Source organism: Gavia stellata, chromosome 26, assembly GCF_030936135.1.
Source record: "Gavia stellata isolate bGavSte3 chromosome 26, bGavSte3.hap2, whole genome shotgun sequence".
NCBI lineage: Eukaryota > Metazoa > Chordata > Aves > Gaviiformes > Gaviidae > Gavia > Gavia stellata.
The window spans coordinates 4,228,356-4,372,534 of NC_082619.1; the positions used below are offsets into that span (position 1 = coordinate 4,228,356).

Sequence of the window (144,179 nt, forward strand, 5' to 3'; positions counted from 1 at the left end):
ACCCCTAAGGAAAGCCGGACGGCAATACTGATGTTTGGACACGAAGCATCCCAAAGTACAAAAGCTCAGATTACCACATGGGGCATCTTCTCTGCCAGCTCCGCATTATTGAAAGGCAAGGTAGAAGCATTCAGAAGATTCTTTTTTAAAGCCCTGTTCTGAACACATGGTATACATGTCATTGATACACAATTAACTGCATGTGTGCAATGACGGAGACATTGGCAGAAGAAATGTACGTCTAAAGGAAAAGAAAAGCAAAGAGACATGCCGTGACATGTTATCATTAGGGAGTCATAATTTCCTTCCTGTAGTCATACAACAGCTGTCACTAACATCTTGAACACAGACCATGTATTAGAATACCATAGCAAATGCCTTTTCAGGCAAAAGAAAGAGAGGGCATGTTAACTGGGTGAATAGCAGGAAGAATATTTTGACAGCTTGAATGCATTAACCTCCCTGTAGAACGCCCACAACCTTTGCTAGAACTTGGTTTTGTAGACATCTTCCGTGTGCCGGGCGAGGAGTGAGGGACTCCAGCAGCTCTATCGCAGGCACGCCCAGAGGCCTCAGCTGTCCAGGGGCCCGTTTTGGTAGGCAGGGGACATGCATTCACCCATAGTCACCTCTGGGGTGCACCCCTCCATCTCCACCCTCCCCGCTTTGCACTTTTAGCTTGGCTTCAGAAGGGCCAAAGGGGATGTCTGAAACAGCGTGAGTGTCCTGTCTTGTAGACAGAAGGAATGATAGCACAGGTTGACCTTACGCATGAGAATATATCCTTTAGCTTTGTCTTCAGGAGGAAGGCAGGCATTTTCTTACCTCCTAGCTACAACTGTTAACCAGAATAGAGGTCCCACCAAAGATGCTATAGTTGCCATTTCAAAACAGAAGTAATTCAGCCTGAGTAACTAGATTTCTTATGGTTTCTGCCTCAATCTTACAACTTCTGAGAAAGCTACACACCACCATCTTCACCAGGAATCCACCTTCTCTTAGCGATAATATGTCAGCCAATGCATTTTAAGAACACATTTTCCTCAGGTGGATGAGGTCCTCAAGGGTTACTGTGATAGGGCCATGTTCAGGCACCTTGAATGTTTGCCATAGGTAGTTTATCTAAGGCAGACTCATTATTAAAGCTTTCGCTGCAGCTTTTCCAGGAGCAGTAGTTCTCATGACAAGGCAGGCTGCAACAACTCATCAATCTTGGGCAAAAGATAATTAATCAGCACCCAGAGCCATTTTTGCAAATACAAAGCCTGGTTGAAACAAACCAAAATAAGGGGCAGAGGGGGAAGCATGACAGAGCTGTTGGCACTTGCCAACTCCTCTTGATTAAACTTATTTTCACCTCCAGGTGCATACACAGGATGAGTTTTGTTAATTAAACCTGCCAGTCAACTCATTATGCATTCAATTAAAAAAGCCTGATGCCTTGATTTCATGCAGCTGGCGGACTGCACAGTGACAGGCCATGTTGTTATAGTGCATAAGTTCTAATGGGGAAGGGAGAAGAGACGCTCCAAAATAAGGCTAAGTGCGATATTTGCTAATTGGACATCCTCTTGGTGTTTTGTCTTGGTTTTCTTTTTTTCCTTTTTTTTTTTAGGCTATAATGGATGGGGTTGTTTATCAGACATACAGCCTGGCCGGGTAAAGTGCAAGTTGAGGCAGAGAGTGGAAAAGAATGTTCATCTCATTTGGAAACCCATCTAGATGCTCAGAATATTCATGATAGACTCTGGCAAGGTTAAGAGATGAGGAGAGTGGCACCTAGATGCTATAGTGATGAATGCTATGTGAATAGATTAGACAGAGGCCCTGAAGCTTCTGTAAAATTGTGGGGTTTTAATTTAGATGAAAGATGGCCTTTATTCTTAAGGCATCACACTGAGAGTTGGCAGATCTAGATGCAGGCCCTGGCTCTGCTACAAACTCCTTGCATGACCTTGAATAAATCCCAGAGAACCATGCTTTAAAGGTATCTACAGTTATATCTTTCAAGTGGCAACCCTTAGCCACCTCTGTATTCCTCATCTCTCCACCAGTAACTGAAGGCTATTGCTTCTGCTGTGCCTACCACTCTGAGCTATTTATATTCAACTTCCTGAGAACAGATAGTATCTCTTGTTAGATGCTGCAAGAAAACCTGTTACAATGGATCTCCAATCTCAGATGACAGTCAGAATGAAAACCTCTAACATTTGTGACAAAAGAATTTGAGGCTGCGTGCAACAGTTTTACAGTTACCTCACGCTGACATTTCTAAGTCTGCTTCATACTGGCCACAAATATGAGAAATGACCTGCAGCAGAGGTGACCCATCTGTTGTGCTCTAAGGCAGAGAATTAATTTCCTTTCCACTGTTTCTGTTGTTTTCTTCAAGTTTGCAGGCTTTTGATATAGCTGCTTGTACAGACAAGAGGTATTACTATTCCAATGCTACATTAATGATATCTCTCCATCTCAGACCATGCTCCAGTTCTTGTCATAATCTGGGAACTTTATTTAATGCATATACCATCAATGGAAAGACCTTAGGACACTGACAACAGCATTGATTTCCTCCTTTTTTTTCTTTATGCAGTGCTTTATGATTGCAACTTTTCATGTCTTTACTACAGCTCTTCAGTTTGTTACTGGATATTTTGTGACTGATGAGGAATGAACCAGATGTTCTGTGGAGCCCTCTATACTACACCTCTGCCCTAGAGCCGACTGTAAGTGTGAGGAACTGAACTTTGACCAAGGAGATCCCTCGAGTCTTGTATGTTTTATTAGACCATGAAACAGAAAGGGTTTTGTTATTATTACTGTAACCTTCTTTGCTATCTGGTTTCATGCCCCCTGCAACTGCTGGAAGCGATGGCCCAGATTCACAAAGATTTCTAAGGCCAAAAAAGATACATCAAATACTTGGTAAATCCCAACAGATCTCTCTAGTGACCTGAATCCCAATGTCCACCAGCATATGAGAATTGGTCCGAATCCAGAATGACTCTTCCAGACTCCAGCTAAATGCAAATCAACAGTCAAGCCTCTTTTCCCTTGCTGGAATTTTTTTTTCCTGTTAGCAGCTGTGTCCCTATCATCAAAACTAGCAAGGCAATTAGTGGTTGGCAGTGGCTATCGCAGCTGGTCAGAATTTTTTATTACAACTTTCATTAAGAAATACTAGATTGTCAGAACAAAAAAAGTTGTGAAGGATGTTGAATTGGATATTCTCCGTTAGGACTAAACCACAGGACAGATCATAGGCTCAGGGAGACACTGACCCCTATCCAGCCAAATACCCTGGTGATCGAGTTCCTTATTTGGAAAATGCTATGCTGAGGTTCAGATCTTTTTTCTGATTCAGACTTGGACTGGAGCCTTTCACATCCCAGGTGAGAACCTGGCCCACTGGGCCAGCAACTACTCTGTTCAAGGAGTCTCATTTCCCTATGAAAATTTTCTAAAAATCACAGCTTAGCCTCACATCTGGATGGAAGAAAGCAATAAAAACTCAGGCTTTTTCAAGCAATCTGTCATTCTTGAACTCCAGCCAACCATAGATGTTTATCACCTTTTCCAATAGATGATGGTTTGCAATTCCACTCATGTGTGAACAGTTTATTAACACATCCTAACACACAGAGACCAGCAGCTACTGCTAAACAAACTTAAGACAGGACAAAATTTTCTGCCCTTCCTCAAACTTCCAGTACAGGAACATAGTTAGGTTTGCATGCAGTGCAGGCAAGCATGTGTGTGCTGGTGTGTACACGGAGGAGAGACTATGCAAAGATCAATAGCCCATCTGGTCCAAGTATCCTGCATGACCATGGTGCTAGGGAAGAATATAGGAGCAAGGTGTGTACAGTGAGATCCTTCTATGCTCTGTCTTCCCAGGCTTGGACACAGGGACTTTAGGGATTTTCTCAGACAGCGGTTACACCAGGTTAAAACTAAACTTGCCACCTCAAAGGAAATACAAAGTGAATATAAAATAAAAATAACAGTCCAAGAGAAGTTGGAAAGCCTTTCTCCATCCTGTCACTGTAATTGTTGCTGTCCTCTATTCACATTGATTTGCAAGGATAAAATAGAAAAAGAAAATTACGAGTCTACAAGTAATTGCTTTCTTCCCCTGACCTAGAAAATAATAATAGTTTGCATTTCTATAGCTCCTTCCGTCCAGAGATGTCAAAGCACTTTGCAATCACTCATTAATGATTGCTCTCAGACCCCTGCAAGGTAGGTAACCAAAGTGCGAAGTACAGTGACTTTGTACATGCCTGGTGATGGACGGAAAACACATGGCACAGTCACAAATAAGCATATAGGGAATCTGACAGACACGCTCTCACCAGCCAATGAACTATATTCCCAGTCAAAGGGAAACAGCCCCATTCGCCTTTACTCCACCACTGACTAACAGCACAATGGGAGGTGCATGTCCCCCCTTCTCCAGGCTGGAGCCACACAGGGCACAGTCCGAGCTCCAGCATCCATGAGAATGGTTTTGCAAGGCTGTTCCTCAGGTCCTTGTAAAACACAACAGCTCTCTCTGTGCTGCTCATCTCTCATCTGATCTTGCTCTCCACTCTACAAACTAGAAAGCCGGGTGCTGTGCAAGTTTTGTCATTTTTGCAATGAATGGGGGCACTCTGGCTGTATGTTCAGCATACCTTCCCAATAATCAGCCTTCGGGCAACTGAAAATTGAGCACAAGATCTGAGAAGGGAAAGGCAGGACATGTCCAGGGTCTATGTATAAATTCATCTCATCCTCTAAAGACCTAACGTTGTTATTTCAGTTCCCTATTCCTGTAGGCAACAATTAAAAACACTACCCTTAGCACAGGCCAGCAAATTACTGCTTTCTAAAGATGAGGAGGCAGTGACTTAAGCAGCAAGGAAAGATTAACATAACCAGAACAAATTCAGAGTTACTGCACTTTATAATGGTATCCTACTTGGAACACTGTTATTACCCTCACAGTGTATTATGTCCAATACTTAACGAGATTAAAAGTATGCCTGAAAGAAGACTATCTGTTTTAGCATATTAGAGTAAATGAAATAATAATTGTTCCCTTACCACACTGACTTTTTATCCAAGAACTGTAATAATATTTTACATGTATTAAATTAAGACTCAATCTCTATAAGGTAGGAAATATTCCCACTTGGTGGAATCAAGAGACAAAGAATCAGCCGCTGTACATACTGCTACAGCCTCTATGCACTCAGCTGGATAGGAAATATGCCTGATTTGCAGAGCAGAGAAGCTTTGGGAAGCACACAACCAAACTGGGAGCTTCAGTTCTGTTTTCAGAAGTGTTTCGAGACCTTGCAGTTCATGTCACTTTCCAGTGACAGTGGGGTCCTTAACATGCAACCTACAGTCACTACCCTCAACCCTTGCACCACACTGATGATGCAGTTTCTTCCATCTAAAATCCTCTACTGATCCTCAAGCCAGATCAAAAACTGACTTCTTCCATACAAACTGACCTCTTTGGCCCAGGAGCTAAATGCATTAACAAAATTTCTTGCAAGAAATATCCTTCTCTCTATTAGGTCTGAAATTTATTTCTCCCTCCTGGCAGATGGCAGAGCTGCCATACAATTCACATCTTGGCACCACTACAGGCTGGTCCTGCCAGGGGTTTTCAGGAGCACAGGACCATTACAAGCTTCATAGAGAAGTTTGGAGGGAGTCAGTGACACAGAGGAAGATGGGGAGGAGCCTTCAGGTCTCGGATGTCAGTTCCATAATGGTATTGCAAAATAACCAAAAATGTTGAGGTCAGATAGGGTATCTCAGACATTAAGCACACTTACAGCATCCCCAAGAAAGCAAGGTTAATTTTGTGCCAGCATTTTAATACTTTAACCTGGATCCAAGTGAATTTGCTTAACAATTAAAAAAACTATTTTATCCTTACTTATTCTTATAAATGCCAAGAATAGCCTCATCACACACTGAAGAGTCCCCTTGCACCATTTAAAACTGCAACATGAATAAGCCCTTAGCATTAGCTTTTTAAAGGAGGGACCTCATCCACGTGAGAAATAGCTGTTTGGGAAAAGGGATGAGGAAGGGGAAAGACCTCTCCAACCCATCACACGAGGAAGAACAACCTGTAGCACTGGTACAAAAACAAGGTTATGAAAGCTGCAGCCCAGGAACAGCCGCTCTGTCCCAGCCGCCTCTGGTGGACATGACCCCTTACTGTCCCTCACCAGGATCTCCTGGGACTTAGTAGCTCCTCCTCAACAGGCCACGCAGTAAGTAAACAGGACAGTCACATCACACATGACCTCGGCCAAGGGAGCATCAGAGCTCAGCTGCACTTCTGTTGCAGTTGGGCTGAGGTCAGCAACACGGAAAGGCTCGCACACACCCTGCCCGGTCAAACACTCACTCTCTTGGCCAAAAAACAGGGGTCTCGGCTTCATGGTCCCAATTTTCACCTTCCCTGCAAGCAGGAGGGCAGGGAAAGACCCATAATACACTTTCCATGTCTGCAATAAGTCCCTGTTTTCCCCACCTTGTCTTGCCTTTCACTCTGAAGCACAGCAAACCCTTATTTCTTCAAAAGCAGAACACACAGAAACGTGGTACGCGTTGGAGTGTCACCACCCTGGCAAGGTTACAGCTAGAGCCACCAAGCATTTGTCATTTGAACATTCATGATTAAAAAAATCCACCCGCGAGAACTCTTCCTCTAAAATGTGCTTTCAGATGAGTTTCAGATGAACAGGTTTTATATTCTCTACGTTTTGTTCTTTCCCAGTTCCAAATACCCATCCTTTTAGCCCCACACCCTCACACAGAAAATCTTGACATTTCCCAAGCTGCTCTTTTTATAATCCCATTCTGCAAAAAATGTGCCTTGTTCACTCACCGCTTCTTTTCAGCAACTAATGCTTCAGCTGTTTCTCTGTGTGAGAACTAACTCTGTGTATTTAACACATACAAGTATTGCTCAGCCAGCGGCAAAACTAAAATCAGGGACTGAGAGCTGCATTTGATAAGTTGAATGCTGAATTAAAACACTACAACAAACTCCAGGTTCAATACATAGTGTACCCACTAGATGGGGCAAAAAGCTATATTCTATTTAAATAAAAAAGCTCCACAGGTGCTCCTTTCACTACAGTTTCACCTGGCCCATACAACCAGAGAGAAGGCCAGGGCAGAAAGAGGTCTGGGTGCTAAACTGCTTTTTTCACTTCTAAAACTGCTCCAGGCTGGAGCAGCCCAGTGCCTTGGCTGTGCTCCCGTATTCCCCACATATATGCTGACCTGCCAGGCCCAAATTACTACAGCCAGGAATTAAATAACCCAGCCAAACCTAGCCTCCAGGTCAAAGCTGTCACTTAGGAAAGGGATCCTCTGATGAGGCTGATGTGCAGGGGCTCTTTTGCACCACCATGATGTGGCAGAGGAAGGAAGGACATGATCCTTTGAAGCATACATCCATGACACAGAGCTGCCCCAACTGACAGCACAGCGTGTTGTAAGTGCCATGAACCCCACGCCAACCCTCAGCTCCAAAAAAGCTGAAAGTAGCTAGAGGAAACGAAAGGACCTTAACTCTTCCCCTGCCAAAATTTCCCTCCCGCACAAACGTTTTACATAGTTTAATGAGCCAAACCATTTGCTGAGCTTGGATCATTGCCTTCATTTTGAGGCCCTGCTGCTTTGGTCATACGAGAGCCTTTTGTCTAGACGGTGTTAGGAAGCATTTTTTAGGCTGGGCTCTGCACTCAGCTGCACTGCGTATGGAGTAACTCTGTTCACTCCCCATGGAATTATACCAGCTTCAAACTGATGACCCTGTGGGGAGGATCAGGACATCTGCTTCATAAGCAATTGCTCTGGAAGCTGCATTTCTCCCCCTTCTACATCACAACTACGTCCAGCATTTGCCTTGCGCAGGATGAGCATGATATTCTAATCAGAGCGATTTCAGGTACAGAATAGGAACAAATTACATATATTCACCAGTACTGCACTAACAAGCTGCCAAAGCAAACAACATCCTCCAGTTTTTATGCTTCTAGGATGCAGGAATTTACACATAGCAACGTTAGCAAATGTTCTGCGCTCTGTGTTCTCTGCGCAGAATCCTGATCCAAAACCAATTATAAGTAAGAACTATAGAGAAGCTTCCACTGATATCCCATGGGCCATCCAGAAAGAAACTCAAGGTTGCTGACACACTAGGAGGGTTCTTTCCCAAAACCTTCCTGGAAAACATTTGGGAGGACGAAGTTCAGGTGTCAGGTGGGTTTTTCAGGCTGAAATCCCATTACCAATTGTACCGTAATTCCAAACCCCACCACCCCAGACCAGTAGCTTACCCAGCACCCAGAAACCAAGGCTTTTCAGGCACACTTATTCTGTCTCTCTCCTCCTACCAATTCCTGCAACAACTGGAGTGGGCATTAGACCCCAGTCTGTACGTAACAAAATAATGTCAGCATTTGCTATAACCACATACTACAAACGAGCTTTCTAATCACCACAGTCTCCTCTCCAATGGAAGGGCCATCAACCCACACCCAGAATTATCAGCTGATTAATGAAATTTTCCCACCTCAAAAGGCTTCTTTTCTTCTTTATGCTTTAATAAGACCAGGTTACAAGAAATGAAATAAAACTTGCCGAAGCTCCACGAACAAAAACAAACAAAACCTCAGTTTGAGTTACTGTGAACTTCCACTCTCTGAAGCCAGGAAGATCTGATTCACCAAAACAGTTGCTGTGTTCCTGTAGCTCTTTTTATAGCACAGCTCTGGTCTCTGCTAGGTGCCTGATTGCCCATTTGTTGTTATACTGAGCACCTGTGCAAAACCTGGCACAAAAGTTAACCTTTTGCTTCCTCCGTGTCTTCGCCCCCCTCCTGCAGTGACTCATGACTTCCAACACACTTCTTGAAAACGACCCATTCACACAGAAAAGCCTGATCAGCACCCAAAATGGAGTAAGTCGACTCACTGTAATCCTGTACGTCTCACTATGGAAATGCAGCTGCTCCTGGTCAGAAGTACGCTAACATCTTAACAGGGAGAAGTTTAAGGTGGGGAGTAAGAAATCTTCAGTCCAAACTCAGTGGGACTGATGAACAGGCTGAATGCTAACTCCCAGGCTGAATCAGAGCATGTATGAATGAATGAAGCCAGTTAATTTACTTTGCCTTGCCTGTGGCTCAGACTGGCTTGGGTTTCTTATTTCTATGCTGAAAGCTTTTGTGTACCTCCAAGGATGGCAATTCATCGCTAACAAGCCGCAACCCTTTCTCCACCACCACCAAATCACCTTGCAGTTCTCTGAGAGGCAGCATGTGGCTCACAATCCCATTCTAGCTAAATACACTAATGCAGTCCCATTAAAGATCTCACGTCATGTCTGAAAACCTCATCTTCAATCACATGCTTGGCCTGCAGATACTGTACCTCGATTCATTTTTTCCCCTCCTTGTTTTGTAATATGTAATTGCCAGGCTTTCAAGGAGGACGTTAAATGGAAACAAGTCATCTGATGCCTGCATTAAAATCAAGTGCTCTCATCTCTCTTTACCTGACCTGCTGGAAACTTCCTCTTCGTCCCTGCTCCAAATCAATAGCTGAGAGCTGCATGGTGCAAGCTAAATAGCCCCAAGCAAACCTACTTCATATGGGAAGAACAGAAAGAAAGTCCATACTTAAATGCCCTAGGGGAACTTTTGCCGAACAGGTAACTGCATCTCACCACAAAGACAGATAAAGCAGAGCAACTCCCAGTCTTTTGAAAACATGACTGGAAAATATTTCTGCACAATATTCAGTGTTAGAAGTCCCTTTCAGCATAGTTACATACAGGAAGCTGATCCCAACTCATATGCCTGCCTTCCTTGTGGTGTCAAATCCAGAGCTGAGGGAGGAAGACAGGCATCTGTCTGTGTATGCTATAAGGCTGCCTGATCTTGTGCGCCCCATCTGCTATAAAGCTATGTGTTTGGATTTGTTGGGTTTTTTTGATTTGTCAAAAAAGTACCCAAATATTGTGCAGAAAGCAGTGAAATCTTTCAGAAATAAAGCAGAACTTCCATGTATGCCATGGTAGCTCCCCCCTTCAAAATACCTCTGTGGGAGTACTGGTGGTCTGAGACTTTAACCTCCAGCAAATAGCTTAGAAACAGCAAAACCAGGAAAAAAGCCACATTAGTTGCACTGTAATTAAGCAGCTCCAACCTCCTTATTCATTCTGGTGAGAAATAATTTACTGGAGTCACTGTAGGTCTGGGGTTTTCACTACTACATGATTTTTCTTCAAAGCAAAAATTAGAAAAATGTGCTGGAACACAACTGCTGACAGAAAACCTCATCGCTGCATCTCCTGCCTTAAAAAAGTCAGGGTATAGAATCATACTCAAGACTTAATGGCTCGTGGACCAGACTCTGATTTTGCCATTCTTTACAGGCTGGTTTAAACTCCATGGACTGGAGTGTGAAAGGACAGGCAGGACCTTGCCCTCCTGGGAGAAATCAGTGTTCCCTTACATGGACTTTTCTTTCATAAAAAAGTCAAAATGTCACTGTCCCAGGGCAACTCCTCTTCTTGTGACCTCAGCCATATGGTACACAAGCTGGCCAGAATTATCTCATGCTATATGCAGCTGACAAAAACAGGGCTCCCGCCTCAGGAAAAAAAAATCAAAAATGGCATGGGGAATTATTCAATTATTCCAGCAACTCTTAGGAAAATCAAACAAAAGCTGCTCACCATTCACCAGGATTTGGGGGGACACTCGTGAGGAGTGCGAGGCTCTCTGCAAGTCTTCCAAGCAGAGGCAGAGAGGAAATACAGTATTATCAGCAAACACAAGAGGGAAGTGCAGCACCAAAATCCAGCCCGTTGCGGGGAAAGAGCAACAGGCTTTCAGCCTCGGCTTCAAGGTTTGTGCTCACACACTGGGGCACAATGGCATAAAGGATGGGTCATTGCATGGCAGAGCCTTTCCCCCCCTCCCCTTGTGCTGATGTCTGGACCCATGAAGAATCTCATTTACTGTACGTGGCTTCAGTGAGGCTGTTTTAGTGAACAACATTGCAAGCCCAGGCTGCGTGCAAGATGTGTTGTAGCCACAGTCTCCAACTACTTACACAAATGCTGTCATTTAAGCCCAAGGTTAAATTCAATTGGACCGCATGAAGGTACATTTGTAATTACCCATACTTTTGCTTGTCTAAATTCAACTATTTCATCAGCTACTCTTTGACAGAATGGCTCTATAAAGACAATGTTCCTAGACCCTAGAGCAGGAATCTGAATCCAGCCACTTAGGACTTTGTCTTCAGTATTTCAGAGGTTGATACGGGAAATCCTACCAGATTTAATGGAGATAATGAGCTTTCAGACTGTACTTTGAACATAACCACAACAAATCGCCATCTTAATGATGCTACAGAATGATTCAAAAACCCTTTGTCAAACAAAACCTTTATTTGTAAGGAAAAAGTAAAGAAGATTTCTGCAGGATCCCTTTGCATTTCCAGAAAACCCAAAGGACAACTGTACTTAGGAACTCTAGCAGTTCTCCAAAGACCCTTTCTCAGAAGATGAAAGTCCCTCATGCTCCACTACCTCATTTCCACTGAAGCAGCCCATCTGTCCAGGCAGAGAAAAGAAGGGGCAACAGCTGATTAGTTTGCTGGGGCTGGAAGCTCCTGAGCAGCAGCGTCAGTGGCTCTGGTGCGTGTTCCTCAGCAGCCCCTGAGCTCTCCCCTGCGCCGGGCTCCTGAGCTGGCTACTGAGCCCTTCTGCCATCACACCTCCATTTCCCACTCTTTCCCGTTTCTGAGCAGGTCTGTGCTTCACTAGGTGTGCAGTGTCAGCCCCTGCACCAGGGACTATCTCTATTAGGCAGCAGCTTGGAGCTCGGTTGTAATTACTCTGGGGTTGCTTTTAGCTCAGTGTAACACCAAGGATTCCTGCAGGGCCACGGCACATTTACACAGATCTGAGTGAAACAGGAATCCAGTTCAGAAGTAGGAAGCTCAAAGCGTTCATCCAGACTTTGTGTTCTTTAAAATGAGATGTATACAGCGTGGAAATGTTCCCTGGAGTCAAACAGAATGAGAAACAGATGGGAAATCATTTGCAAACAGGAACTCTTTTTTTTCTCGTTTGCTTGCCTTGTTTTGTTTACCCCTCAAAATCCTAACAAGAAACACAAATAGGATAATACGACTGCAAGCTACTTCATACTAGCAGAGCTGGATAAACAAAACTACAAAGCACTGACAAAGCAACACATTTATTTTTATGTGATGTGTTGAGTAAGGCATCAAGTCTTACCTTGGGCCCCAGTACAGCAGACACTGATGCATGGACTTAATTTCATTGCAGGGAGTACAATGAGGCTATGCTGAGCAGTAAAGTTAAACATATGTAGACACTTCTAGGACTGTGGCTTTAACCAGCAAATCTTAATTACTCTTTCTGCAGATGACAAGGGCAAGGTTTATGCTAAGTATTATTAGTAGAGATTAGAGTTTTGACTGAACATATTTAATTTGCTGCATCGTTCAGTCAGTTAAAGACAGTAGCAGCTAAAATCAAAGCACCACGTAAATTTATGCTGTAAGTATGACTGTAACATTTTAGTAAATGATTGCAAAGAGTTACACATGGAGCCACATACGGTGGAATTTAATTTACAGAGAACAGCCTCTATCTCTTAGCCATTCATATAATGAAGATTTAAATATGAAATAAATTGCAAACACTTGCAGCTGAAGCAGGATGCTGGATGATGTTAATTCATATTGAAATTACATCTTTAAGTTCCTCTCAAGCTACATAAATGTATCTATAATGGACACACACGTACATGTAAAACAATCCTCTTCTGTAATAAAAAGATGTGCATTATTGAAGTGCTGTTTGCCAGATAAAATTCTTATCATAAAAATTAAAAATTGGTCTCTTACTGTCCTAAGCATGTTCAATGGCTACATTAGAAATATTTTTTTCAAATTTTGCTTATCTCTACCATTCTGGCTTTATTGCTGTTTTATTATTTCTAATTCAATGAACTTTGAGAAACTCAATTAATCATTTTCACTTTTGCTTGTAAGCACTTTCACTCTCTTCTCCATTCAAAGGTTGTTGCCATATCCAATGAGAGGAAAGTTAAAAAGCAAAAATAACTAAAGAAAAATGAGAAGAGGAGCCAAAGCAATCCTCAGTGTCACTCCACTGATTTTAGTTTGTTATTGCCTGTCTTTGAGATGAAACCACATCACCAATCTTCGTATCTTTTCACACAATTCTACAAAAGAATTAGGAAGATTTCAAGTGACCATCAATACCCCCTTCCCTTCCTTTTCAGTATTATAGCAAACATGCATTTTTCTTGAAGTAATCTGACAAAGGCCCCGTTAACGATACAGGAATGCAGCTAAACAAATCACAACGAAAAATAATAATTACAACAAAAGCAAAAGTCAAAAAGAAAGGCCTTTGCAGAAATGCTGCAGACTTTGTACAACCTCCTACAGATCAGCGTATTTTACTGTGTGTGGGAGTTGGGGAAATCCCAGCAGCTTTCTATTGTATCTCGTTATTTCTTGGCTCATTCCCAAGCAAATAAATAATCATCGTAATAAACTAGATTCATACAAGTGTAGCAGAAACAGACATGAAATCCAATAGATAAGACAGCCAATGCTCAAGATGTTTCTTGCACATGGGCTAGAAGTTGGGAGCCTATTAATCTTTTGTTTGCTCAACTGTTCCTCCACTAACAGAGACTGGGGTTACAGAGAGCAGACCATGGCAGGAACCAGCTAACCATGCTTCTCAAGCCCAGCCTAAGTGGATTTTACACCGATAGGCTAATTTACCGGTGGCTTTAGTTCCCTTTGAAAATCCCACCTGTGTTACCGACCAGAGTCTGCAAGTATTTTTCACAGCACACTGTAGATGCACTTCCCCCTGGTCAGCCACGCTGCTGCGGCAAGCAAGTCGGTAAGGAGAAACTAAAAGGACGATTTTCTTCATGCAACTATTTGCTGTATAGATGAAAGAACTCAGTACTGCACAGGTTAGGAGAGGGTAAAGTCGGTCTTCGCAAAGCCTCAGCTACTCACTACTCCTACGTCCATGGTTTGTTCGATTTTTAATCACCCATGATAGGCCATTCTGCTAAGACTGCCAAATGAAGCTGCCATCCCTCCCGGCAGGCAAATTTTGTTCTCATGTACCTGAGTACCCTCACTCGCCGGGGCCACCGAACCGAGAGAACTGGGCTCCAGAGGAGAAGAGTTGGCACAGTAAATCATACCCTACGCACATCCAGTGAGAAAGCCAGCAGTCCTTCCTCACACAGAATCCCCTGTTGCCTTCTAACCAAAAATAGCTCAAAGCATTTTAAAATACATATGTTATTTTATTCTTCTCTTACACTGAAAACTGGGCTTGAAAGTTAGGCAAGCTGCAGTAGATGTCATCTCCTGCCCTCTGCTCTCCAAGTGCAGTATCTGAAGGATACTTTGCCTCTTGGCTCATACCTGACGGTCCTGCTCTACTCCACAGCTCTATGCACAAATGAAGGGATTACGATGAAATTAAAGTGGATTTTTTTTGTAATGAGGAAAATACACTCCAAATTTGAAGGCAATCCAAGCTAGAAAAGCAAATTCTCCTGTGCCTGTGGCCAGCTTGGCTCCTCCAGGCCCAAGCCCCAGCTGCTCTCGAACGAAGCCAACAGCGCTGTGACCAGCCCTGGGCCCCAATCCACCCCCACACCTCCACGTCTGCAGCAGAGTTTGGAGTTACAGCCCGAAGGCAATAAAAGCTGGAGATGGATAAAAAACCCCTGGCCCTTAGGGAGTGCTCTGCAGCCCTAATGAATCCTCCCAGAGCCCAAATCTCATGGCAGAGGTTTGAGGTGAGGTAGATACGGTGAAGGGTGAGAAAGTCCTTTCACAGCCTGCTGGACAAAATACAGAATGCTGTTCTCCTATAAACCAGCTGCTCCTTCTATTTTTAAATACTCTGGAGGGACTCAAATATTGCAGTGATGAGAGAAGAGGAGGCTCATGTAAGTACCTAGGCAGATGGATGCTTAGCAAAGGAAGGAAACTATCCCTGCGGGACAGAGCCGCAAATAAATGCTCATTCCAACTCAATTATGGAAGCCCAGACAGGTAAAATACCTGGACAAAGGTGTTCTAGGCTTTAAGACTAAGCTGCTCGCAGGAATGTTGTTCTTCCACTTTCACAAAGGCTCAGCAGTTGTTCCAAACTTGCTCAGATGGGTGTTGTAAGAGAAAGCCCGAGCAGTCACAAAACACTGCCCACAGAGCAATTACCAACTGCGCAGGAAATGGGCTGAAGTTTGCTGAAGTTTCTTCAGTCTTAGCTTTGTAAAAGCTCTGACTAATAATTTTGACTCAATTTTCATGCTGTTTTGAATCAAGTGTGAGGCAGCTGTTCATTTTTCTCAGTGATAAATCACCGTTGCTTAACATTTGGAAACTCAGGAGACAAAAAAGAGGGGGAAAAGTGCAGAGGGTGGACTCAACTTTAATTATTTAGTGCATTCAGATGCTCAGCCCCAAAGGCGTGTTGACACCACATCGACATGCAGGCAAGTAATCGAAGGACGGACTTGCCAAAGCAAGATAAGGAGAAGGCTGTGGCCCTCCTTCCCCCCAGCTGCCGACGGGCCTGAAGTTGCTGTGTGGAATATCTGTGTATGGAAAATGGCTTAACCATGCAAATCTTTGCAAGGTCAGGCTCGAAGTCTAGGAAATAGTGATCTTGCTGTGTCCTTCATTGTCCAGCTTCTACTCAATGTTTGCCTTATGGCAGACTTTTCTCTTTCTCTTCTCTGGGGGCGGGAGGGAGAAGGGACAGTCTTTTCCTTGCTGCTCCTACAAAGGAGGTGCTGGCCCAGGAGGAGCTCCACATCTTGTCCCTGTCCCTGTCCCTCCCTCCCTCCCTCCCCCCAGGGCAACAACGCAATTCAACTGGTAATAATTCAAAAGCACAGCCTCAAATGCACGGACTTTCTGAAAGCATCTGACCCCTTTTTTAAAGGAGGGAAGTTAGGAAGGAGGAAAGCAAAACCCCTGCTCTGTTTCCTGCTGTTGTGCTGTTTATTTCGGAATATTTCCATTGTTAGAGAGCAAACCCTTTGCACGTGAACATCAGGCTGGGAAGACGGCTAAATTTGGCTCAAATTCCTTAGGAGCCTGACCTCTTCCTATTGAAGTATATAGCAACACTCCCACTCGCTGTCCAGTGTGGCACTTTTAAACACACACACCCCCCCCCCCAATTAATTCTGTGTTGCATTGAAGGAAGCAATATAAATAATCCCCTAAGAATGCATTTTCCTGCAGGTAAAGGGATAATATTTGAGTTTCACTCAGGAAATCAGTAGAAGAGCACAGAGGACAAACACAAGCCTGTTGCTGCAGGAACTCGCACACTTGCCTGGCTTCGGGCACCCGGAAGCTCTTGCACTGAAGTCAGGAAAATGCTGAGCAGGAATAAGTTAAGCACACGTACAAATTTCTAGGATCAGGCCAGCAGAGGGAAGGCCATGTGAAAAAAAAATGAGAAAGGTTTTATGTGAAAATCTGACAGCATTTTAAAATAAACTGCATATCACAGGTTTCATACAGGCACAATCCTTTAATATATTTCGGTTTTTTTCACGAAAATTATTGTTAATTTGGGGGACTGAAACACAATTTTCTGGGTGTTTGCTTTTTTAAAAATTTGCTTTCTACTTTCCTTTCCTTTTCCTATTTGATCACTAAGACAGCTTTCACTTTCAGCTTTCAATCAAAAAAAAGGTGGGAGGAAGCATTATTTCAAGGCACATATTTCATTGTTGGGGGGAAAAAAAAAAAAAGGACTGCTTCCCAACGAAAGGATTTTAATGTAAAAAAGCACAGCCAGATAAAATGCAGAGGCACTCACTCAAGTTACAAGGACATGAGGCGGTTCTCTTAGCAGGCTTGAAAAATCATTTCAAGGCAGTATGCAGCCAGTTTCACTGATGGACTATGAATTATACACCCAGCTAGCCTGGATGTGTAAACATCCTATTTCTCTTCCTTCTTGCTTGCTGGAACATCTTCGATGCTTCCATCCGAGTTAGTTGTAGCAATTCATCCAACCAACAAAACTTCAATATTGTAACTTCTATAATGTGGATTTTTTTTAATTGATCATGTGAGTCTGTCACAGCTAGAGGAAAGGGATTCTCATCTGGGCAAAGTCCCTGGAAGCTACTTCCATAGCAAATTACATTTTTATTGTTATTTCCTGATTGAGTAATACAGCTGGAGCAAAAAAACAGGCACGAGTGAAGCATATCGAGTTAAGTCAAAACACAACAATCCTCGCAGATTTCTGTTGGCTGCAAACCCCCGTACGTTGATCAGATTCTCCTGGGAATTGCCTGCAGTGCCTGTTTGGGAGGTGGGAGGGTCAGCACTAATTTGGGATTTTCATCTTCCCCTTTCACAGGTCCAGAACTAGCTGTATCTTCGTGGTGCTCCTAGCAGGGCTGGGTATGAGTTCCCCGGTGACGAACACTTCTGGGGGCTCTGGCAATGTATGTTTCAGTGCAAATATTGTTATTAATAATCCTTGACTCTCCGCCTCCATTAAAATGGAATAGATTGGGTGCCTGATCCTGATTTCACGGTTGCAAAATGTCTAACATGGATGAAATCCATGACTAAATGCTTCTTGGTTTCACCCACTGACTTTAATGAAGTTCTTGGCAATTAATAGTGGGGGTGAACGAAAGAATCAGCGCCTCAGCAACATCAAAGGAGTTAAAAGTGACTTCAAGGAATGAACAAGTAGCGCTTTGTGCGATGTCCTTCAGGAGCTTTAATTTTCATGGCACTTGTTAGTTCAGCCAGCATGAGGATGACTTGCCGGCCCGTTGTCCCTGTGGGAACACAGACCCCAGTGTAGCACGGGCGTGCTGACTGCAGCATGCGGCCGTTTCTCACCACGCCTTTGGATAAAGCGGCAGAGAATAAACTGGCGTGGGAGGGGAATGAGCAGATAGATGGGAGGGGATTTTTTCCCATCCCTGGTTTCATTGATACAACAAAGTGGAAATGGGCTGTTTCTTCTCCCTGATGCTATATATATATAATAATAACTGTAGTGATAGATTTGTCATTGCCAACATCGCTTTCCTTCCCCAACATAAACTACTGTACTTTTAAAAAATGCCTCTTAATGGTTTCTATTTATTTGCAGGGTTGTAATTTCATGCTGCTCTCCGCAGCCCTGCGAGCTGGGCCTGCTCGGGGAAGGTCAGTAGTGGTACCTGCTTGTCTTTAAAAGTGAAGGGGAAAGCAGGGCAAGGGGGGGGGGAGGGAAAGATGTCAGAAAAAAGACAAAGGAGAAGAAGGATGCCGGATAAACCCTTTGGCTTACACCCCAAACGCACCAAACTGAAGTCTGAACTGACATGCAACTAGGAAGAAAGCAGCGGTATTTGTCCCACCCAGCCCAAAGGACCATGCAGCTTTAGCCTGGGAGGGGAGGAGGAGCGGAGCTCTGGGTCGCAGCGCACCTGGGCCCCCCCCGCTCTCAGCCCGTGTGTTCCAAGTGACGGCCTGGAGAGGGCCGGGAAGGATGCAGAACGGCAAGGCGGAGGTGGCAATTCTGCAGCGCAACTCTTTTGCCTGTAACTACACCGCCGTTGAGCAGTACTGCTGCCACATCAAAGCGGCGTCGAGTGGCGGACAGAGCCCCTGAAGTCCCAGCGCCGTCGCGCAGAGCACCCCCCCTCCCCTCCGCTCTCGCTCCTGCGGAGTCGGCTCAACGTCGCGCAGAGCTTTTCCTCAAAAAAACCAACCCCAAGCCCCAAAACAACTGTTTGCGCACGTGCTTTTGGTTTTCAAAGCCTGCGCTTCTCCTACCTGCTCCAGCAGCGGCCCTGCTCAGCGCATCCCCTCCCCGCGCCCCCCCCGCGCCTCAGCCCCGGCGCAGCGCCCGCGGCGGGTGGGCGCCCCGACCCCCTCCCACGGCCCGAGCCCCCCCCCGGGGGCCGCGCGGGGCCGTCTGCCGCCGGGGCTGCCCCCGCCCGCCCGGAGGCGGCTTTAAGAGCGGGGGCGGGCTGCGCGGGGCCGCGGCGCGGGCGGCTTCTCCTCGCCGCCCGCCGGTCCTCTGCCAAGTGGCGGGTGCCGGCGTGGGCTGCGCGGGGCGCGCACGTGTGGCGGCGGCCGGGGCCGCGGGTGGGCGCGCTGAGCGGCGGGCTGGGCCGGGCGCGGAGGAGGGCCCTGCCCCTGCCCCGGCCGCGGGCCCCGGCGGGGCGCTGGGCGCTGCGGGTGTGCATGGCCCTGCGCGGGCGGCGATGGCTGCGTGATGGCCCAGCGCGGGCAGCCCGCACCGCACGCCATGGCTGCCAAAGAGGAGCTGTACAGCAAAGTCATCCCCCGGCGGAACCGGCAGCACCGCGCGGGGACCATCAAACATGGCTCGTCGCTGGAGATCCTGCTGTCAATGGGCTTCCCCAAAGCCCGGGCGTAAGTCGCCGCACGGCCCCTTTTTTTCCCCCGGCTCTTCCCCCTTTCGTTTTACGGCGGCGAGGAGCGACGGGCGCCTTTCTGCTTCGCTGCTCCAGACCGCGACAGGCGGGCGGCGCGGCGCGGAGCCCGCGGGAGGGAGCTCCGGCCGCCGGGGGATGCCGGGCAGCGGCCCGGGGATGCGCTCCCGCAGCGGCCCGGGGATGCGCTCCCGGCAGCGGCCTGGGCAGCGCGGGGGGCGGCCCGGGGTTTCCTTCGCGGAGCGGCCCGGGCAGCGGGGGATGCGCCCCCGGCGCGGCCGGGGATGCTGCCCGGGCCGAGGGCTGCGCCGGGTCGCCTCTCCCGGCGGCCGCCGCAGGCAGGCAGGAGCGCTGCCCCGGCCCCGGGGGCCGAGGGAGGCGGCGAGGTGCCGGCGGTCGGCAGGTGCCGTCCCGGGGCGCGCCGCCTCCCCTCGCCGGGGTGCTGAAGGGCCTCCGCGCTGCCCGCCTGCACCGCCCGGCCGGCATCGCTGCCAAGTTCGGGATGGGCAGGGAGGCGATTTTTTGCACCCCCGGTTGAGATCGGAGCCCATCGTTCCTATGCTTTGAAAAGAAGGGAGTCCTGGGCGCAACCGCTTTGGCTAACTCGGTCGCCCGGGAGAGTCTCTTTAATCCGCGTACAAGTCAACCAAAAAGGGACGGAGCAATAGGAGAAAATTTACGTAGTCCACAGTGGTAGGTTTTTCTTGCCCAGTTTAGCAGTGCCCTGGTGTAATCTCCCTGCATGTGCTTATGCTTTAAATTAATTAGGCAGCAACCTAATGATAACTTAATAACGACTCTCACAGTTTTAAACGTAGTGACTCCTGAAGTGGGACTGTGCGCTTCAGGATGCAAGTGAAACCAGCGGGGATTTGGATCATTCCTTGATCTGCTTAAGTTTTCCTTTTGTTGTTGATACCAGTCAGAACTCAGTGGTTTTGCAGCCTGTCTTTGTGCAGTTTTTTGGTAAATAGAGAGATACGCACATGCAGTTTTAAGGATATGTGTCATCTGTGGATCCATGAGATTGCCGTGGATCCACTAGCACATACAGAAGATCTAATGTGTGTTTTCCATTGTCCCACTTATGCTCCTTATGTCTGTCAGTGATCTATAGTTGTCTACTGAAATCAACACACGGCATTTATATGCAATGAATGCAAATGGAGATAGCAGGAGAGTGGTGACTTCATACTCTGCTCGTTTGGAAAAACAGATGTGCGTCTTTGAGTATAGCTAGAGAAAAAACCAGCTTGATACTATGAATGAAACTAGTTATTACCTGTACAACAGTGCCATCGAGGCTGACAGTCAGCCCTGGTCTTACCTTACCGTTAGCTGAGCAACTATGTCTATGGTTCATATTCTTGCCCAAGAAAATGCTAACATTTGACAAAAATGGACCCAAAGCTTCATCATACTAGACAAGGAAGGTCAAACACAGAGAGGAAGCCAGAGAAAGGGGTGAAGTATTCCCAACTGCAAAGAATACTTATTGCAAATATGACCAGCCAGATGGGTAAAACTGTCCTGATATTAAATTCAAGATACTGTGATAGAACCCAGTTTGACAACTCATCTGTCTGCTGGGAGGGGGACCCCTTTCCCGACTTAAAGTAGCAGTCAGTGCCCCTATTCCAGCCTGCTGGAAATACTACAAATAATTAATCATTAAAATTCAGATAAGAAGCAAAGCAGAAATAAAACCAAACCACTAAGCACTGCCACCAAGGGCACACTATGGAATGGCATGCAGGTTTGGAAGCGTGAGATATAGGACCGCATGGCAAAAGGACATTCCCTAAAGGTCACTGCTTCCCAGAAGCCGCTTTTTAACTCATGGCATATTACTCTGCAAGTGTGAATGAAAGACATTACAGAGTTACCAAGGAGGTGAAAACACCCCGTCTCCCAAAGACGTTATTGAGAAATAGCCTTAGAGTAAAGCCCTTTTGAGTCTTCTCCCAAAACTCTCCCACCCCTGTTTTCTACCCCAAAGCCACAGTTACAACAGGAGACAGAGAATTCAGCAAAATGGGGGATTTCAGATCTGTGCCTGCAGATCCTGCGTACAAATACACGCCAGGCTGATACTTAAAAGTGGTGACCATCTGTTTGGACGGCTTATGCAAAACAAAGCTCCAAGTTGTCAGACTAGTCTGTCAGGCATGTCACAGAATGCCGTAGCTGTTGGCATCACTGGCCTCCTGGCTTCTTGTTAGAGCCGGAGGGATTGACTGGGGCAGGGGACAGAGAGGACTGTGGAAGCCAGGGTAAGAGGCACAGGAGCTACCTGGAGATGACAAAAGTGCTGTTTTCAGATGTGGTATTGAGACAATACTGAGATCCTGGGGAGTACTCACATTGCCTAACTTTCAGCTTCTAATTCAGCTCGAGTAACTTCATGTACCTCACACCTCTACCAATAGACAGGTCAGCTTTTGTCTCTTCAAAGCCGAAATCGTTACTTATTTGGTAATACTTCTCCATGCTTACAGTTTGTAACAGCAGGAAGAGCTCAGATGGCCAGGATGATCCTGGGCTTGCACTGCTGACAGGAGCTGAGAATTCTCATGCTCATTTTATTTTCCTGGTTGTTACTTTGGGCAAGCCACCTCCACCCTATGTATGCTAAAATAATCAAAGGTGAAAGACGAAATATGATTTCCGAGTATGACTGGACAGTTAGTATAGACCAGCTCAGTTAAGTGTAGAAAATGGTATAAGCGAGGCTGAAACAAAGAGAGGATATCATAGGCGTTCACACTTCAGGTATCAAGTGCAAAACTGCCTTTTGTTTAAATCAAGGCGTTATTAAATAAGCCTTTATTTGTCCATCCTGCATGTGGTTTATGGGGGACTGGGGATAAAGGGTCCACCAAAGAAGGACATGTCCTTCCTTTCTGAACTAAGATAAATTGAGAGCAGGTATTGAAATTAACGGAGTTCCACTGATGTCAATGTGCCACAACACAGACTGAGACCCCGGAGGTTTTCCCCACTCTGCCACTGAAGTCCTTGTCGGCACAGGTAGAAGAGCAGCTCTGTCGTGTGCTCCCAGACAGATGTCTGTCTGTCTCTCTCTTTTCCTCCTTCCCAGCAACAGCTTCAATTCAGCTGGGCTACTCTAAATTACATGGTGACGCAGTGATGTACAAACCACCTTTGGATGCATTTACCTGCATTTACCTGTAATTGCTTAAACCACTGTAGTATGTCATCGTTTTGGACTATTACCGTGAAGAGCTGTTCTATTTTGGTTTTTTTTTGTCAGCACACAATCGTTATTTTTTTATTTTGCAATTAGCCCATTATATTACGTGCTGTCTAGTCACACAGGAGGAGGCTGTCCCTGTCCCAAGTAGTTTCTGATTTAAACAAGGAAGGAAGGCAAAGGTGATGTTATGATTGCCATTTTGCAATTTGGGCACCAAGACAAACATTTTACCCGGGGTCACGCAAAAGTCTAACCAGATCCCCATTGTCTCAAGACCCTAAAGACAAGAACAGGCTTCCTCTAGAAAGAGATTTCGCACAACTATTATTTCTCATTGCCCCAAAATATTGTACCTCATCTCCTTTATGGATCTGCTGTCAGTGGTTGCACCCACAGATCTAATCCGACTGCCAGCACCTCTCATTCTTGTGTGATAATCCCTATATAGGTGTTGATAGTCTTCCTGAGAGTAAATAGAAGGGGAAGTTTACAGGACATTGAAACCACAGGGGATCACTTGAAACTATTACACATGTACAAGCAATTTAAAAAATCCATGTGTAACATGTATCTCTGTAAAATGCGAAACATAGGAAAATTTAGTGATGGACTGCAGTTTCTTTCAGGATGGAAGAAGGCCTTTGACCAAATTTAATTATTGGAACTAATACAGGGATAAGCAGTTGAAATCCTCCAGCCTGCATGGTGCAGAAATCGGTGTGGCTCCAGAATCTGTGAGTTCAGTGATTCACAGTTTTAAAAGTTTCATGTCAGAATTTAAACTCCTCCAAAACATCCTCAAAACCAGAAAGTTAAAATTCTAGTATGAGAAAATAATCCTGCTTTCTTTGTTTTAATTCTGGGTGCGCATATTTGCATGAATAGATAAATATATAAAATTTAAAATATTACTTGAGTTTCTGCATACAACTCTGGATTCAAGCCACAGCCCCAAGGTACTGTTTCAGAAGAGATCCAGACCTAGAAAAATGGAGATAATTCTTTGGCCCCTGTCATAACTCAAACTGGGTAAATCACTGTCCATAAACAGAACACTTAAATTACAGGCGTCATGCTTTTTTGGTTGTCATGCTTAGTGTGATAAGCGTAAGAGATGGGCGCTGTTCTTGACATGGGTGGCAAAGCTTCCCAAAACTAAACTGATGTTCCTTCCCGTCATCTCAGCCTGAAAAAGGGGGACCATCTTCCACGGACAGGTCCATAACGTTGGTTCAGTGTATAATGCTGTGCCCCTAGGTGGATCTGCTGACGCTAGACATAATTGCAAACACTTCCCCCTCATAAAAATGGGATAGACAGGAATATTGTAGAGTTTACCATGAATCAACTTCACTGCTTCCCCTATGCTACGCATTTCCTCCTTCTTCCCTCCCACAAAAGACCACCTGGGTTTAACTCTGTGTTCATGGGCATGAAGAGGAGTTGATTCACAAAGCTGTACCACATTTCCCCTGGTCCTGAATAGAAGCAAGCCAGTCTGATTTTGATTTGCTTTTTCAGTAACTGTGAGAATTTAGGAGTATTAAGAGTTTCATTATTCTCACAGAAAAGAAGCTCAGATCCAGTTTACAAACAGTAAAATCTTCTCTTGTGTTTTGAAAATGTTTTCTAGGCTGCTAAAACATGTTTTGCCTAGTAACAGACTTAGCAACATAGTAGTACAGAAAGGCTGTGAAGTCTCTCATTCCTCAAGGGTTTGAGCTGGATTTGGGAAAATACTGCACGGAAAAGAAGTGCTGGAGATTATCTTCCGATTTTGACGTGGTTTCTGTTCCTTCACGGCCTTGCCTTCAGGGTATTAGTTTTCTGCAAATACTCGTGGCTGAAATTCATCCTACTACAAAGGACCAGCCCAAGCGTAGGCATCCTGTAAGTCCCACTTAAGCCCAAGCTTTAGAAGGGTTTTCATGATTCACGGTGACTTGTGTTGGCCCGGGTGTGGAGGGAAACCCCATCCCAAGTGAAGAAGTTGAGGGATAGAAATGTTTCTAGAAGCAACAGTTCAGAAGGCTACATTGAAAGTGGATTTACAAGTTTATTAACAGCACTGGAGGAAATCTTCAGCTGCTGAATTGAAGATCCAGGTGGTGTAGCCACAAAGGCTTAGGCAAAAGCTTCCCCTAATGCTCTGTCTGTGCCCATCATTCAAGACTGTGGGTTTTGGGCTTGGATAGAGCTACTGGACTGTGCAGTAGAGAAACCGTCTAACCAAAATACTTGATTTCCAGTACTGCATATCAGCCATCAGACCGATGGACATTTTTAAGTAGGAGCTTGGTAGGAAGCGTCTGTGACCTGTTTACACTCTACAAATAGTGGAAGAGGAAGAACTTGCTGGAGGTGCACCCTTTGGCAGATCACTTGGACAAGACCTGCTTCCCCTACTCTGACCCTCCCTTTCTGTGTGCCTGTCGAAGCTTTTGTGAGAAGTTGTGGGGCAGGCAGCTCTTTGCCTGTGGCGGGGTTTAACGGATGAGATTCTGCATTGTAACTTGAGCAACGTTTTGAGCAATTAACTGGCCTAGTTCATGTATTGCAATTCCTAGGTTCAGCACGGAGGCCTCTGAACAATTTTGTACATCTGTGCTGGAAGGGATCCAACAGGTCTGCACTGCGCAGTGGAACATGGATACTGCAATTGAGTTAGCAGCTGCCAGGAAGGTGCACTGGAGGAAGGCTTGAGCAAACATACATTTGGGACTGAGTCCCATGGCTGCTCTGCATATGGATTTTTTTTCATTGGCTTTATTGCAGAGTTCTGCTGGGGGACTGAGAGATGATTACTGCAGTATTCAGACCGTTCCGCGCCAGCGGCTCCATTGTGTTTGGTGTGGGGGAAATCTCAGTCAGACAGTTCTTTACTTTAAAGATCTAAAGTGATAAAACATAGAGGGCTTTTTATTTCCCCTGTATAGCCTGGAAACTGAGGCACAGAAAAGCTTAGGTATATACATCAAATCTGTAGTTAGGCTGGCACTTGCACCTAAATCTGTAGCATTTCAGTCTATTCGCTTAATCACAAGACTTAGATATCTGGTCTAAGTAGAACATCTATTTCCATGACACTGTATAAAATTTTCAAATGGAGAGAGACCTTCTCTTATCAGAGGCTGAAGAAGTCATTCCTGTGATAAGATCACACTCTAAAATGACAATGGCAGCAGTAGCACTCCATATTACCTCAGTGATTCACGATACTGTATACATAACTGCCACTAATAATATCTGATAGTTGGGAGAAGTGGAACAATCAGATATTCAGGTCTGATACCGACAGAGAAAATGCTTCTGCCACAAACATCGAGAAAATTGTTTAAGGACAGAGCATCCCTAAACAAAGATTGCTCACAGTAGAGCCAAGGTCAGCGAATCACTGCAATGCTTGCTGTGTAGATGCTAGCTGCCCAGAAAGCAAGCTTGCACGTGTTCAGGGGAGAAAAAAACCCCACCTTTATAGTGCCTTCACACACCGTGCTTCACTGGGATCTCGTATTTAAATGTCTAAGTAGCATCACCATATGCAGTGAGTTCCTGGCTCAGTGGCAAGTCAGCCAGGAGACAGCAATCCCTGGATTGCTGAGATGTGTTTTTCAGGGCTATCGAACTTTGGCAAACACTGTAAGTGATGTCAGAAAGTTTCCTGCTCCCTGAGTACTTTGCTCGTTTTGGTATTAAAATGACATGGTGACAAGAAAACATTTGCTTGTGCTTCTGTCTCTCCGATGATTTTTTTTGTCTTGGAGCAAAGGTCCTGAACTCACTTCTACCCTCTATACTAGGAAGGAGAGGAGCTTCAGAAAGTTCAACCCAGACCTCACATGTCACTGACATAGCCCGAAAAATTACTTTGTGCCTTCTGTGTCAAAAACCCATAGAGTTAATAACTTGATCCTTAGTATGCAATTCCCTTTCAAGCTACGTATCAGTTTCGAGTGATACAGATACCAGTGTTATCTTTTCCTTTTCTGTCCCTTGTTCTCTCTCACTTCACAGACCTGATAACTACTGTCAGGAGCCAGTATAAATTTACTGACTAGATTCTCAAGACAAAGACTCGCTAGAGAAACTCATGATTTCAGATATCCAGCGTGGACTATTTGAATAGGTCCTTGTTTGCATGAAATGCTGATTATTCTTCTTCCCCCTTGGAGGCTTGGTGACAGTGGCAGCGTGTTGGCCCGCTCCTGCAGAATTCTGCAGTGCTTCCTTATAAAGCGCTCTGGAGGTTTACCCCTAGATTACTGCTGCCACTTTGCTATGCAAGAGCCCATGCTCGAAGGGTGCTGCCAGCCCTCGGGACCTCTTGAATAAATACACTGACAGAAGTCAGGGGGGAATCCCGCTCTTTGAAAGATCATGAGCGAAAGTTTAAAAAATTAAAAAAAAATAAAAAATTGGTGCTTTTAAATGTCAAGTGCTGACCCTGCTGGCTCCTGATGAGACTTGCGTTTTTAAGTCACCTTTGAAAGTGAATCTGAGACTTCCAAGTCTTGCTCACACTTGAAAACATTGCCCTAGGTTTTAACTGGGGCTCATAGTGGATTCACAGCATGTGCTCTGCAATTGCAAAAAGAATAGAGACATCCGTGTGTGTGTCTGTACTGCACCAGTCTAATTATCCTCAACAAGCAGAGTCATCAAAAGAGCTGTAGTTTAGCAGCTGACAGCGTTTTGGATTCCATCACCAAGACTCGCTGCAGGCTTTGTGCATTACAATGGGTGCACCATGGCGCCTGTGTCTTACTCACCCCCTGTATAAACAGACCTGAAAAGAATAGGCCTCAGCTTCGCTTGGCATTATTCTGTCCCCACCATATCCTATGCTGCCCAGTCGTGCACAAAGACTGAATCTGGAGAGCAGCGTAAAGTGGAGGGGAAAAAAAAACAGCAGCAAGAAATAATAGGATGGGTTGAGGACATTGCTAAAGTCACCGCAACAAAGCAGCTGACAGCCTACATAAACAGTGTTTTAGACATCTCGTACCTCTTGTCTATGTTCATAAGACACAGGTGCTGCCCTTTCAAGTCCACTCTCCCAATATTTCTCCTGAAGCTTTGACAAGACCCAGCAGCAAAAGGCGCTTTTTAAGGTACTCCTGAAATACCTGCAACTCACAGCACGCAGCTAAGAGATGTCAATCTCGCACACCTAGGGAGCAGGAGCCATCGCTCCGCCGTTCCCCGGGAAGCCTCAGCCTTCCTTTATTTTTTTCACAAGGATTCCCAAAAGAATAAAGATAGGCACGGAGAGCAGAGTTGCACGTGCAGATACCACGATACCCTGACAGCTGTTGTCAGGGCCTGAGCGCTTTCTGTCACCCACCAAGCAGCAAGTGTAAAATTTAAACAGAAAGCAAGCAATTATAAACTGGAACCTGGACTGGGTGACGTCTTTGCTTTCTTTCCCTTCCTTGGGACTGAAGTCTCCTGTCATTGCCAGTACGCATACCTTGCAGGCCAGTCCCTGTCAGCGGGAGATTAGCATGAAAATGCTAGCGAAGGGTTAGGCACCTGCCTGAGCAAACAGCAGCCCTGGGCAAACGCTGGGATATGTCTTCTGTGCCAGAAATGCAGAGGCATACCCAAAGATAGGTAACTCTGATAAACACCCTGGCCTTCCATAGCCTGACATCAAAAGAGGTTTTAATTGCATTTCACTCACACCAATCACGCCCCTGTTATTATCAAATGGAAGGCAAGTGCCACTTTTTTCCCTTTCACGTAGTGTTAGCTAGGCCCTGCAGTTCAAGGTAGTGCAGAATTAATCATTCGTGGTTGGTGACTGTGAAATAATTGCCACTGTAGAGGCGGGTATGTTTCAGAGAGATTTTCATCTCCTGGTTTGTAAAAATGACTATTTTCTTTCTCCTCCATCTAATGAAATATAGCAAGTTCTTACACGACACAGATCTCATTAATGGCCTGATTCAGCAAATCCCTTGAGCACGTGCTTCTCTTGAATGGCTGAGATCAAGATGTTCAATACATTTCTATCGAGCATGAAGGGGGATGCATTAAATGGCATTGGAAATACCTGAAATAAACAGATAAAGTGGTACTGTTTTTCTTCTAAGCTGTTCCTCATTTTATTGAGAGCAATTGAATCGGTTTCCTGATGCGAATTTCAAGCCCTGAGTTTGTGCTGACATGAAACACCAGTACCATTCTTCCCTTGTATGGCACCGGTGAGTAGAAGCCTGATTTTTGTGCACCACAATCCTGTTGTGCTGGGGGCTGTGCAAACAGAAAAGGAAAACATCATCCCTGCTCCAGGAGCCGACAATCTAAATAGGAGCCAGAAAGAGCAAATGCCTGTAGAGAGGGGGATAGGGAGAGGCCACATGAGGAAGCAGACAGTATCAGCTCCTGCTGACAGGCAGGGATCCCAGCATTGCCTCCAAAATCCTTTACTCCCAGCCGTTACCCATAGTTACAGCAAGATAGATTGATGGGTGAAATTCACAGCTGCATGAGAATGGCGCTGTTATGAACAGCTACTTTGAAATAAGTATCATTCCCATTTTACAGACAGAAAAATTTAAAATGAGACAATACATCAAGTCACTTGATGCCAAAGAGGGCACCTTAATTAACATTTGCCATCCACTTGAGACAAAGGGCGCTCCAGAATTGCAGGCTGTAAATGGTGTCAATGATGTCCTGCTCCCTTGTTCTACTATTATATTGAATTTATTCTTCACAATCAATATTTATTTCTGAGAGTAGCTGCCAAGTCCTAGCAAGTGTCAAATCACAATATATTACCTATGGATAAGTTGCAGTCAGTTCTCCCAGGCACCACTCAAAGAAATCTCAAACTAAACAAGAATTGGATCTGGTTCATATTCACGCTAGTCCATGGGCAATGGAAACAAGCCTTGGAATAGTGTAACTTACACCTGCATCTTACAAGACACATTTATATTCCCTTTACAGTCTCTTCGACACCCTCCCATAGCGTAGCTGTATCATAAATGCATTCATGTTCTAAAGAGCAAAGCCTTCCGGTAGTGTAAATCAGCCCAGCACCATTTACTTTGCTGGAGCGATACTAACACACACCAGCTGAGGATCTTACCCAGAAATAACCTGACTTTCATTGCTACAAAAGCCTCCTTTAGAGAAATAGGTTTTTTACACCAGTCAGGTAATGCAAAGAGCCTGTGTGTCAATAAGAATCAGTACCAAACCCTCTGGGAGAAAAATATAAACCTCAGGTGTTTCTCGCCTGTTCACGGCACATTTTTATGTTGAGGCCGCAGAGTCTTTTATGAATAGTGACTGCAGCTCAGCGCTTCAGCACGGCTACTTGCTGCCCAGCTGCTGTGTGCTCGGGCAGCACCGGGGCCTCACAGCCCTTTCCAGAGCTGGTGCACATAATAATGTTTTCCCAGGCAGCGCGGGTGCAGCTGGCTCCCCAGGTACCCTGATTATTTGGGTCTGAAACACGTCAGCCAAGCGCAGCAGGCTGGGGTGAGGATGAGTCAGGATGGGTCCACAGAGACCCGAATCATGCACGCTCCCTCAGCGGGCAGATAGCTTGTGCTGTGATGGCGCAGGACAACTGATGCTGTTTCCTTCCAGTATTACAGCGATTACAGGTTCACTGCTCCATCCTCTATGCTGTTTAACCCCCTCTTTTCTCAGTTAGCCCTGATGTGTACAAGAGGCCTGCTGCGTGGGGTGAGTTGCACAACTGGGACCCTTTACACCAACCTGAAACCAGCTGTGCAGGGGTATTTTAAGTCTCGCTTTGATTTGATAAAAATAGTGCAATTTGGGGGGGGGAAATATGACCCGCTCCCCCGTGGTATTTCCTCTTTTCTCCCTTAGGTAAAATTTTCTACTTGCAAATGGGAAGGTCAGCCTTTATAAGAATTCTCCATTTCATCATCCAGCTTCCCAAAGAAGCTCATCAGATGCCATCTCTGAGAGACGAGTTAACTCCCTATGAAGACCCTGACTTTGGGGGTCAACGCATCTTTCCAACTTCTGCCAGTTCCTGCCCCAAAGCTGCTGATCCTCATCGGGATCAAAGGACTTGAAACCCTTGGGAATTCTAAGGGAGAGAACGGTGTGTTAGAAATGCATGGTGTGACTGGGGTTTTGTTTGATTCCCGTATGCCTACCAGCATTTGACAGCCGTCGTTTGCACCGCCTTTAACTCCTCTGAAAGTGCATTGCACAGAGAGGAACTTCTGCTGGTGCATTGCCCCTGTGATTTCAGCCTAGGCTGTGTCTTAGCGACTCAAGTGCCGAAGAAACGTGTCTCGCCAGGCTTCTTGTATGAGTCAGCCTAACCAAGGGCGCTGGGCAGCCTGCTGCGATCCTTTTCATGTTCTCCTAGGAAACTCCTGTGACCAGCTGCTGATTTCTTTGCTTGCACTTGGTGTTTAGATAGGCCCATCTGCTGCAAAGTGAACTTTAAAAGGGTAGAGCCAAGGCCGCCCAGCTGAAATGTGACAACAGGCAGGAAAAAATGAACAGGTCTTTTAGGATGACGTAGAAACAGACTGCGAGAGCCTGAGGCCAGATTGGCAGAACTACCTCTGGAAGTAGGTTCTGGGATCCTTTGGGCTTACAAATCCCTTAGCATGGGAACAGGATTGCCATGTCTTAATGGTCCTTCCTCCCTCCATTCGCCCCCCACCTCTGCTCCACCAGTCTGCATGACAAATGGAGACAAAATTCTCCCGCTGTTGTTGCTGCCACTGCCTCTTTTCAACCGTAGGACTAGGAGCTTGCTGAGGTGTCACAGGATTTCCCTGGACAACAGTTTAAGAATTTTACATACTTGCTGTCATCAGCTGCTTGTAGGGGAGAAGGATGGCAGAGATGTCATTTCAGTCCTTCCTGACTGCCAGTGGGGTTATGCAGGTATGGATGGGAAGGGATGAGGGCAGTGTGTGCCAGAGCATACAACCCAAGCCGAGCACCTAACACCCTCTCTTACTTCGATGGGAGTGCGGGGCAGTGGAGAGGACAGTCACCAGGGTCTGTTTATCATCCTTTCTGACATCTAAAGGTCATTGGAAAACCTTGTCAGATCTAACAGGAAGCTCAAGCAAGCAATGCAGCGAGAGCCGCGGTGGAGCAGCCCACCCAGCAGACCGGCTGCTGCCTTAGGAGAAGAAACATCTGCCTCAGTTCCTTGCACCACAGCCAGCTTCAAGGGCAAGGTGCTTCTTTCTTTTGGCATCAGGTGCCCACTGGTGGAGGAGTATAGTAACACCCTGTCTCATAGGTGTTTCGGAGGATAAATTCATTAAGGATTGGGAATATAAAGGTGCCAGCTATGATAGTGATGGGGCACAGGGGTTGTATATGGACCACAAAAAGGGCATGATTCCCACCAGATCACCAAAAGGCAAAAAAACCCCCAAAAAACATTGCTTAGCAGCACACGGGAGAAAGTTGTATTGCTGGGTTTGGGGGTTTCTTTTTTCCTTGCAAATGAGAGTTGATTCACTGAAAGAAACCATGAAATCTGAGTGCTTTGCTGTGTCTGGAAACCAAGCCCTTTCAGAGTTCCAAAATGGATTACCTGAAGTCAGCAACCACTTTGGAAAATCTTGGCTAACTGATGCTTGGTGTCTCTGCAAATTAAACACCTCCCAACAAGCTTGAAAGCATTATAAGGTATTTGCCTGAGGACACAAAGAGAGTCTCTTGCAGTACTGGGTTTAGATCTCGGTAATTTGGATTTGCCATCAGGCCATAAATAACACAAAAATGTACTCTTATGTGGCAATTAGATACTGTTCCAGGCATCTAGCTCAACTTTCCACCTACTAAATATTATTTCAATTTTGCTGCAGCATATCCCCAAGTCTTACAGGACCTTTGATGTGACTTTCATTTCAGTAATAGACATGAAATTTGTGGTTTCATAGGTTGGGTGTAAGTAATGGTAAGGAAGGAATCCTTTTTCCATGCTGCTTTATCTTTCCCTTACTCGCAACACATTAATTTTGAGCGTCAGGAACATGCAGTCAGTTTATTTGTGGAGTATCTTTCTAATCACAAAAGTATTTGAAGCAGTTGAACAATTTAGATGAGATTATGCAAATGGGATTGAATGTTGTGACTAGATAATTGTCCCTTTGCTTCAAGGTATGCGTCAAAGCAGAGAAAGTGTTCAGTTGGAATGAAAATTCCTGAAAACTATGGCTTTTTTATTATTGTTATCGGCAGTTGGTGCGAAAAGAATCATCAAATTCTAGCAGCATCCTATCTACACCCTGTGAGATCTGGGCAGAGTTGTTTCCACTGCTGAAGAATAGTTTAAGGTATGCCTAGTGTACAAACATCCCTGCAGCTTTCGAGGTTTAAGGCAAAGCTGAGCTTTGCAGCAGCACGCTAGGCAGAGGGAACATCATCCTTTGAACAGCACGCTCTGAGGAACCACACAGGTTTCCACAGGCTCCAATGCTGGGCCCCATGTTCAAGGAGGAAGCCGGGATGAATTTAGGTGCTAATCTGGCAAAGGATTCAAACGCGTTGCTCAAGTTCAAACACATGAATAGTTCCATTGGTTTTAATTGAGATTACTCAGGCGCGTAAATGCACGGCTAGCTTGTGGCCTTTGAACAATTTTGGTTTTAAATACGGTGGCACAGGGTGGAGTTTTGCTGATAGTCCTTTGCTGTTGTTACCATTAGCTAACTGCCATCCCACATTAGAACTGCTCGATTTGGTTATCTGGATTAGTGTCTCTAATTTCATTTCCTCTTGGGTGTTAATCAAGAAAGTTTTTTCTTTTATGAGTATATGTGCATCCTGTTTGTTCTGAAATGTGCAATTCCATTATTTGGCTCTAATTATTGCTGTACCCGCTGCCCATGTCCCTGATCTGCTACTTGTAAAGGAACAGGGTTGCAAGTACAGACATCGCCCTGTAATAACTGTGAATGTTCTGCCGCCCACTGCAGTGTAAGGAAGGCAGAGAAATTTCTGGCAGCTTTCTTTGCCATCAGCAGGGTGGTAAGTGTTATCGCCATCCCCATTTCACAGATATGGAAACTGCAAGTACAGAAGGATTAAGCTTCTGCTTTCAAAACTGGCTTTCAATTTTTCGGTTTTAAACATATAAAAACAGGCATGTGTGAGCGCCAATCCCAGATGCATCATGCTCACCATTTTTGAAAATCCTTGCACAACCGAAATGGAAGCATTCAAAATCAGCACCTGCTTTTGAAAAACTGAGTCTACATCATTTGTCCAAAGCCAAACTACCAGTCCCATTTGCATATACAACCTGGTATGACATGTCTAACATAATCTACGAATTCAGTAGCTATTTTCAAAGGTGATTTGGGGCTAGATTTTCAAAAGTATTTAGGCACGCAACAAATTCCATCTTCTTTCCAACTATCCTTTTTAAAAGAAAGCGCAAGTACAGTCCTGCCCTGGTCCCCATGTGAAACCCAGGACCAACCCAGGATGGGTTCAGCCTCCTGTTCATTCTCAGCAATTCTGTCAGCACCGTCTTGGCTGCTATCACTTAGTGTTCTGCACTTTCCTGCCTGCCAGATTTTGCTGTACATCTGACCTGGCTCCACTCATACCTGTGGCGTTACACTGCATTAATGCGGCACATAAGTCGGAAGAAAAAGAGGCTTACATTCTACCTTATTCAGGTTAACCTTTCTTTTTCAATACTAGTGCTTAAGATCTTCTAACCACATGGAGGAAGCAAGGGGATCTAACATCTAACAGAAAAGCTTTCTTTAAAGATGTAGATTGCATTATAGGAAATGAGAAGCAATAATCAAAGGAAGTTCTTCATTCTCATTATCAGTTCTCACTGTCTCGTTTCTCACAGTAGAGTACTTCTGTATATCCAGCACAGCCCCTCTCAATTCTCTTCATTAGAGACTGGAGCCTGCCTGCCTCTCATCATCGCAACCTCTGCACAGCCACAATCACCTTCCCCAAGCCAGCATGGATTTTGCCTTTACTTTTAAACAACTCATTTTCAAACCAAGAAAAAGACACAGCTCCTTTCCCTCAAAAATCAATCACTATCAAAGCTTTCTTTTGTCTACCCTCATTCAGAGCATGCTGACTTGAAGAGGAATCATTCCCTCGTATTCGGCAGCCTTTGAATCGGGTTGTAAGCATTGATTTTCCTCCCTCACTTGTGTCCTAGTGATACCAAAGTCATCTATAAACTAGCTTCAGCCAGGAAATGTGATTAGCCTGGCCAGCGAGATTGGCATAGCTTCAGCTGGTCAGAAGACCAGGCTGAGAAGAGAACGTGTAAATGTTTGCAATAATTGGTCACAATGAATCTTCTATGCTGATGGCTGAATGGGATCTATTAAGACATGCAGAGAAGGACATTTAGGTTCCCATTCAAGGAAGCCCTAAACACACGTTTACATCCCATTGATTTCAGCGAATGGGATGGACTGGGATAGAGAAGTATTTTGCTGCCTCGCTCCCTGCGCAAGCTAAGCACAGCGGGCAGCCTGTCAGAATAGGAGTCGTCTCCCCACTTTGCATGTGTTCAAAATGGCTGCATAAAGCAAATGGCAGTAGGAAACCCAACCCTCCAGCTGTGTGCTATATCGATACCAGTTAAAGTTTTCAGAAAGCACTGAAGTAAATAGCGGGTTTGACTCTGAGGAGGTTTCTGAGTCACTGTGAGCACCCATTTTCACCCCACCAGGCTTTCAGTGCCAGCTGACATGTTTGCAGAGGTTTGTCTCTGAGCGACGTTTGGGGAGACAAGAAGAGCAGATGTGGAGAGGGCCGTAGGCGTTGTGACCTCCCGTCCAGCTGCAGAGCGGATCCCTCACCGCCTTCCCTCCCCGCAGAGCGTTCAGCACTAGTGTAAACACGTGGCAAACCTTTCCTCCCCATCATGCTAACGCTTGCCAGGCATGCTCCGCCGGCAGCTTTTGCCGGGACTATTGTGTGTACTTTTTCCCTTCTCAGGGTCTCCGCTTTTGCAGAATCTTGTATTCCCATGATGCGATAGCTCACAGCAAAGCAGCATTGAACACGTCGCAGAAACACAGTCCCTGGCTTCCTTTCCATCCCTTCCCTCTCCCAAGAGCGTGTCGGACAGAGCGCAGCACGCAACTGTCCTTGCTCTGGGCAGGAAACAAAGGTCAGAAATCTGGAGCTGTAAATCTGCCACCAGTGGCCATTTCTGGTTTTAGCTCTTGTTACAGAAATACGCTCTGGTGAAAGGTGATTTCGCTGGCCCACCTTAGGTGAAAAGAAATGTTGAAATAGAGGATTTTTGTGTCTTCCTCTCCCCTCCTCTTAATGATGCATTTAAAGGAGAGAAACAGTAATTCTCTCACCTGAACTCTGCAAGTTTTAAAACTGCTATGACTTTTTATAAGTCATACTCTTCTGGTTTTCTGCCAAGGCCAGGGCAGCCCCGGAGCACTTCTGACTTTCACCTATTTCCATAATCTTTACAAGCCATAACAGAAGCACAGAGTATCTAGAAGATAGTGGAGGCCTGTTCCTCCACCCAAACACTGGTACTCAGGTTTGCTCCCTGCCCTGCCTCCCCTGCCATCCTGGGGAACTTGTCGTGACGCAACACAGCGGCAGTTTGTCTCCTGTGTATTTCTGAATCTGGGAAGGAAAGGAAAAGGCTTCTTCCATGTCTGCAACCCTTCTGCAAATATCTAGCTCACCAAAAACATCTTAAGGCAACTGCATATCTATTCAAATACAACATACGTATAATGCTGAAAATCTACGAGATTACTTAGGGCTAGTAGCTGTAAAAATACACAGCAATATACCTACTTACTATATATATACGCACACAGGCATACGCTCACATTTATACAGGCATACACAAGCATATGTTCCTAGAATATATACAATGAAGTATGCAGAGTATGTACAGTTAAAGTTAGGAAGCAATTTGTGGCCAATGTGTGGTTTTCTTTCTTTTTTTTCCTTTCTCTACAAACCAAACCAAACCATCTGAATTACCAGTAGAAGCCAGGAGAGCTTGTTCATTCGGGAAAGATCCTGGAGACTGACGACAAACAGCACTTACAAAAGCTGAACAACACATCCCAGCCAGCCAGCAAACTATTGCAGAGGGTCTGCAGTGTTAAGCGATTCAGACCACAAGCAAAGTATGTGCAAGGGCTGGCACCAGAAACACAAACCTGTCCTACAACATATTTGTTCTGATGAGGTATGTCTTCCTGACCACACTCGTAGGAACTTGATGCCTGATTAATAAAATCTTACATTTGCGCAACATATTACATTACTATTTCACCCATGCTTTGCAAGTTGTCGCCTGGATTAACAGCGGGCTGTTGTCAAGCAATATATAGGACAGGGCTTAAAAAGAGTAAGACACTCAGCAAATCGCCCTCAGACCCTTACGGAGATGAACGGTGCTTTGGGGAAAGTGGTGTGTATATACTGTCTTGCAGGGCCTCATTTTCTGTGGTTTCATCTAAGGGATGCACACCATTGCATGGTTGAACATATACAGGATGTGAGCCAGTGGTTTCAGGAAATGAATGGGCTTAATTCTGATCACGTTTGCACAGTGATAAATGAGCAGTCCAAATCCCTTGCTGCCGGTGGTTATCACACTGAACTCAGTGATCAGTGCTGGCCTGCTACGATACGAGAGATGTCAGAAATCATTCGTCCATGCTATAAAGAATAACGGCTTGCCTTTCCTCTAATGTGCATGCATAGAAATAAAAGACTTGCACAACCTGCCGGATGAAAGGTTCATTTAGCTTAATATGCCACTAAGCAGTTCTTCTGTTCTTAGTCTGTGCCAACCAGCAACTTGGAAATTTCCTGAGACAGACTTTGCATTTGGCCCAAAAGGCTTGAAAGCCATCACTAAGCCAATCCTAATTCATATTTCCTTTTCTTAATCCGTTTATACTTTAACCTCCACAACACTATGTGCCAGTAATTTCCACCACTCAGTAATGCATTATCTTAAAAGTACTTGAGTTTGTTTGCTTATGTTTTTAAGCACAAAAGACCTTGACTCTTTTAAGCTTAGATCTTGGGTTGCCTGAATAGCCATCTAAATGAACTCCAGAGGGTGCCCAAGGTTCCTAAGCTTTTATTTTAGGTGGCCCCGTTAAACACACGTAGTTATGTGAGAAGTATCCAAACCTGAGTTTAGCAAACAAGATTCAGCAGAGGACTGAATTTTACTGGTAAAAAAAGGTAAACATCGGCCTTCCCACTCTCCCCAAAGATACCTAAGCCCTTTATTCCTCAGCCAGTCGTGTGGGTGCTGCTTGTACATTTTTAAAATTGACAGACCTGGGAAAAAGCATGGACATGGCATGCCCTTAGTTCTTCTAAATGCATTTGACAAAACTTAAGTTATTAATCTTAGTATAAGTTTTGGCAGCACAGAAAGTATTAGATCAGATACATTTTAATCCTGCCCTTCAGTGGGTATTAACAAATCCATAGTTCATATGGGCTGGGCATCTGCTTGCTGTAACTCCATCAAGTACTACACTGAGGCCATGAGCACATTATGGAGAGGTTTCAAAGACAATACTGCAAAGCCACATGAAAATCAATGGGAGCACAGTTCTCACTTGTTCAAATCAGAGTGAATACAGTTTACAAGTCCAGTCTTACTTTTCGAAGGAAATGCAGAGAACCTGAGGTTGCAAGTTACTGCAAGAGTCCAGACAAACAGAGATCGGTGGCTGTTATTTAGCTGCATTCTCTTTTTAATGGGAAGCAAAAAGGCATCCAGTAGAAGTGGGAAATCCCCCTTCTCCCTTTTATATAAAAAAATTAGCTTAAAGTTTCAGCGTGAGAATCTTGTCTCCTGCCTGCTGCGTGGGATTCCCCTATTCTCCAGTCTGCAAGGAGGGCTATGTAATACTTCAGTATTAAAGTATTCCGAACTCAGCCTAGGTTGAACACCCCAGAAATTAGCAAGAACAGCAGTGAGCCATTATCAGGCAAAGCAGTCGTGTTTCTTCTCTGAGCCAGCTCTGGGATGAACGGAATTAGAAAGCAGTTTACAGAATGATGTAAAAGTGTGATATAAGCAAATCCCAGCGCCTAATTCCTTTGATTGTTAACTGAGCTTATTATTGGATGGATGATAATGGTTAATTGAACGGGGGGGGGGACCACGACGATACAGGAATAGCTGGAAGCAAAGTCCGCCCCTTTGGTCTGTGCAAGTTTATCCAGAAGAAAGTCCCCCCATGTGAGCTTATGTCTGCACAACCAAGAAACTAGAAGGACCTCAGAATTTGTCCAGCAGTTAACATAGTCTACAATCTGAACAAAAGCCAAATTGTGAAATGACTGGGATCCCTGCCATTCGATTTCCTTCAACCTGAATGGAAAGGTCACAGCCTTTACATTTTAAAAGTGACTAAGACTAATAAACAGCTGGGCTGTCTTTTGGTGGCAGAAGAAAGTGTCATTGTATCTGCTATGTGGGTGGGAAAACTCCTTACTTCTATTTGGTGACTCTTTTGTCTATTCATTTGTCCTGGACGCTTGATAACGGAGCTTGCTCTAAAATCTGTGCCTTGTCCCCTGAGCAGCAGGCAGTGTGCGGACCCTCAGCTGGATGCACAGGTAAGCGCAATGAAGGCCATGAAATCATGCTATGACCACCAGTGACTTCATGCTAGCTGCACTTTTGCCCCTTTTTCTTCAGAACAGGTCACTTCAGTTGCAAGAGGACTTTCCCTGAGTATAGTTTGCAAGAAAAAGATGATCCTTGGCAAAACAAGAGAGGCCAAAAGGTTGAGGGACAGTTGCAGGGCTACCAGGATAAGGACTCTACCCAGAAGAGTTTGGGTGGAAGCACTTTGACAGTGAAGACTGAAATCTGCATGTGTAGTATGAATGAACCTTTCTTCTGCAACCAAATGCAGACCAGATGCTGAGATTAAAACTGAAGCTTTTCCCTACAGTCCTAGGAAGGCAGAATAAAATCTAAACATGGGCCACTTCAAAGCTCAGCAGTGTTGGAAAGCTACTTTGCTGTGATCTCTGGTGGTTCTGCTCTTAGCAGGTGCAGCGGTTGTAGTTAACAGGAGATTCAGCTGCTGACAGTGTGGAAAAAGCTTCCCACAAACAGGTCATTTTTCAGTTTTGGAGCGAAGCTGGTAGGCATGTGAATGACCAAGTATCGGGCAGTTTTACAAGCACCGCCCCCCCCACCACATTCACACATCCTGCACGCGTCTTAGGCTGAGGGGGGTTGCCAAAGTCTACAGGATTACAATTTGGGGAAATACTGAAGGCAGAGAATGAGTCCATTGGCTTCTGTTACAGCCTGCAGCTAGGCCTGTAGATTACAGCATCGCATAGTCCGCTTTCTTGGATGTTTGTGCTGAGAGCTGATAAATCTCAGTATTTGCCATATAAAGCCCCTCTACCTATTGCTAAGAGTGATTCCACTGACACAATAGTCTTTTATGCAAAACCCTCAGAGCATTTTACAGTCCTGCATGAGAGGGGTGTCGGGGGGCCACCCTGTGCATGCAGAGTGGGATGTCCTGTATGAAAGCTGCTTTCCAGGCAGAGGAGTTGCCCCCCAAAGAGCCCGGCTGCTGCCTGTCTGTAAGAGTGCTGCAAGCTCCTTGTTCAAGCTTTGCCTTCAGTTCCTTTCAGCAGCTTGAGCCATTACGGATTTACCTACGTGGTGGCTTGTCGGGCAGCTGAACAAGATATAGCCAAGGGCTGTGCTAGTTTGTGTGGAAGGGGAATAAGCAAAATGATAGTGCTGCTGCAGAAATTACACTGCTTTGTGAAAGAAAAGCTTCATAAAACAAGGGCTGAGACCTATGCGACACAGCTGACCCACTCCCTCTTTGATGCTAGGAGGTTCCAGGGATGATATACTGTTTACTCCAATCTCTGTCTTCTCTGTTTAAGCTGTGAGTACTTCAGGGCAGGGATGGTGCTTTATCCTTTGAACAAACAGCAGCTCTGGGCCTGAAGGAAGTTAAAGCATCTCTCTCAGCTTGCATATTTTAGCATGCCTGAGGAGCCTGGCTGTGAAAGCTCTGGGGAACGAACGGCACACCAGGTTCAGCTCTTAAACTAACAGAATACACAAGAAGGGAGAAAGTATAGTAAACAACTCTGGGTTATTACTGTTTATTTGATACGGGGTTTGGGGATGTAGGTGGTGTGATTTTTTTTTTTCCCCATCAAATCATAGTTTCTTGACTATTGGGTTGTGCCATGTTATAGTGAGAACTGATGGTTTGTTCCTGTGGAAATAGACGGAGCATTCGAAGAAACAACACCCTATTAGTTATGAGCAGATTTAACACCCCTGCAAAGCTACCATCTGCCACCAAGAAAGGGAAATTAAAGCAAGATGCCTGAGATTCAGATGGCTGCCAGGGTTTGACTGCCTCCTCGATTTCTGCTTTCCCTCTAAGCAGTGATTCGTTCTAGGTAGCATCAGCAGAAAAGAAAGCTGACACATAGTTCAGGTGTTGTGCCATTAAAAGAGCATTTCTGTAACTTCTTGAAAATTAGAAACTGTTGGGTTTGTTTGGGGTTTTGTGTTTGTCATTGATAATTGTCAGCCTTGGGGCTATAATTAGCTTTTCTGTACCATGTATTTATACAGGGGAAAACGGTGCTTTAAAGATCATGATTTTCCCTATGTTAACAAAATGGTTGTACCACATGCTGTTCGCTATTTGCTGAGTCTTTCAGGGCTCAGATGAACGCAAAACTAGCAGTACCATTCATTTCACCCACCGATAGCACAGGGAGTGGTTCTCTGAGTATTTCCTAGACAACTACAAGAGGGAAATACTCACCAAGGCAAGACTCCCCAAATGTCCCTCTTCGGGTCCAGACCAGAAGGCCAGGGAGAATTCTATTCATACAGGGACACCCACAATATATCCCAGCCTACAGACACGGGCAGTGCCTATTCTATAATGGTCTTAATCTGAGCATGGAGGCAGAAGGGCACAAGAACCAGGTGGCATTATACAAGTCAGATAGATTCACTGCTGGCAGAAAGAAGAGACACTTTGGTCTCTGTGAGCAGGGGCAGCGTTTGGATAAAGGAGAGGGGAATTTCATAGAACTTGAGGAACTTCGCATGAATTTATAAATAGCTGTGCGTTTAGACTGTGATGCTTTTTGGTATTTCCATAGAGTGTTGCCAAACTCCAGCCATAGCTGGAGACTGAAGGACACATCTGTGTGCACATCTGCGACGTTATCTGTGCTGTGATATCTCTGCTGTGCCTCATTGCGCTGGAATGCAGCACCCTCAGGGCACTGAGCTCTTTCAGGGGGACAGGGAAGACGGTGCCAGAAGTGTAAGTTTAAGTCTTCTCCCTTTTCTGGAGGTGTACTGTCCCTAGCAAGCTGTAAACACAGAAATGACCAACCAAGCTTGTTGGGTTTTTTGGTTCTTTTTTTCAAAGCAGTCAACATGGTGTGGTGAAAAAGCAAGCAAGCCACAACTTGGTTTCATCAGCTCTCCTGCCCATTTGCAAGGTCAAAATGACTGGGAGCCCGTAAAAAAATCCACATTCAGGATTATTCTTATGCTGATAAAACCCAAATTAATTTCACAGATGTACTGATATGCTCAACACTTGAAAATCAGAATTTCCTGGAAGTTGCTGGACCAAACCGTGACCATTATCAAGGCGATGGTCTTTACAGAAAAGGGTAGACAACTCCAGATACGTGAACTATTCACCATTATTAATAAAATTCATAACATGACTCAGTCAGATGTTTTCATCTCTAATGAGCTTAGATAATTCCAACATAAAATTTTACTGTATATGCTTCCATTTTTTCTTCCTTTATAAATTATGTCCCCATCATTCTGCCACTAACATTCCTGCTTAACTTTTTGCCCTTAAGTCCCTGAATATATTATTATCTATAAAAAGACAATTCTTGAGGCAACAAACAATAGGAACAGAAAAAAGATGAGATTTTTTTTTCTTCTAACATTCAGCAAGCGGGACAGGGGAATTAGCTTGTTCCTTGTTCTCTCACTGAATTACCGTGTTCTAAGTTTAGCTACTAAACCCATTCGTGCTGTGGTTTTCTCTCTGTTAATAAGGGTAATGACTACCTGAGATGGCAATGTAGAGTGTAATCCACTGAGCACTGTAAAGCATTCTGAAATTCTCAGAGAACAGGGTGCAGGAATAATGCTTACCTTCAAATTATGGAAAATGCAAATTTTTTCCTAAGTGAAACACTGTCCCTTTAAGTCATTAAATATGTAACTGCAATACAGACACAAATAAATTATTTAAAGTTATTTCTAGTTGTGTGTGGGAGATGGGTGGGCGATGAAGTTGATACTTAGTGGTTAGAGCAGCCTTTAGCCTTTACATTTCTCCTCGCTTTTGCACAAGCGGGTTTTTTGTCAATTGAGCTGGCTTTGATCACACTTTTTTGGCGGTTGTGAGAGTTTATTCTGCAGTTTTCTCAGGCCTATTTATGCACCTTGAAAATGTTGGTTTGCAACAATACAAAAGCAGCTTCGCACTGTCCTGTCAGTGAAGTGATGAGAGGTCTCACACCTCAGAATGCTTGTCAGTCTCTTGGCTTCCATACTTTTTATTTAAGGATTAAAACATATAATTTCCACGGGATCCTAGAGGTTTTTTCATGAAATTTCATCTGTCTATAACCAAAACTCAAAAATCGTTCCTAAGCCTGAATTATAGCCCTGTGAATGTTCCTTAATGAACCCAAAATCCAATGCCAATTTCTCTCCCCATCTATCACATGTCTAATCACTGCAGTACACAGGTACAAACATTCCTGCTGCAGGAGACAGAGCAAATTACATCAGCCTCAATACTGACTTCTCCCTTCTGCCACACTTCTTTACTTTCTATTTTCTCTTACAAGAATTGTTGGTTAGGAAGAATTCGTAACAGACAATTTGGCCTTTTTAACAAAAAAATACTGACTTTAGCCAATGAATTTAGTATGAATAGAATTTAGTTTCAGAGAAAAGCAGGAAAATAGCAATGCTAGAAGATGAAAAGTGATGATTCTCTGAAAAAAACTGATCAGAAAGGTTCTTACAGGATCGAAAAATACAGTTGCAGTTGACTTAGATCTGGATTGAGAAGGAACTACAGACACTCGTTTACTGAGGACAGACATGTACACTGACACCTTGAAAGCTGCATGTATCGTTCCTCTAAATGACTTTTAACGTGTATTTGTTTATGAGTTGCCTCCCTGAAACCTAGATATGAGCCTAGCATACATTTTCTGTCTTTCTCCACAGCTACAATCTGCTAGTCCCCATACAGCACGACCACAATCAGATTTTGTTGACTGGAGATAAAAATGCTCACCATTTTAAAAACAATTTCTCAAGTTAATAAGAAAAATCTATTAAAGTTTTGAAAATGCCAGCATTTTTAAGGAGCTCTAGCTTAGACACAGCAAATACAAATTAAGCCGCTTGATCTGTTCTCACAGACCTTTATATACCTTAGTACAAGGGAGGAAAATTCTGGTTCCTCACAACTAGTTGATATGACGTTTGCATTAATAATGCATATGCTGGTAGAACCAAAAAGCCTGCTTCTGACATCAAGGTCACAAGCTAGTAAGCACTGTTCATACATATATTGATGCTCTTTACTACAAAAAGCTCCACCTAAGTAATGGAGAGGTAACATCATGTGAATACAGACAGGGAAAATGCAAGGAAAGATGGGGACTGTAGCACAGGAAGAACTGCCCGCTTCATCATCCTATACAGAGGTGGGCTTTGCGTGGCAAATGGGAGTGCAGGACTGCAGATTGTCTGCCCACAGAGCTTCCTAGAAGGACAAAAATGTTAGCCCGTGTAACGTACTGTGTATGTATAATGCAATTCATTTCCCTCCGCGAGTTACTGACCGCACACTGAGCTACATTTCAGCATGCACAGCATGGACATTATAGATGAGCTCTAACATAGGAAGTCTTTCAGGGATGGGCTTTTCAGAGGAGGCAAAATAAGTTAAGCAATTTAGATCTTTGCAAAACAAGGTGATTTTTAAAACCCAAGTTGTTCTGGGAAGCTTACACTTCAGCGTGCCAGAAAAAATCCCAGCTCAGGTGCTCCAGGATGCACCGGAAGAAAAAAATCATCAAATACTTTGTTCTGCTGAAGTACCTACAGCAGAGAGCTATCGACAAAGCAAGGAAATTCAGAGAAAAGCTGCAGTGAATGAATGGAAGGAATAAAATGTACGTTGGCTGAGTGACAGGGATGTGAATCTTATGCCCTTGCTGGAGCATCATGCACTGGGGAAGCGGTTGGGTTGCTACGTAGGACTAATGGCCCAGTGCTGTTCCCAGTTAGTGGACACGCTCCCTTGAGGTGACTGCCAAAGCTCTGTGCTCTAGCTCTGAGGACCCTGGCTTCAAACCCTGCTTTCAATCCATGCAAAAAAAGTCCTTCCCTAAGCAGCCAGAAGGGAATGCAATTAAGGTTGCCTCGTGAAGCTCATAAAGGCTAATGCATGAAAATGAGCAAAGACAAATTACAGCAGAATATTAGGAAGAACATTTCTAATTCTAAGGTTGGCTGGCCTCGTTCCTTGAGCCTCTGAATACTGAACTGAAGAAAGCAAATGAGACAATACTACCGGGAACAATTCTGTGCTGTCTGGGAGATGGGCAGGATGAGTAATATGGAAACTCCTTCTTTACAATATAATGCACTTTTTCAGCCTTTCTTTAGAAAACCAGCCACAGTTTCTGGCACTTATTTATGAACCTGTGTCCTTCAGAAATTAAAACCTTTTTTTGGTTGTTTTTGCCAAGCTATATTCTTTCCTCACTAGCATGTTTCCTTAGCATAGTTTAGGATGTTAGCATGGGCTTTACTGTTTCAGGAGAAAGAAATATCTCCTATCCTTAAACTGTCAGTCCCTGCTGGAATTGGTCTCCAACTCATGTTAACATATTTGGCTCTTCTTTTTGGTTTGTTTTCAGAGTTTGGCTGTGACTTGAGCTTGAATTACAAAAATACCACATGCACACACTGAAAAAAACCAAAACCTGTTCTCAGTGTTTCCTGCCAGGAAGAGCCAGATATTCTGTCCATTTTGGCCTTCTTTCCAAGCAGCTCTTGTGTGGTTCTTGTAGTTTAGTTCAGAGGGAAGCCTGGGAAACCATCACCTTGAATCCATACCCAGTCTTCTCACTGCTTAGGATCACCCATCAGCTTCTTGTTTTTTCCCTATGCCCATTTTCCGAACTGTAAAATGGGGATATCCCATTAGTAATCCAGGTACTCCAGCAAAAACCAGCAAGCTTTTTCATGAGAGTGTAACTGTGGGAATCAGCATATTTGTCACAAATGTACCAGTGATTAAAACTCTTTCAGGGTTCATTCATGCCTCAATGGGGAATGTGAGGTGAATATGATTATGTATGTACATTCTTATTCTGTATCTCATCTCTTCCAAGACAGCTGTGGGGCAGGAGGGATGGACAAATAGTAGCATTATTCTGAAGTATGTGAGTACACACTCAGGTACAGGGAAAAAAATCATAAGATGGTGGTTAAATAAGTCTTTGTGTAATTTTTATCTATGATTTTCCACTATGAGTCACCATAATTTACATGTTATCTAACGTTGAGAGTCCCAAGTTTATGTTACTTTCTGTTCTATTCAATGCTCAGTGGGAGAAATGGCTTCTTGAGGCTTATCCAGCCTGCTTGGAAGAGGTCCTCTCAGGCTGAAGGAGTTAATGGCTTGCTAGAATAACTGTCATCAGACAATTGTGTGATAAAGAGCAGCAGTTACCAAAATACATTTTAGCCTGCAGCATACAAGAACAATACAGCTATTGTATTGTAACCACAGAACTTGGCACACAGATAAGCTTGAAAGGGAATCATGTTTTGTTTATTACGGAAGTGATGGAATCCATTGAAAGGTTATTGTTTGACTCCTTTTGAAGCAAATTCCAGCCCCTTTGTGAAGGGTGTTTGCAATCTTTGGGTCAAAGGCAGAGGGAGTTTATTTAGTGGTGTTACCTTTCTTCCACCAGAGATAGTCTGGAGGATAACAAAATCAACCTGCCTCCAAGTGACCCTTCGGAAACCCCTACCAATGCATAATTTCGATTACAATGGCAAGGAAAGGCTGAAATGTTCAGTAGAAGAATTAATCAGAATTTTCTATATTCATCAGAAAATAAATCCAAGTTTGAAATCAGAACATTTTCAGCTCTTTTCAACAACAACGAAAAATGCATGTTTTGTTTCCAAACATGTAGTTCTCAGACAGGAAAAAAGTTGATTTTCAGGCTATGTAAAGTACTTAATCCTCACGGAAATGGACAAGGTACGAGGCCGTCACTTATTTGGCTTTTACCCAGGGTGACATGTTCTGGTCTTAGTAAAGGTCCTCCATGGCTTGATCTGTAGCTCCTTAGCATATTACACTGATGGTCTCAGTTACCATTTTACACATTGCTTTGGCCACAAGCAACGGTAAGAGGCTGCCTGGGTCCCACAGCTGGCGCAGGAGGCAAAAGGCTTAAAACAAGCTCAAGGAAGAACTTTTTCACACAGCAAATAACTACAGTGTGGAAGTCGCAGAGTGGGGTGTTGTGAAGCAGGAAAGTGAACATGGGTTCAGAGATCATTTATTACAGTCATTCTGATGAACTTTTTGTCTCAAGAAATACTTAAACTGCCGGTTGCTGAATGCTGGGAAGGCGCAAGGGTATGGGCAGAGGAAGATGACTTCTGTGTGCCTGCTTTTATACTGATTTTTAAGTACTCACTGCTGGCCACAGAACAGGAAAAAATAATGGTCTGCATGGGCCTTTGATCTAATCTAACACTTCTCAAATATCACAAAGATCAAGTGTCAAATACTGCAATAAAACCAAAAAATCAACAGTGGATGAGAACGCTCACAGAGGTTTTTTCAGCAAGTGCAGACTTTTTTGCCTGTGCTGTATGAGTAACATCTGAATTAATTCAAGCCACCTTGATTTGAGAGAATAGAGGAGGAAAATGATGGGGACTGTAATATAGTGAGTAGATTTTTAAATGGTAGTGGATTGCCCCAAAAAATGCTCTTGCAGGTCTCCCTATTAATGGGATGGAGGGATACAGAAAATTAGCCACATCCTCACCATAAACTGCCATATATTTTTCATTCCTGTGGGGAACTGCCACAAAGTTTGAGGGATGGAAGAATTAGAGTTTCTGACCCCTTTTTCTTTCCATCTTGCACCTACTCCAATAAAGGACTGCAAAACTTAGGGCTTATGACTAAGGACAGAAGCTCATGAGATTGTCTTCAAGACAGTGAGATTTAATAACCAGAACATTAAAACTTGAAACTTTTTTCTTCATGGTCTCTAAGGTTTTAGGATACATTCAAGTTATTTTCTTAAGCTTTTCTCCCCAGCCAGGAAGGATATAGATTGACTTTGCTTTTTCTAATGAAACTCATTGATTCTGAAATAATCACTTGATAATAGGAGCTGTGCCATTAAAAAAAAAAGGAAGTAAAATTACAGGATTGAGGGACTCTAATATTACGAATATGAAAGGGCTTTTCAAATTCTTCAAAGGTTATTATGCCCTCAACACTTTACTGATTTTTTAAAGTGCATAATTTCATTTGAGTCACTTCCCCTGTAAATTACATACTTAAAAACCTGCTGATTTTGCCTCCAATACTAAGAAAAATCTCCCATTTTAGACTTTTTTCCCATCCTCCACTGTATCTCAATTTTACTTCGATAGATACTTTCAGGCAATTTTTTTTTTTTTTTAACCTCAGGAATAGCACGGATGAACTCAATTACAATTAGCTATCACGTACAACGCAGAGCCATCTTAAATCTTCAGTCTTTCTAGTTGTTTTTCAACAGAAGGTTTCTTTTTCTGTGTCTTTAATTACCTTTGGACTTGGTATTACTAATTTTAAGCCAGGTTCAGTAGGGAACAGTGGCATTTCATATACTGTGGGATCTTATCCAAAATGCCTACACCTTTAATTAGAAATATTAAAGCCAAAGACATTCAGGCTTGGGTTTGTTAAGTTAAGGAGCAATATCCATATAAAGCAAAGCAAAACAACCCAGTTTGACAAAAATACTGAGTGCCTGCTGATACTCAGAGCCACAGATTTTAACACCACATTTGAAAATCAAGGCAATTTTGTTCAGGTTCCTACTGAAATGCCTGACCTCAGTGACAGACATTTGAAATGTTTAGCCCAAATAATCAAAATTCACAGTGTCTTGTGCAGCCCACAGCTTATAAAACCCTCCTCCATCTTACTGGTGCTGAAACCAAATGCAGAGAACCACATCTCTCTCTCAATGTATCTGTGCTAAACTGGAGCGTGCACATAAAACAATCCTTTCGCCCATCCTGAAAGAGTCAGACCAATTTATATAGATGTCCCAAAGACTTTTGTAAGCCACTGGGATCTTCTTCTGTGGGCTTCTGCAGATTTTGGAAGAAATCTCTGGTAACCTGAAGAATAGCAGCAGCAGCTAGAGACCTCGCTACCTCTAATTTGGGCGCAGTATAAAATGTGCCCATAAATAAATAGATTTGTCAACATCAACCAGCAAGAGAGAACCAAATCCAGCACTCTATCTAGCTACTCAAGCCCCCTCACAACTTTAATAGTCATGTTTCTCCCTGAGTTTTGCTTGGCCTTCCTTTTCTGCAATGAAGAAGCTCCTCCATTAGAAAAAAAGCAACTTCTAATTTCTCTTCCACCCATAGTCTGTCCATCCATCCATACATCCATCAGGGTACCACAAAGAACTGTGATTTCATGATGCAGATGATGTGCAGCGGGAATTCATGAGATCTCATACGTATTGGTGAATTACCAAACAAAGGAGGTTCTGTATTCATTTAAACACCCCAGAGACAAAAACAGGGAAAACTCAGAGAAGTATAAATGTGTTTATATCCAGAACAATCTCCACAAAGAATACTTTATACAGTTTTATTATTGTTTTTTCCCAGAAGCATCAAGCAGTTCCTTAGGCATGTAATTTATAAGAGGCTAAAATCTAAATTATGCATCACAAAGGGAGAGATGCAACTTGAGTGTAATAATGCATTTCAAAAATAACTTCAAATGCATAGATCAGAGCAGCAGCTTATAGCTGGAAATGACTGCCCAGTCAGCAAAGGCAGCAGAGGAGTAAAAATGACTCTTCCCTACATAAAAAAAAAACTGGTAGAGATCTTTATTTATAAATCTGGCAGCAGTAGGGCTGTATCCTGGAATCCTGCATCTATTTGAAGGACTTATGCAAGGGGGTGATCCTTCAGAGATACACTATACAAACTAGACAAGTGAGTCTTGCATGCAGGGCAGCTGAGTTTGCGGTACTGAACCCTTCTTTCATACGTGACTGGATATCCAAAAGGACATTGCAAATCAACAATGCAGGAACTATTTGAAATTGTACTTCAAACCAAAAAGAGTCCCTTCTGTTTAACAGACACACCGCTATGATATAGCCCAGGGCAGATGTTCCTACAAATACAAGTCCTAGAGCAGTCCCTTTGAAATCTCAGCTCTGCAAGAGTACGATCCCTTTTAGTCCTCCTTGAGCTGCTGTACACCAATCTACAGCAGGGATATAACTTTCTACTAAACTTCACTGAAACCTAGAAATGGGTGATCTTTTACTCATAATTTCTATCAGGCTTCTTATAAGGGATATTTAGTTGAGGATAAAGAAACTGTGAGTCATACGTAAAAGCTGCTTGCATGGCTTAAGGTAAAAGAACTTCCCCTTGAGCTCTTTTGATAGCATATAGACCGCACTATGAATAGTTTGTCTCTCACAACTGATTTTTTTTCTGTCTGTACGTACTAATTGGAAAGTATTGTACTCTTATTTTTGCAATGGTACTGCTGAAAGATCCCGATACCATCACGCTGACGTCACACGTTACAGGAGTTTACAGTGTCGAGGGGAATTTATAATCTAAATATACAGGAGAAGAGGATAGAGCGCACCAACAAGAGACAGAGAATAGGCACAGAAAAACAGAGGGCAGGAGTACTTTCACATAACCTTACATGTCAGTAGGTGATGCCCGTGTCTGGACTAGCCGTCTTACTCTTTTTCCAGGCAATGGGGAGAAACAAGCACTTACAGAGCATGACTAATGTGACCTATTTTAAATGCCTACCCTCGCCAAAAGTAAACATGCCCTACAAGTGCCTCCATTGACTGTAAAGATGAGTCTAGATGCAGGTATCTACAGTATGAATAACTCTATTTAAAAGGAAGGATGCCACTACCACAAGATTCATTCACTTCACTGAAACTACCCACAAAGTGGGCAACTGGTGCCACTGCTGCTGGTTTAATGGAGCAAATCCCCCTCAACCTTTCCTTGAGGCAAAAGTCTATCCTTACACTACTGCCGTATCACGAGGCTTTTTAACTGTCCACATTCACTGCCACAAAGCAACAGACACAGCCTGAAATTTGACTAGACAAAGGAAAGGTGGAGAAATTTAGGCATAAAATGATGAAGACCCACCAGAATGGGATGATACAGAGTCTCCTTCCATCTTGTCTTGCTGTTTCCCACTAACAGCTGGCACTCAAAATATAAGCCAGATTCTGCTCCCCGCGACCCAGATGGAGGCACTCCATATTTGCTGTGAATCCAGCACAGTCTCTGGGGATTCCTGCCAGGATAACTGAGAAGAGCACATCCTCCCCAGCTCCCTTCACACTGCACTGGAAGAGTAAAAGTGTGAAACACTTGTTTGGGAGGTGACAAAGCCCTGTGCTCACAGATGGCCACCTTACGCTCTCTTGGTAAACCAAAAAAAACCCTTTTTTTTATTTGGGAGTGCTAGATACAGGACAATAGCAATATGGAGAACAATAGCTCTGAGAGATGACTTTGGACATGCAATTTCTTACCTTTTGGGCTTTAGTTTCTCGTCAGGGCTGTCTTGCAAATGAAGGCCTTGACTATCACAGTGAGCAAGTTTTTATCCTTCACTGATATCAGGGCTCCAGTTAGGTGTCAGGACCAGGGCTGGAGCTGGTAACAGGTTTTTCCCTTCCTCTTTTAATGGAGTTTCTCATTTTCTTCCTGTGACTAGGTTTACTGCACCCAGGGAACACAGTCACACTGAAATACTACCAGAATATGTGATCATAATGTAAGGAGATACAACAATCATCACTGATTAAAAAGGAAGAATGAAAAGAGTAAGAGCTGGTGGCAGGATTGCTAAATGCTGATCAGTGCTGTTAGACAGCCTTTGATTTTTTTAATTAATTATACATTCCCTCATACTTTGCACTGCTGTTGATTTAATTGGACTCCTTATTTTTAGACAACTACAGCAAGAGGAAGGTAGGGTACAGCTTTCAGAAGCTCAGCTCTAGCCTAATTCTGCCTTACTCAATACCACTGGGAGCAAAATTAGGCTAATGCTGAGCTCTTCTGAAAGCCTCGTGGTCTTGATGCAGTTTAGCACACTGCACGTTTATCTCTCTTGCAGGATGGAGTAATTTCTATGCAGTTTAGTCTGTCCACACAGGAATCCATGCCTGGGCTTAGCATCCACAAACATCCCAAAACCTTAATGCAGGAAAGAGTAAGTGCTGAGCAGCAGAAAATGGTACCGAGGTCTGTCTCCTACCAGCAGAATTTGCCCTGATATTCACTTTGGCCTCACTCCATGCAATTTATTTGCACCCTATATAGAAACATGTCTGCCAACATGCTTTGTGGAGATAAAGCACTAAATGTTAAACTCCAGAAGGGGCAAAGAGGAATGCACTGAGAAAGGTCTGTTTTCAGCTGCAGCCTGAAATCATGTATTGCCAAAGGGGAAAGGGACACAGGGAGAGAGAGAAGACCCCTGCATGCACACAGTAATTCATATTTCATGGAACCTCCTTATCTGTGCTTCCCAAGGGTGTTTTGTGAAATTGTGGAGAGGCAGGAGCAGTGAGAGGCTAGCAGAAGCAGGTCTGTTCAGAGAACAGGGAAGGGCTGAGGAAAGGTTATGTTATCTCACGTGCCCGTACGCACATGAAACGGCAGCTGCCAGCATTGGGAGTACAGGAGCCTGCAGATCTGCAGCCAGGAGGCCATTATCCTGCAATATTTGTTGACTTTCTCTAAGCCTCAGCTCCTGTAGTTGTGGGATCCCCCAGACACCTATGTCTTGTTGAAACACACATTCTGCTCTTTTGGCTTTCCCAGGAAAGTAATTTCTGCAAAACTTTCCCAATATATCTACAACTGTGGCAGTATAAAAGTGCTTGTGTTAGTATAGTTTATGTACTTTCAGATCTGAACTCTTGTACAGTCCTGATCTTGCTCGGGCTTTCACTGTCTGCACAAAAGCCCTGCTTACTCTGATGAATATACGTCAGAAAAAGGTATAGAGCATGCCGTAGCTGCCTTAGAACCTTTGCTGTCTTTGAACAACCAGCTCCGGGAATGCCAGAACTCACAAAGCCTCATTTTGTGCACGTATCTTTCCAATGGTTGATGCTTTTCTTATGACTGCAGCATTTCTTAGGGTTTGCTTCTGTGATGATCCTCTGATGTCTAATAACAAGTAATCTCACCTCACAATCTTTTCCAGCTGGAGCACTCCTAAGGTTACTTATGGCTGTCCAAGAACCTATTTTTACAGAAGCTGCAAGACATGAAATAGCCTTGATAGTTCTACGTCTCTGTCACACTGGGTTTAAATATACTAGCAGGTTCAGAAGCTATTGTAGGAAGTTGGAGAGACTCGTAGGTGCACACAAGGATGCAGCACGGTCCTATAAGTCTCAGCTCCTTTGAGAACCAGACTAAAGAAAGGCCTCACTACAGAAAAAAGCTTGAAACATGTTCCCAGGATACCCTCAAATTTTAAAACCTAGAAAAAATGCAAGGAGAAATCACAATGTCTTCCTTTTTAATATTTTTGAGAAGTGGGTTCCATTTTTTCAACTCCTTCAACTTAAAATTTTGTATTTTCTCTTTTTGCCTTCATCTGAGGGTCTCTTAAGCCTGTCTCCTGGTTTGGTGATGCCAAGCCTGCAGCTGACTCGGGCTGCAGACTGTAGGGCAGCGGCTCAAATGGGCAGGGACTCCCTCAATGCGTTTGCATTCAGAAGGCAGTGCTGGGCAGGGATAAGAGCAGGGCTGCAGCTTTCTGGTCCTGTGAAACCCACTGGAATGAGTTTGTCTATTGGAAGAATGGGATCCTGGACTCCAGAAGGGCGCTCCTACGTCTTACAGCACAATTACATACACAATTTACCATACATGCCTTGCTATTAGCCTCTGAAATTTACTGCAAAGAATTATTCTTAATGGATACCTAGTTTTCTTCTTCTTGCCTACTTTTTACAACATAGCTCTTAAATATTTACCAAAAAGGAAGCTCGTATCAGTCCAGGTCCTCTACCATAATCACAGGGGCCTACATAACAAGGTACTATTTAAAAACCAAGGAGACTTTTTGTGATCAATCGTTATCCACGCTAAGCACCTGTCATTCATTTAATTTATAGCTCTTTCTTATTTCATCTCCCAAGAGCCCACTCTGATAGGGCAGAGAGAGGGGTTTTTTCTGTAAGCACAGCTATTATTTTGCAGTACCAATGCTGCAAGGTGCTCATCCAGGGTACCACCGCTGATGTGCCGCACTTGCTAATGCTGCTGTTAGTGGCAGCTGTCTGGCGAGCGAGAGCTGAAGTGACTCAGTGACATACAGCACAGGACAGGCTGCCCCATCAGCATGATGGAAAGAAAGGCTGCAATATTACAACTGTTCCTTCTGCATTTAAGAAAAAAATTGCACTTCTTAGTATGCTTTCAAGATACCAGACACATACGCAAAATAGATAAGATGGGGATCAGTTGTAAAAGATTTGCATCGTGAATAATTTTAGAAATACACCCCCACATCAGTACTTATACTCCAGCGCGGGGGAGAGCTACGCTATGGAAATGAGGTGATGTTAGTGTGTATGTGTATCTGTCTGTCTAACAATACCTGCCTGAAAAGATCAATCTGGATAACAAGGTCTTCAAGGCAAGCATCCAAGACTTGGCCTCCTACACAACCCTGGCAATAGGATGAAGTGTGCCTCCATATGGGTGATGCTTCTGGTAAAGCGCTAAGGAGAGGTGCTAGGTGTCTTTGGTGACTGGCAAAGGAAAAATCATCAGAAAAAACACTTTGTACTCAGACAACACATCTCATCTGAGAATCCTTATGGTAAAAATGCTTCACTAAAGGGAAGCCCCAGATCATCCACCATTTAGGTACCCGAGCAATCACAAAACATCAGTCGTCATATTGGCCAAGCATATCAATAGAGGAGGCAGAGGACAGGCCAGGTTATGTCTCTGATCCTCATACACATGCACAACGAGTTTTTCTCAGGCAAAAGCGAGGACTGTCTCCTTACTTATTCCCAGTCCATTGCTCCTAGTCCCTGATTTCTTAGATATCATAAATTAAAAAGATAATGCTGCGAGGAGGAGAAGGAGGGAGACATAACTAGACTGTGGGACCTGCTTTACATTGATTCTTGATGTGCAAAACACAGAACAGGAGGTGAGCACCTTTATGGTCAGCACTGTAAAGTTTGCAGGGTTTCTGCAGTGCTTAGCCCTGGGAATTCCCATCCCTTGTGGTCAGATGAAACTCTGTGCTGAGCACTTTTTAAGACCTAACGCTGCGTTTACTCAGATGGCTCAGAAGAGACTGAAATGATTGGGGGGGAGACCCGCGGAGCTGATGTTTTATGATCTATACTGTGGTTGTACCCTACCGAGGTATCTGAGCTCCATTGTGCCAGGCGCTGGAGAGCGCTGCAGCTGCAGAGAGCATTTTACGATGTTAAACTGACATCTTGGAGCACAGAAAGGTGAAGCTATTCCTCCACAAACATGAGAACTGAATGCTAGAGTAACCAGTGCATCACGACACCCGCTAGATTTGGGAGCCCTTGATTGAAGGCTATGAACTGGGTCAAGGAGAATCCTGTGGTGAGGGGACTGAGCGGGACCATGTGGGTGATGTGCTGCACTGAAGGTTGCGACAGACCTTTAGGTCAGGTATGCTGCTTCGGGGGTTTTTTGGGAGGGGGTGGGGATGTTAAGTACAGTCCTGCTCCAGCAAATACACATCCATTTGTTACTTGCTAGCATCAAATCCCTAGGTTTTCAGTGAACAGAAAAAAGTTACTTTTATCATGGCAAACATTTGTTTTAAAATCCTTAGAAATTCTGCTGGAAGAAAGAATAGACCCAAAGCCTTGATTTGCAATAACCTTTCAGCACATGCTTTGCAGAAAAGCAGCTGGTGTGTGCTTATGCCTCACTGAAGTCTGTAAGTACATGCTTGAAGTTAAATATATGCATAAGTACAAGTACTCTTTGGTGTAGGGATAATTCATCATCCAGGTCTCATTAAGGTCTTCCTATTTTCTTTTTTGTAATTCACTTATTTATTCTGCAAGAATGTGATCAGATACAGGAATAAACACTATACAGTTAGAACTGACAGGCCATAAGAAAATCAGAAAAGTATGCAGGGAAATATTCCCAGTCTGTGGTAAAGTTTTCTCATTACATTCTCAGATCCTTCTTTATCTCATTGTTTCTGAGTTTATCACAATTCTTCATTTCCTGTTCCCTTTTAGGCTTCAAACATATATTTTTAATGTGGCTTTTTTTAACCCTTCCATAGTTAGTATTTAAACCTTTCAGAGACTCTTGGCTAGACCTCATGTACGAGTTCCAGATAACTTAATCGGACACTACAAGGACATTTTTAATATATAATCTGGTATTAGAGTTTAAAGTCTGGCCAAAAGTTTATGACTTCTTATTGTTATTAATGTTATAACAGCAAAATAATTGTTCTGTTAACTTTTATAGCTTCTGCCACTTGATGCTGGTAAAGGACAGATATTAACGCAGCAATAGTTCATTCCAATTTGGATATCCCACCTTACTTTAGCGTACAGGACTCTCAAAAGCATCCACATTTGCCTAAATTGCCTCCTCTTGCAACAAGAAGTAGGAGAGGAAAGCCTAAGCTGAGCTAACTTAAAAATCTCCACTGAAGTTTTTGTTACAGCTTCATTTGACTGGAGTTTTCCTGATGTCCTGGTTAGCAGAATTACTTTAGAGAGTTCACCACAACTAGCGAAGACTTGTATCAGCTGAGGACTACAGAGCGGTCTGAAGATGACCAAATACAGTTACCCAAATTGAAATTCAGACCAGAGCTTGCTAACTAACTTTTTTTTTCCCCTAATGGAAACTTTGACATTAGCTTTAGCTTACTGGTTTAACCACACACTTCAAAATCTCTGAAGCAAGAGGCTGAGACCTCTGTGCGACTTCTCACCCCAAAATGAAGCTTCTAGTACCATGGCACTCCCAACCCCAAGACTATTGGGGGGGGGGGGGGGGAGGGTTTTAGCCTTGAGTCAGTGGCAAGTGTGCCTCATCATCTGCTGCATTAACCCTCCTTTCCCCCATTCCCTACAACATTTTGGGGTTCTTGCCCAGGTCTCCCATATGAATATTGACATAACCTGGTCCTATCTAGATGGCAAGAAACAGTAAGCAAGGGATACTTATTTGAAGTATGTTGAAATGTTTGTATTATTGAAAACAGCAAGGCTTAAAAAAATTCCTGAACAGAGCTGTCTAGAGCAGGAGGCTATTTTGAGTATCTCTTTTTGCCTTTAACCCAACTATCTCAGCACCCCACCCTTCTTCCTTCCACCTTCCTTAATTTCTTAGACTTCCTTCTTGTTGATTTGTGTGAGTCTATTTTAGGTGTGAGATCGTGGTTAGCTTCTCGCTAGGCATCTACTTCCTATTTTCTGTCTCTGGGGTTTGCCTTTTCAGCAAAGTTGTGAGTCCCTTACTACATACAACATGTAAGATTCTTCATGATACACAGACATTGCCCATAAAGAAAAGAAAATAACTACTTGAGAAGAAAACAAGGTGTCAGAATGAACACAGCTAGGCTCTTCCAAATCCAGGAAATAATGCAAAAACTGACTAGTGCAAAGAATACCAGATTAAGCTTGCCAAGTCCAGCTTCAGGACATGGGTGCCTTAACTCTTCCATCTCTGGCAAACAGATATTCAGATTAACCACAAAATATCATTGCTTTGATATTACCCATCGCCTTTCCTCTTGGTAGAAAGTTATTCCATCTCATGCACTGCCCAACTTTAATATTAAATTCCAGATAGGCCCATGAAGCCTTTACTGTGGAGCCCACAGTGGGATTTAGTTGTGATATATTCCCTTCCCTCTACTAGATGGAAAGGGACTGAAACAGTGAGTGGATTTGGCTATGCAGGCCCCAACGTGATGCTTCACTGTCTTTGAACAAAACTTCAGGGATAGTTGTTTGCACGGAAGTGGACGGTATAGTCCATATCTCATTGCTGTCAAGACAGAGCAAGTTGAGACAAATATTCAAACTCTCCCTCTGAGGATGGGCATGATACAAAGACCTAGACTCTAACCTAGAAGGAAGTTGGCATCACAAGTTTCATCACAAGATCCAAACCGAGTAGCTCAATGCTTTGTTTTCAGTCTTTAGCTATACCATGTTGACGTTGGTCTATGTTATCTCTACCCGCTTCCTCTCTGTCGGGCTGGGAAAACTTCCCCTTAGCTCTGGGGTTTACTCTGTCTCTGGAGAACAAGTCAACTCTCCACTGGCAATCAAGAGGAGCTAAAACCACAAGGCTCCTACTAATAGGAGCAGCACATCAAAACCTCCTCGCATCGCACTGAGAATTTGTCCCAGAAAATGAAGGCCTCGGTGGCCTGCAGGGCTCAAGTTCCTGGTACAGCCCAATGTCACCGACTTCACAGAACAGCAGCTTTCTGGCAAATTGTGCAACTGCACCACCCCCAAACTTCCTGTTTTGAAACCCCAAGAAGCTGGAAAATGTTAACACCGGCACTTTAAAGTGCTAGTTGTGGCTTTTTTTTTTTCTTCTTCCTAAAGATCTACGTGATACTAAAAAATTCTACATACAAAGGAGTAAAGTGGGGCTGCCTTAAGGAACCAGGGGCAGAAAAGCAAGCACGTGTCTCCCCAGGGAGCCCCAAGCCAGGCAGAGCACGGCACAGCAGAGCACCCATAGCAAAACCATCCCCTCTTCCATGACCTGTGTGACATTAGGTAGCTCACTGTCTCTTCTCCTCCCATCTCGCCCTCTCCGAATTAGGGTGTATGGGGTGTGCTCCATCGCTCTGTCTGTTGGTAAGTTTTTCAGCAGCAGGTTCTGGTGCTTCCAGCTGGAGCTGTGCTGGGCACTGCGGACACCTGCTGAAATGGCGGTCGTCGAAGGTGAGCTGTGCTACTCGGAGTACAAGGCAAGGTGACAGATGGAGAGGAAGGTGCTCATGAAGTGGCAGTGAGACAATTGCGATTCGCATGTCGAGCAGCGGTCACCGGGCACCACGTGCCGTGAGCAGCCAGCTGGCCCGGCTTCCCGCTGGAAGGGGGACCTTGATACAGAAAACAGAGATATGGCAAATCTCTGTTCCATCCCAGCTCATTTCTATATAGGAAGACGAGCAATTAAAAAGAAGAAAGCATCGTGTTTGTCTTGAACGCTGCGAGGGAACTTATTTATTTCCAATCAGCATGACAACTGCTTCCTTTTCTGGCTATCACTGAAACTCCAGATGGTACATTTGAGCATACTTAAACCTCTAACTTGGCTCCTTGCAAAGACACTGTCTTCCTGGTTAGCTAAAAATGTATTAATAGTATTGGGATGAAAGCTCCTGCTCTCCTGCACTGCGCTATTTGAATAATGAAATCTTGGGCACTCTGCAGCATTCTGGCTAGTATAAAAATCAGGCGTTTGAAGGGGATGAGCCTCTGCTGAATGTGCTTCAGTTATAACCACCTTCTATTTGAATTTATTTGTGTTATCTATATTTAAGTATTTTGCCAATATTCAGAATTCTACAAACCCCTTAACAGCAGTGGTTATTACCTGTCTTCCTTAACCCTGTCACCCTTTTCCAGTGATTGCTCTGCATCAAAATTTTGAACCTTTCTGAATCAGTCAGCTGAGGTGCTGCCAACTCTTATGGTTTTATTAGGGAATTGTGAGATCTAATTCTCTTAAACCTCCAGCTTCCGGACTCCTGTTGTTTTCGGAGCCTGCTGCTCTTTCTTTGAGCGGCAGTACATTTCTATTTTCGCACATAGGGAGAAAAGCTTAAGGAAGTGAACTGGGAAGCCAGACAACAAATGTAATCCAAACCAAAAACTAAAAATAAAAACAATATCATGATTGTAAGCAAAACTAATGACAAGTTTTTGCACCTGAAGCTGAAGGGGAGAATAAAAGGACAGAGGAATTTTGATGGTGTGTGACCAATTCAAATCAGCCAAAATACCTGCACCTCGTTCCTCCTCCGTCACGCAGGGACCTGATGGAGTGGCTGGCAACTGCGAGCTCTGGACTTAGACAGCTAAGCCCATGCCTCATAAAAAGCTTCACTGTTATTGTTCTAAAGAAAATAATATCCTGTTTCCTTTTTAAACTGTGTATCTCTTTAAAAATGTTAAATGGCTGCTACATTCCTGCCTTTATCCTGGACACTTTTTATGAGTCTGTACTTCCCTCTTCTTTTGCTTTAACAAGCTGGCTAAGTAGAAGATTAGGGGAAAGACTTAGTGCACATGTGCTGAAGAAGGGGGGAAAAATCCGCTTTCAAAATCTTACATAACTTTAAACACGTAAAACAGACACACACGCCCAGGCCCTCACTCTTTGCACTTAAAAATAATCATCATGTGGCCAGACTGCAGTTTGCCAGCTGGACTGTCCTCTGAAAAAATGAACATTTTGAATTATGGAAACTAGAAATACATAGCAGCACACTTCCCAAACTTATTTCTGATGGCGTTTCCCATGTCTCTCTCTTTGCCATTACCAGAGCTTGGTATTCAATAGCTGGGAGTAAGCAGCCACCCCTCGGGAAGGAAGAGGAAGAGAACTACCGAGCCCCTGTCATGCTGTCAGGCATCTTCTATAAATATTTATGTGACCTACAGGATATAGCACAGTTTGAAGTCTTGCAGTCTCCGTAGCCACTGTGCAGTCAGGCAGTTCCCCATACTCCTCTGAAAGTTCCTGTATTTCAGGCAAGACCTGGGTCTTTACATAGCCGTGATCTGCTTATAGCATTCGCTGACCTAAATTGGGGATGTTGTACCGAACGGCGTGTTCCTAAGGGGATCTCAGCGTACAGCACTGAACTCGCGTTTTGTGGAGGATGTGGCTGCAATTAGAGGCACTCAGTAAACGTGAGGAGGACTTTATGTCCTCCATCATGTGCGGAAAGCAACAGAAGGATAAGCTAAGGTAATGCTTGAAGGATTGAGCCAAAGCTCAGTGAAGGGAAGAAAAAGTAATTCTTCTGCCATGCACTTATGTTAGAGTCATTCCTGTCTTGCAAAAACACCCAGTTTTTGGGGTTTTTTTTCTTAATAAACTGCAGAAAAGGAACCTCCCCAACCCCCTACCCTAAACAGGAACTTGATCCCTAGTGATATCTTCCTGTCCTGCCCCTATTTATAGAAGTAAGGTCACCCAAATAAGAACAGAAACAATATCTCATGAGTTTTGGTGACCAACTGAATTCTGCATATTCAGAATTCAGAGGAACACATTTGAATAACCCACATCGAAAACCATTTGAAAAGAACACCTCACTGTGGCCATTTTTGTGTGTAGAACCAACTAAGCATTTCCTGAGACATGTGGTCAGTTATTTGGAATTTAGATATCTTTCCCTACATCAAATAATCAAATCATTAGATGGACAGAAATTTTGCTTGCAAAACTGTTCTTCAGTATGCAATTGTTTATTGAAAGCCTAAAATAGACACGTTTCCACTATTGTACTGTTAATAGTATAAATGGTGAAAACTGCAACAATTAAGGAATCTGTAAAGGTCACTTGACGGGCAGTTTGGAAACAAACACTCACACAAAACTGGGAATTTTACTGTTTGCAAAGAATTTATAACTGCGTCCCTGTACATACTGCTATACAGCAGGGTTTGAATTCAGGACCTCCCACACCCTGACTGAGTTGGACGTGTGAGTTAAGGGGGAAGTTAACTATTAGGCTTCTGACGCGTACCTGGACTGTCAAGCGTACTCCAAACAGCAACTGCAGCCACATCTAGAAAAGGTCTATTTTTTGTCATTCCCTGGAGCCAGACAGCGTTTTGTTTTCTGTTCTTTTACCATAAACCAACATAGACTGAAAAATCAAGCTTTAAATAGATACGTATACCTATTTGACTATATGTTTACATAAATACATGTTTTATACACACACACAAGCAGAAATAAAGATGCCTATTTTATAATCCTAACAGAAATGCTCTATTTGACAGCATTCTTCTTTCAAACTCATTTGGCATAAATTATGATCCGTAACTCCTATCTTATCATGTCAGGCAGTCCTTCGAACTGAACCTAATGATGAGGAGAGCCAAGTACTTCCATCATGTTTAATGCAGTTTCCAAAAAACCTTCATTTACGCAGCTAAATATTTTATAGGCCAAAGATTCAGGGCTACTTGAAATTATGAATTCATCCCTCCAAGGGGTTTTGTTCACGGATAAGAAGTTTGTCTAGGCTTAAGGCACATAATGAAAGGGAAGATTTAGTCATTCCCTTTCTTTTACAGGCTGCCTCCAACCTTCCATTGCTCATTCACAAATCCCTCGGTGCCTCCGTAGGCAGACAACTTGTAGGTGGATCTGAGGCAGAGGCTGCTGCTAGCATTTTCTGCTGCCTCTGAGCAGCAGCACGCAGCAGAGCAAGCTCCCTCTTACAGACAGAGAGAGGTCAGCTCTGCCGATGGCAGGGTTTGCATCTCTGCTTACTATAGCAAAAGGAAAGCCAATGGAAACGGGGAAATTCAGTCCTAAGCAGCAGCCAGAGGGGCCAACTTTGTATGAATTAGACATTGCTTCTGGAGAACAAACAGGCTGTCTGGACCCGAGGGTTCAGACCAGCTGCGTGACTCAGCCTTGGTGTATTTGAACGTGTGAGGAGGAGAGGAGGTTGCCTGCAGCCCTCTCTGCTCTGTGCGTGCCTGAAGGGCCAGCGCCGAGGGCTTGAACGCCTCAGCCCCTGCAGCCCAGCCTGGCCGTGATGGAGGCTGGGGACCCTGCCCGGCCACGGTGCACAAACACCCTCACATTCCCCGGCCCAGCACAGCGCCTTGCACCTCAGCCGATCTCTGCTGTGGGCATCAACACCCCAAAGTTTGCATACCTTTTTAGTGACAAAATATAATGCAGGTGCAGACAAAGAACTATCTCAGAATACTTACCCCTGTCCCTTGCTCTTGTGCTGTTTGCATTAACTCTCCCACGTGGTGTTTCATTACCCCATGCACTACAGCACCATTGGCAGCCATACACACCCTCCTTTTTTAAACTGGGCTAGAATAAGAAAGCTGAGCCCTTACAGAGGAAGGATTTCTGTGTGGTGCTTCTGAGACTGAAGGTTCTCTTTATGGTTAATGCATCATTCCCCATTACAGTCATTTCCTCTGAAGTAAATGGGATTTTGCCATTATACTTCATGTTTATTGATATATATTTCCTAGCTGAATTGACATTCCCCTGTTGTCTTTTTTTCTCCTAGCCTGAAATTGCAGGATGCCAAAAATCCTTCAACAGTAATAAGTTAAGCTCTGTAGCATGCAGAGCTGTGTGCTCTCCCATTAAGTGGGCTGGGGTTAAAATGGGCACCATTTGCACATTAATGTGTATGCCAGGGCAGCAACACCGGTTCTGCTGTAATGTTTCAGGCTAAGGGGTCAACTGCTTAGCTGGGACACTTCCTAGCAATATTTTGATACTGTTTAACCAGCGATTGAGTGGAGGAAGACTTTCCGTGTGACTTGACATTGAACAGTGTGACAGGGAGGCCTTTGAGGTTGAAGAATCAAAAACATCTGATTCTCAGTGGTGGCTAAAATACCTGCGGTGTTTTTGGAAGACACTGCTATTAGGATCTTCTTTCTCCTTCCCTAAACTCTCCATCTCCAGACATGCAGTTGGACATAGCATCTCCCTTGCTGTCGGTTCAAAATTGCTATTACGTGTCGCTGTGCATTGTTAAATGATTTCCCTGTACTTCATCTCAGAGGCAGCAGAAGGTATGAGATGGAGGAACTGGGTGGCTCGAGGGACTACTAGCGCTGCACAAAGCTTTTCACCTCCTATCTGAATCCATCTGCAATTTTTGCATGACCAGAAGTGGTTACTGTGCGATGCCAGTTTGGTAGATTCTGAAAAATAAGTTATTTTCTGGCTTTTCTTCTTTTCTGGTGCATCTGCATCACAAAACCACTTCTTGCCACTAGCTACAATACTACAGCCAACACCTACTACCCAGCATGAGTAAATCTGAGCACCTAAGCCATAGCTAGTCACCTAATTAAGTGACCTGATTTTCTCAGGAGCAGAATATGTCTTCCAGCTCCCACTGCACTCAGCAGCTGTGAAAATCAGGCCACTTTTGTAAGTGGCCAAACATAGCTGTGACTAGTTTTGAGTACTCAGCTTTTACAAAGTTGATCTTGAAAGGACCTGGGAGCTAGAGCACCCGGAGGATGGGTCCCCTCAGGTCCTGGCTGGTGGCTACAGAGGAAGGTATTTGGCAGGGATGCAGTGCATGCCCTGTTTTGTGACTGACCAGAGGCTATCAGTCATCATCACCATTCCCAACACTAAATAAAATAAAAAAAAAAAAAAAGAGTCTCTCAGCTTCAGGTCCCGTGATAAAAATATACCTTGGCTTTTGTTTGCTTTATGCAGTATTTCCTCCTCGTGCTGAAAATTAAATTGAAAAGGGAGTTTATTGTCCCCATGGAAGAGATAGGCACCTTTTGAAATCATGCTTAAACAAAAGCGTTTGGGGCCCAGCCTAATGTTTTCTAAGGCCCTTTGGGGTCCTGGGAGCACAAAGGCAGTGGAGAAGGAGCTGCAGTCAATTCCAGCAGAGCTCTATTGTGTGATTTGTTCCAAGGAAACATCAATTCATTAAGCGAACAAGTCAACAAGGGTGGGTGGCAGAACCGTCTGTCCTGCTAGATTGTGCATGGCTCCTTCAGAGATCTACTCTGGGGTCTGGAGAGAGTAAATAACGAGTGAGAGCCAGCTTGTCTGCCCTCACTTTGTAGCAGGAGAAACTGCTCATTTCAAAGCCCGAGCTTTACAGGGAGGGCATTTTTAATTCACTGCCTCGGATGCAACACAGACAGACACACTTCAGTGGCAAGATCTATGGTTAGGAGAGTCAAATTTTAGTTGCGTTTTAAAGAGCATGAACAACCTAGGCAAGAGGGGAGGTGAACTGAGGAAAGGCAACATAACAGATATGTATGATGAAACCAGGGTAGGGAAGGTCCATGGCCAGCCAGCTGAGGCAGTTGGACACATTGCTCGGCTCAAGGAGCAGCCTCCCTGAAAGGTTCCCAGCGTGTGCAAGGGGGGAGCTTTTTGCTCTTTGCTCTTCTCTGAACTACTTTTCAAAGCAAAGCAGTGGCTTTTTTGCATAGTGTGTCTGAGCCAGACTAGGGAAAGGTCAGCAAGATAGAACAGACCAAACTACGACGTTGACCGCGCAAGATACATCCTTCCAGAAGGCAGGTGCTTGGACTAGCACTCTGCTGATCTCAAATGAATGCTGGCAGATAAGGGCAGCAAAATGCTTCAGGAGGAAGTATTTTCATAATCACACATTTGCAACACAGCCCTTTTTTGCAGCATTATCTTTCTGCCTTCCTCTTACTCTCAAAATGAACAAAAATATGTATATTCAAGGGGTGGGGAAGCCAAGGGCAGAGCTGAAACACAGCTGAGTCAACAACACATGTCTACGAGCTGGTGGGTAATATTGTATATTCCCGCATGGTTATCAGAGTGCTTTCGAAAGTCATCACTGCAGACAGAAAGGGTGACAGAAGCGCAGTAAACATCCTACACAGCACTGTGGGCAGAGACAAGAAATGCTGGAGGGCCCCAGCTGCCCTAATCCTAGAGCCACGGGTTGGACCCTGGAGTCATGATCCTTTTCCCCGACTTGGACCCGCTTCCTATAACCAACCAGCAGCATCTTCTTGCAGCAGATAACAGGGTGCACAGTACATTGATCTTGTCCCTTTGGTCAAACACATTCCCTCTAGCTTAAAGATGTCAGCAAGTCTTTTGCGCTATAATCAAGCTGTAACATACCATATTTAGTAAGATTAGGTTACATCTTGAGGCCAGCCGTTGCAAACTAGAACTTTTCCTGTCCTTGGTCAGATTTTCTGTCGCTGACAACCCACCAAGCAAAAGGGAGGCAGCTGCTTCGGCCGAATTAACAACAGGAGAATACAACTGGCTGTCACCTTTGACAGTCCCTGGGCTGTACCCTTGCTCATGCTTAACACACCGAATGGCGGCCAGCAGGGCTTTACCTTCGGTGGGAGCTGCAGTGGTGCCTGAATGCATTCCGTGTTGTCTAACGCTGAGAAAGAGAGCTCTGTCTACCAGTGTAGCGTGGTGGGTCTGTAGGATGTAGATCCTTTTCTGGCACTGTCCATCTGTAGGATCCTTTCCCTGGCTTCAGGGGACAGCTGCTGGGAGACCCCATTCTCACCTTCTGTGAAGGTTTCTTGCTCTTCAGACCTTCCTCCACCCACACCATTTTGCACAAGTGTGTGCTGGTTAATTAGATTAAACCAGCATCCTGTTCATTTTGGCCTCTTTCCTACCACACCTGTAGCACCTGTTTGAGAGCAATACTGCCCTTCTTTCCTTAAGCAGGAAGCTCTGAAATCACCTATTCATGGAGAATTTGCCTCCTGACACCGGAGGACCTGACTTCTGCCCCACATCCCTAACATTTCTATCCTCTTCTGCCTCCTTCATTCATAATATTTGCTAAATATCTATGACATTTACATTCTGGGTGAATTCCTCATTTTGGCAGTCTCTAGTGTTACAAAGCTGAGCTGATCCACAGCTGCATTTCAATGCTGATGTCGAGCATTTGGAAAACACTATTACATGTCTACAAGTTAAACAGCACTGTGCTGGTTTGTTCTGCAACTGGGAAACTTGCTGAACAGAACACTTGGGTCTTCCTAGCTGGAGTGAAAAGGGATTTATAGGCATCCTGAAGGGAAATAAGCAAAAGAGCACTTTCAATGTAGAAAGGACTGAAGGGAGCTGGCAAATTTTGGCAGGTTATTATAACCTGAAAAATCTCTGGGTTTTGCCCCCTGGTGGCAGTTAAATTTTTCTTGTCCTCAGTGCTATTGCAATGTCTGCACTTCCAGACCCAAACCCTTTGATTTTCATGCTAAGCAAATGACCAGCAAAGAGGTCATTAAACGCCAATAGCTGGTGCTTCACTAGGCAGAAAAACATCAGGCCAAGCAGGGAAAACCCACAGGTCCATATCTCATAGTTTGAACAGGCTGCATGGCTTTGCCCCTCAGAGCATGGTGGTTTGACAGGCGGCAGGTCTGAAAGCAAGCCCCAGGGCTGAGGGATTCAGTCTGGAAAGCTTATCCCGCAGGTTTCTAAACACACTGTTACAGCCCTTCCTCAGCAAGGACCCAAGGTTCCAGCAATAGATACTATAGTCATGAAATCCAGCATCACTGAAATATTCTTTTTACTTTGTTCTCTCTTCAGACAAAAAGCACTGGCATCAACAGGTGGAAGAAGTGTTCAAGCAGCATGCGACTGGTTGGTATGAAGTAATAAATGTTAAAACGAGTAAAAGAAATTAGTGAATTTAACGTTTAAGATTTTAGCCGTTAGAATGTGGAATGTTTAAACAGGGGCATTGTCTGAAAAGCACTAGCAGAATTACTGAGACACTATTTAAGTGCTGTAAATAAGCAATCCAGAAAGAAGCCTTGTCTGAGAGAGTTTGTGATATCCAGTAATAGCAAAAAAAGGTGAGAGAAAGGAACCACTACTCTCTCCACCCTAGCACCTAAACAGAAAACTGAGAGCTGCCTTTTCAAAAATGTTGAACAATTTCTAGTGCTCTCCTCCCTGTGTTTTGTACACCAAAAGTCAGAAAGACAGAAGCAGTGACCCAGGTTAGATCTTCAGAGCCCCAGTCTGAAACTAAAAACCAATTTTCTGTATTACTTAGTAGTGGTAATGGGCTGCAAGTGAGACAGTGCACCTCTCTGCCTGACCTGCCAGAGCTGATTTTTTCCATAAAGGGAGAACAAAAGGGAGTGAGGACAGGGGAAGCTAATGTTGCTGAAAAAAAATATGTCTTTATCTGTCAATCTAACATTTCTTTCTCTCTCTCAGGCTGTTCTCCCATGTGGGTGACCCGTTCCTTGATGACACCCTGCCTCGGGAGTACGTCCTCTACCTGCGCCCCACCGGCCCCCTGGCTCAGAAGCTGTCTGAGTTCTGGCAGCAGTCAAAGCAGATCTGTGGGAAGAACAAAGCTCACAACATTTTCCCACATATCACCCTTTGCCAGTTCTTTATGGTAAACCAGACCTCCTCTTTCTGTTGCCTTTATGCATGCATTCATGAGCAGCCCTTGCCAGGTCCAGAATGGAGATGTTACACGCTTCATTCAGTCACTGCAGAAGGGTTTGTGCTCAGGAGTTCGGGGGGGTTGTTACCACAACTGCCTGATGCCTGGGCTTGTTGAGGAGGTAATTGGTTTTTAAGCGGGTTGTTTTCAGGGAAGAGCAGCAGCAGCAGACCAAATTCTCATCATCTCAAGTGATCGTTACCATGAGAATAGACAGTGTGTGTGGGGGGGTGAGGTTAGGAAGGTCGCTTGGGGATAGCTGATCCTGCTTTGAGGACAAGGGAGGGGCAGATGATTTCTAAACATACCTTCTTCTATGACCCTGTGCTGCTTCTCACTGCATAACAGCAAAAGTAGACTATTCACGCCCATGCACCCAAGCCTTTCCTTTCTCTACCGAGTGCACTAGAGAGCTAAGCACAGGCGTAAGGAATGATTCTCCACCTGAGAAATGCTTGTCCCATTTCCTTTGGCAGTGTGAGGACAGCAAGGTCGATGCTCTCACTGAAGCTCTGCAGGCCACTGTGATGCGGTGGAAATGCAAATTCCCTGCCCCTCTGCCTTTGGAGCTCTACACGTCCTCAAACTTCATTGGGCTTTTTGTCAAGGAAGAAAGTGCTGAGGTGCTCAAGAAGTTTGCTGCAGACTTCGCTGCAGAGGCTGCTTCTAAAGCAGGTGAGTGACTATGCCGGCAGCTACAAAGAATTCATGGCTTCATCAAGGCTTGGGCATTTGCAGAAACCAAAGTTTTGATGGCATGAAGAAATGAAGCTTGTGAAGCCAATACCTGGTTTTTACAAGTGGCCTGAAGGCTAAAAGCCCAAGAGGAACACCCCACTGGGTGCTTTGGGTTTCAGTGCTTTTTCAGTTGAAAGATCACCTCACGCTTAGTCTCAAGTGTTATCTCCTGAAAGGGAAGTTGACATTTGGTGGTTCCTTAACCTTTCAGATAGACGCTCTGTCTGCAAGGCTGAGCATTTCCTGCTCCACTCGCTACCTCAAGCCACTGTCACAATACTTTCCTCAGCTATGTAAAGGCTGTGTTTGGTTTTTTGCTGCATTTCTGACATGCAAACAGGGCTCGTGAGAAGACCTCAGGTACCCCAGTAACCTAGGAGGCAACCTGTTCAAATAGCCCTATCTCAGTACCGACACAGCTGGCTCCTGCCCGGTCCTCTGCTGCTTCTGGAGGGGGGAACCCGTCAGGAGCCAGGAGAGGGGTGATAACCAGAGCTCCCGTGCTCTGACGGTCTCTGCTACTGAACGGGCTCTCCAGGTGTCCTCCGATTACCTCTAAACTTGGAAGTCAGAACAACATCGGAACACTATAATAGCTCCCTGACTAATCCTCCCACCCTCCGTCGCTGTAGCACTCAGCCTGGACTAGTCACAACACAACCGGTTTAGTCCTTCATTATCACAGGCTTATCCTGGAGTTTAAGTGCATCAAGATACAGCAACTTCTGAGTCCCTGGAGTGTTTCCGTGCTAGACAGGCACCCCATAACACCATGCAGAACAGCTAGAAGTCTCTGCCCCTGGTTCAGAGGAAGAGATACAGACATGTAGTAGGTTCATCACACCTCTGAAATGCATTGCTTTCGCCTGACAGCGACCTAGAACTTTTCTTCCCTTTAGAAGAGGGAGGAAATGGCTGTACAAGTGTTCCCCTGCATAGCGTAGATGTACCCTCCAAACCAACACAGTCAGAAGGGGCAGTTCTTACCCCAAAAGCACTGACCCAGAAGAAGGAAGCAGCAATGGCTCCCAGCAAGCTTCTACACCTGCGACTGCTCCAGTTCAGACAAATTGTTTCTTTCTTAGGGGAAGCCAATTGCTGCATTGCAGTCCACAGCTTGGTCAAGTTATCACTTTAAAGTCCCTGGGGCTTTTTCAGAGATCCAGAGCATATTTGTTCTTGCTGATCAAAAACCAGATGGATGAGCTTGCAAAGCTACCCCTGGCTGGCACTTGGAGCCAAGTCTCTGAATAGCTGCAATTTTGCCTGAATAATCAGTCAAATTTAATTGCAATTTTTAGTTGAATAAGCAAGAATAAATTATATGCAAACAATGTACCCTATGATTTCCACATCTACTGGAAGAGTCCCAATATTTCACATACTTTCACCTTTCTGCTTCCTGGAATCTTTTCCTAATAAAGGTTCTTTTTCTGCAGGATCATTTTGAATCATTATCATATCAATGTCTGTTTCCACAATTTTGGAATACCTCACCCTCAGTGGGCAAACTGGTAATCCAACTAATGCCCAGGGAAAAGATTAATCAACTCGCATGAACCTGTAAATTCCATGGATTTGTAATTGCTACTGTAGGAGAGAGAGGAAGGAAGAGTAAAAATTATGATTTTTAACTTGCTTATCTTGGAGAGATCCTCACCTGCTAATGAAAGAAAGAACACCCCTTTCCTGGAAAAGTGTCTTTTTTGGCAGAAGACCCAGTGGGTTCAAAATTACAATAACTGTTATCACACCATCCAGAAACCCGTTGTTTTCTGAATGCAAATGAGTTTTGGCAGTTTGGCAAGGATGCCTTGCCTACCACCCTGGTGTGACTCAGGACTGAATCAGACCACAAATCTCTAATAATTTGATCCAAGGTGCAACATATATAGGGAACTCACATTTCACTTCCCCAAGGCCTTTTCAGAAACTGCCCTACAGTTTGTTCCACTTGAGCTATCTTTAAAAGTTCGGCTCCCAGCTCCTGTCAGAGGCGATAGACACCCTTGCACCTTCGAAAAGCTGCTAATCTCGACAGTCACCTGTTGTTAACTGACATCTTCTTGTTGCAGATGTTCACGTGGAGCCCCACAAGAAGCAGCTCCACGTGACACTGGCCTATCACTTCCAGACCAGCCACCTGCCCACACTGGAGAAGTTAGCACAGAACATCGATGTCAAGCTGGGCTGCGACTGGGTCGCCGCGATATTCTCCCGAGACATACGCTTTGTTAATCATGAGGTAAATTTTTGGAGCTTGTTTCAGTCCAAAAATTAAAAAAAGAGGACCTAGCAGAGTCGCAGGCCATTTTAGTTGCATTTGCAGCTCGAGAGTGCTCACAAGCTGAGAGCTGAATGGACTCCCATGTCCCCTGCTGAGAGCTGCACGGACACACAGCACAGACTATACAGACATTAAGGAATTTGCCTCAGGTCCCACAAGGACACCCAGAACATAGATCTCCCACATCCCACCAGTCATCTTAACAAACAGGCCATCTTGGCTTTGTTTGCTTTTTACTTATACTGTCTAGACTTGCTATTTCACCCACCTCATTTCTTGCTGCTTGCGGGAACCATGTCCTGCTGGATTAATTAATTCTAACAATGACTCTCCTCTTAGCTCAAAGTAAGCTGGTCTGACCTCTCAAGAACCAGGCCAATGAATTAACCTAACCACTATCCATTTCTTCTGTACAGACTTGACATTATTATTAATCACAGCATTTAGTGTCATCATGTAAGAACCATTTACCCTCATGGCCTATATACTTCAGTTACTCATATGGATTCTATAACTGCAGCATCTAAGTGTCTTAACATAGTTTTCTTAATAATGTTGTTGTCCAACACAATATACAGAAAAAAATGTTATTTCCATTTCGTAGATTGGGATCTTGGGCATAGAGAAACCACGTGTGAGATTCATCTCACCTCCCTGTAAAGATTCCCCAAGTTAGTCCTCTTAAGTCTGAGCCAGTCTGCAGCTCCCTTTGCACTGAGGCTCGGTGCGGAGGAACAGGCACCTCCAGAAAGTGAGTCATCTGACCCATCCAAGATGTGTATCTCAGGACAAGATGAATCAATTCTGGAGCAGGGAACCTCCAGAAGGTGCCTGCTCAGGCTTAGGCGGCTAACTAGACTCCTAAAGTTGGAATGATTAACGCCACCAAAGTGCATTGTCGAGAATCAGACACACAAAACCTGTGGCAGAGTGGGAAAAAGTTATTTTAGTCCAGCACACGATACACCACAGAGTAAACACATGCCAAAGCTTCTGGACAGCTGAAGTCTCTCGTGCACGGCACCCTGGCCCAGGCCATGCTTCCCATGCATGACAGCCTCCTTTCCTATCCAAAGAGTCATTTTGTCCTTTAGAAGCTGCAAGTAGTCAACACCATCACTGATTGCAAAGGGAGTTGCTGATGAAAACCAGCTCACATCTTTGCATATCTAACTTCAGGCAGCCATGTGTGAAAGTTTTGGCCTTGTGGTATCAGGTGACAGTGACTAGTTTCCATTTTCCTTTGAAGATACTACAGATAGTCTAGGAGGATTAGTGAGCAAACGGGCTGACACTATCAGGAGATCAGAGCTGCTCAACAGATTACGGTTTTTCTTTGCGTGATGCCATTGTAGAAGTTAGGCTTGGCCAGGGACAGCAACACGTTTGTTCTCCTTTTAAATGGGGGACTGCTGTAGTCATTTCCAAGGAAAGTTACTGATAGACATTTAATACGTGTGGATTCCTCATGCTCCAGTGAAGAGAAGATTACAGAATTATACTCACTGATCTTTCCCCCACCTTTTAACTTAATCCTGTTCATGTTAGGAAATACAAAGAAAACAACGTGGCCACATCTCAGTATTTGTCACCACCTGTGTTTTTTCCTGTGTGTTCTCATGAACAGTTTTGAGAGCAGGGTGTCACACGGTCAAACCTGTTAGACCCCTGACAGTGCCTCTGCCTTGTCTTCAAAAGCGACAGCAACAAGGAGAACTGCTCTTTCACTGCCACTAACCCTTAGAGCTGTATATATTCCAGGCCCAATAAGAATTCGGTTCCATTTTTAACCATTTTTAAGGGCACTTAAATTTAAGCACACAGTCATGTTTTTGCTGGCTATAAAAAATCACACGCCCCGCTTTCCCTCCTGGTTATCAAAGACATGACTGGAATCAAAGAGGGAAGAGGAGTAAATACCTAGAAAAGCTTTCCAACAGCAAAGAGTGGGAAGTGGCAGGAATTCCCTGAAGGTAAAGCTTTCCTGGATAAAGCACAAAGTCATGCGTTACAAGGAGAGCTGTTCACACCTTGCTAAGGTTAAAGGTCTGGTATGGGAGTGCTCCTGCCCCGCTCTGCTAAAGGTTCCCTTCCATTAACAATCCTTTCATTCATTTGTGCTTCTCTTTCTCCCCCAGACTCTGCAAGTGATCTATCCTTACACCCCCCAGAACGATGATGAACTCGAGCTGGTCCCAGGGGATTTTATTTTCATGTCCCCAGTGGAACAAACCAGTACAAGTGAGGGCTGGATTTATGGCATTTCCCTTGCAACTGGCTGTTCTGGGCTACTGCCTGAAAATTACATCACGAAGGCGGATGAATGTGGGACCTGGGTGTTTCATGGGTAGGTAAAGCTGCTCAGTCCAGTTTTTGTCACTGTAAAAAGGGGGCTTAGCAGCTGGGATTTCACCTGGGTAGGTGAAGAGTCTCCCAGGGCTGCTGAGACGGTCGCTTGGGGGAAACGTACTGGCACACAAAGCCCCATCTTATAAATAAAGGAAGAGCAGATGCTCTCCCTGCGCGTGGGATTAGAGGACGATGTGATTTATTTAGCTAAGATGTTACAGCAACTATTACTCATAAGATCACCACTGCTGGTTAACGGAGCAAGAGCAGATGGCCACTGTAGAGCTACTGCTGCGTAGACACCTCTGTGGTGGGACTAGGATCAGGAAGGTTTAAATTTGAGCATTAATTTGGGAAGCGAGATCTGCTGTGTGAAATCCCCTGGGGAAAAGGACTTGGGATCAGCAATGTTTCTTAAGATACTTAGCAAGGTTTTTAGAAGCAGTTAGTTGCCTGCCTGTTGTTGGCTTCAATGAGTATGCAGACTATGTTTTGAATAAGGTTATGCCTTATGTTTCTTGATTTTGATTGAAATTAGTTAAACAGCAATAAAAAACTAATGCTTGAGGGGTAGGTCTGGGCACTCCTGCAAGGCTGCCTGCACCTCTAAGCGCCCCAACACCTTCGACAAATCTGGACCATAGGGAGTAGTTTGTATGTAAGAGCACAAGATGACAAGGAGAGGGGAGAGGCCCGTTCCTGCCAACTGCCCCCTTGCTAAGCACCATGCAAGTACAGAAGTTTGGTTACAATCACACCAGGGAGCAGGTTACTTACAACAAGAAGGGGTGGAGATACAGAAAAAAACACAGACAGTTCATATTTCAAATTTCAGTGGGCAAACATGACCTGTGCAGAAACGGAAAGCATTTGGTAACCCGTGTCAGCACAGGACAGCCAGAGGAACTGACCTAACTCGGCACGTAGTAGAAACCAATCCAACAACTCCTCAAATCGAGCAAAATGCAGGAAACAAAAGAGCAAAAAGGGCAAGCAGTCTTTTTCTTCATCTGTGACTTTTCAGGCTTAACATATGCAATGTGGTGAATGACAGATGGAGAGCAGGCACAGGCCAATCATAATTTGCAGGCTGGCTTCCAGATGTGACTGCCACCGACCACTGCCCTTCTGTAAACCAGCCCTGGCTTAGCGCTGAGTCCTCCCCAACCCAGAAGTCAAGCATAGCAAGAGATCGCTCTCGTACCCCTCTTGTCACAACCATCTATTCTTTTTTTTCCTGCCCTCTGAGAAATGGACACCACTAATAAAGGGCTTTCATCCTATGTTAACCAAACAGAACAAACCTATCTATACTGAGCCTGTCACCATCAAACTTCAACTCACCTTTCATTACAAGGAAAGAAAAGACCTTCAGTAACCAGGGCTTAAAGAAATTAAAATCAAGACACATGGGCAAAGTCAATCAGAGAGTTTGTGTGAAGACAGGGCTTAATCCAGACCCTCCAATCCCCAATGCAGCAAGACCATCCTTTCTTCCCCTAAAATTTGCCAGCCAAAATGGTCTCAGGTCCACATACACTATGGCAGTCCGCTCCAGTGGATTCTGCTTTGTTTTCTTACAGTGCCTGGAAGGGTTTTGAGGCCTAGGGACTAGCATGGGAAAGAATTACTATTGCAGCAGTAACTAAAAGGAAAGCCAAATGTTTTTAACTCCAGCACCTCTGCCTCCAGACAAGCAAAGAAAGGAAATGCCCCTTCTCTGACTACCGCTGAAGACTATAAATCATGAATTGGAGCATGCAATATGGAGCATTTATCAAAACCATTATTACATACACAGAAACAGTCTCGTTTTACACAACGGCTTCCCACAGGGAATATTACGTTACAGAATGTCATTTGGTCAAAACAATATAGCAAGCTAAGACCAACCTAAGCCCCACTGCCGTGTAGGCCACGGTATTCACAGTAGGATCCTTGTGGCAAGAGAAGAACAGCACAGATACCTTCATTTCGTAGACATGAAAGTAAGCATGGCAGTACTCACCGGGACTGCAGGAGAACTGTGGCAGTGAAGGAGATGGGACCCAGCTCACGGTGTTGGACGAAGGCTGCTGCTGGCGGGCGATGCTGTCATCCTGGGGGCTGGTTTGTGCTGCCTCTGTGGACTCTGCCACGTCCTGTTTCATCCCTGCAGAGGAAGAAGGAAATAACAGCCATGGAGCTTTCCCTCCTAGTCACAAGAGACTGCATTCTTCAAGTGAAAATCATGCATTATTGAGATCATCATGAAAATACAGCTCACTCTGGGCTGCAGCACCCTGGCTATACCACGCAAGAGATATGACAGGCAAAATGCTATTCTGGGATATTTGATCGAGTCTTTAATACAGCAAAATTAGATTGCTGGTTCCTGCACGTTTCACCTGAAAAAGGTTTCCCCGTTGCACTGCTCAAGTGAGGCAGAAGTTGAACTGTCGCCTTTGCAGGACATGGGTTTTACGGCTAATATCCAAATAGTGCTTCAAGAGCTCTGCCCGGCACACAGACCTTCCTGGCTAGCACTGTACAAACATAAACCAAAAAGATGTCCCTGCTCTATAGTAAGGTCTGTACCTCAGCTGCAGACCAACAAGCTGCCATCACTAAGAAGACAAACTTGATGAGCTATTTAATAGGGGAGAACAGCCTTTGCCTTCAGGGCAGAGTTACTGCCCATGAAACCAGGTTGTGTCTTGAGAGACTCCAGGGCCAAATCCTTTCCCTGTCTACCAAAAATAGGAATGGTATCACTTCTGTTATGCAAACTCCAAGGATTTTCCGTACACCTAAACTACATTACTTTGCTGGCTGTGGCACATCCCTGCATGATTTCTTCTCATGGCAGGAACTGGATCTGCTCGGGACAGTGAGGAGAAACATTCGGTCTCTGATCAGTGCTATAGGTTGGAAAATAATGGAAGAGAAATTGCTTCAGCATCCCACACAACACAACCCAGATCCTAAGTCTGTGTAACCCATTCTTGCCATCCCCTCAGTAAGGGTATGCGAGTGAAAAATAACCTTCTGAAACAAGCACTGGACTCTCCTTTGGGGAGGCACTGGCTGTGTTTGTATCAATGTCAGGAGATCTGTTCTGTCTGAGCCTAGGAGAGAACCTGGCCATAGTTAATGTTAAAAACAAAATACTTTTTCCCCTGTATGGTATCAAGGTGGAAATCCTCTCCTGGTAGCAGCAGAAGCAACTGCTGAGCTGAAACAACTTGGAATGGATCCAAACTACAAATCCAGTATTAAAGATACATATGTGTATCTACCTTAAAAGCTCCCCAGCAAACCGCTTGCAGGGTATTTTCTAAGTTGCCATTCGTGCCTGAAAATTAGCAGGCTACCAAGTCAAAAGAAGAAACTCTCCACCCTCAGCACATGGAGCCCAGAGAAAGTGGGAAGTCCAGCAAAGATACAAGAATTTACTTGCCCCACAGAAGCCGCAAAAACCAAGCATTCAAGACCACGGGGCTCTCCACATATACATGTAAAGGCATATGGCAGAAGTAAGTGTGCTGTCCTTGTATCTGTGGACCCAGCACCACCCAAAAACTAAAACTTGCAATGGTTCCCTGCACTGCTTTTCCATTACCAGCAAAGCCAGAAATAGTCACCTCTTCTGCCCCAAAAGGGATAGAAGCACTGTAGATATTATACAGCAGTCTCTTTCAGCTCCTCGTGAGAAGCCAAAGCTATTCCTTGCCCCTTTAAATAAGCCTGAGAAATCAGACTTGGCACAAGTGCCAGGGGGAGGAAAAACAGCCCTCATTTTTCAAGCTATATTTGGGCCTCAGTAGGTTTTTTTCCACTCTGTCTTCCTCCCGTTCTGCAACAATGGCTGGTTCATTTTCCCCGGGGATCCCTCTCCTCTAGATAATGATGAGTGATGCAGCAGAGGAGTCTTTTCCTGCACAGAACTGAGGACTAGTGCTGTTGTGCCATGACAGAGGCCTTTTCTCCATCCTCTGCTGCAGCATCTCCATTCTTCAAGGGGCCTTTCCTGACTGGGAGGACATTGCCTCCAGGGGCACAGCAGTATCACTGACAGAGCAGTGAAGGCAAGGCATCATTCAGAAGACAGTAGATGTTGTTGTCTGCCTTCAGTCTCTGTTTGCCAAGCAGAGGAACCGCAAGCCTTTGGGAAAAGCTTCCAAACAATGACCTATGCTTAGAAGATGACTAAGCTGAAATAGCTTCAGCGGTTTCTGTTTTCCAGCAACATCAAGGAGATACCACTGAAGTCAGACCAGTGGCTCTCCTCCAGACACAGCAAGGGAGTATGCCTTTGCCTCATCATCATTCGCAGCAAATCCTAGCATCTATAAATAGGTAGTAAAGCACCCATGGCCTTTTAATAAGGGCTTAAGAGAAAAAGAAAGTCTCAGAAATTGTGCAGCAGCTCTTGGGGGTAAAGGGAAGAGGGGTAACCAAACAAATCTTTAGTGTTCTCCAGGCCAGCATCCTTAAAAGACTGTCAAATGGGCAAAGCAGGAAAGGGCTGAGACAGGATGAGGGGCTGCAAGCTGCAACACGGAAGTAAAGACAGAGAGTTCAGGCTCAAGATCCACTTTGTACAGCAACAGAGATGGGGCCTAGCTAAGAAATTCAGATTCTTCTCATACTGAGCTATTCAAGTTTTCAGGTCAGTAAGGATGTATGTATCTGTGCTAGCTGCACCCGCACTCCAAGCTGACCACTTAATACAGCAATAAATGTCTGTTCATGCTCTCTGCTCGGGGCTTAGCCACCCTGGGCTTGGCACACACTAATGCACTCGGGCGGCTTTTGGATCAGAGTTGGCCTTATCCTGCCAGCTGGAAGTGTGGTCCGAGTGTACTTCTGCCTGCAATATATCACATGCATATATTCTGAGGAGGAGGGTTAGATGTGATTTCTCACCGCAGTACCCAGTAATATTTCCCTCAGCTTATCCACAAAGCTCTCCTGCCTACATTTAACTCCTCTTCAAGATCCACCACCCCCGTTGCACCTCGGAGTCATACCGTGCCTAACTCAGAGGTATTTGCTGCCCTGACCTCTGATGCTCTACCTGCATTTCGGCAATGAGAGGAACAGTTCCTTGGAGCAAGCCCAGCCCTTGTTGGGAACTCACCATAAATAAAATAAATACAGTTACAAGAATTGGTAATGCTAGAAGGTCAGACCTGAAAGAGTAAGAGCAGGAGGCTGGAGCGGTTATCTGCTGCCAGAGGGCTGTGCAAGGCACAGGGATCAACAGTGCTGTCCCCAGCACGGCTGGTTCTCACCTCCCGCTCCTCTTGCCTGCCAGCACTTCTCTGCATGGCATCTTCACCTGACTGAATAAGCCAGTAGCTCTGTCTCATCCTTGCACCCTAATTCCACCAGATAAGGGACCAACATCAGGACCACCAGTATGGTATTTTTTTCTTCTTTAAACTGGTGCAAATCATACGATCTCACAGAAGATCAGCTCTTTACAAAAATGCAGATGACCTATTTTTGTTCCATTGGTAGAGGCACTTAGTGTTATTTTAACAGTTATGAAACCCCTCTGAGATTTTATCCTAACTAGGTGCTAGTCAGGAAGCGACTTCTGACATATTTAAGGCATTGAAAAGTGCAAGCAAAGGCAACTATTTCTGTCAAAGTAAATGACTGTCTACATTAACTGACAATGTTTTTTTTAATGACTAAGCAAATGTAACCCATACAATGTAACCAAATCAGCAGAGGGTCATTGCAACTTCTGTAATTGCCTGTCAGAGTTTACTCCCAAGGGTCTTGGTCAAAGTCCTTGAAGGTCTGGGCATAAGAGCTTTATTCAGAGGGACCATCATTAGATAAGCCCCTTGAGGGAGAATGGGATCTATTACATCCCTTTGGCTACACTTAGCAGGAAGCATTGGTGAGAATAAATTCCCGCTGTAGATGGGAAACGGAATAGACAGCACTGAAAAATGTGCAAACAACAACCCAGACTGAGTGTGCCATGTCCCTACCAGGGGATACAAGCTATTTTGTGTTCAGGAACCCTGAAAACTGCCCAGCAGGCAGGGCTACGCTCCAGCTTTCTACTGAAGCGATAGCTGATGCCACAAAGGTGAGTGAAAACTCCCTGTAGCCATTAGTTTCCAAACTTTGGTCCACAAGACCATGTTAAGTAATGTGCAGCTGGTTCCCAGATGATGTTTGTGAGCATCCTGTGGCTGTGAGGAAGGTCTTGGCATTTTTCATGAGAATATTTGAGGGCTGACAGAGTCTCGTAGACCAAAGTTTGGGAACTGTTGTTCTGTGAAACTGTTTCTAAGGAAACAGAAAGCCTGTTGAGATGGGATTTGTCTCTTTATGCGTGTACATCACCTAGCAAGGTGCTCTCTAGGCAGCACTAAAATACAATAATAACGTAGTATCGTGACAACAGTAATTATCATCAGTTCCTGAAGACTACAGAAATGTCCTTACTGCAGCCTGAGTGCATGAAGTCTAAATCATTCCTAAAGCCAACATCTTTCTATTTTTGGCAGGTCCTATTCAATTCTGAATACTACATCTTCCCCTTCCCTTCAAGCCTTCACTGACGGAGCTCTGGAAAGAAGACAGCAGGAAGACCAAGGACCCGGGGACGCGGGGCCACTCACTATCATCTGCCAGAACATGCAGGTAAGGACCCACACACACATAAATCACATACAGTTTTAGTGGCAAGTTTCCAACAACTGGGTTTTCCCTGACAACTTGTCCTCTGGTCTCCTTCCACTGCCTGCATCAGAAGTTACAAGTTAAAGTTCTCTACAAGCTTTTGAATGACACAGTTAACCACAGGCACAGAAGATATCACTGTCCCCAAACCTGCTCTTAGCGTGGGGCAGCAGGGCCCCATCCTCTGCTCACTTTAGCAGTTTTATACTAGCAAAAATTTAACAACTTCAGAAGAGTTTCCTATACCCACACTTGCACTAGGGTAAAGCAAGAGGTGCCTGGTCAAACATCCTGTAATTTTTCTTCCAGCCCCTGAGAATAACCAGCCAGCCAGGGCCTCAGAAACGCTGCCTGTTTGTCTGCAGACATGGGGAAAGGATGGATGTCGTTTTTGGGAAGTACTGGTTGTCACAGTGTTTTGATGCCAAAGGTGAGCCTGCTCCCCTGGGTCTCTCAGGCTCCAGGTTTAGATGAAGGAAGGAGAGTGGCAACTGCCTGGGCCAAAGCTTAGATGGAAGCTGTGCTTTCCTAACACAAAACATTTCTTTGAGCAGTTACGAGTGGCAGAGCATCTCGGTGCAGAACTCTGCGATGGCAGGGCTGCGGTCAGAAGCAGAAACACAAGCCAGGGAGTCAATACTACATTTGCTAACGTTTTGAAAACTATTGCAAGAAAAGATTCCATCGAAGTAACATTGCCAAAGAGCATTTTTATGTGGAAATGAAGTCATGATGTTGGTAGTCAGTGTCCAGTGCGACCACCTACTACTATCAGGAAGAGCCTCTTTTCCACATTTGGCTCTCAGTCCAAAAGGAAATAACACCACTGCAGGTATAGTTCAGAGTGCCTTTTTGGGGCATAAATTGGAGTTTGCAACACAGTAATATGCTTGAGTTTCAGACTATAGTTAACAGACTATAACTGCAGGCTCTGTCAGCATTAGAGCTGATCAGAAATGTATCAAAAGTCTTTTTTCAATTCAAAAAATGCCAATATATTGTAGTCAAAATCGTTGGAAAAAAGGATGATTTTACAACTACCTTCTGTCTAAATTATGTTTGAAGAGCTCTGACATTTTAGCCTCTGTAAAAGTGTAACATTTGAGGTTTCATTTGTTGTGGGATGGAAATTATTTTCCTTTGAGGCATTAAATCTGTCCTAAAGATAACTTTAAAAATATTAGCAACATTCCCTGCTGATTGTGAACTGATACTTAATTATCTCAGATTCCTGATAGTTTTACATGGGAAAAACTGCTGAACAACCAGGTCTAGGCAGTGCCTGCAAGGTGCAGACGTTGTGGTGAAAGAGAGTAGAAACAGGCATGATGCTCTCTGCCTCTCTCTGATCCAATAATTCCAACAACTGCTTCTAACCTTTCCCTCACAGGAAGGTATGTGCGTAGTAACCTGAATATGCCTCACAGCTTACCTCAAAGAAGCGGCGGTTTCAGGGATTATGAAAAAGACGCGCCAATCACCGTGCTGGGCTGTACGCAGGCAAGGCTTGTTGGTAAGTTGTCCTCAGCAGACAAGAGTTTGCCCAGGAAGCTTTGCTATCTTCCTCCCACACACCCAGCCAGAGAAAGAGAAAGTGCAACGCAGAAAAAAATGAATCGGGTGCCCTGAACTCACAGGATTTAGACATTTCACCTTCCCCGGCAAGCCCCCTCTTTCAGAGGAAACCTTCGCTCCTTCAGTTGCTGCAGCTGAAGAAAAGACAAAGCACAAAATCTAGGACGTGGCATGAAATCAGAGCCGTTAACACACGATTGCAGAGCATTCGCTAACGCCCTGTAAACGTGCCGCACTGGAAGACACTGTCATTACCAATGTTGGTGAGAAATGCAGCAGTGTGACGGTCACCTTATGCAAAGTATGCTTTTTCCTTGATTTTGACAATCTTAAATCTTTACCTGCGGTTTGCTACACCAATATACCTTTATCAGCCTGTCTGGCTTTATGTTTATGTGGCAAAAACACAGTACAAATTATTTCCAGTGTTCTCCCACCCCCCCCATCCTTGTCCCTGACTTTTGAGCCTGTTGGTTTGCATATAGAGAGAAAATTACCTGGTAGTCAAGGAGTACGTATTGAGCATTGTGATTAGGGGAGCCCAGCCCCTTAAAGACATGAGCTTCAGAGAGCAGTACTTAGCATTTTCTCAAATTCAAATCCTTTAGAGTACTTCGTGTTGGTCACATTCAAACTAGGGCAGCTAAAATTATACTTGCTTTTTAAACAAAAATATATCACAGTACAACAGCAGGATGCTCAGACTCCTGGCCACATGGCATCAGGGTTCACAATATGCACATAACAGAAGGCAAATCTGGGAGCAATCACAGCACACTTTGCTGGTATCATTAAATGGGTCCGAGCACGCAACTGCATACGTGACCCAGACGCCATCAACCTGCCAGCGCGGCTGCGGCATGCCAGCCATCTGCAGGCAACCGCTCCCTGCTGCAGCAGGACAGGCTCGACCTTGACGATTGCCGGAGCCGTAATTCCTCTGACAACTAAAGCAAACGAGCAGCTTCCCCGTGACGGAGGGCCGCTCGATGTGCCGCTCCTTCTAAATTACCCCACTTCTCTCAAGAGATTTATAGATAGGTTTGACACGGTTACAGCCATCATTAAACATATGAAGTCAAGGTTAATAACCCGTTCTTGCTCCCACTTCTTTGTCCTGCCTCTTCAACTATAACAAAAATGTAACTCTTTCTTACTACAAGTCTGTGCAATGCTGAGCAGATTCCTGTTCTCATTTGGTTCCCTTAGGCATTGCAAGAATATTAATAACCCTAATAGTTGAGCTGATTTTTATCTCATTTTCAGTGATCTTCCACCTGTGTAATGAAATGGTAATTTATACTAGCGAAGAATTGAGCCAATTGAATTAAGTTGGGTTTGAGTTAAGTTGAATCATTCTGATTTACAGCTTATGAAATGAAATTAAATTAAAATCAGGCTTTCCACAATTTTTTTCAGCACACTGTTTGCTTTTTGGCTAAATCTAAGAGAAGCACAAACTGAGCAAAAGCTGCTATGATTTCTTTGCATACTGGTGAAGTATCTAGATGCACATGGAGCAGCACACAGAAAAATGTGCCCTGGTTCCACAGCTGTGCACATCACAGTGCCCAACATACCACTGAAATACAATGCGATGGGTACACATATTTCCCAAAACACAAGCAGCACAGCTAGGAAGCTGTTTTAGCTCCTTGCTGGGTGGCAGATACCCTGCACGCTGCTGTTGTTGTTACAATGCCGTTTGTCTGGTTTTATTCACGGGTGTTGAAACTTGCTTGCAGGTGAAGCCTTGCTAGAAACGAATACCATTGTAGACTACATCTACAGCTCCCCATCCCTACGGTGTGTACAGACAGCACACAATATCCTGAAAGGTAAGAACCCAAAGGAAAGGCTGCATTCTCCTCACTTTCTGGGAAAAACACTGCCAACCAGATAAAAGGGAGCCTGGCATGGGACACCCAAGTAAATGGTAATTTGAGGTGAAGATTATTTCTATGGGAGTTTACTTCCCATTGGCGCAACACCGTCCATAAGGAGCCCTTTTCTAATTGCATAGTGTGACAAGCGCTTAGGCAAGCGGCGTGCTGGCCCTAACGCCAGCTGCCGGTCAGGGTTGGGTTTATGGCCCTCCCTGCAGAATCCAGATGTGCATCGGGATGGGTGGACACATCCAGCTCAGCATGCCCTGCGCCCTCGCCTGCTCACGCTTCCGCAGCTGCTCATTGCTGCGTGTTCCCACTACGATTGCTACCACCAAGAAATATGCTGCCCCCAGTAAGAATAATTTACTGCAGAAACTGAAATGGAAATAGTGATAGATGCATGAGATGCCCTGGCATTGGAAACAGTCGAAAACCAGCTCCAAAATACAGTCACGCCTAGGTTCAGTATAATTCATGTAGCTGCCGGCCAGAGGTTTACATTCCCTGGCCTATCATATGCCAAGTACGTATATTAAATACATCATCTTTCATACTTACTATTAATCAACTGACTACTTAGAGAGAGAAAAAATAATTTACTATCAAACTGAAGTATTAAAGCTGCAAAGTCTTGCTGCCTTCTCCCCCAGCTGCTTTCATTAATATCTGGTCTCCTTTATCCCTTTTCCAGGTATGCAACAAGAGAACAACCTGAAAATTCGAATAGAGCCAGGCTTGTTTGAATGGACCAAGTGGGTCTCTGGGAACACACTACCTGCCTGGATACCCCCCGTGGATTTAGCTGCAGCTGCTCTAAGCGTTGATACAACCTACAGGTAGCAGAAAGGGGGGTGAGAGGGTCTTGCATTGTTTTTTGGCTTTGTTTTTGAAGACTAACGCTTTGCTGAGTTTTTAAATTTAAGCAGTGACTGGAAGAGCTGCTGAGGCTCCCAGAATAAACTTAGAGCAGGCACAAGGCTGCTGTGTTGAACAGGACCTGAGAATGGCATATTATAAACCAAATTTCCCACGTCCCTGGCAAGGTCCAGCTATATTGCTGATCATAGAGGTCCTCTTTCCAGTTCTCCTTCTGTCCTGGGCATCTTTCAGGTGTCCAGGAAACCCTCAAGGTATTTTTGTTTGTTTTAACACTTTCCCTGAAACTTAGGAGTTTGGGCTCACCTAACAGAACTAGTTTTGCTGACTCAGCTCCCTGACCATCATGTTCATAGACTGAACCGGAACCTGGGCTCATTCACACCTGCCCTTCCCCAGAGGAAAAAGCTTGTCTGTCTCTCTATTATGATTAGCATGGTGATGGATCTTAATTGTGAATTCTGCATCACCCTGGGGAACATGTTTACATCTGTCAGGAATTCAGGGTCTCCTGTGACATCAAAATTCAGAGGTTTTCTGTCAAAGAGCTAAATTCTAAGCATTTATCACTTCTCAGCAATTATATCTGAAAAGTTTTTCTTTGAAAAAATTGCAGGTTTCTGACTCAGGTTTTCGTGGTATTCAACCCAAAAACAGTTGGTGAAAGCAAACAAAGTAAACGGCTGGCTAAAAAACATTTGAATGGCAAATGGATAAGCACCACTGATCTTTTCCTCCCACTTTGCAGAAAAGGGAAATGCAAAGATAATTTGTTCGGCTTTCAGGGGCCCTGACAGAGCTGCTCCAAAAGCGCAGAGCTCACCTTCCCGGAGCTTGGCATTTTTGCCAGCCACCCCTGCAGCTGCGCAGACCAGTCCTGGTGCCTGGTTAGGCTCCCTATCCCAAACTCACACCCTTGCTGCCAGCCTCTGCTGCTTTCCTTTTATCCAGCCACACCTGGCCATACCTCTGCGTTCCCAGTATCGTTGCCAACAAACACCGCGGGGCTGCTGGGAGCAACCTGCAGCCTGAGTCTGGAGGGAAACTCAAGACTCTCTCCTCTGACTCCCCAGTGAAGCATCACAGCCGTGGTGCCCTCCAGCCTAACACACAAATGCTTTTTACTGTAAACTGCAGAAAGAAAGGCTAAATAAAACCCAGCAGAAATAGTCACGTGGCAAAGAAGAAGAGACAAGATGATCTGTTCGGGCTTCCTACTCTCAAATTTATGATTCATTTATACAAGCCAGACTCAAAGAGCTCCTGCAAAAAGGGAACTCCAGAAAGGTCACACAGTTCCAGTCCTCCACTGCAGCTCGCTGCTGAAATACCTGTATCGCTATGACTTCTTGCAGAGAGTAGCCCTTTCTATCTTAGTGTGAGCCTGATCACCGGCTGAGCAATCTCAGATAAAAAAAAACTTTTATAATACACACATAGTATGGATACACAGGACTTCCACCTACATGAGCATGGTGACAATTACTTTGTGGCTGTGCTTTTGTGGTTTATGGTATCACCAGAACGCTGGCGTTTCCTGGTGTCCCAGTGCACCCGTGTGTTTAAGAACCCTCAAGTGAAATAAGCAGTTGAAACATTAAAAAGAAAAAAAAGAAGAAAAATGTAAAGACAAAAAACCTGATTTTTTTCATACCTAATTATACCATGAACCACTTGTGTTGCGTCCTTCTGGTCTGCAGCTAAAATTCCAACACCCTGAGGGTATCTAAATAGAAGTCCTTACACTGTATTTATCCCTGAAAGGATATCACATGGCTAACACTTAGCAGAGCAGCTGGACCACAGGAGAGTCTCTGCTTCAGAAAATACATGCCTTCTGGGAAGACTGTAACAAATATTCTCATGACAAGAAAAGAGCCTGCTCTTGTGTGGTCAGCTGGTTAGGTGGGGGACTGGGAGACAGCCCTCCTGGTGCTCTTTGTCTCCTCTCACAAGGGTAATTCCTATAGATATATCAGATCACTGGATGGAAGGAAAGGTTGGGTCTTTTCCTTGCATCACAGCACGAAAATACAGCCTTCAGCTTCCTACCCCTTGCTTCTCTGTGCACATCAACCTACTCCAGCTGATAGATTGGCCAGAGTCCCACCAGGCAATTCACTGAAACGCCCTGGCCCGGGAGGAGGCGGGCTAATTCCAGGCATTTCCCGTCAGTGCAGCTTTACAGATGGCCAAAGCAGCAGTTTGCCTCTGCCCTTCAACATCAAAGCATGAGCAGTGAAGAGAGCCAGCATCTGCCTTCTCCACGCTCCACGTTTCTCCCTGTACCTGCCCGGTCTCCTCAGACAGAGACAGATGTTGTCAGCCCACCCTCTCAGCAGGCTGGAAGCCGTGGTAGCACAGTGCAGACCTCAGTCTGGCAAAGCCGGCTTGGGCGGTGGCTTGGCACGCTGCTGGGACCGTCTGTCCGCAGGCAGCTGCGTCGACACCGTCCTTGTCCTGCTGTCCTCACCCACTCCTGCTGGGTACAGATTTTGTTCTCCTGCCGCTCACTAACTTCATGTAGGTGGGTGAGCCCTGAAATCTGCTGATCAAAGGACACATGCCTAAATAAATGCAAAGTGGCATCATTATTACTGCATGCCATCGCAAAAGTAACACAAGTATAAGCAGCATGTCGTATGCTGCCTCCACTAACTGGTCCACATCAGAGGAAGCAGTTATCATTTTTCCCAGCTAACTGAAATATCTTCATGCAGGAATTGTAAACATCTCGGTCTCGAAGTTTAAAAATCATTCTGGTCCTGACACAAGATGCAGTTCTGGGGATTTGGGGAATTAGAAGAGTCAAAGAAACAGATACTTTCAGATGAATCATAACTTGCACTTAAAACTTTATCGCTTCTTCCAATTTACCGTACTTGTTTTTCTGCTCACAGACCTCATATTCCTGTCAGCAAGTTAGTGGTTTCCGAATCTTATGATACATACATAAGTAGAAGCTACCAAGTAACAAAAGAAATCATCGGTGAATGTAAAGGCAAAGGTAAGTGCTACAGAGCGGGTAAAAAACAAGACAGCTGTCTAGGGTGTGAATGCCGATACTCCTGACCAGTCTTTCCCTCTTCAAGGAGATGCATCCTCATACCTGAATCTCTCATCCCCTCTCCCAGAGACATTGGAAACTACTGTATGTGTCAGAACTATGAGTTCAGCTACGCTCAGCTTACGAGAAAGGTCCATAAACTTAAGTAGCAGGAGTATTTTAGGGATCCCTACCCAATGCAAGCTGTCTGTTTCTTAAGGGAATAAATAAGCCATTCGCACTCTGCTGTCTGTGACCAACCAGATGGGACATCTTCCATCCCCTATCTGAGCTACTCTTCTGAAATACATTACCCATAAAGACTGTAGAACATTTCTCCAAACACAATATTGAAATAAAAAAAATCTCTAGCTTTTATTTTTCATTCACAATACAGGAATAGGATGTTTCTAAGTTCTGGTGATTTCACTAATTTCATTTCACTGATCCATCTCTACATTCTAAGCTTTTACTTTAATAGTTTGCACACAAACCTTGATAGTGCAGTGTGGCATTGGTTGTAAAGGATCTTGGAAATGGAAATCTAAACCTATCGCTGTGGAAAACCAGCAACTGAAAGTAAAGTGCTTGTTTTAATCAGAATTAATTTTTGTGTAGGAGAAAAGCAGTTGCTTCACAAGACAGCCGAAATCTCCCTGGAATTCTTGTTTTCTTCATAAAGCCATTTTAAAACTAAGTAGCACTGAGTTAACCATTACCCTGAAAAGTGAGAAATGCTCTAAATACGTTAATAAACCATGCTTTTTTCCCCTAATACACATAGTTTAATGTGTTGTTATATGATAAACTGAACCTGTTTTGAACATTTTAAATGGTCTGCTTGATCTTGGGCACCAGTCCCTAAAGCTGGCTTCATCTCCCTACTCAGCCTGCATTTCTCACTTTATTTCAGGAAATAACATCCTGATAGTGGCACACGCGTCCTCCCTGGAGGCTTGTACCTGCCAGCTCCAAGGGCTCTCGCCGCAGAACTCCAAGGACTTTGTACAGATGGTCCGAAAGGTAATTACCACCAAGGAATAAAGCTCGCTGGCTTTACAAAGAGAAAAGAAATTTGCAATCTGCTTAACTAGGCAGAGGACACTTTGTTCCTCTCGTCTGATCGTTCCGCCTGTTACTGAGTTTCACCCATTTCAGAAGTCAGGAGAGTAAAGCAGATTGGTTTAAGAGGCTTATCTTAACGTGTCACTTCTGTAACAGATAGCATGGGATCAGATGCACACCTACAAATGGGCTTGCAGTGACTCTGCTTTATGCTTGTAGATACCAGGGGCTGTACAGAGACTCCCACAGTGCCCTCCAGTGCCGAAAACACCCTAACCACAGTTAACAGGGCACTTCTGCCCTACAACACCGCCCCTTCTCATTTCACTCTAAAGAGCTGTTAACCATCAGAGAAAAGGACTGAAAATTATAATGGGGTCTTCTGCCTTCATTCCGTTACTCCAGCCCTGGCTAAGGAGATGGCATTGTCCACTGCCAGCCTTGCAGACACTCTCCAGGATATTCATAGCTTGTACTTGATCTGAGGACACCTGAGCCATATTTCTCCTCCATATTTCTCCTCCATAGCTGTGCTGGCCTTCAGGGTTTGGAACCACCTCAGCCAACAGGACATCTTTGGTTTGAACTGGCCCATATTTAAACCACATTACAAGGGTATAATCTGCCTTTCCCAGGGTTTTGCATGTACAATGGTACACAAAGTCTGGTTGTCACACCCGAGTCCTACAATCATCTTTTGAAAATGGGCTTTAGGGAGAGGGAAGGAGAGAGAAGACAGTGAAATGCTTCAATAGCACAGCAGGACTTCAGCCCTTAGGGGAGCTCCCTCCTTGCACAGCTCGATCCCTGCTCATTGCCTTTATTTCCATCTCTCTTCACACAGATTCCATACTTGGGGTTTTGTTCATGCGAAGAACTGGGAGATACAGGTGTTTGGCAACTTACGGACCCCCCCATCCTCCCTCTCACACACGGACCAACTGGAGGCTTTAACTGGAGAGAAACCTTACTACAAGAATAAGTAAAGCTACATGAGCAAGGAAAACCCATGGCCTTTCTAAGCATTGGAGAATGTCTCTTCTTTCTTGTGTTTATTGACAGTGGAAAAATAGTCATAATATGTTCAGTGGATCACACAAACAGCCGTTCTAGCATATCTCTTACACGGCCACAGTCATACAAAAATTCTCATATAGAACTAGGCAAATACAAAAGGGAGTGATTTAAGGGAAAAAATATGAAAATACAGACTGAAGCTCTTGCACAGCAGGGAGTCTCTGTTTAGTCAGTAGCTTGGGTAGATTTTCCCACCTTGAATGGAGCTCTGATAACACCAGTAACTTTCACTGCCTTCTGCACTGCGTTAGAAACAACTAGCACTGTGTCAAAGTTGAGCATTCAGGATGCTGGGGTTTTTTTCACTACTATTTTTTCAGAGCATTAGCAGGCTTGTTCAAGACCATGTGTTGACATCCCTCTCACTCACAACCCCCAAATTGCCAGCACCGTCCATAAAGCGTATCACCATCAGCTGGAAATGAGAGTCCAGCAGTGCCTCTGCAGGGAGCATCAGATTATTCCTCTCCTCTATTTAAGCACTGTGTTATGGGTTGTGTTGGGCATACCGTGGATGCAAAGATTGATTGACGCTGATCCGCGTCAGAAGAAAATACAGAATTTCACCTCAGTTACAGATGAAGTTTGCACATCAAAAGACAGCACCGTTGTGAACAAAGACTGGGAGCAGTTTCTTTTAAGTGGAGATGAAATAAGCCTTTTCCAACCAAACCTGGAGGATTTAGAAAGTTGGGTGGGTTTTTTTTTCCTTTTTTTAGGTTATTGAAATCCACCCTTGTGCACAGAGCCAGCCTAGAGTGTTTGTCATTGAAATTCCCTTCAGAAGGCCTTAAAAAAGGGGTTTCCCTCTTATACTGAGATTTTGTGCTGGTCATTTACACAGTGGTGGCTTTCTGTCCCTTGTGAGCTTTTCCGTCAGCCCTGGTGAGGTTCTGCAGTAAGCAGCTTTCTCCAGGGGTTAAGGATGAAATCAAAAAGATGCTGAAATTCAGCCTCCGCTGCATGCTTTGCTTCCTTTTCCTTAATTCCTAAGTGCCATCTGTCATAAAGACAAAGCAGAGCTGAAAAAACAGTACATTAAAATTTAGGAGCGACATGCTTTGGCCTATTAAGATGCTGTTTATCTGTGAGGGAAGGGTTACGTTTTGGGGAGAAGGAGAAGAAAAGGGTTTCCATCTGTAGCTAAAATCTTTGAAATCACAAGAAGGGTCCTCTTAGTGCAACAGTCTGCAAGATCCCAATACCAGCTGCTTCACAGGAGAATGCAAAATACACCGCAGTGGGTAGTTTATAGTATAAACTGGCTTCCGAGCATGTTTCTTTTAGATGAATATTATCTTAAGTCATCAGCCTTGGGTCAAAAAGTTCCTGCAGACATTCATAGAAGTCTTATCAGTGTAGACTCGCTTTCAGAAGGTACTTAAAAATGTGCTTAAATGGGATTAAAGAGATTTAGGCATACTCCTTTCTTCGTTTGGGCCATAAATCTGAGTATTCCCATAAATACCATCAAAGGCAAGTTCAGAAGTACCAGGAGAGAAATTCTGGCATCCTAGGTACCCCTCTTCTGTCCAGCTTCCCTCTGCAGAAAGTGTTATGTGTCCTCATTTGAAATGTTTGCATGGCATAGAAATTTATGCTGGCCAACTTTGACAAAGGCTTATTATTCATAGCAAGATCAAAGTTTGATTTTATGTTGATCTCTTTTAATCTACCAAGCCTTGGGCAGGACTGTTCTCACCTTCAGTAGGATATGACTGAGCTGCACTTTCAGCAGTGAGAACAAATAAGGACCGATAAACTGCAATCCCTTCTTCCTAAATGACGGAAATCGCTCAGCAATTGCGATGTAACAAATCTTAAGGGGGTTTAGCTCAGCTTTGTCCTGGGTTTTATTGAGCTTGCCAGGGAGAGTACACCAGATTCTGTACATATTTTGAGTCAGCAGAGAGCTCATCCTGTGCAATATGTATATTGTCACGATCCATAACGATAGTCTATTATTTATACATTTATGACTATGTAATACACAGTAGGCCATTCATAAGTGCATTATTATACCAGGGATGTATACCGAAAAGTCAGGGAGATAACTTATGAGATGACAGAAGAAACTGCTCCCATGCAGTTATACTGCTGTCACTTTAGTTTTTAACTGTAATTTAAACTATTTTTGGCTGCGTACAGACATTCTGAAGAGCATTTCTGGCTTGTTTTCCTCCATGCTTACTCACTGCAAATTTGCAAAGAGTTTAAAACTAAATAGATGACAATCACACCAAAACTAATTTGGTTACTGATGCATGTGTAATTCTCCGGACTGCTTTTTTGTTTCACACTATGGCCCAGCAAGATGTAATCTGGGGCAACAAATACTGCCTATACAAAACAGTGGAGGCTGCTCAGGTCCTACTGCAGTTAAGCGACATTACAAGGAGTTTGTTTAGACAGAAGCATGAAACAGAGAGGGAACAAAACCTGAATGCACAATTTGAATATTGTACTAGCTGATCTTTGCATATAGTAAGTAATATAGAAAAGAGCGTTCTGTTTGAGAAGAAGATACTCTCTTCTTAAAAAAATATATATTTTTGGATGTTTGGGAAAGTATTTTGACAATTGTAGTCTTGTCTCAAATTAGATTTTTCAGGTGTCAAGAATCTCAGAAAGAAAAAAATCTTATTTTCTGCTAGCATTTTGATTTCTCATAGGGGTTTTGTGTTAAGTAGTCTCATGCTGATAAGGCTCATTGGAGAAAAAAGAAAAAAAAATGTTCCTTTTAAATTTTTAATTGAGATGTTAAGAATACAAAACGATTGCTGCTTCACTTTCACTCCATTACTGCTCATTAATGTGTATTTAATGTCACTTCAGTGTTTTGTCCCAGAAGAGCATTAGACTTGATCTATCTGAAGTACATGCAAGCCTTTTCCTTGCCTTCACTGTGAGCTGCATCAGATCCCAACAGTTTAATTAGAGTAGAGAAGGCAAATAGCCGTTCCTAGATTTTTCCCTGTCTTCCCAATTAAGGAATAAAGCTGGAAATCTGCCAAGAATAAGTTTTTTGTCCAGCATTTTCATAAACTGCAACTTAAGGACTGGGCTAGAAAAATACAGGAATCAAAGTGCAGAATCAAATCCTCGCACAGCAGCAGCTGACAGGATGACACTCGGCACCAGAAGGTCAAACCCAGGGTATTTGAAGAAGTTCAGGTTTGATCAAGAGTTTGTCCTTATCACTGGACTTTTACCTCTCCCTCTGCTGAAGTGGGCGGGAGGGGGCTGCAGCATGCCCCAACCCCAAGGCTTAAGCTCTGCCTGGGGATACCTTTCCTGTTTAATGCAGGAGCCAGGTCTAAAGTTTCATGTATTTTCCTTACATTTAGTGAGGTGGCAGCTACAGCCAGATACTTCAATCCTCTGAGCATGGAGCCAGGTTCTCTGGGAGTGTAAACTGACACTGTATACTCAAATCAACAGAGCTTTGCTTGTTTATGCAAACTGAGGATCCAGGCTGTAACTTCAGAAAAAAAAACATATTTCCCTTTTCACTCAGTCAGAACAGTTTCAGAAAGAAGTCAGCTGATGGTAGGAGCCTCCTTCTCTCCTCTGGTATTAGCTTCTAGTGTCAACGTTATTATGACAGTGATAATTTACATCACCAAATAAGTGGTTGTTTAGAAGAATTCTGCAGGAATTCTCTTTAGTGAAGGCAATGCAAGCTGTCATTCTGCAAAACAAAGAGGGTAGAAGGGATGCTAGAGCGCTATTTCCCAGCGTATGATTTTTGTATCCACAGCCCTGAGCCCCCCAGGTAGCAATATCTCAGGGATGTGGGTGCTGTCATCTTTGGCTGTGCACTAACTGCAGCTCTTGGATAAAAAGAGGATGAGGAGGGGGTTGCGTACTGTGACAAACACAGCCTCTCTACTTAGCTCCTGCGTACTGCACTGGATGTGAGGGGTTGTAAACTTTTCCCTCTGGGTTCCCTGGGTCCTTACAAAAGCCTGATCTAGAGCCCAAGGAAACAAAGAGGAAGATTTCGCATGATTTCCTCAGGCCTGGGATGAAGCTGGGCGAAGCCTGGTGCTACCACAGGCTGCTCCCCCCCACCCGCCACCGACTTAATAAGGAATTTGGAGGACTCATATCTGTGTGGGGTTGAGCCCTTCCAGTCCTGATTTAAGAAATGCATGCAGAAGTAGGGTGAAACTTAGTGCCCGATAATATTCATGTTCATTTCAAAAAGAAGGACACTAGGTTGTTGAGTTAGGCTGTAGTCAACTAACCCTCCTTTCAACCCAGACCTGGAAATCAGTTTGCGATGCCTCACAACTTAAAACGTACTGAAATTCCATATGAAAACTATTGTCTAGAAAGGGAGGTTTAATAGGTTTGGTTTGTGGTTTGTTTCATTTTTAAAAAAGAGCCTAAGCATAGAGGAAATTATTTGAACTTTTAAAACATACATGAAATGATGGTGGTAGCAGACATGCTTAAAATGGCAAATGAATGAACAAAAAAAAAATAAAATTAAGCAGTAAGTGTGATCAGTTGCATACACTCTAAATCGCTACTTACTTCCCACCACTTCCTCAAATACTTGTTCCCTGGGGAATATTCGTGAACCATACATGCTGCATAACAGAAAATACACAGCCAGTTCCTTTCTATTACTTCCCATTAAAATGTATTTTCTCAAGTTTCTCTCTGTGGACATCTCTTAAAACTTGATGTTATCAATGGATATGTCTTTTTTTTCATGTTAAACCTGTTGTATCATTCTGTTTATTATGTTTTTTAGTGTGAGCAGATTGTATTTATTTGAGAAAAATGTTTGCTGTTTAAAAAACCCAATAATTGTATTGCCAAAAATAGCTGTAATTACCTGTGACATCTGTATTTTTTTATTTTGGGGGGGGTTGGTTGGTTGTTTTTAATCTCAGTTTCAAGTGCTAACAACTGTTAAAACAACCACTGCATTTTAATTTGCTTATGACATTAAACGGATTTCTCGGAAGTCGGACAAAAATGTCTCATAGATGATTTAATAAAGATGCCACGCACCCGCACCTTGCCCTTCCCATTTAAATGTTCCTCTCAAGTGTGTCGAACTTTGCCGGAGTGAATATTCGAACACAGACCTTCAATGAAGTGCCCCTGCAGAGGGGCCCGTGCAGTGCTGGGGTGCACCTGAGCAATATTTTCAGTAGCTCCAGCAAGGTGTCGGTAGGAAAACCATCGGTACTGGGTGTATGCCCAGAGATCAGCTGCACTGGGACCTTGAAACAAAAAGGGAGTCCGGGCTGTTCCTCAGTTTGGGTAGCAATGCTGCGCTCACCACATCCCATTTCAGGATGCCCACCTGGATGGGGTGTAAGCCTCAGGAGCATCAAGGAGAAAGGGGAATTTGAGCTATGTTTTTCTTTCCTCCACTGAAGATGAAGTTCATTTATTTGACAGCAGATGGCACAAAACCATCTCAAGTCTGGTTTTCCTTCCACTGCACAGGGACAGTGTTTTCCCTCTGGGCTGGGTGCAAGGTGGCTTCATTCCCTCTATTGCTTGATGGCTTTTTCCCCCCCAGAGTTATTTGACTGTCAGGTTTAGACATGTGGAACTGGAAGCACAACTTTTAAACCAAAGCGATGCTTTCCTTTACAACACGTACCTTCTTTCTTGATCTGGATTTTTTAATCCAGCAGAGTTTCATCAGCCAGCGAGACTCTTTCCTTTCAAACCAACTATCCACGTTAAACTTTATGGCTTACAGCTCTGTTTTCCAGTAAAACTGATTATATTACGATTAACATAAAAGCCATAGCTTTTATCAGTCAAATATACACTAATAGAATGTCACACTTCCATGCACCTGAAAGTTTAATGGAAACAGGTTCTAATAAATTAGAAGCTAAATGCATAATGTGTTTATAATTAACCATTTTGTCCAGTTCATTCAAACCCATGTCCTGCAAATGCACAGTTTTTAAGCCATATTTCTTATCTTATTAAAGTCAGCTCATCTTGACAGTATTAGTCATTTGCACTAAATGTTGGGCAGTTGCAGAGAAGCGCCAGAAGAGGATCTGCCAAAGCCTTTTTGGAAATCAGCACACGTGGCTACCTCATGCCTACAACAGACTTGGATAAATCTTGTGATGTTACTGGACATCACACACTCAGGAGACACAAAAAGCTTTGCTGTGCCCCAGATTGCTCCTGAAATAATGAGGCCTGCAAGGGGACACAGGAAACCCAGACTCTGCCACTGGTCCTCTGGGACCTCCTTGATGTAGTCATCCCTCCACCCCGTGCTTCGGTGCTCAGCGAACCTTTCACAAGCACCTCACCAATACTCTTCATTCCCCGGATAGCCACAAACCGCATGCAGCCAATTACCTTTCTCTCGTTATTTGTTTTGCCAGGATCCCTGCAAGAAGAGCAATGCAAATCTCCTGTGCACGCGGCGGTACAAGATGCAGAGTGACACAAGACTATTTTTCCAGGGATTTAAGCAACCTTACCAATTACTGCACTACAACAGTGTCCACCAAATATGCTCTGCCTTGCTGAGTGCCTCCCCACCTTGGGGAATTAAATCCTGCACGCTGTGCACCTGTAGAATCGCTGTAGTGGGGCTCCCCGGTGGGGTTACCCCAGGCCCATCTTTCTCTTAACCTTTACCTGCTTCCCTCCCATATACATCTCTCCCGCTCTCCCCTGCACGGACGCTGAGTGAGACAGAGCTGGAGGGGGTGCAAGGTGAAGTGCCCCCAGTCCTGTCACGCACCAGTTTCATTTTAGGGACCTGTGAGGTCACTGATCTCTCAGCGGTTGCCAACACATAGGAAATGTGAGGGGGGGAGAAGAGAGCGGAACAGCAGAGGGAAGGAACGGAGGCAGAGACCCCGGCAGTGATGAAGTCATGGTAAATCTTCTCCCCCCGTGCTGAAAAGGGACCTGCTGCACAGCGGCCGTGGCAGAGAGAGGAAGTCAGCACAGACAGCCTGCGCCCACACCGCAGCATGACTTTCACCAGGATGCTACACGTCGCGGCTCTGTTCCTGATGCAAGGTAAGCGATACACATTGCATTATATGATCTCCCCTTTGCAAGCAGTCCAGCCTGGAGAATTCAATTTCCAGAGCTTCAGCACACCACGCGCAAGGCAGCTTTGCTGTTTTTGTTTTCTTGTTGACAATGCCATATTGTCACCCAATTTCCAAAGCACGGTGGTGCTGAATTCCAGCTGACTCCTAAGCGCAGTATGGATGAGACCAATTCACCTCCTAGCAGCTGGCGGCATGCTCGAGATGGTAAAGCATTGGGAAATCGAAAGATTCTCCCTTAAATTTGGACAGCGGATCACTGCTTACTTTCCATGGCTTGGTTATCTTTGTATGCCTTTCTTCATGTATTGTGTAAAAAGAGGCTAATATAAGAAGTCAGAGTAATTTAGAAAGCATTGACAAAGTACTTTGAAAATGAAAAGCACTTTAAATGCTCAATCTCCTTACTCCTACTAGAGATTAGCAAAGTAGGTATAAGCTCCATCCTCCTGTCTTTCATACACAGGAGAGTGAGAGAGATTCATATTTGACATGGTCAAATAGGAAAGATTTAAGCAAGGAAAGCTGCAAGACAGCTATCTATAGCTCAGGATTCTTGCAGGCTTCACTCCTGACCCTTGCAGGAGGAATGCCCGCACAAGCCTGGTGCTGGCCGAAGCAGTAGTCCCTCTCCCTTCTTAAGAAATGCTGGAGCAGAAACCGTAGCAGTGCTACTGCTGACACTCTGTAATACTCTCACACGCAAAGGGATTGTTAACAGAGGCCACATCAAATCTCGGTGTCTAAACAGCAACAAAACATTCTGTAATACTATATGCTTAGGATATTTTATTACCATTCAATGTGTTTAACAGAAGACAGGCCTTAGGGAGCTGTCAGTTATATCCTAGCTGAACTAACACTTGCAGTGCCCTTTAGACTTGCTCCAAATTAGCAGTTTCCACTCCGAGTGTACAACCCCTCTTCCCCCAGTATTGCCACAGACTCCTGCACAATGGATTTGTACCTGCTGACAGCTGCTACCTGCTCTTGGCCATCAGAATTAATTCAGACTGCAGCCACAGGTCAAAAATAACGCATTAAACAGGATGTCTGTATAGGCTACAGTTTTAAAGATAACTCTGAATTAATGCATTGCGTGCATATCACTGCAAGTAGTTCTCTGTGCACTTTCTGATGGCTAAAATAATAGCAACCAGAGGCATGAGCCATTTTGCTCAGTTGCATCCCGCAATTTCTAGGAAGAAATTTTTGCCCTGTCTTGCCAAGAAGGTGGATATATCACTGTACCTGATGCCAGACTAATTTTTCCAGGTAGCCAGGGCACCTGGGATCCACACGGTACAAGAACCACTGTTCTCTGGAGCTGGCACGGGACCGTCTCCCATGCCCCAGTGACCATGCTGTGGTGGGCTACAGTGGCTTGAAGGCCGCAGCCACATCAAACTGTCCCCTACTCAAGGAAAGAAAATTGACCTGTGAGCCATGGTGTGAATGAAGCCATGGTGTCTCACGGAAATTACTTATTTGTTCTGTTCTGGGGGCTGCTTTTTTCTGTTTTAGAAAAGCAAGCAACACCCCCACCTTTTCTTGTTCAGTCTTGCTGCTCTCACCTCAAAAGGTGTGACTTGAAAGACCCCACGCTGCTGTTAGCGACAGGAAACCGTCACTATGAAAAAATGCAGAAGGGCCCCGTGGAAAACCACAGACAAGGCCCTCTCTGCTACCTTAACAGCATGCACCTCCTGGCACAGGTCTCCCCAAGTGGAACCCATGCAAGGACGTTTTCCTTTTCTACCACTCCTCTGCAAATGACCCCCACGTGGCACAAGCCCTGAGAAACCAGCAGAGGCACTAACCCTAGGAAATGGAGGCGGAATCACGGGGAAATGTAAGCCGAAGGCATTGATGTGCCACTTGTGATGGTAAATCAGTTATGGCCACTCAAGTTCAACAGGGTTTCACTGGTGCACAGCGATTCCGTTGAAGCCAGCCTGTGGTGTCTACTGGCACCCTGCAGTAAGGACAGACAGCAGATCTGTACTGCACAGTTTCTCCTTAGCTAAAGGAGCATACATCATACTTACAAATTCAGAAGTACAAATATTGAGATATTAGAAGGAAATCTCTTCTATAGGCTTATAGGGTCCAAAGATTAGTTAGTGAAGAAAGAGAAAAGGTCCATGCTGTATTTGCTATTTGTGAACTCCCAAACTACATCACTGACCATTCTTCCGTGCCACCTGTGGCCCAGGAAACGTCATGTGTCCTCAACTCAATGGTGAGGCATGGCAACAGATCCCCATGGGAAACTATGGTCTTACAGGGAGACAAGTCCTTCCTCTGATTTTAGTGGTAAAAGATCAGGTCTAGCAAGAATGCCCTATGATTGCTTCATTTCTGGTATATTTTAAAAAGTTTTTAAGAAAATGAAAAGCTTTCCTGAAACCCAGAAAGATTCATTTCCCCAAACTGCAGTGCTCTTGTGCGCAGTAGGAACTTGCAGCAGAAAGCTACCTGGAAAATAAAATCAAAACACACAAAACCGGAATGAAAAATAAAACCCTCTTACTGCCTATTTACTTAACTCTGACCCAGGCACTGCTCTTAGTAATTTCTCCAGGGCATGCTTTTTTCTGGAGAAGGCAATTCATTCCAGGTCATCAAATATTTTCACAAAGTGTATTATATATCTTAGAACGTCTGAAGAGAAAAAACACACTTTACTGCCCGTCTGTAAAATGAATTGGGAAGAGAGAGAATGAAATTTCATTTTAGTAACCTGTGCCAGGCCAGGTTTGTGGATCCTGCCTGCAAAAGAAGTTTCAAAGCCAGTTCAAAACAGCTGCAGCATTATACTTTCTGAATAAAAAAGCCTCGTTTTTCAGAGGTGCTGATCATTCACTGCTCAGTCGCACATGTTTGCAAATCAGGTTCAACAGCTCCAGAATGGAACGTGGACTAGTGAAAATTAATGTGTGTGTTAACATACAGGGCGAACATGCATTAAATGGGTCTGCTATCAATTCTTCAATGGCCTGTGTGGAATAACATCTAATAACTAAATCTGGTTGTGCTGGCAGGTTAAGATCACAAACCTTTGGTACAAGTCTTACTCAGTGACTGTGATGACCTATCTAATGACTATGATTTATTTATATCAGTACAACCACACTGGCAAGCTTCCCAATGTAGACAAACCTTTACACCCTTGAAAAAAGGAAAGTTGACATATTATTCTGTGTGAAACATCGTCGCTCTACTTCATGTCACATTTTAATACTTGTTTTTTCCCCTCATCTCTGGCAGGGGATTTTCCAGGAGCTGGCAGCGAAACCGTAACTCTAAAGGAAGGAGAGAACTTAAATCTCCACTGCACCCTCAGCAGTGACGACGGTTCTGCCCGACAGTGGTTAAACCCTCAAGGGTTTGCCATTTTTCTGAACACCCAGCGGGGTAAGTGTGAAAACTGAACGCAGCACTTTCCACGTGGGGCTGGAGGGTCACTCAGAAGTGGGCTTTCCCGGCTCCCACCCGTGGCCAGTCTGACTCACCTGCTACCCAACCGCTGGAGACGGTTTTACACGCAGCCCCTTTCTGGCAGGAAGCTGATGAAATGGAAACCCCCACAACAGTGGTCTGGCACTAGAGCTTTTAGCAATGAACTGTAGTTACCACCAGCACCAAGAGATTAGCACAAAAGCCCACTCTTGCCTTAAAAGAGAGACAGGAGTGGACATGCCTGAAATCCCTGGTTACTCTTCTGTTCATCAGGGAATTCAATGTAGTGCATCATGAGGAAATTTTTAGAAAACAAGCAGTGATTTCTAATATGTGCTGACAAAGCCAAAGTTACAATTATTACGTTCCCTTCCACTCCCTACACCTGATGTCTCTCTGTCCTTATCTCTCCTTGTGTCAGTCCAAATTGGACAGCTCTGCAAGATGAGGACTGCCTTAGTCTTCTCCATTTGTACAGTACCTAGTCAGCATCCCTGCTTGTTAAAGCCTTTAGGCTTTAATGATAATAATGACTGGGGTTTATCCAAATGACATTGGGTATTCAACTCCCATTGAAACTGCCCAGGAACCAAGGGTCCTCTTTGGTTGCTCTGGGAATCCCAGCCACTGAGTCTTGCCACCCACATCAAACCAACCTACTAATATTTCCCACAAGTATTGCCAATATTTCTAAATGGAAAATGTCATGAGTAACTGTTGCTCCTATTTACTGAGTTACAAGAGCAAATGGGATGAGTGTTTGTTAGCATTTTAAATGACTCACACATTATTAGGAACTGTTTCCTGTGGAATCCAGGATCCTGAGTCCAGTACTCTCAGTATAATGCATATGAACCATTAGATTCAAATGGGATCCAAAAAACCTTAGTGCTGAGCCACCAACAGCTAATCAATATGGGAAACAGGGCTATTGCAACCTGCTCTGTGCTGCTTTGACATCCTGGCTTCCAAAAACCACATCAGGCTATGGCAGGGGTTCCTCTCTCCTGCTGCAGTCTGTTAGTCCAGTCATATCCAAGAACTGCAAGACCTAGGAGGAATTCCCCTCTCCATCAGTTATCTCTATTTTTGACATATATGTATGTTCTCAGTATTTTACACCGTAGAGGTAGATGAGAGTATCAAGAATCCCTTCATTTATGCAAGTTCTCTACGGCACCTCCAACTTTTAATAGCTCTAGCCCTTTCAATGCTTAAAGTTTTGCTGAGTTGACACAGCAATTTAGGGTTAGGGAAAGAACATATCCACTGGTATCTATAGGGGCAGACTCTAACTCGAGTGAACAAAACAGTGTCTGTCTTAAAACACCTTGACAATTCAGCCCATAGTTTCAACATCCCACAATTATCCTTCAGTAAGATGCATGATGTAACACCCACAAGGACTAGAGTTTGCAAAGCGTTTGGATCCTTGATAAGTCAGACACACGGAATTTTTTTCCTTTTACAACACAGAAGAAAACAATCCTAATTTAGAGAGAAACCAAGCTTTGCATTATGCACGGACATTTTCATTTTTTATTCTGAACCACGACTGTGAATCTCTGTCACATTGCTTCTCCAATAAACCACTTCGTGAATCAGTTCCCTCCAGTCTCATGGTAGCTAAAAATATGTCAAGCTAGCTACAAGTCTTACATCATGGTGATTCCAAAATCCTTTAATATTTAAACACTTCCATAAATTATAGTACTGCTGTGATTTTCTCCCAACTCTGTATTTTTACAAGATCTCAGCTAAAAAAATTTAAAAATAAAAAGATAGTTTTTTGAGGTCTTTTTCCTCCCTAATGACTGGTACACATCCCCTGTTTCAGTTCAATTTAAGGGTAGAAAGTTACACTTTCTGTGCTGCGATTGTGGGAAAAGTCCATGTGACTTGCTGGCCCGACCCTGAGGACTCACATGGGTCAACCAGAAGCAGGAATGATGCAAAGACTAGAAAGTCGAGAGAGAGAAAAGGGGCTGTATAGCAGAGTACAGATATCCTAGGAGATGGTCTCATTAAAATCAAGGTAATTAGACAAGGGTAGGAGAAGCAAAACAGTCAATTAATAAGCAGTTAATAAAGAGGTGTGTGCTGACCGTAGTGTTCATTTCTATATCACAAAATACACCCAAAGAGGAGAAGTTATTTTTTTCAAGGCCAAATAAAGGCTTGGGGAATGGGGAAGGGAAAGGTCTTCAGTTCATGCATCTATGCTCTATATTCAAAGGTCATATTACTTTTCTGACCATGTATCATGTCCTCACACCCCAACGTTTGCTTATATTTACCCATCTAGACACTTAAAGAACTCAAATTGCTATAATACCTGGGAACACAGGAATAAGACCCCCTGAAAATAAAAGCGAGAAAAAACATGACATTATCCCCGCTGGCAGCACACATCCCCTTCTTCAGCTTACTACTGCCTCTGTACTAGCACAGTACCAGCTAGGGATGCTTTGTGCTAGAACTGCTCCCTTATGCCAAGTGTTGATGAATTAAAAAAAATACAATAAAGAAAACGATCTTCATTCATTACTGCTTTGATTATCTGTCTTCCTCTTATGTACCAACACACATAGCATGCTGGGTTTTATTTTCCTTACAGCTTTAAGAGATCGGAGGTACAAACTTACCCGTTATTCAAAGGATGAATTATCCATCCAACTGTCTAACGTAACAGTGCACGATGAAGGCGTATATAAATGCTTCTACTACGGCATCCCGTTCAAAAGCAAGAACAAGACTGTTGAGGTATTAGGTAAGTTCCTTCACCTGCTTTGCTCCAGAGGAGCAGCACAACAAAGCCAGGTCCTCAACTCCAAACCTGCATTTTTGCATGCAACTGTACGGTGCTTAACACAAGATAACCCTGGTCTTAGCTCAGTCCCCCCAAACAATGCTATGTATGCAGCCATTCATAAAACCAAGTAGAAAGATGTACTACAACCAATTCTAAATCTTCTTGCTGCAGCTGCTCCTTCTAATCCAGTACTGGAAGTATCCCAAGACACAGAAAGAAGCATTACACTGTCCTGCTATACCCAAGGATGTAAACCTCAGCCCCAGATTACCTGGCTGTTGGACAACGGGATAGAGCTCCCTGGTAAGTGTTAAAGGACCAGGGATTGATTACTGACAATTTCTTCTTATCAGCCTTGGGAATGTTTAAAAATATTGGAGGGTGAAACACGTTCTGCAATGCATCAGCTGAGACTAACACTGATCCTCCACTCATTCAGTACAACTCAGTCCCCATGGTGCAGGTTTGAGAAAAGTCAGCACTAAATTCTGGTGTTTGTGTAAGGGAGAGGGCTCATCTGCCTTGCTCACGTTCAGTGCAGAACAACAGCACTTGGCACCAGAATCCCTTGAGTGTCTGGAGCGAAATTCCACTGAAATGAAATGAAACCAACACCGGGGGCACAATTTTCAAAGCCCAAGTATAAAGTCAGTTAGCAAATCCATTATAACTATCCCCGTGCTGTGACCAGTAAACAGATTTCCCTCAGCTTTGCTGAGCAGCTCTCACACACGCCAGCAGCCTTTCTCTCTCATTAATCTGTTCAGAGGCAGGCAGCTCACTAGCAGAAGCAAAAGAGAGCTCAGGAAACGCAGCCCACGCTGCCCTGCGAGGCTCTCCCCAGCGAGAGCCCTGCACACATCTGGGTGGACACACGTGAGGAGGAACAGAGCCACCACGTAGCTCAATTTAACTTGTGTGCTATATATAGCTGCTTTGAAGGCCGTGTTCTAATAACAACTACCTTATTAGCTGTAACTGTAGCACTGTGGAGAGGAAACGCACATCTGTATCAAAGCGTGAGGAAAATACCCATAGATGCAAATGTATTTTCTTTCATGTATTAACAAGCTCTTATTTGTATTTTGCATCATCAAGCAACATATTTAAAGCTTAGCCTGTAATCTCCCCCCCCGCCCCAAGATGGCTTTTTTAACTAAGACCTCTAGAAAACAACAGAGAAGTGTGCTGGCCTGAATATAGCTAGAAATCAAGACTAAAGGAAAAAACGCCGGCTGCCAGATAAACAGGCAGTAACGCAACCGCGTGAAGCCCTGTGCTTAAGGGAATTGCACTCAGGGGAAGCAGCATAGCCGTAAGCGAGCTGCATGAAAGCCAGGGCCGAGAGCTCTCTGCGATGGTGGGAAAGGCGCTCTGGAGCCGTGCCCGGGTCGTGGAAAAGCAGGTGCTAAAATCCTGCACGTCTTTGGGAAGAGCTGGGCTGTAAGGGCTTGGGGGAATACCAGCTGTGAAGTTATGCAGAGCTCAGGGAAGCGATATGTCACCTCTAAGTTTTTATATCTATTTTCCCCAGTGTTCTAAAACCAGGGGTTTCCTTAAACGTGAAACAAGCCCAGTCCTGGCCTGCTCAAGTGCGTTATTTGCAACATCACGACACACAGCTCGGACACTACGCGCCTCCCACAACGCACAAAGCCAACCACGCGCTTCTCCACTTACTTTAACGAAAATCTCTACTTACCTTTACCTCCTCCGGGCCCTTGTGGCCCTGAGCCGGTCAGCCATTAGAGCAAGCCGTGCCGGGGAGGCCTGGCTGCCCTTCCACCGCAGGCGCCCAGGGCCGCCATCGAGCACCCCAGGGCCCGAGCGGTGCCTCTTTTGGGGTGGTTTCAGCTGTGGCTGGTTTTGGGAGGAAGGAATATTTGCATGAAGAGGTGCCGATTTCACCATGCGGCCTGCTTGTGGCAGAGACACGAATTAAAATGTTTGAAAGGAAAAAAACACGGTGTTTCTCAAACTTTCTGCGTGTGCCTTCCCTGTTTTGAAGGTGGCTGTCTTTGAGTGATGCACCTTTCTCCCCCTTTCATTCTCAGCTTTAATCACTTACTGCAAATATTTATACTAATCAGAAAATAGCTAATATATCTTAATTGCTAGCAGCACCTCAGTTCCACCAGGGCTCAGCAGGGGCAAACCAGCTGTAATCACTGAGCTGTTGCTGAGAATGATTAGTTCCTTCCCAGCAAAAACACTCTGAAATCCTTTTGAGCTCTTACGTGACCCTGCTGGGGAGGGAAAAGAAGGTTGAGAAATACTGGCCTATGTGGCACAGCAAGTTATCTGTAAAGGAATTTCTTTCATTTAAGAAATAAGGGTGTTACCAAGGGTAACAGATCAAGAGAAAGCATCAGATTGTTTCCAGAGAACCTCTATTATCAACAGACAGTAGAAATCACTGTGCCACCGTGGGCATTTAAGGTAAACATCTGAAAAAACCTCCCTCCCTCTCCACCAGAGCTGTTCAAACACATCTCTTTGTGTCACATGAAAGACATCCTTATTTTTCCGTATCGTATAAATGAATAGAAGTCAGTATTACCTAGAGGACTAGGAACTACATCAGCCAAGGTACACGGCTCTCTCCAATTCATTACAGCAAGGCAATTAATCTTTGTGTTTAACTTCCCCCAGGTGCAAAAGGGGAAGTCAAACCTGCATTGTAGGGGTGATGGAGGACTTGCACAGGATTTCATAGAGTTATATAAATGTTTATTTATTACAAATGTAAATATTGCACATCAATATTTATTGTGCATATTTATCAATGTCCATATTTATCAATATGCACAAATATCGCCCAAATTTTTATGTTTGGGGTAACAAATCCACAGCTATTAAGACACAAATTCAATGCCCTTGGATATCACATAGCAGAATCAGAACTTTTTTTAGATCGCAGTCGTGCTGCAAAACAGCAGGTCCTTGCCCTGAGGCTCCCCGCTGTGGGCCGTGTGTGGCTGTGGCACATAGCAAAGCAATTTATTCCATTCACCAAGGACCAAAAGTGGGTGTTTGGACATTTCGTGGCAGTCCTGCAGGGCACTGCAGGGGAATTTCCCCATGTGAGTCATGAATCTGAGCAGAGGTTTTTTAGTTGAGCGCAAGAGGTGCAGGAGGACTGCACTTAACTGGAGAGGAAGAAAACATGACCTTGCTGCCTTTGGGCTCCCATGTAATCCATTTACACAATGAACCACTTGTGCACAGTAATCGGGTGCTGCTTTAGCACAGCAAAGTAATGCAGATTGCGCCTGGAAGGTTTTTCATTAAATTGCTCTTGACTAGAAAGCACTTAAATGTTTTCTTCCAATGGGTGTATAGGTGACACTAAGCACAACTTAGAAGCTGATGGGAAGAAATGGACCACAACCAGCACGCTGACAGTCCTCGCCTATGGGCCCAATTCAACAGCCAGCTGCATGGTTCGCCACCAAGCTCTAAGAGAAGAGAAGCTGACAGCATCTTTCCGCTTTCAGGACCTCCTTAGGACGGGTACTGCAGGTTCCTTCAGCAGAGGCTATCCCATTTCACCACTCTGAAGTGGTGAAAGTTATGCAGAAACATACGCAAAGCTGAAGCCCATTGTCTACTGCCCCATGTGTAGAATCTATTTTTAAATGAGAGGGCTACCTGGGGCAAAAGAACAACTCCAAACTAAGATTTTGGGGCTTTTTCCTGCTTCTTAACTACCTTAAAATTCATTAAACATTAAGCCACAGCAGCCCAGGCAGGTCAGTTCCCCAATGCTGCTGCTAGAATTCAGGTAATGTTTGCCCCAAAGCTTTAAAGATAATTCAAAGTTTATCTTCTCAAAAAGCCATGAGCTTCCCATGTCTTCTACGTATTAGACACATCCACCTGGAAACCTAGCAGGGTGTAAATATTGTAAATTAAGACTGAAGCTGCATGTCTAATAATTCTCAGAGTAGAGTTTGCCTTCCGCCTATTTACTCATCTTTAGGATGGATCTAATTATTCTTACTTCATTCTTCCTTAGATTGCTTGATTCAACAAATGCTTATGAAGTGCTCTGAAAGTTGTACTATTGTTGGGGTTTTTTTCAGTGACAAAAACAAATCCTGCACCAGCTGCGCTGGAGGTGGATACACTTGTCTCTGATAACAAGCAATCTACAGGTAGGCATTAACTGCTTGGCCCCTTTTTAATTAATGCACAGGTCAGATAAACACAGCATCTATCACAAGTTGCCATCAGCACTGAGGGACATTTTGCATAGCATTTAGAACCGCTTTGGTTTTTTCCCCAGTGACCGCAGCAGTGTCAGATCTGAACAGCAGCACACCCTCTGCTCCAGGCTACCCACAGCATACTGGTAAGGGTTTCACTTTCATTTTTTCCCTTATTTCATAGCGTTAAATATATCCAGAGGACAGGGAAGCTGAAGGTGGGAGGGTAGGACTGTAAGTCTAACCACTGATCAGACAGAGCACCCAAACAGCCCAGAGCATGAAGCATACCAGGGCGGGTTTCATTTTTCATGGATCAGTTCAATGGCAGAGCATCTCTTCTGATTTTTGTCTTGGGTTTGGGGGGTTTTCCTTTAGGATCCAAACAACCAACCTTCCCTTCTCCAGTACCAGAGGATCCAGGAGTTACCAGCTCAGCCTCAACACCAACCCAGCAAAACCTCCAATCCAACATCACATTTACTTGTAAGTTTGGTCTTAGTTACGTGACTTTACCAAAGCAGGACAGAAATGGTACTGAGAACAGCGTTACGTTCCACGTTACAAACAAGCGCTTAACATAAAACACAGCATTTCTTGCTTGTGCAGGGAGCCCTCAGTATTACAGCCATGAAAGCAGAGAAAAGTCTCTCGTTAGTTGCAGAAGACCATCAGCATTAGCAGCAGCAGCCAGACTGGCCACTATTGCAGCATGGTGCGAGCCCAGGCTGGCATTTCTCTGGACGGTTGCACTAGGTGGCACTGTGCAACAACGGTTATCGGTGCATACAGCAGGCTGCAGGTTGCAGTCATTGAACTGAGGAGTTTTTCCCAGCAGAAGAATGAAGAGCTCCACTGATCAAATCGGTTGGCCAAAACCCACCAAGGTGGGTGCATGCGGCTGCTTAGTGTGACAGGCCCTGCAGTGAAAAATCAATTGGCTGGTTTAGAAATACATTAACGCTTTGTTTATATTTGTTTAGAAGTGCTACATCTGTGATTACAAACATCACAGAATGGCTACATCCCGATAAACAATTCATACATATGTTGATAAACACACATGGAGAGGGAGCCAGAATCTTTTAACAGGACTTTCACTAGGTGTGCTTACATACCTGACAAGGAAGAAAATCTCTTATGCAGGTAGAGTTTTGGTAGACACAGCACACGTTATCATTTTAGTTTTACAAATCAAAGTTAATTATACAAGGATATATTGTCTGTGTGCATAAGAAAGTCAGAGCTTACCTTTCTGTTTGCGCAGGGTTGGAAGTAACGCCAGCTGCAGCAGAAAAGGAAGAATTGGCTGGTTCGTCGAGTTACCATGTCCCCAACGGTACGACCTTACATCATCAGACATGGCTGGCGGTGTCAAAGGACAGGGATTCTCACACTGGGTGACTGCACCACTGTGAGCTATGAAGACAGTAAATGAGTACTCAGGGATATGAATACAAAAAAAAAAAATCTACTGTAAGGAAACGGATACATGTTCATTCCTGGTTTTGCAAGCAAGAGAAGCAAACTGATGGAAAGGGAAAGCCCCAAAATGACCAAAGAATCAAAGCTCAGCTTTGTTTTAATTTGGCTGTAAATGGGAACCATTGAGCTCAACAATGTGTAAGAGCCCCTGAGGATTTTCTGTTCATAAAGCTTAGGTGGTCTTCAGATTAAAATGAAATACCATGTTAAGGAAGTTAGCACAGAGCTTTAAGTCAAGGGCTCCAGAAGTCCCTTTCTGCTGCAGTACCAGGTGTCCTGGACTTCAAAGCTGCTGAGAAAATACGCATTTCTTAAGCATCCCTTTGCCCTTCAGAGAAATACTGTTCTCCTTTCCATTCCTCCAGGGACTGAAACAGCGTTCAAGGGCAATGTCACAGAAGAGGAACTTTCCAGGACAGAAGCCCCACTACCAAGTGAAAACGTAACTGTGATTTCCATCATCACCTTCGGTACGAACTCTTTAATGACAGCTTCCAAACATACAACGAGCTTTCTTACACCAAGCTGGTTCTCTCTGACCACATATCCACCTCCAAACCTTTTGTCAGTACACTAGAGTAATGTTGGCTTGCAATCTTGGGGAAAGACCATAGAAACACAACCATTTTCATCATCTAGAAAAAAGCTAAATTTTACTGTTTGTTGTGCCAGAGCATGAGTCCCACTGATTTCAATCAGTTTTTCTTGTTCATACAAGAAGAAAAAATTTTACTTCACATCCTAAAATTAAGTCAGATAAGGTGACTTCTGCTCTCTCACCATGTTCATCTGGCCTGGTCCAGGATATATCATTCTTGTCTTAATCACCAGAGACTCGCAGGAAGCTATTTACCAACACAAACATACACCTGCCTCTTTTACAGAGCAAGATCTGAACTCTGAAGGCATCAAAAAGAAGGAGAATAATCTCTTGCTGCCAATCTTGGTGGCTGCTCTGATTTTCGTGCTGCTCATCATTGTCCTGCTTTTTATAAGGAAGCTGAAAAAAGCTCATGGAGTGTGGAAGAGAGGTGGGTGATGGCCCTGTCTGAGCAACTGCTGACACTGCTTTATTCAGAGGGGCTGGAGGGCTGAGGAGCCTTTTAAGCAGAGACAAGACAGGGCTCCTCCAGCCACCGATTAAATGTCCTTCTCCCATAGACAGTGACTGTGACTTGTTGCAAACAACTGTTGAAGAGTCCCTGTAACTGACGGCCTCGGGCCACACTTCAACTGACGCGAGGTGCCACAAAAGCCAATGAAATTGTTGTCTTGAGCATATCTCTTTAGATGGTCAGGGTGATTGAACCCCCATTTTATAACTAGTCTCTCAGGATTTTTATGCTCAAGGCAGAGAGTAAGGAATAGTCGTGGAAAAATCTCATCATCTTAATTACATTTGTTTTCTGCACAGAAAATGATGTTTCAGAGCAGACACTGGAGAGTTATAAATCCAAAACTAATGAAGACAGTCTGGGCCATGAGAAGAATGGACACGGTAAAAAGCTTTAACTGACATAAACTAATTCCTGTTAGAGCATTACTACTGACCACAGCCAGAGCAGATTGCAGCCAATATTAATATACAGAGATATTTGCAGATTGAACATTTCAAACTTGGATATTCTAAACTCAAACCTTTCATACCCAGAGGTCCACCACAGATATTACAGCTTCAGCAAGAGTGATGCAGAACTGTACAAAATGAAAATCATTGCTTTTTATTTGATACGTTAGACTGGAAAATCACAATGGGTTTATCTGGTTTCTAAATATAATCTACTAGAACACTATTAAAAACAATATGTATGGTACGTACCAGGAATGCTACTACTGTTAAACGGTCCTGAATGGCTCGTTTCTGATTTCACCACTAAGAAAACATCAGTGCTTCATCAGTCCTGTCCTCAGCCAGTGACTACAGATGGAAGCAGGTCCGTCACCTCCTCCGCTGGGGTATTTCTGCTCCACACGTGGACTTTTGTCTATACAAAGGCAGCTTTTGGCAGGTGAATAAGCTCAGATGGCAAGAATGAGGGAACTTTGCCAGCACCTTTCAACATCAGTTTATTGCAGCACCTAAACTGTATTAAAAGAGAAGGGGGGGTCGTACTTATCGACAAAACATTTTCAAAACATTCCTTCTTTTCCAAAACGTTCCTTCTTTTCCAAGTATTTTGAAATACAAAATATTTAAGTCACTTCTGGTACAAACTAGTGCCTTGAGTATTGTGTAACCTGCATTAGATCACATCATGCATCTCAGTCTTTGCTGTGACGGATGCCCTAACGATTTCTAGGCATGCATGTCATCTTTTATTGTTCTATAACACTCTAATTAATATGTATTTCAAGCAGGTACACCCCCCCCCCCTTTACAAAATCGGTGATAAATGTGTGTTTATCTTTCAGCTGTCAATCAGAAGTCCAACGTGCAATATGTGACAGAAGGATATGTGGAAACAACGCAGAATAATCCAAGAGACAAAACCGTTGCAATAAGCGAGAAACTGTTTGGATGTGGAAAGGAAACGGATGTATAGCAATGGCAAACCTGTGCAATGTGCAGAAACACCACTGTTTCCTGATACTTACATTACAGCATTCAGATATCAATATGATTTCAAGGAGCAGAAGTACAAACAGCTACCCTCAATCCAAAATCCAATTGGGACTGCTTTTCTATAAACAGTGGGACAGGTAGATGGGACCGGTGCTCCTAGAAACCTATTAGCAATGAACACACTGATTTACCTGTAATCCTCAGAGGATTTAATTAACCACTGCTAGAAATAGAGCCCATCGATCTCATCTCAGGTCCCTTCAGCAATTAGAGTCCTGGCGGGGGAACACGCAATTAGCCCCGAGGACCGCGGGATATGAAGGTAGTCACATAATGCTTCGGCCACCTCCCCTGCAAGCATGGGACTGAGCAGGAGACCCGGGGAGCTGCGAACCAACTGGGACTTGTCTGATCTCATTCTGACCCCCAACCTGGACAGCCAGCTGTATTTAACCACGGAGGGAAGCATCCCGATGTCCAAAGTGTTAAAAAAAAAAGGTTGTTCCCCTTTGCTAGGACTTCTGCCTCAGCTTCTCACCCGTGCAATGATACCATCACTCTCTGCTGTGCCAGACTGCATCAGCATCAGCCTGAAAGGGCTCCGAAACCGAAACATTTGGGTGCTACAACCGTACAGTCTCCCGCATCGCCCAAGCTGCCGGAGGTGTTGCCGAGAACATGGAGGTCTTCAGACGAGGGGCTGGCAAAGGTGAAGAGGAAGGGCAGTGTTACACAGGGGACTCCCCCACCCAGGGACAGGGTCACTTGCCTGCCCGCGGGCAAGGTGGGAGAATCGCCGAGACATTACGTCTGCAGAGCTCAGTGACGCCATCCCCGGGAACCTTTCTGTTGCAGAGAGGTCAAACCGCATTCCTAAAATAAAGGAAATTTACATTACAACAGAAAGCTGTATTTATTTTTCTCATTCGAGATGATTATTTCTCACCAGAAGTAAGAAAAATGCTGAAAACCGGCTTTGGAGCCGAGCTCAATACAAGCCCCTGCAGGGACTGCTGGCAGCAACCCCATTTTCGAGCGCCCAGTGGCTTCGCCCTGCAGCCCCTCGCCCAGCCCGGGCGCTACCACGCTCCCCGCGGGGGGGGGGGCGGAACGCGCTGCCCCCGCCGCCCTCGCGCTCGGTAGGTGCGGCGCGGCGTCCGCCCGTGTAGCCATGGCGACGGGGCGCCGCGAGCACGGGGCGGCGGGTCGGGGCTGGGGCCCAGGCCTCGGGGCGGAGCTGTGACCCGTGAGGTCTCTCTGAGGGTGAGGGGACTGCGGTGAGGGGGCTCGGGGTGAAGGGATTTGGGGGCGAGGCCTCCGGGGGGACGCCCGCCTGGCCTGGCTTTTCTCAGGGGGGCTGACGGCGTGCCTCCCGGCCGGGAGAGAGCCGCCTGGGGCGGGGGTTACAGGCAAGGCCTCACCCCCGTCCGCTGGACGCGCTGCGGAGGCTGCTCACGGGGAGGCCGTTTCCAGCGACAGCTTCGCTGCCGGTGCCGGGCGTTGCTCGCCGCGCTGCGGGCCGCCTCCCGGCAGCGATCGGCGGCGGGAGCAGTGTTGCCAGGCGTCCGCCCAGGTGGAGGAGGCCTCCCGGAGGGTAAACCCGCGTGTGACACGCAGGGCTAACCCTGAAAAATGAGAAATTATATTTTGCATTTCCATATCTTAACAGGCGCCCACACACTAAAGGGAAACTGACTGTGTACCTTTAAAGTGATAGTTCACCCTGTATACACTGTAACTGACTAATGTAGGTTTCTTCTCAAAACACTGTCTTTTTCCTTCCCCCCAGACACTTTGTCTTGTAAGTATCTGGTGGTGCAAATGACTTCGGAACGCTTAAATGCAATCAAATGAAAAGAAACTGTCTTCCTAATTTAGGAAGTGTTCCAGTTCTTTTCACTGTGTTCTTCTCTGTCACATACACTTTCTTGCTAATAACTTACTTGTCAAGATGGTATAAAGTTGAATAAAGAGAACATAAAATTTCTTTTACCTCTCAGAAGTTAACAGATAAAGTTTTGTTGCTTTGTGGTAGCTTCATTTTCTTTTTCACAAGCTGTTTATACACAATTAGCTTTGTTACCGCTAATATTTCAGTGTAAGGTAGATTTCATAGTAAATATGCATAGTAAATGCATTTGCGGTATAAGGACCTTGATATTAACTGCTTAAAGGAAAATCAATGTAATGGATGAGAGTAAAGAATTGTTTTAACTACAGAAGATCAAATTCTGAGCCCAAGCCAATGATACTACCCACAATTCCAGCTTTTAACAAATATTATCATAGAGTGAAAAACCTTTTTATGTTTGCTCTCACATTTTCCAAATACAGGGCTGGCATACACCATCAGTGCAAAACACGGAATGAATTCTTCAGATACGAAGTATATTTCAATTTCTTCTCCACACACTTGCAACATGAGTAAAAAAGATTTTCCCCAAAGCATAGTCATGCAAAGAGATTTCCACCCTGCGAATTGGAAAAGGCTGGCTGTAAGCAAAGGGGGCTTTCCCTCAAGTCCACACAACTCCCAAGAGCAGGACTTTGAAAGCCTTGTTCAGGAGAGACGGTATCAGTTAGAACTCCAGCAGCGGATTCGTGAAAATGAAGAGCTGGTAGGACTGTATTCTGATGAGTTGGAGATTGACAGCTTAGAGGAAGATAGCTTGGAGGAGATGAGTTTAAAAGAACAAGAAGGAGCTGAGTACAACACAAATCGATACACAAATGGAATACAAAAGAATGATGGTAACGGAAGGTAAGGGTACCAGTACGTGCTGGCTACCACCTCAAATAGGCAGCCATTGCCATGTAACTGTCAGACCTTCAGATGGTGCAGCAGCTCTGAGATCATGGGCTAGAGATTTTCTGGAGCTGGGCTGTGAAAAAGGACCGGAAAGAAAACAAGGACCAGTACAAACACATCCTTTTTTTGTTCCTTACAGGAAGACCTGTGCTGAGGAAACCAGGCCACTTCCTGTAAGAAAACGTACAGGCAAAAATTGGTGGGCTGAATAAATGCAGTTTTGTCCTTATAGCTGTATAAATCTAAAACTAAAATTTCCAGGGTTACTGTCAGCTTTAAACATCCTTTAGAAAGTGTTAACTTGATACATAAAATAAAATTTAATTTGCTGTCACATGCATAAAAGGTTTAACACTGTATAAATTGGGAATAATTCTCAAGTTTAAAGGGGTTAAATTAAACCTGAAGTAATAATAATGTGCAGTTTCAATTTAATTGTCTACTTAAAATAAAATGGCAAACAAATGAAGGCTAAATGATTAATAGCATGCTTTTATTCACCTCCTCAACAGGCAAAATGGCCAGTTATTGAATATTTTATTGTGAGTGCAAATGATGTTAATTGTACTAGAAACATGCTCTAATTTTTAGTAATTTTTTTGACTGAATACTGTGCTGAATGTGAGGCTCTTCATTAAATGGAAATTTGATTTTATTTTGTTTGAACTTAGCCTGGTAAGTACTCAAATACAGTCCATTAACCGGAGCAAATATCACAGCATATACATATGAAACCCCCTCTCTACATCCATTACTAACCTCGGAATTTGAAGAGGAAATGCTGCATCTGTTGTCTACATACAACACTTTTGTTGATGAGTACAGAGTCCATCTAACCTTTATATCAAGTTGGGGGGAGGAATAAAAGGTGCACTTTTTGTCTGCAGATGATTAGAGATGAAGGAGCTCTTCACACTCATTTTGTTCCCATGCGGTGACCTGGCCTGCATAATACAATTGAGCTGCTGTGCACACATTTCAGCACAACAGAACTCTTTAGCATTATACTCTGTTATTTGAATCATTGCAATTATATCACATATTTCTGTACTCATTTCAAAATATGGTCACCTATTTCTGTTTACCTGTGGTGTATGACAACTAGGAATAATAATGTTTTCACCGGTGTAAATCATCTAATCTCTAGTATACAGGATACCATGGCACCAATGCTTACCTAAAATGAAAAGGATTGCTAGAGAAATAGATTATTTTATTATTAGGAGCCACTTGAAATATAGGCATAGGTGTGTAACTAATTTAGAAAGGATGAATAAAGGATTTATGGAAATCTTAATATAATTAACCATGCCACAGTTTGGAGAATCCAGCAGATCAGTACATTTCTTTTAATAGGGGCTGAAGGGTCAACCAGGTTTCAGTGCCTATAAATGTCACTTTGAAAGGCTCACCATTTTTCAGTGTCCAAGAAGCCAGGACTATACTGCAGGTCCAGTTAAGAAAAAACAGTGTTAAAAGCTTTTTTTTCCCAAGCTCCTTACTCCTGCCACTGCCTGCACGTCTCCTGGAAGCCCATTTGTATATGTTCGGCTCCTGCAGTTGGTTTTCCTCCTGTTGGATCAGACCATAAATCCTAAACAGAATCAATTGTGGCTTTTTTAAGGCAGACCATCTTTGGTTGCTTTATGACAAATGTAGTTTAGAGCGACGATTTGGACACTTGTTAAAAGAAAAAAGAAAAGCCAAACCCACAAACCTTTCTGATTTATGTTTTTTCTACTTTTATCTCAATTACAGCCTGTTTTTTAATGAGAATTTACTTTAAGTCTTTTATAGAGAGTTTTTTATTGAAATATAATGATGTTTCATAGGAATGAGAAGAGATAATAAAAATACAGAGCTGTAAGCTGTTCTTGCTCAGTCAGTTCTACTGACATTTGAGAGAGGGATTTTGCCAGGAATATCACTCTTCTTTACACAGCAGAGTCTTTAAAGTATAAGCAACACATACTGTCTTTTGTAGGCTACATAATTTTAAAGGAAACAACAGAAGCAGTATGTTATAATAATTTCATCTTTTAGTTGATTCTACTAGTACTTATTATTTCTATGCTAAATTTAGGATAAAGACTGTATTCTACTGTGATCTGAATGTTAGCCCAATTTATTGTTAACTGATAGTAAAAATTAAAACTGAAGAGGAGGTCCTGCCTAAGTTTTCTGCTAAAAAAATGATTGATAAAACTGTTCTGATCCCAATCCCACAAATGGCCATACTGTATACACTGAAATAATTCAGTTGACCATATTTGCAGGACATTTGTTGGCTCAAATTGCACACTGAAATAATGTAGAATTTATACAATTTATACCTAAATAATTTTGTGTTTCTTTTTTAAATAGGAAACAGCAGTCTGTGGACAAATATTTCAGCCTAAGATACAATCCTAACTGGAAGAAGACAAAAAAGGTAGCAGAGTTTTCTGAGGCAGAAAAAGCACGTCAAGTTGCTGGAGGAAGCAGTGGGGACTTTTCACAAGATTCATTTTACCTTCATTCCAATGGCTCTCCAGAAGAAAAGAATCAACAGGAGGAAAAGTCACAAGATTCATTCTCAGAGTTTGGTACAGAATTACTAAGCTTTCATGAACCAAAAGCCATTGTCAGCAATGAACATCTTAGCCTACATACCAAAGGGAAGGACTCTGCAGATGTCTGTCATTTCAAAGGTAGTCCCAGTAGATATGGCAATGCTCTTTCTCTTCGTATTCAGGAAGATAGACCACAAAAAGCAAAAAAAGACTTTGTGGAAAAAAATAAACGGACTTTAGGATTACATTCAGAGAAGATAAATTCCTATCTTCAATTACACAGTAAAAAGCAAGAAGTTGTTCTCCAAGAGCTGGTAGGTAACTTTTATATCTTTTCTAATTGGTATAAACTGAGGACTGTCTAGTGTTAAAATGGAATAGCTGCATGATCAGGTTTGCCAAGCAGGTAAGCAGATTTACAATCTATCATGCAACTGATACTTACGATTTCCAGTGAGAATCTTGTTCACCCTTTATGGAATAATTGACAAGTCCTCAGTTACTCACAACCCCAGTGATGACCTTGTTACAAGCCTGGTTAAGCTATGCATATTCTTGGCCATGAAGCATATCTGTATGTTCACAGAGGTGATTTCTCACTAGTTCTTAATCTCGATGCAAAAGAAATGCTGTCTTCTTTCCTAGGGGATCTCCGGTGCACCTTAATCAGTGGTTCTTTTTTTGCTGCCTCCGATATTTCTCTGCTTGGCCAAGATGAATTTGGTAATTATTATCTCTGCTAATAGCATATTCCCAGTTTTGCTCAATGCAGCAAATGCAAATTGCTTCTAATAGCAGAACACTCACAATTTTTTAACTGCAGTAGGAAACCTTGATGTCACCATTTGGCTTAAAAAGCAGGATTAGTGTTTTTCCACCTGCATTGGTTGTAACAAAAAAGTGTATGTGAAGTTACAATTGAGTTTGAGAATGAGAAAACATATTGTGGTCACACTGCTTTCAAGGGCCATGCATGCTTTTGCTTATCACTGTCATTTAGGGCCACACATGTAGGAATATCCAAGAAAAATATGTCAGATTTGGGTGGTCAGACAACCGTTTCCCCCTACTTGCTTTCTCAGACAGACCAAACCTTATATTTGCAATCAGTCAGCAGATACTATTCATGTACAGTACTTGGATTTGAAGGGCCTAGCTTTCTTATGATTGACTGTGAAATGTCAGACAACTTGTATTAAGGATTAAGTGGAAATGTAATTACAGTTCCTAATGAACTATTATGCATGAGTTTGTTGCTTTTACTTGCTACTTATTATGCATAATGGGAAGGTGGGAGTCATTGAATCACTCCACGAGTTGTAGCATAGAAAATTCTTAACTTGCAAAACTACTGAGACTTTCTGCTTCAAGTGACACATTTTCCAAACTAATGAACAGTTGACACAACACTAGAGGGCATCTGCTGACTACATTACAATGAGTGTAATGGTGGACAAGCTTTTTTCTAGCAGAGCTATTAAGAGCACTTATTTTTTTCAGTTATAATTTGGTTGATGGTAAAAATAATTAGTGTAGATTGATGCTAATTAAAGCTGTGTTGATATGATTATGTTTACTATTTGGGGAATTCTGAAAATGTTTCATATGTAAGTATTGGAGCCAGGGATCAGGACTTCATAGAAGCATAGAATCACAGAATCGCTTAGGTTGGAGAAGACCTTTAAGATCATCAAGTCCAACCATTAACCTAGCACTGCCAAGTCTGCCACTAAACCATGTCCCTAAGCACCACATCTACACTTCTTTTAAATACCTCCAGGGATGGCGACTCAACTGCTTCCCTGGGCAGCCTGTTCCAATGCCTGACAACCCTTTTGGTGGAAACATTTTTCCTAATATCCAATCTAAATCTCCCCTGGCGCAACTTGAGGCTGTTTCCTCTTGTCCTATCACTTGTTACTTGGGAGAAGAGACTGACACCCACCTCCCCACAACCCCCTTTCAGGTAGTTGTAGAGAGCAATAAGGTCTCCCCTCAACCTCTTTTTCTCCAAACTGAACAGCCCCAGTTCCCTCAGCCGCTCCTCATCAGACTTGTGTTCCAGACCCCTCACCAGCTCCGTCGCCCTTCTCTTGGACGCACTCCAGCACCTCAATGTCCTTCTTGTAGTGAGGGGCCCAAAACTGAACACAGGATTCGAGGTGTGGCCTCACCAGTGCTGAGTACAAGGGTACAATCACTTCCCTCGTTCTGCTGACCACACTGTTTCTGATACAGGCCAGGATGCCGTTGGCCTTCTTGGCCACCTGGGCACACTGCTGGCTCATATTCAGCCGGCTGTCGACCAACACCCCCAGGTCCTTTTCTGCTGGGCAGCTTTCCAGCCACTCATCCCCAAGCCTGGAGCGTTGCATGGGGTTGTTGTGACCCAGGTACAAGACCCAGCACTTGGCCTTGTTGAACCTCATACAATTGGGCTTGGCCCATGGATCCAGCCTGTCCAGATCCCTCTAAAGAGCCTTCCTACCCTGAAGCAGCTCAACACTCCCACCCCACTTGGTGCAAACTTACTGAGGGTGCACACAATCCCCTTGTCCAGATCATGGATAAAGATATTAAACAGAACTGGCCCCAATACTGAGCCCGGGGGAACACCACTTGTGACCAACCACCAACTGGATTTAAATCCATTCACCACAACTCTTTGGGCCTGGCCATCCAGCCATTTTTTTACCTGGCGAAGAGTACGCCCGTCCAAGCCATGAGCAGCCATACTCTCCAGGAGTATGCTGTGGGAAACAGTGCCAAAGGCTTTACTGAAGTCTAGGTAGACAACATCCACAGCTTTTCCCTCATCCACTAAGCGGGTCACCTTGTCATAGAAGGAGATCAAGTTAGTCAAGTAGGACCTGCCTTTCATAAACCCATGCTGACTGGGCCTGATCACCTGGTTGTCCTGTACATGCCACATGATGGCACTCAAGATGATCTGCTCCACAACCTTCTCTGCCACCGAGGTCAGACTGACAGGCCTGTAGTTCCCCGGACCCTCCTTCTGGCCCTTCTTGTAGATGGGTATCACATTTGCTAACTTCCAGTCAACTGGGACCTCCCCAGTTAGCCAGGACTGCTGATACATGATGGAAAGTGGCTTGGTGAGCACTTCCGCCAGCTCCCTCAGTACCCTTGGGTGGATCCCATCCAGCCCCACAGACGTGTGTGTGTCATTGTGTAGACACTATTCAAAGATATGTAATAGAAAAAAAAAAAATCTCTTAATATCAGGTCTATGTTGTAAGATTACCTTGCTGACGTAGCCATGGGGAGAGCAGAGCTGTGACATAGCAGGAGCCAGGCAGCTTGCGCATAGAAAGGTGTGGGTTTTATCTCGACAAGTTGATAGAGCTGCAACAGCATCACCACCTACTGTCAGCTAGCTTTGTATTTGCTGCGGATAGACATAGGAAGAAGTACTTACCTCTCGTGTTCTTAATCGAGACATCCATTGCTCCATCTTATTGGAGGGCGTAAAAGGCGGCCTGACAGAGGCATTTTGTTTATCAGAGCTGGCCCATGAGCCAACTTTGGTCACCTCACCTGGAAAACTGTACCAAACCTGCAAAACCACCAAGTATGCGAAGAAGCAAATGAGCCACACGTCTTCTGCTGGAGTGATCAAACATGTTCTGAATACTGTTTTTTCCTAAACTGGATTATTTTGAGCTTTGCAGGATATTGAAGCTGTTTTTATTGATATGATCACTGTTGGCTGTCAGGTACCATGGTAGCGAAATAGTGTTTACATTGAACTAAGTACTTTGCGTACAGCTTTTTTTAACTGTCATAACAATAGGTAAAATATTTGCAGCCTCATCCTTGCAATATTTACAGCTGTTATATTTGTGCATACAGACAGCAGACTGTATGTACCAAAACATACCATAAACGTGTGTTGATCTGTATATTTACTAATTTATACAGCATTTTATAAAGCATCAAGTTCTTTGCAGTGTTGCCTGATTCTTTAAGAACCTTATGATGAGTTTCTTTGAGAGAGAGAGAGGGAGAAAGAGAGAGTAGTGGCCCAATCTAGCTCAGCTGTACTCAATGTGAGTTGCTTTCCTACCTACAAGCCCCTTACTTCAAAGCAAGGAACATAATGTACAATTTTTTAATGGCTCTAGACCAAGGCACTCAGACTCTCTGTGCACTGCGCCTTACCTCAGTGTAAACACCTAATCAAGATTGCCTGCGCTTCAACAATAGCAGCCAAATGCAATTCGAGAACCACAAGCCTTTGAAGTCCTCACTGCAAAGGCCGGTTTTCTAGTCTGGGATAATGACATGCCATGATTGCTGTCTTTGTTGTATCTTTTCAGTAGAGAAGCAATTATGGGCCTCAATTTAACAGAATAGGCATTACACAGCTTATGATGCTCAAAATGCAATTTCATTTGATCATTTTCTCAATTTGATTGGTATTAATAGAATAGTTCACAAAAAATGCTGGCAGAGGTTGTGTCCTGTTCCTCTTTCAAAGAGATAATGTAGAAGTATGCTTTACCTGCCCAGTAAACTATCAATACAGTGAGTCAGTTGGTTCCACCAAAAACATCTTACTGACTGCAAATCTGTATCTATCCACAGTTCAGGAAACCTGAGTGGTAACTTCTAATTTGTGAACTTTTCTAGTCACAACTAATAGAATCTGCACCGCCATTTGGAGCAATGAGATCACCTGAAAACTCAGCAATAGACCCTACCTACCTTTTCCTAGTTGGCCTAATCTCTCACTCCCAAAGATGAGAGGCTCAGCTCCCCAGAAGGATTTAACACTTCCTTCACACCGATTTGACCATTATGACTTTCAGTTAATAATTTTCTTGGTCACAAATATGTTCTCAGTGCAAGTTCTTCTGTGTTAGCCAGTGTCACTCTGCAGCGGTGCATAGGTACTTCTGCCACAAGCATGAGTCCAGCACATAGTTAGCTGTAGTTTCTTTACGGTGAGACTGCCTAACTGCACACTTAATTGAGGTCACATCTGCCCTAGTACTTAGCAGGATAGTTTGGGACAACACAAGTATAAATAAAAAATGAAAAAGCATTGGTTTTCATGAAGTTTTATAGATTGAGAAAAAAAGTTTCATTCTTTCAAGAAAAATTTTCATTATTGCCATATTTATCAGACTATCCCTTGGCTTCAAAATCTGTAGTGCCAGCAGCCACCCTCAACAAATTGCTGAAATTTTATTTCCAGCCATCATGCTACCACAACTGTGGCCACGTGAAGATGTTCTTGTTTGTGGGCTTGCTATTTGGCACAAGCTGTTTGATATTGTTGCCAAGCTACGTGTATTAGATGTTTTATTTCTGCAGCTACTCCTTGTACTTTTCTACCAACATTACTATATTTTGCCATCTTTTTCTGCATGACTCTATTGTTCAAGACCTTGCTATGGTGTGTGTCATCCATCAATATCTTGGTATACTGGCTGATTGCTTGGACAATGATGATTGCCTAGTTGCTTTTCTGTTATGAGGTACGTCCACTGGATCTCACATAAATGGCAAAGCCCAGACAGTTGAGAGTTACAAGTAGCTTTCTGTGCTGCATACTTCCTGCAGTTTTCTTTTCCTCTCTTCTTAAAAGTAGAAGGAATACTCTCTACTACCTCACCACTGTTAATGGGTTTTTTGCTTCCTTTTCATTTTCTTTTTTAGCCTTTCTTGTTATCTATTATATAATGCCTAACTTTAGCATTTTAGCTTTAATAGGAGGCAAATTATTTCTCGTTCTTTCCCCAAGATTTTTAAAACCTTCCCTCTGGTTGGGCTGTGGCCATAAACATTCTTGGGTTTTATGTTACAAGTCCTAAAACTGTTAATGAGGAACCAGTTCAGACTGTGAAAATGGAGCCTGAAGACAAATGGTATCTGAAAGCACAGCAGCTCAAGGTTTCTTTTTGACAGAATGTAATAATTGAAACATATATTTAAAAGCATGGAAGTTTGAATATTCAAAGGTGTAACCTCATTACTTTTAAAGTACCAATTACTGACAATAAAGTCTTAGATATATATCTGTAGATAATCATCAAAATTTAATGCATATGCTGCTTTATATACTGAATGGTTTTAAATCAAAATAGATCCCAAATCCCAAGAAATTCTGAGCTCAACGACTCTTATCTATTTAGAACATTATTTGGTTGATAATAATGTAAAAGCACATACTAGTACATCGTTGTTTGATGGTTCATGAGGATTCTGAGCTAGAACTTAACTACTGTTGCATTACTTGTCCCCTAAAATCCCCGTGAACATCAAGGGGTTACCATAAACCAGAAAATGTTACAAGGAGAAAAAGTTGCACTGACCTCCTCCATGCACATAAGTCTATAGATCTGTTTTATGCTGGTCTTTCAAACTAATGCAGTGGGATAGTCTTTGAAGCAATAAAAGAGACCAGGTTGTCATCACTGCTGAAAACCCAAGAAGTTCAGAACCAGAACTTCAAGCCAACTGGAATTATTATTGGCAAACCTAGTTACTCTCTTTGTATTACAAGTATTTGAAGTAATTCAGGCAGACTGTTTAAATTCCCCACTGTTCACTTAAGACTGGAAGCTGCACTTCTGTAAAGGACAAACAAGATTTTATGCTGCTGTTCATTGTGAGAGATGTGCTTTATATATGAAATTTCAGAATGAAGGAGGTATTTTACAGGGCTACTCATTCCATTTAAATGGGAAAACATTGGCCTGGTCCCAGTTTGGCAGCAGTTCATGCTTTCCACCAGTGGCACAGTATGCCAGAACATTAATCGTTACAGCAGAGGTCGAGCTAACAAATCATCATCTTGGCACCAGGAGTCAGGATTCCCCAGTGCTAAAGCTTTCGCCAAAACATTCTGCTCTATATGTGGATTTAATACGTACCATTAAGTAGTTATTCTGAGTGCATATGCTATGTAGTGATTGCAAGTGTTGCTAACAAAAGAACCCTAGCGAGACAGGAGGATGAAATGGAGGATTTTAGCACTGACAAAGATTAAATGGACTGAGAATGGATTTGTATATTCCCTAGAAGGAAAGCTATGTCTTTCCTCAGAATGGGCAACAGCTGATGCTGTAATTGCAAAGTGATAAATCTTAAATAAACTCCAGATATAGAGTACGTCAGTTTAGCTCAAGACAGTAGTCCTGGTGTGCTTAAATTCTTAAATTGTTTCTTATCACTTGGATAATGTTTTGCAGGATACAGGGCAGGGAGAAGTGCTTGGTTTAGAAATTAAATCATTTAAATCATTGACAACAGTCTGTTTCTACTGTGGACCAGTCTAATAGTGTGGACCTAGCCATCTTTTCCTGAAATTTAGTACAGTTTACTTTCATTAGAGGAAAAAACCCAAGAACGGATTTGATTTTTGAAACATTTTTCCCAGATGGTTGACAGTGAGCTACCACTTGTCTACAGGATTAGAAACAAGTAGTCCTGTGCGTTTAAGGGCACCTGTTTTTGCGCCTCATTCAGATAAAACTCCCTCATTCCGTATTTACCACAGCATCATTTCTTAGATACGGTCTGCATCTGTAAGGAACCATTTTTATAGTGTTCTGCTTCAGAATTTGTCTCAGGCCATTAAGCAAAGTTTTGATGCAGCATTAAGCGTTGTCTGTGCAGCACCTGACTAGCATCTGTGCTTCTGTTCTTGACTACGGGTTCCTACATATTTTAATTTTGGATTAAGTCTAGCCAGGCCATCACCTGGTCTAGCCATGAGCATAATTTACTGCGTCAGGGTTAGATACAAGCAGCACGGAGTGATTTTGATGGGTCTAATCAAACTTGTGCAAACTGGCCTAACTCATTATCATTACGTTAAAGAACTGTTATCATAGTCGTGAAGGACAAATACCATACCTAAATCTCTTTTAGGGCCCTTCTATCAGGACATATTTTGTTGATTCAAAAACCCCAAACCCAAAGCCTTACAAATGCCACAAAGGAATACTGTTCTCCATACCATACTAGACTTCAGGACACAGATGCTTTTCCTTTTACACTTCACTCTCTGCTAAGAGCTCACTTTTAAAACTAATTTCCATCGCGATATTCATTCAACGGCATAAAACATTGCTATAACCCTTTTCTAGTTGTGGGTGTACATTAAACAGGGGTGGCTGGCTCCATACATCCCTGATTTTTAAAGGGACAGATGATTGTGCACTCCAGCCTGTCCAGGCCTGTTCAAGGCACCACATCAACACATGCTCAAAGTTCAGTACATGTTCAGAACTCAGTTTCATTGTAACCTGCACAGCTATTTGAGGGCTGTCTAAAATAAGAATGTTGTCCTGAATTAGAATCATAGAACATGATGTAATCTATTCAAAATATCAGTTAATTTGTAGAATTCTAAGGAATAGCTACATGAAAGTCATTGTGACAGGCAAACTTACCCATACACTTGTATATTGTTGATCTTAATGAACATGTAAAATAGCAACTGCTGAAATTCACTCCCCCTTTTGATAACTTGTTTTAGGATCACCAAAATAAGTCCTCCCGGAGAAATAAAATAAAATCCAACCAGAGTCTAGAAGGGAGAGCTTTCCCAAGGAATTATAGCCAACAACCCCCAGGAAGACCAGCAGAACCAAAGTCTTGGCACCACAGGCACCACCAAATACCAGCATTTCAGACTGCTCCCATGCAGACAGTGGAGCAAGACAACAGCAGCACACTGCAGAAATGGCTGTATCCAAGTCCTTCTGTTGGCCCTGACACTAATACAGCAGCAAATTCAGATACTTGCTTAAACAATTTCCCAAATTCAGGACATTTTGTTAATCAGGATTTTACCAGTTCTACCTATCGTTTTCATCCAACATTACATAAATTTAACCCAACAGAGGTTATATCTCCAGCATATACCAGCAAGGAGAACAACCACGTCACTATGCAGCTTCTTGCAAGAGATAACAGTACCAATGGTCAAGCACATCCAAATCAGAGGAATATTTCATCTACTTTTAATGCTGATTTTCAAGAATTGGTGGAGGATCAAGTATCACTTCAGGATTGCAAAAGACACATTTGTGCGGATAAAAGGTATCAGAACTATGCTATCAGTAGTCTATGGTAAGGATATAAGTGTTGAAGCAGTATTATCATAACACTGTGATACTCAGAAAAAATAGAAATGGACAAGAAAAGGTTTAAAAGTCCAAAGTATAAAGTTATTTTGCTGCAAACCTGCCACTATAGATTACTACTAACTTAAGATCCATTATAACTATTGATTTTTAAATATGGTATTGGAAAAGGATGGTTCTGTACTCCAGGCTCTCTTGCACATAGAATTTTCCACAACTGAAAGTTTCCTTCTGAGAGGCTAGAAGGTGAAGTTTAAAAAATAGATAGCAAAGAGCACTGTACATAAACTAAGTCTACTGCTAGCTGCATGGACTTATATAAAAATTTGCCTTGCAGGGTGAATATCCAGAGTCATTCCAGTGCCAGTTCTGGCTTGCTACACATGGGGAAGGGCATGAAAATCCTTAGTTATGTAGAATTTCACCCTCCCTGATAAAAATGAAGGTTTTATTTCACATAGACAATTAATTCTTTCAGTACTCAGCAGGCCTGATCCAAAGCCATTTAAAGGCAGTTTTCATTGGCTGAAAGTTTCCCCATCTATAATTTTTCCCTTTATTTTAAACAGTTTCCATAACTTGGGTGCAAGAAAAGTCAGTCATTGTGAAATACCCATCTTCCCGTCTTCATGTTCCCAGTATATTCTGTGAGCAAGGATCATTCCATATACAGATTGCTTGTTGAGCTGTCTGCTGTATACAAATAAAGATTCTTATTTTTCCTCCTCTTTCTTTTTTGAGGCCTTCTCAATCTTCTGTTCACAGTGCACCAACAGCCCCTTGTACAACCTCCCAATTTACACAAACGATGAAGCGACATCACCAAGAGATCACTCATTTGACAGAAGCTCACTTAGCTGATAGGCAGTCATTCAGCCTACTTCCACCTACAATCCCCCAGGTAGAAAGGGGTTCAGAGGTAGATCCAGAGAGCGGTGAAGAAAATCAAGTGAAAATAAGCCGAAGCAACTCAGAAGGTTATCTCATGCAAAAGGAAAAGCAAAAACAGCCTAAAGTCAGCAAGAAGGTAAGCAAATAGATGTGGATTGGGTGGTTTTACATTTCTATTTCCCCCTCTGATTAATATTTTTTTTCTTAATAATCCAAAGATCTTCACAAAAAAAAAAAAAAAACCAAAACGGGGAATGGGGGCTGAGAAATATTTCATTGTTGCAGAGAGCGCACTGACACACACTGACTTGCCCAGAGCATTAAGAACCAAAGAACAAAGGTGGAAACAGACACTAAAATCATTTTAGTCTAAAGAGCAAGGCAGTTCACCACCACCTCTCCCTATGTCACTTTCAGTCTTGATTAGCTCTAAGAACACACAGAGCAGTGTTTGTCCTTTAAGTTATCCAGTGCTAAAATGATTTAGAATAAAGCTATTTGTATAAAGCAGCAGGTAGCCAAGCCTCAGATCTGAGCAAACCATTATCCTGGTCACGCTCATTTGCTATCCAACTCAAATCTCTTGGTTTCCAAGGGAATCAAACTGAACAACAACAAACTTAGAGGATTTGTACAGCTAACGGCATAAACATTATTACAAGTCTCCTGATGATCCCATTTTGGTCCTTATTAAAACTTGGTTCTTTTTGTCTTTTCTGTGTGTCCAGTTTCCTACTGTAACCAGTTAACACAGATGCATGGAACAGCATAGAGATATCCCTGTGTGTCCATGACAAATTAAATGTTTAAGAAGTTAGCGCCAAGTCTCAGGGCAGACAAACTAAGCTGGAATAATTACTCATGTGTTTCATCTATGAGGCAGTTTGTGTATTGCTGCTTGAATGCCTCTAAGAAGAATTAGCTGGATTATGATAGTAACTGAAGGGCAGATTTCCTTCCCTTTCTGTTCCCCTGAGTTCAAACCATTGTTTCTGTCCTGTATTTTCAGTAGCTTTCTCACGCTTCATATGTGAGGAATGCCACAGAGAATAAGACTGTTTATGTCTCACAAAAAAATCCATCTTTTCCAAATAAACAAATGCAGTCATACTCATTGCATGAAGTGAGAAAACCCTGATTTTGTTGTAGACAGCTAAATGATTAATTCTTCACAGTACCTTAAATTAAAAGTTAGGTGTACGTGTATTACAAAAGAATAGGGATAACTGACACAAAGAAACATCAAATAGAAAATTCAGTCCATAGAGCTAGTTTCTCTGCAGTTGAGTTTAACTTGAACATGCCCTTTGAAGAAATGCCCATTTTATTTGCATACAGAAATTCCTTGGTGTTTCTGCATTACTCTGTGATTGAAATTACTACAGAGCTGGTCATAATGAGCTTCCACTGACAAGTTTTTAAAACATAGTCCACTTCTAAAAGTTAATCTAGTGTTCTTGAAAGAGATTAAAAAGATTCTGGAAGTATTCGGGTCTTTGTAATAATGTCATTAAGTATTGAAATGGCATCGCCCATCACTCATCTTCTGTCTTCCCTATGCACTTGTAAAGCTTTTGCTGTGCTGCAAGGCATGTATTTTTCAACTGTCTGTGAACAATTTTCCATTGCAGTTTTGAGAACAAAGAAAGGTTACTATTACTAATACCATTTGCCTAATTTTTTACCACCAAAATCAGGTACTTTTATCTGCTTCTTTTATAACAGTTTCTTTGGAGTTTCATTCTAATAATAATCAAATGGGTCACTTTAAACTGTTTAAAAATAAAGCTCACAAAAGATCATTTTTGACTGAGAAAGTATTGCTTTGTGATTTGGATGACTGGCAATTACCCGCCTAGATTCAAAGGAAGCACAGTGTAATTTGACTTGTGCAGTTAACTCAATCTTTATCGTCACTTACAATCCTTAAAATGAGACATGCCAGAGGTAAGACTGAGACTGTAAGTCAAATCCTGCTCTTATCTTGGGTGTCCGCTACAAGACTTGCTTTAATTATGCTCTCCATGAAATCATATAAAGGAAAATCTGTCACTGCTGTTTGGTTTTCAGCCATGTAGCTCAAAAGCCTACATAAATCTGACTGTGAAGCTTGGAGGCCTTGGACCGGACTATGAAGCAATCAAAGAGAGAGTAAGCAAGTCCCTATTCTATGATCTGCTTTTCAGTTGTGCAAAGTGAATTTAGGCAGGGGAGAATGGCAAAGAAACCACTGCTGAGAAGCAACTTATGTTTGTCTGGTATTTTATGTCCTTGACTCTAGGTCTAGCTTGAGATCCTAAGGGGAGATTCAAATAGAAGGAAAGACAACTGTATTGTGGATAAATTTAACCCTCTGATTTTGTAGTTCTAGAAACAGGGAGTAGTTCACAGAATTCAACAGGGCTAATTGCACATCAGTAAATTATACACTCGTGTGACTGAGTTGTATTGTCATTGCCAGTGTAGAAGGTTTGCCTAACCTTCACTGTGGAAGTAAAAGAAGAAGTTGTGTAAACACAAGAAGAAAATAGCTGGGTGCGCATTACCCTGTTGAAATGGAGACAGATTGTTCAGAACAAGTATCTGAACAATTGGTATCCTTCGACCTGTTCTCCGCCGATAATGAGGGTCTGGTACAAGCTGTATATCTAAGGTGCTGCAAACTCCATCCTGCATGCTTTGAGACCCTACTAATCTGACAACAGGTGCTTTATGTAGCATTCTTTATAGAAACACTGTAGGACAGCAGGAAGGAAAAAAGATAAACTGATCATCCTTTTGGAGTCATTGAGGAGTCCCTGTATTTTCTTCCTCCTTGGCATAAATGAAACAGATTAGAGATCTGAAACTGGAATGGACAGAGTGGTGCATAGCCCAGGACTCTGGGTGTTTTTAACAATATCATAAGACTCCCGGAACCTGGCATGCCACTGGGGTATCATTGCATTGAAAGGAAATAATTGGCATTGGGTGATAACAGGGGCAAGGTGGAGCATACTGCTGGATTTGAACATAATGAATTGCTGGAAATATAAAGACACAGAATATCAGTTAAGTAAACGAAGCATGTCATTCAGGGCCTTAAAAGTTAAGTCCAGAGGTTTTAAAAGTCATTGCAAAAGCTGAGGGAAATTAGCACAGCCATTTTAGAACTGAACAGATATATTGAAACATTCAGAATAAAGATGCATCTGTCGCATTTCTGTTGAGCTCTATCCTCGATACGGTCCAAAAAAAAGCTCTTTAAAACGAAGAGTGACTAAAAAAGCTGTGCATCAGGATTTCCTGTTGTGTTCTGCTGACAAATGATCAATAGCATAGCCAGGTTAAACAGCAACAGAGGCGTAAATGGAAGACTCCGTGGAAAAAGTGTTTCATTGATGGATCCACTGAGACATTTAATGAACCATACACTTTTTTCCTTTTGTCAGAAAGAGAAGTTAAAGCAACAAAAGGAATATGCAAAGCAAATTAAGGAACACAACATGAAAAGCATTGCTTCGATTCAGAGGTTACCTACAAAACCCCAGGTCATATCTTCAGTGTCAAGACAGAAGGTAAGAACAGAGTCCCTTTAAAATGCATGCAGGGAGAGATTCTGGACTTTGCACAAAGAAAAAGAAAAGCATAAATTTAACTCACAGTAGGCTAAAATAGTGTCTCCATTTTGATTTTCCTTTTAACAACTCTAAGGACTTCTACTCTCATGGGATCCTAGAAAGTGCTGATCTGTGCCTCTATTCTGTTATGGCTGTAGATGTGTGCCAAGAGTTGCTGGCTTCTTTGCCAACAGCAGTCTTCAGCCCGTTCATCTGCCTTGCTCTTCATGAGAGTGTACCAAGTGGAAACAGAGCAGTACTCCATCCAAGCTACCACCACTCAACTTGGCTTAAACAGCTAGTGTGTTTTCCTGGGGAAAGGGTGGGAATAAAGGAGAGTGGGACCCCCCCTAGGAACATTACCCAGTGCAGCACATGCTCTGCTTCGCAACAGCGGTAGAGGCCACGCTACTGCAGAGTGCACTCTTCTAATGGACCACAGATACCCTCTTGTTAGTCTATTATCCACCTGCCTGTCAGTCTCACTCACAAACTCTTTTCACTTCAGTTGCATAGCTACAGTAATTGGTCTTATTTTTCAAGCCCACACAACATCACTTCAGCCCTTACTGAAGGCCTTCAAAAATAGCCCAAATGGGCAACAACTGACTACATGACAGTGGCATACACAAACAAACATAGGGAGCACCTTTTCCCTATTGCAGGAAGTAATAAAGCTCTGGGAATAGCATATATTTTATGCAATCAGTTCTACAGGAGCTCACCTCCCTGGTGCTAAAAGCATGCTAACAGGTATTTCTCCAAGGTGACAAATAAGAACTGCATGCTTCAGGAAAAGAAGTTCTGGAGTTTAATATCAGTTGAATTCCTCAGCTACTTGCATTTATTTCCAAACCTCACATAAACCACAAAGAGATGAAACTGCATTCTTTGGATGTCAAAAGGGCTTTGGATTCCTTCAGAAGACTTCCCAGACACTCTTTGACCAAGAACATGAGATAATGCAACTTCCACTGGAGACGTAATGGGTGTTTCCAAATACATGTGACTGAAACACAGACACCAAAAAGTGTCCCAGGTTAAACCAGGGCTCTCTCAGTTTCAGGATTTCTGTAATACTGTTTCCATTCCCTCTGCAAGACTGCCTTTCAGGTTCCATACATCATTCCGTACTATTTGACATTCTTACAGGTATCTGCTTTCAGCATGGCCCTGCCCACCTTCAGTGAGACATGTCAGACCTAGAACAATAGCTTGAGTACTCCTGTTTTTCTTTTTAATTTTGGTATTTAAGCCTATCATGCAGTAGAACCTAAGCCCAGTTAAACAGAACTTACATACTTCTTGTTTGCACAATATAGTCTTTACCTACATCTCACATTCACACATGCGAGTTTACCTACATGCTGCTGTAGAAATACGTACCTGGAAAAGCGCATGATAAAAGGAAACACTCGGCCAGTGTAAGAAGTACAGTTCTTCAAGATACGCTGTCCCCGTCAGTGTTCCATTACTGCCCTCTTTTCCCTCTGCTTCACGGTATAGTTTTTCAGCATATACACATTCAGAGTGTCTGAAGTAGAAAAGAATTGGAATGGTGGTTTATTTCACGCTGCTGTTCATATTCTCAGTATAGTACATGTGGGTCCTGCGCAGACCAGGTGTTACTAGTGAAGAAATTTCCAGTCACAATAGAATATGCATGATTATAACAGAACCCTGGGAACTCTGCAAGAGGCAATTCTTTGTTTTACTCTGAAACAGCTATCTGTTAATGGTTGGCATGTCTAACACCATCCGCAATTGTTCAGAAATCTTTTCTTGTTCGGAACTGTGTTAGCTTTGAAATTAACAAAAATTAATTTGGCAAGGGATTATATTAAATTAGGTTCCAGAGAATTTAACACTATTACCTAGACTTCATGTCAAAACTTGTTTTAACATTTTAGGCCTTTCAGTACATCGATTCCTTAGAATTTTTCATAGGAGCACTCAGTTTCCATCTTTGTCATATTAACCTGCAGAACTCCCTGCTATAAGATATGACTGAGGACAAGAGCTTAACGAGGCTGAAAAAAAAAAAGTTTATAAACTTAATAAACCGCTATTGCTTTTACTTTTTTAAAGAAAGAACACTGCTTCAGTATTTAAGGTGGCCTCCAGTGCTAAGTGTCAGAAAGCAAATCTCCTTGAGGTGGGTTATTTTGCCCACTGCAGAGGTTTCTTGCAGTCGCCACTGAAGCATCTAGGATTGAACACTGTCAGAAACAAGATCAGGAATTAGGAGAACTATTAATTTGACCCAGCATAGAAACACCTAAATTTTCTTGCAAACATTGGTCAGGTTTTCTCTTAATCAGTTACCCAAATTTTCATGTTTTTAGGCGCTGGAATATGCTAAGAGGATTCCTAGACCAAAGACTTTCACGGCAAGACAATCAGATGAAGAGGTGAAAGAGGAAAGAGTTCTACCGCAGACTTTAAATGGAGAATGTTTACCTCAAATTGCATCCTTGGAAACTTTGCAAAATAGACACGAGAAGGAGAAGGAAGTTGTAGCCGCTTTCAGAACCCTTCATATCTTTTAAGTGTTTTGAAATTATGAAGGATATCTTCAAGGCAAAAATGTCTGAACTATTTAATTATGAGCTATGGCCATCACATATTGATTTACTGTTCCATTGAAATATAAAGTGGCGTAAGTTTAATCATTGTTAAATTTTAGAATCAGTTCTACTATACCTAATTTTAAAAAATGTAAACAGTTGCATATGTAGCGTTTTAAATATGGTCATCTCTGTTGTTGTTCTTCTTTGAAATCAACTGATCTACCAGTTGCATCTTTCAGACTAATCAGCTGTTGGCTTGTCACAGCTGGATCATTTTTAGACATGCCAAACATATGGGCATATCTACAAAACATTAAAAAAACCCATCAGTTTCACTTGATGTTCCTAATACCAGCGATGTTTCTCTTTTTGAAGTGCAGAGGAGACTTTGGCAGACTGTCCATAAATAAAGCCAAAAAAATTCATTGCTGGTAAGAAAGAGAACAAAAATGTGCACCAAATATAGCAGTTGGTAATGATACAATACCAATTATTCAGATGTTACTCTGTTGTCTGTTAGTGAATAGTTGTCACATCAAGACCAAAATTGTGGAGCTTCATCTGGGACAAGAAAATTCAGAACAAGTACTGACTTATCATGCAGACAATCTGTTATTAGCCAGAAGCAGTTGGAAAATATATTGAGTAACTAAGGATAATTGAGAGCTACATGTTTGAAAGGAAACAGCTTTTAACAGATTAGAGCTATAAACACAACAACAAACAGATGGGTTTCTTATGATGGTTCTGTTTCTTTAACTTAGTAAATTACGAATTAAGTCAACATATGAAATGTGATTAGAACACACAGCAAGGGAATTTTGAAGAAAACACACTAAAATCTCTTATAAAAATAGGCTAGTTAAAAGGAAAAAACAAAACCAACCTCCTTGTGATTTTGTGTAATTGCTTTATCCAATTTATTAGGTCCCCTTTTGAATGGGAGGAGAGAGAGAATTAGTCTTTGGGCAAAAAAGAGTGTTTGAGTCTCCTTGAAGGAGGCTGACAATGGAAAGGTAAGGTGGGGAATAAAAGAGAGAATATCTTTGAAATGGCTTTCTCTTTTTCTAGATGCACCTTTTGGTAAATGTAGAAATGTATAAGACTTAACATGTTTCTGGGTTAACATTTCATTAGCTGGATGTCTCACAGGAAAGATAATTTTCCAGTAGGTGTACAGTGAAGTCAAGGCATTGGAGGTATGACATGTATTGCTGGAAAAGTCCTATACCTTTCATTTTATAGAGTCCTGGGTGAGTTTGACCTAGATCCTACAGTCCTCAGGATGCCTCAGTCCTCCTGAAAGTGGGTTAGTTGTCAAAATCCACCCTGCAGGATCTCCAGCCAGGCTCCCAACCTAATACAGGAAAAATTGGTCATCATACCACATCTCTCCATCATGGAGAAAGAACATGTTCCTTGCTTTAAAGCCCTCCTGACCCACCTGAGAGATAGGAAGCTCTCCACCCTGTTGTGGTTGCTTCCCACCACACGTGCTGAATTAGACTGTTAGACTTCGCAGGCAGAAGTTTGTGACATAAATGATCTTTGAGGGAAACTTGGTGGAAGAAGTGTCTTCCAATGTGGGGAATGGGGGTCAGGTTGCAGGGGAAATGCTTTGCGTATCAAAGTGCAGCAGTGGACATCTTCAAATGTCCGCTGCAACTTCAGGAACAGGACCATCCTCTGCCTCAGCCTCCTTTCTCCTCGCCTTTGGGAACTGCATTTGCCCCGTCTTTGTAGAATGTGCGTGCCGGTGGTATGACCCATCGAGCTAGGCTGGGTAAATGTTTCCATGCTCTGCCAGTTGCTGCTTTTCTACTTTTATTTTTAAACCGAATGGTAACACTTTGAAGCGTTTCTGATTAGGGAACCTCAACTTGTTGTTTCTGCTTAAAAGTGATAATCCCCCCTTAATACAAACCTCAAGTACCTATTTTAATGAAACCTTCAGATGAATATCAAAGAGCTATTTACTCGTATCTAATATTTTAATTAGATTATATTCTCAATTTAACCCATTAAACCCCTTTGATGATCTCCATGTTTAGTGTTTAGCCCCAGATGCTGGAGGTAATGAATATTGGACCTTTGATTTAATGAGAACTTCTGCCTTTCCAGCCTGACTCCCTTTGTATCCCCCCTTTTTTATTTTCTGAGCTATAGAATTCAGTTAATTGAAGAAGTCTCTTACCACCACACATTAAGGAACCTAAATTAGCATCCCTTTTCTGATTAGAAAATGCAAGCAGACATTTTCTCTTTGATCTGAGGATTGAGTTGAAGTAGGCAACAGCCCCCTGAAAATGAGCTGATGGCCTTATTATTTGGCTGACATGCAGATGCGTCCATGTGGTGCAAAATGCTTAATGTCTTAATTGATCACCTTCCTCCCTATCTGTCATCCTACTACCTTTTAGAGCTCCCATAAATTAGGGTGATCCTTCTGGGTGGGTGGTGTGTTTTGTTTGGGTTTTTTTTAATAAAACAATGAACTTATAGGTAACACTTAAATACTAAGCCCATGCTAAACTAGAAGCCATGTACACTTACATGATGCTGCATCTTGGCGGGGGGGGGATAGATTTTTTTTTTTAAAAAACACTGATCATGATCATCTCACAAACCATTTGGAAAGGACTGTTTTGTTTTGGGTGTTTTTTTCCTCGCAGAAAAAGACATTATTTGCAGCTTACATGGAAAGAAAATCTTTTGATCTACCTCAATACTAATGCAAATTTTTCCTGCACCTAACAGATACGGTGGCACAAAAAGGGACCATACAAGTAAATGATGAGCATCCATCTGCTTAAAAGCAAAGGCCAAAACTTAATGTCTTTCAAATTAGGAAGGCAAGGAATTTAAATAAGAAATAGGCCTTGAATTTTGCATTAAGTATTCAGGGAGATATTGAGCTGGAGTAGAACCTGCCTGCCATAGTCCCATGTCTCCAGCACAGCTATCACAGAGCGCAGTGTCACTCACCGTGAGCACAGGCTGCCTTCGCAGGGACAGAAATGTATTTGTGTACGCCACCCAGTAGAACACTTCTTAACATTTACTTGGTGGGCCCTTTCCAGTGTCACCATTTCTTAATGTTTTAGATTCAGGAAGTGTAGAAGCTGAGACCACCTTCAGTGATCGACGACCTGGGGTCAGTTCTACTTAGGAGCGGTGCTGCTGCAATAACATCACCATCACGTTTCTTTCGAAGGTAACTGAAGTCGGCTTCCCACCACCATCTCACAAAAAGTATGAACAGCTGGCTCAGAGGCTGCTGGCTCTGACAGAAACATACTGTTTTATCAGTTAAAAACATTAAATAAGGCACAGCCTAAAAGCTATGTTCCAGCATTACACCTCTAAAGACAAACTGTCAAAGGTAAGGATTGTAAACCAGATGAGAATATGTCTAACTCCTGCAGTCACTGAGTACTTCAAATAGGCATGAAAAAGCTATAATGTCCAAACACCCCACAAGCCCATCATTTGATCATTATCATCTCCCGTTAGGGATCAATTCTACAGTATATTGTAATAGCACAAAGAATATGCCTTTTTTTTTTTTATTTTGCATGTTGCCCAAACCTGAGTGCTCTCTGCGTGAGAATAAGCAGGCGTGTGAAGAAAGGACCAACTCTGGTGACTGCCTGCGTGGTCTGAGAAAGAGCTCTAGATGCACAAAATCACAGGGATAGGTAAAGGCAGTGAGTGAATCTCCACCGGCGACAGCTGGCAAGGGTGAGTTAAAGCAGCCTGCCTTACAGAAGAGCCTGCTTTGAACAGAAGGGATACCGAGCCAAAAACCTGGATAGAGCAGATGCTAAAGAAGCATCCAGCAGCTCAGCAAGAGCTTTGCATAATCGTGAGTGCAGAGCAGGCAGCTGCAGGTAGTACCAGAGGGCTAGTTTTCTGTGTGTCATAGGAGCGCCTAAGTGTTTGTTCCAGCAGCCACAGCAAAGCCAACAAGATACACAACACTGGACAATATTGAGTCTTTACTTTAGGAAAGCAAGTTGAGTGGTCTCAGCAACAGCTGAACAAAGTGAGTCACAAAATTTCTCAGCTTGCCTTTGCTCCTGGCATTTCAAAAACCTGTGTCATAGTTACCTCATTATTGTGAGTTAAAACCAACTTCTTCCTTGAAAGACTATCTGTAACAGGTAGAAAAGGCCCTGCAGTCCACTGTGGGATCACCCTTAAGCATACACTTTACACCTACCTGCCTTTATCACCACATGCAATGTATTGCTACTGCTGCATGAATACTGACTACGTCAGTAGCTGTAGACCCCCAAAGGCACTTCTAGCAATGGAGCTACAAGTGTTTCATCTAAGCTTATTATCCTATAGAAACAAGACAAATCCAAGGCAGAAATAAGCCACTTCTTAAGCTGAGTAAGACCATCCGAGCAGGAGTTTGCAGTTAATTAAGGTGATGCTGTTTGTTATTGCAACTAGAAGAGAGGCGGAACAAAGTCATCAGTTCAGGAGGCTACAACACTCAGGAGTTCGCAGTGCTGTAGTTGGCATCCCATCTACGGTCACCTACCCCTCCTCTGCTCCTCGGCACGGCCCACGCCTGCAGAAACTTCACTTCAGAAAACCAATGGAGAAAATTGCGCTAAGTCCATCAGCCAGCAGAGAGAAACAACGAGAGGAAGTTGAAGAAAGAATTTTACATAGTGCACACGATGCCTGGATCACTTGCTGGCCCTGGCCATAGGTTATTTACACCTTCACCAAGCAACAGCCCGTGGTGCTTTCAGGGCTGACACTACACATGTCTAACAGCAAGACTTTGCAAATGATTCACTCTGTAAGTGCCCGTACAGCCTTCATATCTGATCTGCTTTACATAGCTCCAGCCATAGAAGAAAAAAACTTGGGTTGGAACTACTTTCCAGTCCAATAAAAGTTTAAAATGTTAAGGGCAGCAAACAGGAAAATGCTCAAAGTCAAAACAGAAAGCAAAGGTTCATGGAAGGATTTTATAGACCTTTTTTTTATTTTCTTTAATGAAAACAACAACAAACATCAACCACTTAGGTCTTAAAATTAATTAACAGGAAACAATTTCATTTCAAAAAACTCACAAAAGAATTTTAATGACAATCAATACTTAAGTGGATTTCTTGAAAAATAGGAAATCTACCAAGATTTTCGATTTCCAGCAACTATTTCCTGCAAGCCATTTCCACCCCAGCATTTCCCAAACAAACATGTAAATATTAAACAAGAAAAAAGAAAAAACCAAAAAGAGAGCCAGCTCTAAACAATCTCTCCCCTACTCCTCAAGCTTCTTGGGGAGAGCAGGAAAAAGTCAGCGGTTCTCACTGAATAAGGCAGGACCCAGGAATAAAAACTCATTTCGCTTATTCTAAGAGAAAAATCTCTGAAATGAACAAAGAAAATGCCTCCCCAGCCCTTCCCTCTTCCCAGGACCCTCTCCACTCTCTGAACATGTGATAACCTCTTCCCAAAAGCTTGCCCAGACTGTCTAGAAACCGCAGCCTCCTGTCCCCAGCCCGGCCGGCATTGCTTCCCAGCCTGGAAGGAGCTGGCTGGTGAGGGAGGGGATGGCTCAGGTAGTGACTATTTCCTTCCTCTGTCTCAATCTGAGGGGGTTTTGCCCTTGTTTGCACTAAACTTTCCGGGATAAGCAGCCTGTTCCCAAAGCCCTCTCCTGTTACCTGCAAGTCTCAGCGCATAGCACTGCAGTGTCCGGGCTGGGATGGGGACTTCCCTGGGGTTGGGTGGTTCACATTCTGCGTGTATTTGTCACCGAGGTTGCTAGCGATCAGTGGCTTTGGTTTTAAACATGATTGTAATTTTAAATGTTAGCCAAGGTGCGTAGAACCGCAGAGAGGTGACGAGAGGTGGGTGTTCGTGGCTTTTTTTTCATTGGGCAGCATCAATACTTTGTGAAGAAGAAAGTTCCTGTAGGAAGGAGAGTCCCTGTGGTAGGGGAGAGGCAGCAGAGACTCGAGTGTTATTTGATTCATATTCTGACCCTTCCTCATAGACCTGGCACGTCCTGAGTGTGATAATGCTGGTGGCAGAAAGGGGAACGGGCTCTTTGTCCCCAGAGAAACCGTGGCACCTCGTTGCTAAAAGGGTCCCACGAACACGGCCCTGCCCAGCGGACTGAGGTGAGGATACCTGTGGGTTTTAGCTGCCCTGACCTCACTCGCTGTCATCTGCAGCACTGCCCCGGTTGCAGCGCAGTAAAGGTCCTGTGCTGCAGAGCCTGTTCCTGGACATACTCCCAGTGCCTGCACCCGAATCCCAGGATCCTTCCCTCCCTCGAGAACTGCCATCAGACTATAAATATCGCCAGCCCACGGGTGTGCAAATGCCCCAGATCCTGCTACTGCAACAGAGATGAGCACTGACTTTTGGGGTGTTTGGTGCAGCGGGAACGCACTTGGTTACACAGCATCCGATCACACTCCTCGATCTGTTGGGAGGGCAGAGCCCGCTGGCTGACACCACCATTTTCTTGACACCCACTGGATGCCTGGCGAAAGAGCGGTGTAAACGCACAGAGGAGGAACAAGTTGCTTTTGCATGTCCGTGCCCAAAAACTTTTGTCACTTGTGCATCTTAATCTTCTACTTTCTCCTGCCTTTTTTCTTTGTGTCCTTTCCAGCTCAGAGTATTTTTACACACCTTTGTGCTTAGCAATAAGAGAGAATGAACAATTCTTTGCACAAGTAAAAGGAATCACTCACAAATGTAAAGAAACAGGATTTTTAATATCCCTTTTCATTCAGGTGCAATTTTTTTTTAGTGATTACGTCTTTAGACTTGCTCCTAATAGTCTCTCTCACTAAACTAAAAGGATTTCTCTTGTGTTTCTCTAAATTCTTTGCTGCCCAATGCTATTACCAAAGGCAAGTCCACCCAAGCGACCGGTGTGAAGTCACTGACCCCCGCAGCAGAGTGCTGTCGGCCAGGCCGGCCCCGAGGTGGGCGTCCGTACCCCACCGCACGCTGCAGTGCGCAGCACCCGGCACCAGCAACAGCAGCGGTGGACATGGTCAGAAAAAAATTATCATGTAAGTATCAGGGTAAAGCTTCTCTTTGACATCACTTTTAATAGTTCCTAACGAAATGCGTGCTCAGGGGGAGGCTGGCAATCAGCACAGAGCAAAGCGAACAAAATACTCGGTGGGCGACTGAGTACGGACGCAGACAAACGACGGCATCGAATTGAAAGGTTTTCGAGCCGGTTTCCATCACCTCCCTGCCTACGGCTGGGTGGGTGTCGAGAGAAGGGAAGAGCCACGGAGCTGGGAGAAGCATTTCCAGCCAGCGACGTGGCAACGCGCAACGACCTGCTGTCCCCCGTGCTTGGCTTGCCGCGGTGCTTCCAATCCTGCCACGGCTTTAGGAGCAAAGTGGTTGGTTTGCCTTCCGAATTACAATTTTTAGGGAGGTGGGTGGCATTTTAGCAAAATTTGTTGATGAAAAGGGTTGTCCTGGAAGTATTTATAAACACCACGTAAAAGAAAACTAGCCATTTTCTGGACAGGTGGTTGGGTATTTTTTCCCCCCCGCAATGTGTGATCTTTATCATTTTACATGTAAAAATCATAAAGGAAAACCCACGAAAAGGAAGCAAACATGCATGTTTCAATCATCTATATTTTATATATTAAACAGGGACACCTTTTCCTTCACAAAACCGCATGTCCCGTAATCCAAAAAGCCCTGAAGGGACTAACGTCACCAGCCAAGCAATTTAACTTCCCGTTAAAAAAAACCCAAAAAAAAACAAAAATAAGGAAAATAAAAATAACCTAACGAGACACCGCCACGCCACCGGGTTGCTGGTGCAGCGGGGGCTGCACAGACAGCATCCGAGCAAGCACAGCCTCTCCTCCCTCCCGGTTTTTGCCAGGAGAGCCCCAGCCCTCCCCCGCGAGCCCCCGCCGCGCTCCCAGCGCGTTTGCCGGCCAGCAGCTCACCCCAGAGAAAAATAAAATAAAATAAAAAAAAAAATCTCAATTTACCTGGAAATTAAAACCATTTCCCCGGCGGGAAGATAAAGGCAAAGCGAGCACGGACGGTGACTGCGCTATCCGACCGCAACACGGAGCTCAGAGAGGCGTCGGGGCAGATGCAGGCGGGGGGAGAGGAGCCAAACGCCGGACCGGCTGTGGGGCTCTTTGAGGGGCACGGAAAAGTGTCCGGAAGGCGATTCACACCTGGAAGCCGTGAAGGAATCAGGCTGCCGATGCAGGTGGCTCTCCAAGCTGTAGAAAATCTCTTCTGCTCGCTGCGCTTGCCTTTGCTCCGAGCAGCCCTGGCAGCATCGAGTTATTCCCCACGCTCCCCCCTTCCCTTCCCCATACGGGAATTAAATAAAGGGCAATTCTGGTCTTACCTGTTTCTTTGCAGGCCGTTTCTACAATTAATTTGCTTTGAGTATACGCGTGTCCTGGAAGCTCTGCCCGGCGTCAGACCCGACCTCCCGCACTGGGGAGGGAGGTGGCGAGCCGCAGCCCGGCTGCGGGTGCGCTGGAAGAGCGGGGAGCCCGGGGGGGCCGGGGCGAGGGGCCCGCCCTGCGCTGCGGCAGCGACAGCCTGCTGGCACGGGGACACGTCTATTCTAAACTCGAGGAGATTTCGGGGAAGGCAGAGCAGTCCAGCACTTCGAAGGGACGGGGAAACTCAAAGGCAACTCGCCTTCTTTTGCGCTGCCCCGTCAGGCAAAGCTCGGCCGTGGGGCGATGCGGGGGGGAAGCCGGCGGTACCGCGGGGCCCCGGCCCCCCCCGGGGCATCGCTGCCTTCCCCCCGGGCCCGCCCGCCGGGGAGGGGGCTCCCCTCGCATCAACACCTCCTTCCAAAAACCGTGCCCCCCTTCCCCCCGGGCCCCGGCGGTACTCGAGGCTGGGGAGGCAGGGGCGGCCTGCGGGGCCGGGGCAGAGCCGCCCCGGGGAGGCGGGTGAGCCCGGGCCGGGCCCCGGCGCTCCTAGAGGCGGTGGGGGCCGGCGCAGAGGTCCCCCTCCTCCAGGATGTCCACCTCGTCCTCGGGGTCCTGGAGCAGGAAGGGGCCGGGGGGGCCCTTGCGGGGCTCGGCGGCGGCCGCCTCGGGCAGCTCGGGCTCGGGGGAGCTCTGCTCGCGGCTCTCCTCGCCGCCCGGCTGCTTGGGGTCGTCCTGGGTTTTCCGCAGCTGCTTTTTGTGCTTCATCCGCCGGTTCTGGAACCAGGTCTTCACCTGGGGGAGAGCGGGAGGAGGGAGGAGGAAGCAGCAAGAAACGAAAATTAAGCAAGAAGCGCGAAGCGACGGCGGGGATGCTGCACGGGCTGAGGGGTGGGGACGGGCGCCGGGCCCCTTCCCGGCGGGGGGCCGCCGGTCCCCGCCGCCCCGCTACCTGGGTCTCGGAGAGGCTGAGGGCCGTGGCCAGCTCCACCCGCTCGGGCGTGGAGAGGTAGCGCTGGATCTCAAACCTCTTCTCCAGGCCGGAGAGCTGCGAGTCGGAGAAAACGGTGCGGGCTTTGCGGCGGCGGCAGTGCTTCCCGGGCAGCTCGGCGTGAGCGTGGTGCTGGAAGAGGGCTGGCACCGGCACTCCTGGGGGGACACACGGCGGAGACCCGGGCTGCGGGGCGGGCCGGGAGCGGGGGGCCGCGCCCGCCCGGGGGGTTCGGCCCCTGCGGCGCCCGGGTGGGCTGCAGGGCTCGGGGGTGGGCTCTCCCCCCGCCTCTCCGCTCTTATCGTTACTTTTCTGGTTTATTTCGTTTTGAGGGCCTTTTATTGCTTTGGTTTCGGGGGTCTGGTTGCTCTGAAAACACGCGGCTTTGCAAAGCGCTTCGCCCCCGCTGAAGCCGCCCCAGCGAGGCCGAGGCAGCCCGGGCAGCGCCCGCAGCCTTCCCCCCGCCCGGCGAGGGAATCACAACGAAAGGGACGGGGAGAAGCCAGGGGAGCCCTGGAAAGGGCCGGCCGGGAGCAGAGCCGTCCTCCACGGCCGCCCCGCTGCACAACCTGGGCCGCCCGGCGAGAAACTTGGGAGGAGGGTCTGCTCCCAGAGCAAGGAACGGCCCCGGGGAAGGGCTGAGCGCGGAGCCCGGCCGGGCGGGGGGAGCCGGCACAGCCCCGGCCGTGCTGCTGGAGGGGGGAGAGCGAAGCCCGGACGCCGCCTGGAGGGACAACGCAAAGAAAAAGAGTTGTTGTCGGCCCAAAAATAAAAAAAAAAAATTAAAGAATAAAAATCAAAGGCAACGAGAGGGAAACCCTCACCACCTCGGGCAATCGAGCGAATGACAAGCTGCAGCGCGGTGCGCTCCGTACCCCGAAAACGAAGCCGGCGCCGCCCGGGGCTCCCCGGGGCGGGGTGGGGCAGGCGGGGCTGCCCCGCGGCGAGGGGCGCTCCGGGGGCGGCGGGCGGCCCCTGCCCGGGGGGCCGCAGCCCCGACCTCGGCGGAGGATGCCGAAAGGTGCCCCGCCGGCCCCGAGGGGCTTCTCTGCCGCTGCTGGAGCGTGGCCCGTGCGGCGCTGCGGACCCTTGTGTCCCCCCCCAAGTCCCCACCTCGACGCCTCCCGGCCACAAACCCCGCGGGTTCCTCCTGCGAGGGGCTGCGCTTACCCGAGGTGGTGAGAAAGTAGGGGTGGTGGTGGTGCTCCGGCTTGTGCAGGGCAGGGTGCGGGTGAGGCGCCAGGAGGGTCGGGGTTGGCATCAGGGGGTACCCATAGTCCAAGAGGGGGACGCGGGAGGCCAGGGAGCCGGGGAAGTGCTCGGGGGGCACCTCCCGCAGGGGCTTGGGCTTGTGCAGCAGAATATCCTCGATGAAGAAGGAGGTGGGCCGGGGCGCGGGGACGGGGTGCACGGGCGAGGTGAAGTTGAGGTTCATTTCGGTTGTCCCCCGCCTCGGGCAGCGCGGAAGGGAGCGAGCCGGGCTGAGCGCTGGCTGCCGGAGGAGAGCGGGCGGCCGGCTGCGCCTCCCGGGGCCGGAGAGAATAAATA

The 144,179-nt window shown here is 44.2% G+C and overlaps 4 protein-coding genes across 4 annotated transcripts; 3 read left to right on the forward strand and 1 right to left on the reverse strand.

The window, feature by feature from the left end:
- The first annotated feature begins 19,401 nt into the window (after positions 1-19,401).
- Positions 19,402-90,412, forward strand: UBASH3B (ubiquitin associated and SH3 domain containing B). The gene is made up of 14 exons (XM_059829687.1): positions 19,402-19,562; positions 67,597-67,650; positions 68,236-68,422; positions 68,950-69,148; positions 71,287-71,456; positions 73,637-73,845; positions 80,363-80,498; positions 80,847-80,967; positions 81,928-82,050; positions 83,858-83,950; positions 84,693-84,837; positions 87,778-87,884; positions 88,837-88,946; positions 89,833-90,412. Exons 1-14 carry the CDS (start codon positions 19,402-19,404, stop codon positions 89,968-89,970), a joined length of 1,953 nt encoding a protein of 650 aa, XP_059685670.1. The 3' UTR covers positions 89,971-90,412.
- A 6,639-nt stretch (positions 90,413-97,051) lies between these two features.
- CRTAM (cytotoxic and regulatory T cell molecule) lies at positions 97,052-111,645 on the forward strand. Its single transcript, XM_059829561.1, has 12 exons — positions 97,052-97,100; positions 100,406-100,552; positions 103,215-103,367; positions 103,581-103,712; positions 106,752-106,922; positions 107,495-107,566; positions 107,698-107,763; positions 107,996-108,103; positions 109,468-109,572; positions 109,987-110,133; positions 110,517-110,600; positions 111,515-111,645. Exons 1-12 carry the CDS (start codon positions 97,052-97,054, stop codon positions 111,643-111,645), a joined length of 1,365 nt encoding a protein of 454 aa, XP_059685544.1.
- Positions 111,646-114,031: 2,386 nt separating this feature from the next.
- JHY (junctional cadherin complex regulator) lies at positions 114,032-133,187 on the forward strand. The gene is made up of 9 exons (XM_059829562.1): positions 114,032-114,426; positions 116,839-117,340; positions 120,719-120,771; positions 122,861-122,945; positions 125,539-126,104; positions 126,914-127,175; positions 129,110-129,190; positions 130,471-130,596; positions 132,984-133,187. Exons 1-9 carry the CDS (start codon positions 114,032-114,034, stop codon positions 133,185-133,187), a joined length of 2,274 nt encoding a protein of 757 aa, XP_059685545.1.
- A 9,002-nt stretch (positions 133,188-142,189) lies between these two features.
- On the reverse strand, positions 142,190-144,066 carry BSX (brain specific homeobox). Its single transcript, XM_059829785.1, has 3 exons — positions 143,802-144,066; positions 142,593-142,789; positions 142,190-142,435 (listed from the first exon to the last, which is right to left on the reverse strand). The coding sequence occupies exons 1-3, from the start codon at positions 144,064-144,066 to the stop codon at positions 142,190-142,192; spliced, it is 708 nt and encodes a 235-aa protein (XP_059685768.1).
- Between the last annotated feature and the right edge of the window lie 113 nt (positions 144,067-144,179).

Bases quoted from the DNA above. Each gene is read 5' to 3' on its own strand.
- CRTAM (XM_059829561.1), top strand. From the start codon at position 97,052: ATGACTTTCACCAGGATGCTACACGTCGCGGCTCTGTTCCTGATGCAA. The intron at 97,101-100,405 runs GTAAGCGATACA...CATCTCTGGCAG, and splicing joins GGCTCTGTTCCTGATGCAAG to GGGATTTTCCAGGAGCTGGC. The intron at 100,553-103,214 runs GTAAGTGTGAAA...TTTTCCTTACAG, and splicing joins TTTTCTGAACACCCAGCGGG to CTTTAAGAGATCGGAGGTAC.
- JHY (XM_059829562.1), top strand. From the start codon at position 114,032: ATGAATTCTTCAGATACGAAGTATATTTCAATTTCTTCTCCACACACT. The intron at 122,946-125,538 runs GTTTCTTTTTGA...AACTTGTTTTAG, and splicing joins TGAAAGCACAGCAGCTCAAG to GATCACCAAAATAAGTCCTC. The intron at 129,191-130,470 runs GTAAGCAAGTCC...TCCTTTTGTCAG, and splicing joins ATGAAGCAATCAAAGAGAGA to AAAGAGAAGTTAAAGCAACA.
- BSX (XM_059829785.1), bottom strand. From the start codon at position 144,066: ATGAACCTCAACTTCACCTCGCCCGTGCACCCCGTCCCCGCGCCCCGG. The intron at 142,790-143,801 runs GTAAGCGCAGCC...GTGTCCCCCCAG, and splicing joins CTACTTTCTCACCACCTCGG to GAGTGCCGGTGCCAGCCCTC. The intron at 142,436-142,592 runs GTAGCGGGGCGG...GCTCTCCCCCAG, and splicing joins TCAGCCTCTCCGAGACCCAG to GTGAAGACCTGGTTCCAGAA.
- UBASH3B (XM_059829687.1), top strand. From the start codon at position 19,402: ATGGCCCAGCGCGGGCAGCCCGCACCGCACGCCATGGCTGCCAAAGAG. The intron at 19,563-67,596 runs GTAAGTCGCCGC...TTCTCTCTTCAG, and splicing joins GGCTTCCCCAAAGCCCGGGC to ACAAAAAGCACTGGCATCAA. The intron at 87,885-88,836 runs GTAAGTGCTACA...ACTTTATTTCAG, and splicing joins CGGTGAATGTAAAGGCAAAG to GAAATAACATCCTGATAGTG.